The 122,320-nt window shown below is 35.1% G+C and overlaps 2 protein-coding genes and 1 long non-coding RNA gene across 7 annotated transcripts; 1 reads left to right on the top strand and 2 right to left on the bottom strand.

Moving 5' to 3' along the window:
• Positions 1-881: 881 nt before the first annotated feature.
• LOC121415474 (sorting nexin-24-like) lies at positions 882-36,844 on the bottom strand. Its single transcript, XM_041608676.1, has 6 exons — positions 36,782-36,844; positions 22,410-22,493; positions 16,594-16,698; positions 15,306-15,385; positions 5,779-5,814; positions 882-1,098 (listed from the first exon to the last, which is right to left on the bottom strand). The coding sequence occupies exons 1-6, from the start codon at positions 36,842-36,844 to the stop codon at positions 960-962; spliced, it is 507 nt and encodes a 168-aa protein (XP_041464610.1). The 3' UTR covers positions 882-959.
• A 3,597-nt stretch (positions 36,845-40,441) lies between these two features.
• LOC121416248 lies at positions 40,442-45,112 on the bottom strand. The gene is made up of 5 exons (XR_005970114.1): positions 44,800-45,112; positions 43,459-43,549; positions 42,558-42,719; positions 41,230-41,503; positions 40,442-40,846 (listed from the first exon to the last, which is right to left on the bottom strand). It is a non-coding gene; the product is annotated as an uncharacterized LOC121416248 (long non-coding RNA).
• A 1,643-nt stretch (positions 45,113-46,755) lies between these two features.
• On the top strand, positions 46,756-87,291 carry LOC121416247 (stAR-related lipid transfer protein 6-like). Of its 5 annotated transcripts, none has more exons than XM_041609759.1 (6): positions 46,756-46,959; positions 54,351-54,471; positions 66,416-66,465; positions 67,834-67,966; positions 76,224-76,438; positions 86,807-87,291. In XM_041609759.1, the coding sequence occupies exons 2-6, from the start codon at positions 54,364-54,366 to the stop codon at positions 86,946-86,948; spliced, it is 648 nt and encodes a 215-aa protein (XP_041465693.1). In that variant the 5' UTR covers positions 46,756-46,959; positions 54,351-54,363; the 3' UTR covers positions 86,949-87,291. The 5 variants fall into 5 exon arrangements, with proteins under 5 accessions (XP_041465693.1, XP_041465694.1, XP_041465695.1 ...); XM_041609760.1 differs by lacking the exon at positions 46,756-46,959 and adding an exon at positions 49,981-50,137; XM_041609761.1 differs by lacking the exon at positions 46,756-46,959 and adding an exon at positions 49,981-50,141.
• The last annotated feature ends 35,029 nt before the right edge of the window (positions 87,292-122,320 follow it).

Genomic DNA, 122,320 nt, shown 5'->3' with positions numbered 1-122,320 from the left:
CAAACAATTTAACATAGCCTACAGAAAGTTTCTTTCATGTTCAGATCAATCATGAAATTTAGTAGTAGTCAAAATGATAGCACAATACACACACTTTTAATACAAAAGGTTACTTTCATGAATTAAATCTCATACATGTAATTCTTAGCTTTTAATAAATGTTGATTCCCAAATCAAAAGCTAAATTTAATGCAACCGACAACAAGTTCAACATTGAACGGGAACTTTGATGAGGACTTGGAAATGTGAAAAACTATTCTCATACTAGGTGTGTATCTACTCACATGTATTTGAAACTCCCAGTGACACCTTGAAACTCATAGTGAAACCATAATTTGTATAGCACACATAACCAATTGAATAAAACATAGTGTTTGGGATATTCTAACATTGATCCAGGCCCATCTCCATTAGATACAAGCAATGCCTGGTAAGTGATGCGAGACATAACAATTACATGTAACTTCAAACATTTTTAAAGGTATCATTTAAAATTTGTGAGTGCTATCCTATTAAAGGCTTACTATAATTGTTTGAATATTCACTTCTATCTTTTACCATCACTTCAACTTGTACATTTGAGTTTGACTAACTTCTAGTGAGCATTAGAAATATTTACAAATCAACTGTTTGCATTACTTTATGATAAATATATGAAAGCAAAGGTTCCTAATAGCTCTAGATCACATGTCAAACATTAAACAAAGATGCCTACACATCAAAAACTGTGGTGTTAACCGGTGTACATAGAGGACCACACCAATTATTTTAAACCGGTGTTAAATTGGTGGTGTAAGTTTTAAACCTATAGGTGTTATTACAACAACTTTGGTTGTTACATTTACACTTTTTGGTGTTATGTTCAATCTTTAGGGTGTAATTTTAACACCTCAGGGTGTGGTCCTCTATTAACACCAATTGGTGTCAGTTTTAACACATTTTTTACAGTGTATCTTGTCCTAAGATGCTGAACTGGAACTTTCAGGGTCATCATATAATCCTTGCCGCACTCCCTCCGTCAAGATATCTGGAATACCCCCCTCTGGAGGCGAGGCATTCAAGAATGGATCACTTTCAAAGCTCATTACTGGCTGGTGACTGTAAAAAGAGAAATAAGAAACAAAATACAATTGGATAGATGGATAGTTTTCTCAATTTGTTTTATCTTCACATGCAAAGCATCAAGAAATAATCATGTTTTAAATCCACATTCCCCTATTGAAATACACAACTAAAACAAGTAGGAATAATTGTCCATTATCCAAGAGTGGAGGTGTCTAATGTAGGATTGAACTGTATATTTAAAAAAAATATTGGAAAACTTTAAAAATTCATAATGTTCTTTGCTCGTGCTTCAAAATGTATATTCTGTCCAGTTTCTTTGATCAAGGTGAGAAGACAATCAACAGAAATGGAAAGACCGTTTAATCATTTTGTGTAACAATACAAAATAATAGTAAACCCTGCTATCCATACATTCACTGAGAATTAATTATTTTTTTTATATCAAAAACAATTTTTTGATTGTTCAAGATACCTTAACCATACCATAATACTCTGGAAATCACTCCCCTCTTATTTTCTCAAACTGTCATATTACTATATGAAAAAAATCAATCTAACCATTCTCATTGATTATCAGAACTATTGCCAATGATGAATTTGTGATAGATGTTGCATGTCAGTAATTTAGAAGGAAAGCAGAGGGAATGCAGGTCCAAATATTGATTTATTTCCTTGCAAAACGATCCCAAACATTACAATGTTACAACTACACAAGGGAGATTATAAATGAAACTTTGACAATTTATGAGTATTTCTCTCCCAGCAACATGCAATCACTGTCCTCGTAAAGCACACTGTATCTTTTATTTACATGAAAACAAACACACACCTGTCTTGAAGGAAATCAACCCCAAATCATTTTCTATCACAAACCTGTAGCGTTGACTCTCATTATACACACTCTGTTATTATTACAAAAAGCATTTATTACCGTTCAGATTTACAACTTTTAATACAAAGAGGGGCAGTAGATGTTTTATATATTGCAGGTTGTAAATCATGACAATGGGATGAGTTGGCAATACAGGTAGCGTCTGCTTCTAGTCGAAATGGCATGTTTATCAATGAAAGAGATGTATATTTCCCGTTTCTGCTCATTACTTTTCATTGATGATACAGTCTATAAAAGCTACAGTCCCACCTGTGGGTGAAATTTACTCCAGGGCCCTGTTGTACAAAGAGTTGATCCGATTGATCCGATCAATCGTAACTCTATGGAAATCCATCAGTGTCATAATTTTTTCTACGAAAAATGTCCTTTTTATGCAAAGAGAAGTGCAGTGAATTTTCAAGAAAACAATGAATATATATCACAGCTAGAATATTTAGAACAAACATGCATTATAGATGTTGACATTGCTGGCCGTCCATAGTTGCGATTGATCGGATCAATCGCAGCTCTTTGTACAACAGGGTCCTGGGCCCGGTCGTCTTGAGAAGAGCTGAGATTGATCTGATCAACCATAACTATGGCAAGCCAGCAACGTCAACATCTTGACTGCATGTTTGTTCTAAATATTTTCTAGATAAGATGTACATGAATATTTCATACCTTCATTCATTTCTTGAAAATTCATTGTGTACCTCTTTATTTACAAAGGACATTATGCAAATTTCCTGTAGTAAAAAATAATGATCTTGATGGCTTTTCCATATAGCTGATGTTGATTGGATCAATCGAAACTTCTTGTAGGACAGGGGGAGGGGCAGATCGACAAAAGCTTTTTATAGGTCAAGTCCACCCCAGGAAAATGCTGACTTGAATAAATAGAGAAAAATCAAACTAGCATAGTGCTGAAAATTTCATCAAAATCAGATGTAACATATTAGAAAATTATGACGTTTTAAAGTTTTGCTTATTTTTCACAAAACGGTGATATGCACAACTAGGAGAGTCAGTCGATGGTGTCCATCACTCACTATTTCTTTTGTTTTTTATTGTTTGAATTATACAACATTTCTTTTTTTTTATATATTTGACATTAATGACCAACTTGACTGAACCATGTGGTATTAAACAATACTAATTCCACATGTTCAGGGAGGAATCCTTATATCACTTGACAATGACAGGAAAATTAGAATATTTCATATAATAAAATACAAAAGAAATAGTGAGTGGATGATGTCATAGTCTCCTCATTGGTATACAAACCAGGATGTGCATATAACTGTACGACAATACACCACACGGTGCTGTACTTTGTGAAATTAAGCGAAATTTAAAAATGTCATAACTTTCTTATTTTTCATCCGATTTTGATGAAATTTTCAGTGATATGCTTGTTGGATTTTTCTCTTTTTATTCAAATCAACTTTTTGTTGGGGTGGACTTTTCCTTTAAACAATGAAAGATCATTGATCAGATAGAAGTCAGTTTTGCTGGTGTGGCTGCAGCGTAAACATGTCAAATATAAGAATGGCAATAAAGAGTAGAAAATAAGGATTGGACATTAATCACTGGCTCTATGGTGGGTTATATTAGGTTTATATGGAGGCATATAAGCGTTGATTTGTACACATGTGCGAGGGATTTCTTAATGAAAGAATACCAAGTTGTAAATAAGACATTCTGACATGTGTTTATGGGAGAAATGAAGATGAAAAAAAATCGGTATAAAGACTGAATGGTTATGAGCATGGACAAGTGGAGAGAGAGATGAAGAGAAGGAGATCTTTGAAATAGCAGCCCCTTTTCTGCGTCGCTCAGAAATTTCAACACAAATCATCTCTCAAGTATTAGAATATCACATCATAAATTGACAATATCAGGTCTCAGACAATATCTCTCACCCCCCCTTAACTATAAATGAAAGTAATACTGAAAATCCTTTATCAAGGCACCTTTCAACAAATTGATTTGAATAGCTAGAGAAAAAAAAAATGCTCATTATGCTTTTAAACTTTCATCAAAATCAGATTTCTAAAAAAATTATGTTCTAAAGATTTAAGATTTGAGTATTTTCACTAAAAAGTCATGTTGACTTTATATAAAGTTGAAGAATCTGACGACTCACATAACAGAAATTATAGTAAGCGACATCATTCACTCTTTCTTTGGTGACACTAAAGTCACTAATAAAAAAAACATACAGTTCTTCCAATTCAACTTTGTTGTTTTACAAATCTCATATTGATAAAACTTTGTGATACATAAATTATGTACATTTGCTTGAGTTTTTATTCAAATCAACATTGTGATTTGGATGGCCTTTAACCCCCTTGGCAAAGCCCAGACCAATCATACATGAAGTTTATGGCTTTACTTTCTCATTAAGTTTATTTTCTATCAGTATCAGTACAAATTTCTTTAAATCATTCCTTTATGTATTTAATTCTTTCCCTGCCTCCCATTTCCATTCCTTAAGAAAATCCCTTGCACCCGACACCAAAACTTTGTTAACTAATCATTCATTAAAGGACAAGTCCACCCCAACAAAAACTTGATTTGAATAAAAAGAGAAAAATTCAACAAGCATAACACTGAAAATTTCATCAAAATCGGATGTAAAATAAGAAAGTTATGGCATTTTAAAGTTTCGCTTATTTTCAACAAAATAGTTATATGAACGAGCCAGTTACATCCAAATGAGAGAGTTGATGACATCACTCACTCACTATTTCTTTTGTATTTTATTATATGAAATATTTCTATTTTCTCGTCATTGTCATGTAAAATGAAGTTTTATTCCTCCCTGAACACATGGAATTCCATTATTTTAAAATTTTGTGCTTCAGGCAAGGAGGTCCTAATCGTCAAATTCGTAAAAATTGAAATATTGCATAATTCAAACAATAAAAAACAAAATAAATAGTGAGTGAGTGACATCATCGAATCTCTCATTTGGATGTAACTGGCTCATTCATATAACTATTTTGTTGAAAATAAGCGAAAGTTTGAACTGTCATAACTTTCTTATTTTACATCCGATTTTGATGAAATTTTCAGCATTGTGCTTGTCTGATTTTTCTCTATTGATTCAAATCAACATTTTTCTGAGGTGGACTTGACCTTTAATGATCAAACTACATGTATAGAAGTACAGTAAAACCATATACTGTCAAGGGTTTCAACCAAAGACCATATATTATTGGTTGAAACCCTTGAATGTAAAAAAATTGCCTGTGATGATCTATAGATCCCATAGAGTCTTATCCTAGTTCATGTAGATCCAAAACCAATTTTTCTACGTTACCTTTTATTTTGGCCTAATTGCAATTGAGCCCATTTACCATTTTGTCTAATTTTCAGTAGGGATACCTTCAGTACAGTAATTAGTCAAACAACACTACTTCTATGACTAGATGAACTAAACCAAAATGATATTTTCATTTGACAAACTTGAAAATGATAAGCAGACAATGTGGAAGATTAGACCATGAATGACAGTTAAACCAAGCGATGGGTAGGTCAAAACTTCTCATATAGGCAAATGGATACAAAACAATGATTATAAATGCATGCCTGAAAACATGAAATTTCAGGAAATGTCACATTTCAATTTGATGTGTAGTTAGTTAGGCAGGAAGCATGTCAGTTTTCATGTCAACTGGAATACAATATGTCAGATGAATGCCACTGTTAGCTGCTGTGAATTATGATGACAAATTTTGAAATGGAAAGATGGAAGGTCTACACACCCAAACTGTAATTAGAATGCTTTCTTGATTCATGGTTATTCATGAGGGGGATATAAAATAATATGCACTCACGTTGAGGTTTCTTTAGTATCTAAATCATCCAATGAACTGTGAGAAGGAACCAAAATCATAAGATACTCTATAATAAAAGCAGCTCTGATTTGTCATGCTTTGAACATGCAGAAAATATATTGAATTATTATAATGGGCCCTGTTGCCATTCAATGTGGTAATAACGCATGCTAAACGGACAATCAAACTCAAGGATTCCATCGATAGGAAGTTACCATTTGATGGTAAAAATGAGAATCTAGTTTATATATACAGAATATTTTTTTATATCTTTTAGAAGGCTTTTGATAACATTATGTAAAATGTGCACCATAAAAATAGTACAGTAATACATGTTGAGTTTAGCATCCCCGGTGCACCAACGTGTATGGTACTGGACAGAACATTTTTCTGTTTACATCTTTTTCTATCATTATCAATTTAAAAGCTAACAGAAGTTGAAGGAAATTTATCATCATCAGCAACATTGGCATTAATCAATATCATCATTACCATAATCATCGTGATTATCATCACTATCATCATCATCATCATCATCATCATTATCATGTTCATCATCATCATCATTATCACCATCATCATCATCATCATCTCCACCACCATCATCACCATCACCATCATCATCATCATCACCACCACCACCACCACCATCATCATCATCATCATCACCATCACCATCATCATCATCATCACCATCATCACCATCATCATCATCATCATCATCATCATCATCACCATCATCATCATTATCATCATCATTATTATCATCATAACCATCATCATCATCACTATCATCATCATCATCATCATCATCATCATAACGATCATCATCATCATCATCATCATATCATCACAACCACCACCATCATCATCACCATCGTCATCATCATCATCATCATCATCATTGTCATCATCATTACCACCACCACCATCATCATGATCATTATTATCATCATCATCATCATCATCTCCATCTTAATCATCATCACCACCATAGTCTCATCAACATCATTATCATCTCCATCATCGTCATCATTGTCGTCATCATCATCATCATCATCATCTTCACCTGTAGTCCAGTAGAAATACAACACAGCCACAAAGTTGGGTATATGCAATTATTTCGCTCAAAGTGGTGGTGTCTCCTTCAAGAATCCGAAGGAAGCCACGTAGTCATCCTTGAGCATTTATCATATTGACGTCATAAGCCACACCCATTTTTTCACATTCCTCTTAATCATGATTTTTCTTTTTTACTGAATAAACATATCTTTGGTATATCTAAAGCTGATAAAAAAAAAATGCCTACCATGTCCTCATTGGACAATACCTTTTTCAGTGACGGACCGTGACCCGGAGGAGACAAAGCATTGGGGGGGGGCACAGCATTGTTCACAGACAATGCAGTGCCCCCCCCAATGCTTTGTCTCGTCCGGGTCACGGTCCGCTACTGCCTTTTTCCCCCGTAATTTATGAACCACACCTACATTTTACAAAGGCATTTATAAACATCTTTAATCATGACAAAATATTATCTATCAATAAACAGTTTATGGAATGAACATATCATGTTTGGTATCGTATTGAAGCTAATTTCAATGCAAACATGTTGATCACCTGGCATCAAAAACATGTGCACTCCACTTGTGCAGGTTATTAAAAAATGTCCCTTTTTTGTGATCCCTTACATGTTAACATACATGTAAGGTGGGGTCAAATGTCATCAAACTTCACAACATTCTTTTCATACATGTACAAGTGCCTGACATACTATTGATTACAAAGCAAAATCCAAATGCTTTATAAAAAAAATACAAAACCATTTAATATTTGGTTGGAAGTTGGTAAGATTTTATAGTCTGCTGGTGTTAAGAACTACTTGAATATATTTAAATGGATTTTGAATAAAAGTCAAGCTTTAGATATCTACATGTATAGAGTAAAGTGGGCAACAAAACCTAAATCCATTAAACCTGCAATACATTTCTTAAAACTGTAGGACTTCATTTCCGCCCTTTACCCTCAAGTAACCAAAACTGCAGGGTCAATCTCAAAAAAATGATACAATTCACAAAAAACGTGTCTCGACTATCTTATGGCCGCTAGCTTCACAACCCTGAACATTTTCTACAAATTTTTTATCAAGAAAATGACAATAATAGACTAGTTTCACAAAGCATATGCGACCAGTGACTTGCAAAGCTCTAATTTTATTACGAAAGCCTTTTAGTTTTGCTTTTTGTTAGAATAGACACTGTCTCGGGTCAGTTTTAGATTTTACTATCATTCTCTTTTATAAGTACTCTGTATTTCTTACCTACATTGATGTCTGGTGAGGGCAGCATGGTGTAAACGTCTGACATACTGCGCTTATCCTAGAATTTGATGATCACTTTGTGATTAATTTCACTTTTACCTTTGTCCCAAATTTATTTTAACCTCCGTAACGAATACTGCCACACGTTTTTTTCTCCCTTTCAAACTGAATTTTGTTATATAATGATGTGTCTACAAGTAGAGTGATAATCAATAATAAATAATTGATAGGGAATTATCATATGTGTTTCCTGTTTTACACGAAAATAAAGGACTATTCTGACAAAATGAAATGTATGACTAAACAGATTTAACATCCGTAACGCACCTTAAGAAGATATGCACTTTAGCAGTTCTGTTGAGAATTCAGTATTATATAGAATAAGAGACACCTTTCATAATAAATACAGTTTGCAAAGTTAGGGCTGCTACATAAGGACCACGTTGGACCTTAAAGCATAAAGACATTAACTTCCGTAACGCATTAACTTCCGTAACATTTTTTCTTGAATTTGCTACAAATTTGTGCTATGTTGAATCACTCCGGATCATACAGATATAAATAATATAAGGTACCCTCCACCTACTTACCCATAAAAATGATAGCTATTCATCCTTGTAAAATTATTATTACACACCTTATTTTCGACATCACTTTGTACAGAGGGAAAATTGCCAGCGAAAACAATTTCCCGCGAATTATATACGATATTTAATGCTTTTGAAATTTTAAATAATTCATACTACAAATTTGTAATATTGGCATCTTCTTTAGAACTTAACAATTTTAACTTCCTTTGCTATATAAAGTGCATTAACTTCCGTAACAAATATTGTTACGGAAGTTAATACACTTCTTTGATGTACTTTGCTGAGATTGCATAGTACGATTCTAGTTCCAGAACATGTGACATGGCTTTGTCTAATGCTGAAGTCGGCAGAAACGGTGGAAAGAAAGGGAATAAGGAGAAACAATTAAACATTCATGGACAAGGAAACAGAAAGGAAAACTATTTGCAATGACTCATGAGCAATGATGAGGAGAGCTATTTCACCGATCAAAAATGTGAGCGCAAAGCGCGAGCTAAAACTTGTGTATAGTCTAACCTGAAAACTTGAGATTCTAAGCATTTTTTGTAAAAATGATCAGGAGGATATGTGAATAAACTATTAATGTGAGTACAAAGTGCTAGCTTATTGTTTTAGTATTCTGACTGAAACCTTGACATTCTAAACAGTCATTGTACCAATTACAAGGATGGGTATCTTAATTGATGCGACTGTAAATTTGTTATGTTTTGATCTGAAAACAATCATTTTTGGACGTTTTAATTTGAGAACAAGAAATATATATCAATAAACAGTTATTGAAAAGGTAAAACGCGCGCTTTTTGAAGTTTAGAACTCAAAACGGGACATTCTATTAACTTTTTGTAATCATAAAAAGGATGGGTGTCTTTTTTAAGGAACTGATGCGCAGCGAGTGCAAAGCGCTAGCTGAAAATGTGTCATTCCAATATAAAAACAGACATTTTAAGCACGCTTTCAAATAAAGAGGATATAAATTGAACAAAAAAAAATAATTTCATGCGATAGAATACAAAAGAACAAATGGGGGTTACATGTATGTACACCATCAATCAACTCTTTTAATATTCATGAAGATATGCATAGACCAAACTGTTCCCCTAAAATAATGCAAATCTTAAAAATGGCATTACTTCGTTATTCCTTGTTCGATGTTGATCATATTTGCAGTATTTTATTTTTTCAGATTATTATCTGTTCAGAACATATTTTTTGAGCCTGGATGACCCCTTTAATGCACATGAAAAGAGCAGAAATATTTCATATAGGTCTACCTACATGAAAACGTAGAACACTGTAGAAAGGGGTATTCAAACACTCATGGTTTGTGGAATTTATTAATGAAATACGTATTTCGATACTCAAACATTTTGGCATTCATCATTTTTGTAAATCATTTTTGTAACAGGACGCGTAATAATCATGATAATATATATCTCAATGAAACAAAATAATTAAAAAAAATCGCGATTAGATCATATAGATTCCATTAATAATTTATGTATTTATGATATTTTAGCCTCTTGTTTCAATTACCTCACTTTATTATTATTCGTTTCCCCATGTCCTTTTAAATTTGTTTTCCCTTTTTTTCTCTCTCTCTCTCTTTTGGCTATTGGCAAGCGGCGGGATTCCTCGTAACCCAGAGAACTCATCCTGGTTACGGGACTACGATTGTTATACTTTGGTTGCCAGAAACTTTTAAGATGAACTACAATTCTGTGGCCCTGTTATTCGGTTTTCTCATTCCAACTTTGAACAAGAACAATAAAATTACATTTTCCGTTTCATGTTATGTTTTCACATTTTTAGGGGGTGGCAAATTAAGCTATGCGCTCCATATTGATCTTTATTTATTTAAAAAAAAGGTAATACGAATACCTAAATATGGATTTTCCTAAGCTAACAATAAATATTGCAATTTGTAACTTGATTTAACTTCCGTAACAAAGATTGACAAGGGTAAAGGCCACTCGATAATTTGATGGTAAAGTATCTTGGGATTCCCAGAATTGGTCATGCATTTCTTAGGATCTTGCTTAGGATTACTTGAGGCCAGAAACTTCTAAGATGAACTACAATTCTGTGGCCCGGTTATTCGGTTTTCTCATTTTAACTGTGACCAAGAACGACAACAAAAATGACAGTTGTCCGTTTCCTGTTCTAATTTTAAGATTTTTTATTTGGGGGGGGGTTAAGAAATGCGTTCCACATTAATCTTAAAAAAAATGATATACGAATACCTTGATATGGATGTTCCTAAGCTAACAAAATAAGTATTGCAACTTGTAACTTAATTTTAACTTCCGTAACGAAGATTGACAGAGTTAAATGCCATCGAGAGAATTTAATGGTAGACTATCTTTGGATTCCCAGCATTGGTCATGCATTGCTTAGGATCTCAGGTTATGGATGAAACTTATTTTAAGGTTGCCTCATTCAAATTATGAACATCATACTGAACGAAAGATGTGCAATGATTTTTATGGTTCTTTTTGTTATATGTTATTTGGTAAAATCCTGCTTCTGAAAAACAATATTGAATATTTTTCCATCTTGCAAACATTTTGGCTTCAGAGATAAAATTGTTGATACCACACTGAAACTAAATTGTGTGCATTTCATTTCCAATCATTTCAAAAGTGATTTAATCGAGTAACATAAGTGGGCAATGCTAACGATTAACCTCCGTAACGTTGATATACAGTGCTCGAGTTAATCCGGTCAGTACTTCAAATTGACGCAACAGCGACTTGCCCCTTTTCTGTTGCCACTTTCTCATACATGGTACTTTCACAATATGCATCTTCCAACCCATTCTGTAGACTTCATTTTTACGATTTTTCTCCCCATCAATTGGTGCGTTTTTCTGAGAATGACCCTGCAATATTAGGTGCAGGGAATGGAGGAAGAATTAAATGTGAGGTCTTTGGAAAAAGTCAAGAAAAAAAAAGAAAAAAAGTCAAGAAAAAAAAAAAAGAAAATCAATATCCTATGTATAGAATATATTGTAAACATTCATGGCATGCAGGATTCAAGGGAGAGAGATATGAAAAAAATATATATCCTTTTTTCTGAATTGTCAAACAAAGATTGCAAAAAATGTGACTGTCAACCCCCCCCCCCCCCCAATTTTTTCTATCGAAATTGATAAAAACCCATCCTATTAAACTTTAAGAATATATATAACTTTTCATAATTGGTAAAAAATAACCCACACAATTACTAGATTGAATATAGAATTGAATTGAATGTGAGGTTCACTCAAACATTAGATCTGCACACTGTGCAATCTCATTGACACATCCAAGCATTCTGGGAAATAATTGTGTTAAAGAAATAAAACATCTCTTATCTTTAAATTGATATGCCATCAAACCAATCAGATGAATCTATTGAGTGAGCTTGGAAGCAAATCTATCTGAGTCAATAATATGAATGAACAATAGTCAATTCTCAGATGAGATATGCTATCCCAAACCAATGCAATTTGAGTCACGTCAGGGTAGAGTCAAAGTCGATTTTGCTGAAAGCATGCATCTTAAATTCTTTAACAATGACAATTTGATGGTCAAAGAATTCATTCTTTTTCCCTTTTAACTTGTTTTGATTCTTTTCCATGTTTAAAGTTCTACTCCTATCACTCCTTTTTATTCAGATTGATGATCACATGTCTAACAGTTTATAAGGACAGCACGGCCCCTAAAAATTCACTGAAGTTACCGAACTCAACCAAAACGGGAGAGAAAAATTTTAAGCCCAAAACATGTGATTTAAATTCAGCGTATTTGAACCATGAAAAAATAAAGAGTATGGCACATGAATAAAAGAGAATGGCTCAACAAACAACGTTGCATGATACGCCCAATCGGTGATTTTAGTCTTATTATCTGCAATCCTAGAACCATTAAAGTGTAAATTGGATGGTAATTTGAGGCCCATCTCATTGCTGGTTAGAATCCTAAATCTCTCAAGGGGTTGAATTAAATATGATTAACATGTAGCAATCAAACCTATATTCCTCCCCTTGTGTTTCACTTTCTGCTTCAGAACGAGATTGAACTTTTGGCCATTTTCAAGCTTTCTATTCCTTGCGGGAAAGGGTGTCTACCGTCCTTGGCAATTGTGCTTTTTTGAGTCAGAGAGTGCAATAAACAATGGAATTGAGAACAAATATTTATTTTTTAGAAAAACAAATGGTTGTTTTTCTTTTAGCATATATGAAAGCTTATACTCTACAGTGATTCAATCCTACTTCAACTCTTAATAATTGTCCTGAAAAGTTTTAAAATTGGGTGCTTCAAGAAACAACATTGTGAAGGTTAATAAAATAAGATTTAACATGCTCAGTAATGCTGCTATGCATGAGGAAAATAGAACACCATTAGACAGTATAGAAATCCTGTTAAATTTACACACACCACTTGGATGAGATAATACTTTTTTTTTGAGGAACACCAAAACATCTGGTAAACATGTACATAGGTGTAAGTTCCCCTTTTAATCCTAACTACATATACCTGGGTTACAGTAGCTTGCTCGCTTAAATTCCTGGAGGGGGAGGGGTATATGCCCCCAAGATCTAGGCCACGGATCATGTGATCATAACAAAACTTTATTTGTCAAATGATAATTATTGCACTAGAAATTCACTACAATAAAGGTCCTAGAAGGTTAATTTCTGTGTACATCTGCATTTTTTTGGTTCTTTTATTCTTATTTTTTATTCTTCTTGTCTGTGACATTATTTCGGTCAGAAATAGCAGGACATCTAAATGACTCAATTACGATTTTTAGCAGAAAACACGTTTTGCAATGACTTTGTAGCGCGTTTTTGAGCAATTTTTGTTCTCGATATGCACTTACATAATGTTATGTAATTTCTATACCACGAACCTAATGTACATCTAGTCATCACAACTTTGGTCTGAAAAGTTGCATGAGACTTGAAAATAAAAAGTCAGTGAACGGCGCAGTCAAAAAAATTCTGCATAGTAGAAGTAAAAAAGCCCCCCATTTTATAGGGTTAAGATAAAACATTTTTACAAGGCTAAAAGGTACTTTCGTCAATTTGTTACAACGTAATTACCGTAAAGTAAAAATAACAGGTGGAATGCCTCTGGCCCTCTCACCTGCATCACACGATTCAACATACATGTACATGTAGCAGCAGTGCTGACTTTGAAAACTACTATAACTCGCACAAGATGTTCAGTGATACTTGGTTACTCTTATTTCCACCTTTTATGAACTAGACCAATACACTTACAGAGATAGGATGGTAATTCAACAAATACCCCCAACGTGGCCAAAGTTCATTGAACTCTCATGACCTTTGACCTTGATCATGTGACCTGAAACTTGCACAGGATATTCAGTGATACTTGATTACTCTTATGTCCAAGTTTCGAAATTCAGATCAATAAACTTGCAAAGTTATGATGGTAATTCAACAGATACCCCCATTATGGCCAAAGTTCATTGACCTTTGACCTTGGTCATGTGACCTAAAATGCGCACAGGATGTTCAGTGACACTTGATTATTCTTATGTCCAAGTTTTATGAACTAGTCCAACATACTTTCAAAGTTATGATGGTAATTCAACAAATACCCCCAATTCGGCCAAAGTTCATTGACCCTAAATGACCTTTGACCTTGATCATGAGACCTGAAACTTGCACAGGATGTTCAGCGATACTTGATTACTATTATGTCCAAGTTTCATGAATCAGATCCAAAAACTTTTAAAGTTATGATGGTAATTCAACAGATACCCCAAAATCGGCCAAAGTTCATTGACCCTAAATGACCTTTGACCTTGGTCATGTGACGTGAAACTCATGCAGGATGTTTGGTGATACTTGATTAACCTTATGTCCAAGTTTAATGAACTAGGTCTTTATATTTTCTAAGTTTTGATGACATTTCAAAAAGTTAACCTCAGGTTAAGATTTTGATGTTGATTCCCCCAACATGGTCTAAGTTCATTGACCCTAAATGACCTTTGACCTTGGTCATGTGACATGAAACTCTGATAAGATGTTCAGTAATACTTGATTAACCTTATGGCCAAGTTTCATGAACTAGGTCCATATACTTTCTATGATGTCATTTCAAAAACTTAACCTTAGGTAAAGATTTGATATTGACGCCGCCGTCGCAGCCGCCGTCGGAAAAGCGGCGCCTATAGTCTCACTCTGCTATGCAGGTGAGACAAAAATATTGGAACAAACATGAGTGACCTAAAATTTTCGGATTTGCATGATCTGTCTCCTTCTCTGGAAGTTTCCAAGAAATATATATATCTATAACTTCCATTCAAATTTCAATCAATACTCGATTCAACAACTATGCCCTATTCTTTTCATCTCCTTATTAAGTTTGGCTATAGAGATGACAATTATTATTTGACTTTTATGTTCATGTGAAGATTAATTGAAAGTTATGTTAACTATTTTTTTTCTTAGCTTTTCTTTGTAATACTGGCACGGAATAGTACATAAATCTAAATAACTGGTAGCTTGTACAAGAAACAGTCATCAACGATCAAAGTTTACATCCCATACTTTCATGGTGACATCATCAGTGATGAACAAAAATTCATTTCTTTTTTTTACTCACTCATAGCTGATGGCTCTGAAATTCTTCACATGTAAGAATGTGAGCAGCGATTTAGGAATAGAATCCTTATCAAGCAGACCCTATAATGAATTAACAGAACAAGCCATATAATTAGATACACTGAATATATATCACATATCATATGATGTAGAAAGAGAAATTATGCCAAATTTTTACAAATTTTATAACTTTTTCTTGACAATCTAATTATTTTTTCAATTAGTCATGTACAAACAATGACTATGGTGACCCCCGTAAATTTTTGTCACATAAATTACAGATGTTGAACTTTTCCATTTTTTATGTCCTTGTCAATGTTGCAAAGCCAAAGCAGGGAATAATTTTCCTGGTATCGCATCACAACATGCTCCACATTTCAATCCAATGGTACAGCGGCTGTGGTCAGCTACAGACACAGCACTGTAAATAGCAAAACAGCTCTTAGCATCACCCACTGGGGTTATGTGTTCTATTAAAGCTTGTGTATAGTTTTGGTAAATCCACCAAAATGCACCTATCACTATTCCAATTCATTGCGAGCTAATATGAATGGATATGCCCTATAACAGTTATGATGTGGAGGATATGAAATGAAAATGTGTTTTACAGGATAAATTTTGCGATTTTACATGGGAAAATTAACTTGATCGGGTCACCCGATCAAATTAAAATATCTGTGTGTTTTTGTCTTTCAATTAAATCCTATTCCAAATCATGGAATGGGCCGAAACTTTCAAGATATGTTCTTTGTCTGTAACTTTTGGATATCTAATCACTAAATTTATAAGATAAGTGCTTGAATGCCCATTTTTTAAATTTAAAACAAGCATCGCCGAGAGAGGGTGCTATATATCCAAGATTTGAATATTTGAAATTTTCTCAGAGAAGTGCAGTTGGAAAAATATCTAACGGTCTCTACGCTTCAGTAAGACTGTCATATTAGATGATATTCTATTATCAATCACATTATTGACCCTTTACCAAAGCTATACACAGGCTTTAAAGGGTTTGAGAAGAAAAATTGATAAAAAGTCCTGATGGGATGACAGGCAAAATTGAACCACGTTAGATGATGAAATTTTGACCAATGAGTGATAAAATACTTTCTATTCAAACGGTTGTTGCATTGTTGACACATACTAAGGATTTAGGAAACTTTTGGACTTTGCTATTTCTCAACATTCACTTTCAAAAAGAGATAATGCTAGACCGCAACACCTCTAAATAATATTCAAGGTTTAGATTAGGTACGGGATGCAAATTTGCCCCCCTGTTGCTAGTTCCTCACCTGAAGGTAAGCTTCCAATGCGACCCTCCTTTGCTCCATCCCTCTGGAGCTCAGCTGACGCACTTTCTTGGGCGGGAAATCTGGAGTGTCAAATTTCTTTTTCACCTAGGCAATAAATGTATAATGAGAAACATAATTATCGCAATACATTCACATGTAGACAAGATAAGAAAGAATGTAAATAAGTGGAGCGCCTCTGGCAGTCTCACCTGCATCACACGATTCAATACAGCAGCAGTGCTGACTTTGAAAACAACTACAAAATAACTATTCACAAAAAACACCATTCATATAATGATATGTACAATAGTGTGTTCATTGACAATAAATGACAATTGCTCTTGATCATGCGACCTAAGACTTGAGAGTGAAACTTAATTACCCCTCTATCCACATTTTATAAACAATACCTATAAACTTTGAAAGTTATGACAGCAATTATATAATTACTTCCAAAATACCCAAAGTTCAATGACATTTGAATTTGGTCATGTGACCTAACACGAGCATGAGATGTTCAGTGATACTTGATTACTCTTGGGTCAATATACGTCAAATCAACCAATTTTCAGACAATTTGTCACCCTCTTCAATTTTCTTTAAACTCGCACCAAATGTTGCCACAAGTGTCTGACGGAAAAATCTGAAATTTTTGCCCCAAGGTCAAACGGTTGCTAAGATACGGCCTCCCATAGCAACCAATGCGCACTCAAAGAAATTATTTTAAATAAAATTGCCTATTTTTGATTGACTACTGCAGCAAAGTTTGATTGGTTACAGTCTTCATTTTAAGTAAATTGGAAGAACTTTTTGGTCTAAATGTGCAGAGTATACTATAGCGCAGATCTGTTGACCGGATTTCACACGAGGTCACCAAAAATGGTGTTTAGTGTCCATGTCAATAATTTCAGAAGCATGTTTGGAGGCTCATAAATCAAAAATTCAATCAGCTTAGAACCAAATATTATGCACGTTTATGGACTTTCATATACTCAACAGAAATACAAAATATTGACCTAAGAGTGCGCGTTGTTTTCTTGTAGGGTGCCCTCAAAGTTGGATTTTTTTTCAAAAGATGCCAAGTTCAAGGTCATGGATCACCTCCCGTCCCAATAAGAAAGGGGACCAATTTCTGTGTTTTGATAGACATTTACCCATATTTTCAAGTGTTACTTCAGAAATTTTGCTACCAGAATGTTTAGTGGCTGATTTACCCATTCCAAAATGGTCGTACACATCCTAAACTTAATGTTAAATGACACATACATGCTTTTCAACACTTTTGAAATTGTGATAACTCAAAGATGAAGAGACAAAAGACAGTGATATCTTCTGTGATGATAGTCTGTAATTAGTATTAAAATGATATATCTTCAGAATTAGTTTGTATTGTTGGTAATGACCTTGAAAACACACCTGAAATTCAATAAAAACAATAAATTGGTTAATTTTCCAGAATCATATGGCATTCAAGTGTGTTTACATTGAGTTTCAAATGGGTGTCATTTCAATACTAAGGGTGAGTTTAAGCCAAAAATTGAAAGACATGTTCAACTTTTGGTCTACTTTGAGCAACATAAAATATTTGAACTCAAAACCATATCATTTGACCTTGAAATTATTCCAAATATAGCTATTTGTGCTTCATAAGTAGGATATTCAAATCATGCTTGTACTTCTTCGCAACACATTTCAAAACGGATTTTCTCGTAAAGAGAATACCTGATCAGGTTGATATTTGCTGTATTTGTAGTCTGTAATGAGTTCTTGAAGGATTGTTGCACCCACAAATGTAATAACGCCCACAAATGTAATAACGCCCACAAATGTAATAACTCCCACAAATGTAATAACGCCCACAAATGTAATAACGCCCACAAATGTAATAACACTTTACCCACAAATGTAATAACGCCCACAAATGTAATAACACTTTACCCACAAATGTAATAACGCCCACAAATGTAATAACACTTTACCCACAAATGTAATAAATTTGAAGGGATTTTTGGCGAATCCGTTCTAAACTAAAATCCTATAGTAATGCGTTCATATAGCACAAAAGTGCAGTCTTTTTTTCAGACCGGGTTAATAAAACATCAAAGTACAAGTCCAAAGTCTTTTTTCCAGACCCGGTTGTTTCAAAAATTATAATATAAATCCAAAGTCTTTTTTCCAGACCCGGTTGTTTAAAAAAATATAATAAAAGTCCAAAGTCTTTTTCCAGACCCAGTTATTTCAAAATTTATAATATAAGTCCAAACTAAGATACGATAATGATATTCCTGTGGAAAAAAATGGGAATCGAGCTTAGTCTTTTCTCCAGACCCAGTTAATTAAAGCTGGTGGAATTAATGTCTTTGTTGTTGTTTCAACTTATACGGTGTATATTGTGAATATATGCACTAAGAGTAAAATGAGAATCAAGCGTAGTCTTTTCTCCAGACCCGATTACCTGTTATTTAAACATTATGAATAACAGTTTAAAAACAGTATAAAGACCCCATAATCTTATTAATGCTGGATATAGCGTAGTCTTTCAGCCCGACCATTTTTTTCTTTAAAAAAACGCTAATAGTAAGAATTTAAAAAAATCAAAGTCTAAGACCAAACAAACCTTCAACCTAAGAACCTGTTTTAAAAGAGGTTTAGAGTGTTGTCTTTATTCCAGACCTAAAACAGTTACGAAAAAAAATCTTCTAACATAAGACCTTATATTCTTATTCTCGTGGAATAACACAAGTTTTAAAACGTACTCTTTCCTACAAACCCGGCTATTAAAAAAAGTAACTGAAAAAATTCAAATCTAAGACCAAATTTCCAAAGTTTCACCCAGTAAAAATATGTCTTTTTTAAATAATACTACTACCCCTACAAAACATTGTAATAACGCGTGGATAAAGCAGACATCCTTTCTCCAGACTTGGTTACTATTTGAAAAATAAAATAGTTTTTACAAATATTCTAAAACGAATACCCAATAATCTAATTACTGTGGAACAACATGAAGACCGATTGTCGATCGACTTTCGTCCAGACACAATTATTTCATGAATAAAAAATCAATAAAACTCAACCCCCAACAACGAATCTAAGAACCAACAATCCTCCAAATTAAGACCATGCATGTAGAAAAGCACATGTTTAGAGCGTTGTCTTTATTCCAGACCCAGTGATCTAAAATTGATTTAAACAATCCTAAAAACAAAAGACTCATATTCTTATTCTTGTGGAATAACACGAGCATTATGCTTAGTCTTTCGTCTGGACCCGGTTATTTAAAAGATAAAGAAATATAAAAAAAAATGACAGCTGAGACCAATCTTCAAAATTAAACCCACTTAAAATGCTTGGGCTTAGAGTGTTGTCTTTACCCCTCACCGACGTATATTATAACTTTTGAAGCGACCGGGTCTGAAAAAAAGACTTTGGACTTGCATTATAATTTTTTAATTAACCGGGTCTGGAAAAAAGACTTTGGACGTATATTATAATTTGGCGCAAATATTCACTACTGAATGACACGCGCCGTATAAGCTAAAACAACAACAACAATTTTGAAACAACCGGGTCTGGTAAAAAGACTTTGGACGTATATTATAATTTTGAAAAACCGGGTCTGGAAAAAGACTTGGACTTGTACTGTAATATTTCATTAACCGGGTCTGGAAAAAAGACTTTGAACTTTTGTGCTATATGAACGCATTACTATAGGATATTAGTTTAGAACGAATTCGCCAAAAATCACTTCAAATTTATTACATTTGTGGGTAAAGTCATTATTACATTTGTGGGTAAAGTGCATTATTACATTTGTGGGTAAAGTGTTATTACATTTGTGGGCGTTATTACATTTGTGGGTAAAGTGTTATTACATTTGTGGGCGATCAAAAATTATTACATTTGTGGGTAAAGTGTTATTACATTTGTGGGTAAAGTGTTATTACATTTGTGGGCGTTATTACATTTGTGGGCGATTATGACATTTGTGGGTGTAACAAGGATCCACAGTTAAAGTAAATTTTATTAAATGATAATGACCTTGAAAATATAGCTGAATATCTAAAAAATCAATAAATCAGACAATTTTCATTAATAATCAAGACAAAGTGTTTTCATCCACTTTTAATGGTGTGTCATTCCAGCTTAGATTGTGAGTTCATTCTGATAATTGCAAATCATGCTCCACTTCTGTTCTACTTTAAGCTGCATCAAGTATCTGAACTCAAAACCATATCATTTGACCTTGAAAACATTCCAAATATAGCTATTTGTGCTTCATAAATATATTCAAATCATGCGAGTACTTTGCAACACATTTCAGAATGGATTTTCTCATTAAAAGAATACTTGATCAGGTTGATATTTGCAGTGTTAGTAGTCTGTGATGAGTTCTTGTAGGATCTACAGATTAAGTAACTATTCTTTCATGACCTTGAAAATACAGCTGAAAATCATGAAAATCAATAAATCAGACAATTTTCATTAATAATCAAGTGTTTTCATGCACTTTCAATTGTGCGTCATTCCATCTTAGATTGTGAGTTCATTCTGATAATTGCAATTCATGTTCCACTTTTGTTCTCGTAAAGAGAATACCTGATCAGGTTGATATTTGCTGTATTTGTAGTCTGTAATGAGTACTTGAAGGTTAAGATTTTGATGTTGATTCTCTCAACATGGTCAAAGTTAATTGACCCTAAATGACTTTTGACCTTGGGCATGTGACCTGAAACTCAAGCAAGATGTTCGGTAATACTTGATTATAAACCTTATGTCAAAGTTTCATGAACTAGGTGAACATGTTTTCTAAGTTATGATGACATTTCAAAAACTTAACCTTACAGTGTATATAGGATAAGATTTTGATGTTGATTCTCTCAACATGGTCAAAGCTCATTGACCCTAAATGACTTTTGACCTTGGGCATGTGACCTGAAACTCAAGCAAGATGTTCGGTAATACTTAATTAATCTCATGGCCCACTTCCATGATCTAGGTCCATATACACTCTAAGTTATGCTGTCATTTCAAAAACTTAACCTTCGGTTAACATTTGGTGTTGACGCCGCCGCCACCTAATGAAAAGCGGCACCTTAATGTATATTCTCACTCTGCTATGCAGGTGAGACAAAAATTAAATAAATATCAAATCACAGCAGTATAAGAGACAAAATAATAAATAACTAAATGAAACAACATATATGAAATGAAAAATGAAGAAATGAGTGAAAAGTTTTCTGTAAAAAAAAGAAAAAACATTGTCCAACTTGCGTTTAACTTAACTGCAAATCCAATCTAATCTACAAAAAATCTGAACCTAGTCCTCTAATACTAATAAGTTTTTTATATAACAAAGATGAAATAATAGTATACATTGTAGATCTCAATTTGCTAAAGAATATAAAGAAAGGATTTTTAAAAATGAAGAAAAATAAAGATGGACAATTTTAAAACGAAAATTTGTAAATTTGAATGCCAAAAACAAATGATTTGAGATTATGAGCCAATTTCAACTGCTGATTGTGGTAGGTCTAAAATTTTTGGTTTTATTTGACCTGTTGGTATGCATGGTAACCACTTCAAATCGGATCTATTCAATGCTATGGACAGATGGGAGAGTATTCTTTTTTTATTTTTGTAATCTTTTGAGATTTCTATCTAAGATCCTTAGTGTGCTTCCATGTGTAACAAAATATATCATCTAAAGCTTTGTCAGAAGGCTAGTATAAGATATAAATATATTCAAATTAACTTCAGAAAATCCATTCTCTAATCATGACTTGAAATAAAATGATTTGTTAGATTCCACGAACCTGTTTATGAAGGGCATGAAACTCTCTGTATCTCTTGTCAATTGAATGGATTCTTCCTGATACTTTGACATTGATCTGATATACCTGTTTCAAACAAAAAGAGAAAATTATTACAAAAATATTTCCAATTGTATTTAAAGGTCAAGTCCACCTCAGAAAATGTTGATTAGAATAAAACGAGAAAAATCCAACAAACATAACACTGAAAAATTCCTCAAATTTGAATGTAAAATAAGAAAGTTATGACATTTTAACGTTTTGCTTACTTTTTCACAAAAAAGTTACATGAACGAGTCAGTTGCATGCAATGAGAGAGTTGATGATGTTGCTCACTCAACATTTCTTTTGTTTTTTAAAACTCTTTAAATGCCATTGGCAGCTATGCGTGCCCTTAGCCCTCTCGTGCCATTGGCACGTATACGTGCCCAATAACTTTTTTTTTGTTTAACCAATTTTACAGCCAGAAAATCAACACCATATTCTGTGTTTTTTATGTTGTTATACTGGCAATTAATTCACAATTCAATTTATCATATAAAAAATAGTGGTTTACATAGACATTTTTTGAGTAAAATTGTATTTTTGCATCATTATTTTGAAGAGTTGATTTCGGATATTGCCACGATCTGAATCAAGATTTCCCCTATAGACACGTGTGATATAACGGTTGTGTGTAGCAATACACGTACTTCTATGGGCAGATCAAAGGCGAATGTGTGAAGGCATTAAGCTCGGAATTGACCAATGACAAAGCGGTAAGATGTTCCTCACCCAACACTACTCGCCCATTCGCTATTGTTACATGAATATTCATGAGCTATCGATCGGGTCTTTTGCAGGCCGGTATGGTAGTATTCTTGTCTCAAGGTTTTTCTGCCTGCAAATGTGCACGATTTGGGGGGAGGGGGCGGGGAAAAGGTCTTATACTTTGTTTTTAGCATTCTTACAAAATTGTTCTCGTTATAAATATATGAGTAAAGAAGGCTGTCATTCCCAACTCTCGTCTGCGCACTGCAATACTCACACTCATTATTTATTTATTATTGTTATTATTATTATCATTATTAGTATTACTATTATCATAATCATTATCATAATTGTTATCGTAATTATTATTATCATTATCATTATTCTTCTCCTTCACCTTTTTCTTCTTATTACTACAGGGATTGTCTGGGCTGAAAGTATTTATAGTTTTATAAATAGAGCATAATTCACTGAGCAAAATACTGAAAAATTTCATCAAAATCGGATAACAAAATAACAAATTTATTGAATTTTAAAGTTTAGCAATATTTTGTGAAAACAGTCGTCATGAATATTCATTAGGTTGGCTGATGATGTCACATCTCCACTTGTTCTTTTGTATTTTATTATATGAAATTAGGTTTATTCAATCTTTTTTCCTCCAAGCACTAGAAAAATTGAATTGACAACTGTTTTAATGCATTAGATATTTATTGCTGCAAGCTATTTTATTATAAGTGAGACATATTATTCACACAGGTATGAAATAATGAAATAATTATGATTTTATGTAATAACATAAGAAAACGGAAAGTGGGGATGTGACATCATCAGCCCACCTAATGAATATTCATGACGACTCTTTTTCACAAAATATTACTAAATTTTAAATTTCAATAACTTTATAATTTGTTATCCGATTTTGATGAAATTTTCGGCATTTTGCTCAGTGAATTCTACTCTATGTATAAAGATATGAATATTTTCCTTTAATCCCTTTAATGTTATTGCCATCAGAGTCATCATTATGATTATTATTAAAAATAATTGTTGTGATCATATCAATTGCATTTCTTCTGCAGCCAAACTCTCTCTTCATAAACTTAAGATCAGGTAAATAACGGGTCATATTCGTTTGTCTTTTTATAACCCAAACCATTTTTAAAGAAATGATTGACATTGTTATGCTTATCAGTATCATATTCAAACTTCTCACAAAGATATGAATCGTTCAATATTCTCCTCGAATAAAATAGGAAGAAGCAAAAAATGTGATAATTAAAACTGCCGATAATAACGCTTTATTCCCCTGAAGATTCATCTCTTTTTTCAAGGTGGATGTTTTTCCTTTACTAAATCCAACCATTGGTAATAGAAAATGGAAACGGAGTATGTAAAGCAATATCAGATGTTTTGAGGAAAAGAAAGAAAGGGTTAGGGCGGAACAGCTGCCATACATGTACATGTACATTAACAAAACCGATCAGACCGACCTGTTAGTTGCTGGATTGACTTCACTATCAAGGAGATTTTAAAACGACTTTAGAGAGTAGAAATGAAAATGATGACGATAACAGGTTGAATATTACATTTCTCATATATTGTACATTATGTCATCTGAACAAATTATTCTTTTTTTTACCACGGATAGTGCTACGAGCTGGGGAGACCCTGGGTGGATGCCGGATTTTTATGAAGGGGGGCGGGGGCTAATTGTTTTATTTTTACGTGGGTCACCCACAAAAAAGTATTATGTAACAAGAAATAAATATTGGAACATTTGAAAGTATTGAATAGTCAAATCAAAAGACGTGCGTGAGCCCCGATTTCTAAGAACATCCTGTGCAAAATTGCTCTCCTAGATAATAGGTCAGGAGGGAGCACGGATTAGAGATTGCTCATGAAAGAGAGTCTGGGCATCTACTGTTCATGACTTGGTGGCATGAACAAAATAATGTAGTTGCGTAGAATGTTAACAGGTGGCTACATTGGTCAGACCAGTAATACACAACAAATAGGCCTATTTTCTTTTTTGAAAATTTGTATTGATTTTTTGTTTGTAACTAATCTGCATTTCCTCTTCTTCGATTCACGAAAAATAAACGTTTTTTTCTTGCTTTTTTTGTATTTTGCCAAGAACGCCCATATCATTTTGTGGGATTTTATACCCCAAACTTGTTAGTAGTGAATCTGTCCGATCCCTCTTTATCTATATTTTGATATATCATCTTTAATTTTACATTTTGTCTCCTTTTGACTGGCAATAACTTTGTTACACTACGAATAAAAAAACCCCACAGGGTCTTATTTTGAAGACTACACGAATGAAAGGTTACGGTTGGCCACACTTTGAAGATACAGGGTTCTGATATATTATTGTGTGTGTTCGCTGGGCATCGCAGCTGTTCTGTGATTGGTCACTTGATCTAAGACTATGCCCTTTTTTTTAAAAGAATGCTTTCAATTGTGTGTGTATTCTTCAGAGGAAGCAACTTAAATAGCAAAATAGTATTTAATTCAAAAGAGCATTATTTTTGGTTCAATTTCATCAATATCTACGTCATCTAAAAGGGTAAACATTGAACTTTCATTTTATCTTCTTAATTTTTTTGTATCTCTACAATTCATCAGGTTATTTGCTCGTTGAAATGTTCATGAAATTATAATTTCTAGGTTTTACTTATTGAAAAAAAAAGATGAAAAATATTACATTTTTTCTCATTTTTTTAAAACGCGAATAAGAAAGATAATAACATGATCATAAAGACCATGAACCATGCATCATTTCATGTGTAGGTTTCATTATACAATGTAAGGGTAAAGAGTTATGACCGTTTTAAAATCAGTCTCTGCTTACGTTTCGGTCAATTTAGGATTCAATTTCATTTATCGGCACACATATTTGCACTCTAAGCGTCCAAATTCAAGTAACATGTTCCTGTGTTTATTTTTGTAAGTTATACATTTTATTTTAAACCTTACACTATCTTTTTCTGACCTTTTCAGTTAGAATTATTTTATTCCATTATGTTTGATAAAGACGTAATTCATGTAACATTTATAGGATATGATTGTAAACGGTAATTCTTTTAGTGATTAATGAGTGGGTGCAGGGCCGGACCCAGGATTTCCCGAAAGGGAAAGGCACATTTTCCCTAGGAATTTGACGAGCAAAAAAAAATGTGGCTCTCAAAAGGGGGGGGGGGGCACGAGCCGGCTGTCCCCCCCTTGATCCGCCAGTGAGTGGGTGGATGACCTATACCAATGGTAGGTATTTTTTATTCATCATCTTGTTCTTTTTTTTGTATCGGTTTGGAAGGGATGGGAAACATGGTATTGACCACAGTCTATAGTCATGATAGTTATGAAAGTGGAACAAAACCGAATTGTTCCGATGATGGTTTGTCCGATGGATGGAACATTTTAGTAAAATTATAAACATCCAATTTAGAAGTAAATCCATTTCCATAATCATTCAAAAGAAGTAAACAAGAAAGCGACGAAAACACTGTCCGTATCCTATAAATGATTTTGAATTCCTAAACATTCGTGAGGGTGTCGGGGCGAATTTGAAAACACTTCTTCAGCAATTTAATTTAATCGTTCTTTATACTTGTTTAAATGAGATAACCGTGAGATCGCGTGCCAAGTGAATTAAATTGAATGAAGTATTTGTCTATTTAAAGGTCAAGTCCACCGTAGAAAAAATGTTGATTTGAATCAATATAGAAAAATCAGAGAAGCACAATGCTGAAAATTTCATCAAAAATCGGATGTAAAATGAGAAAGTTATGACATTTCAAAGTTATTTTTTTAACAAAATAGTTATATGAACGAGCCAGGTACATCCAAATGAGAGAGTCGATGATGTCACTCACTCACTATTTCTTATGTTTTTTATTGTTTGAATTATACAATATTTCAATTTTTACAAATTTGATCATAAGGACCTCCTTGCCTGAAGCACAAAATGTTAAAATAATGGAATTCCACGTGTTCAGGGAGGAATGAAACTTCATTTCACATGACAATGACGAGAAAATCAAATTATTTCATATTTCATATAATAAGATACAAAAGAAATAGTGAGTGAGTGATGTGATCAGTTCCCTCATTTGCATACCGACCGACATGTGCATATAACTGTTTTGTGAAATGAAGCGAAACTTTAAAATGTCATAACTTTCTTATTTTACATCCGATTTTGATGAAATTTTCAGTGTTATGCTTGTTGGATTTTTCTCTTTTTATTCAAATCAAGTTTTTGTTGGGGTGGAATTGTCCTTTAAAATGATGATCTCATAGGTCATTCAAATTAGTTTCAAATTGAACTATTACATCACTATATTGGTTGAAATTTTGATGAAATTGGACGGGAAAAACTATATAGCATGGCCCGCTGGGAAAACAGTTTACTGAACTGAAGTGGCCATATTCGTATTGGCACAGTAAGAGTTAATTGTTTGAATTATACAATATTTCAATTTTCACAAATTTGACCACTTGAATGAACTGGTCATGAAATGTTAAAACAATGGTAATTCCACATGTTCAGAGGAACAAAACTTTCTTTCAAATGACAATGAGGGGGAAATTAGAATATTTCACATTTCATATAATAAAATAGAAAAGAAATAGTGAGTGGATGACGCCATATTAGTTCCCTCATTTGCATACATTGTAAAAAATCAGGATGTGCACTTAACGATTTTGTGAAATTAAGCAAAATTTAAAAAAAATTCTAGGGAAATCCATCTTTGTTTACATGTGTCTCTTATACATACATGGGAGGCGGTTCAGTGCTCCATGATGAAGAAGTGTCAAAATATGAAAAAAATCATCATGCGTTTTTTTCTTGCTTTTTTTGTATATTGCCAAGAACGCCCATATCATTTTGTGGGATTTTATACCCCAAACTTGTTAGTAGTGAATCTGTCCGATCCCTCTTTATCTATATTTTGATATATCATCTTTAATTTTACATTTTGTCTCCTTTTGACTGGCAATAACTTTGTTACACTACGAATAAAAAAACCCCACAGGGTCTTATTTTGAAGACTACACGAATGAAAGGTTACGGTTGGCCACACTTTGAAGATACAGGGTTCTGATATATTATTGTGTGTGTTCGCTGGGCATCGCAGCTGTTCTGTGATTGGTCACTTGATCTAAGACTATGCCCTTTTTTTTAAAAGAATGCTTTCAATTGTGTGTGTATTCTTCAGAGGAAGCAACTTAAATAGCAAAATAGTATTTAATTCAAAAGAGCATTATTTTTGGTTCAATTTCATCAATATCTACGTCATCTAAAAGGGTAAACATTGAACTTTCATTTTATCTTCTTAATTTTTTTGTATCTCTACAATTCATCAGGTTATTTGCTCGTTGAAATGTTCATGAAATTATAATTTCTAGGTTTTACTTATTGAAAAAAAAGATGAAAAATATTACATTTTTTCTCATTTTTTTAAAACGCGAATAAGAAAGATAATAACATGATCATAAAGACCATGAACCATGCATCATTTCATGTGTAGGTTTCATTATACAATGTAAGGGTAAAGAGTTATGACCGTTTTAAAATCAGTCTCTGCTTACGTTTCGGTCAATTTAGGATTCAATTTCATTTATCGGCACACATATTTGCACTCTAAGCGTCCAAATTCAAGTAACATGTTCCTGTGTTTATTTTTGTAAGTTATACATTTTATTTTAAACCTTACACTATCTTTTTCTGACCTTTTCAGTTAGAATTATTTTATTCCATTATGTTTGATAAAGACGTAATTCATGTAACATTTATAGGATATGATTTTAAACGGTTATTCTTTTAGTGATTAATGAGTGGGTGCAGGGCCGGACCCAAGATTTCCCGAAAGGGAAAGGCACATTTTCCCTAGGAATTTGACGAGCAAAAAAAAATGTGGCTCTCAAAGGGGGGGGGGGGGGCACGAGCCGGCTGTCCCCCCCTTGATCCGCCAGTGAGTGGGTGGATGACCTATACCAATGGTAGGTATTTTTTATTCATCATCTTGTTCTTTTTTTTGTATCGGTTTGGAAGGGATGGGAAACATGGTATTGACCACAGTCTATAGTCATGATAGTTATGAAAGTGGAACAAAACCGAATTGTTCCGATGATGGTTTGTCCGATGGATGGAACATTTTAGTAAAATTATAAACATCCAATTTAGAAGTAAATCCATTTCCATAATCATTCAAAAGAAGTAAACAAGAAAGCGACGAAAACACTGTCCGTATCCTATAAGTGATTTTGAATTCCTAAACGTTTGTAAGGAAGGTGTCGGGGCGAATTTGAAAACACTTCTTCAGCAATTTAATTTAATCGTTCTTTATACTTGTTTAAATGAGATAACCGTGAGATCGCGTGCCAAGTGAATTAAATTGAATGAAGTATTTGTCTATTTAAAGGTCAAGTCCACCGTAGAAAAAATGTTGATTTGAATCAATATAGAAAAATCAGAGAAGCACAATGCTGAAAATTTCATCAAAAATCGGATGTAAAATGAGAAAGTTATGACATTTCAAAGTTATTTTTTTAACAAAATAGTTATATGAACGAGCCAGTTACATCCAAATGAGAGAGTCGATGATGTCACTCACTCACTATTTCTTATGTTTTTTATTGTTTGAATTATACAATATTTCAATTTTTACAAATTTGATGATTAGGACCTCCTTGCCTGAAGCACAAAATGTTAAAATAATGGAATTCCACGTGTTCAGGGAGGAATGAAACTTCATTTCACATGACAATGACGAGAAAATCAAAATATTTCATATTTCATATAATAAGATACAAAAGAAATAGTGAGTGAGTGATGTGATCAGTTCCCTCATTTGCATACCGACCGAGATGTGCATATAACTGTTTTGTGAAATGAAGCGAAACTTTAAAATGTCATAACTTTCTTATTTTACATCCGATTTTGATGAAATTTTCAGTGTTATGCTTGTTGGATTTTTCTCTTTTTATTCAAATCAAGTTTTTGTTGGGGTGGAATTGTCCTTTAAAATGATGATCTCATAGGTCATTCAAATTAGTTTCAAATTGAACTATTACATCACTATATTGGTTGAAATTTTGATGAAATTGGACGGGAAAAACTATATAGCATGGCCCGCTGGGAAAACAGTTTACTGAACTGAAGTGGCCATATTCGTATTGGCACAGTAAGAGTTAATTGTTTGAATTATACAATATTTCAATTTTCACAAATTTGACCACTTGAATGAACTGGTCATGAAATGTTAAAACAATGGTAATTCCACATGTTCAGAGGAACAAAACTTTCTTTCAAATGACAATGAGGGGGAAATTAGAATATTTCACATTTCATATAATAAAATAGAAAAGAAATAGTGAGTGGATGACGCCATATTAGTTCCCTCATTTGCATACATTGTAAAAAATCAGGATGTGCACTTAACGATTTTGTGAAATTAAGCAAAATTTAAAAAAAATTCTAGGGAAATCCATCTTTGTTTACATGTGTCTCTTATACATACATGGGAGGCGGTTCAGTGCTCCATGATGAAGAAGTGTCAAAATATGAAAAAAATCATCATGCCTTTCATGGAGTCCTCAAATTTATTTATATTATATCGGCCTCGTCCTCCTAACGCTTACTCTAAAGGCGACCGCACACCTTACGACTGGTCTGCGACCCGATTTCATTTTATGTGGTAGAATTCGATGCTAATATTGAGACTTGGAATATCTTACTGTGTAATGTTCTAAATCCTCGTATGAATACCTATGTTCACTCATTCAATGAACAAGGTTATAATATAACCTTGTTCTCAGTTATATCTCCATGTGTGGCAAAGTAAGGGTGGCAATGTTTGGCTTATTTTCTCTTTTTCTTTGGGGCAAATGCTTGATTTTTTTTTACACTGACAGTTTTCATTACACCTATTATTCATACTACTTGGCTCTTATTTCAATTTGATTCTTTAAATCATTTTTTCCTTAATTAAAAATAGAGATCAAAATTTGAAAATTTTCTTGCCATATTACTTTCCACCAATAGAGGGCATACACAAAAATAAAATGAAAATTCAAGTCTTTGAGCGCTCTGGTGAATACAACAATTATTCCCAAGTTACTAATGAAAAATAAATTGCAACTGTATGAAAATTAGTAATTTTGGTCACAAAAGTGATATTTTAATGATTTTTTGAAGTGTGTGCTCTGTACAACATTGGCATACCATAGTCCTACCTGTAGATCACCACAGGCAGGGTGGTAGCAATGAACAAGTGCCTATGTTCAAATCTGTGACTATACTATCGTATCATCTTTCTTAGAATAAAAGCGAATTCAATATCTAGTAGTCGTAATGACGTCATAGCAGCTCGTACGATTGGCTACGATTTGACACTAATTTGGCTTTACTCCAAAATAAGGGCTTGCAGTCTCTCAAAATGGTTATCATATTATTCTTTCAATTAATTTTAACCTAAAATAAAATTATATGTTCCATTCACATCTTTAGAAAATGAGCAAAATGCAATTTGCTCCAAAATCGGATCGCGAACAGTCGTAAGGTGTGCAGTGGCCTTTAGATGTTTCATTACTCATGAAGAAGTATAAATTTTAACTTAGTAATGGACCTGTATAACTTAAGGCATGTTATAAAGGCCTAAATATAAAGGTTAGACATCCGCACACACATCTATCTAACGTATGTCAGATGCACTCTAGGCGACACCGCAATACTTACCCATGTTAAGAAACTGGGACTCCACTCACGCGCATTTGGGCCGCCCTAGCTTAGAACTAAGCTTTCTTTCCGTTAAAAAAAATTATTCTTATGATTAAATAAATATTACTTAATACATGAATACTGTTAAATCGGTACTCACCGGTTCTCTTCTTGAATTTTCTGCCAATTTCCCACGCTGCTGGCTACAATTCCGCGTTAAATTTAGTCGCCATAGACAGCTGTTCATGCAACTTTATTCATAAATGGAGCGCCCTTTACGAGAGTTGTTAATGCCGTGGAGAAATCGTTAGGCATTTTGGCCTGTGTTCAAGGCGTAGCTGTTCTATTTTTTTTTATAAAATTATATGTGAGATCGAAATCTCAGCGAGTAAACACTCTTCCATATGGAAGAGTGTATACTCGCTGTGATATGATCCCGATAGGGAGGCGCAACACCCCCACCCACATGGGCGCAAACCCCAGGGCCGGGGGACATGTCCCCTCACCCAAAATAGTAGGGGGCACATTATGAAATGTCCCCCTACTATTTTTGGTCATTTCGTTCAAAATCGAAATGTATTTTGGAAGAGACGATCTTACTTTTGGCATGCCCCCTTTTTTTTGCTTGTTTGCTTGTCAAATTTCTTTTGGTCAAGATGACCTTCTTTAGAGGGTGATAAACCTTTTTTTGTTTGTTTTTTGCTTGTCAAATTTTCCAGCCCCTGGTCCCCCTACCTTTGGGGAGAGATTTCCGCCCTTGCAAGTAGACATACTCTTGATATTGTTTGCGAATCTGCACGGGCGTCGATCGAGGGCTGGGGATGAGGAAAAGCGGTGAGACGAGAAAAAAAATAGAACTTAGAAGGGAAAAGGCGACAGAAAAAAAGTGAACGAAAGAAAAATTAATGGAAAATAAAAGGGAAGAGAAAATAAGGAGAAATGTGATGGGTAAAATAAATTATGGGAAAAGAGGACAGAAAAAAAGTGAACGAAAGAAAAATTAATGGAAAATAAAAGGGAGGAGAAAATAGGGAGAAATGTGATGGGTAAACAAAATTATGGGGAAAAATTCTGGACGCACTATTCATGTTTTATCATGAAAAGGATAAGTTATTTATCCGCGAGCAGACACTTTTTGATATTGTGATCTGAAACTGGATTTAAATAGAGAACAATCTGCGTATCTGAATTAACGTGTGTTTTAGATTTCGACCTAGAATTTGGGTATTCTAAGTAACTTTCTTATCATGAAAATCAATAAAGAGAGCGCAAAGCGCGAGCTAAAAATATATGATATAACAAAGGGTGAATTTAAGCTCTGTAATGCAAACACTTTGTGGGAAAATTGTGAATTGTGATGGATCACAGTTAAAAAAGAGCTGATGTATTTTATTTTTATTACTTTGAGTTTTTACATAGGACCGGAACATGCTATGAGGGCATTATGTCATCATTTGCAAATGATGACCATCTTCCTATTTCTCTCGCATGGGAGCGCGAAATGTGTTAATATTATGGCCTGAAAACTGGACATTTAAAGCACTTTGTAATTATGCATAAGAGGCATTATATATCTATCAATGCGAGCAGAAATCGCGAGTCGAATTTTTTGATAAACTGTCATCAAATTAGTTTGATTTAGAATTAATATTGGGATATACATAACCGACTAATCAAAATGCTAGCGTGCGGCGCTAGCTGATACGTTTTAACAATCTGACCTGAATAGGGAACTTTTTGAGAACTTTATGGAATACAGGAAAATAATACGTACCTGAAAATTCAAATTTTGCGAGCGCGCAGCGCAAGCAGAAAATGATAATGTTCAGACGATAACACAGACATTTTTACAGAGCACTTTTTAAAAATCAATTTGTAAATGAAACAAAATAATGAAAGTTCAATTTCCCAGCTGAAATATGTTTTGTATAATGACTTCAAAGTTTGATTTTTCAAGCTCCATATTGAGCAAGATATGCAAATACCCTAAAAGACAATAAGGCGCGAAGCGCGAGCGAAAATTTTGTATCCTAACAAATATATTTTAAAAAAAATTATTTTCAGAGTCTTCCCCTGATGTTATTTCATTTAATCATGTTCCTCCTCTTATGTTTGCCTTTCTTCTTTTTTCCTCTATTTTCCCTTCCTTTTCTTTTTTCCTTTCTTTTTTTTCTTTTTTTGCTCCGCCAATAGGGGGGCCCGGGCCCCTCGGCCCCCCTGGATCCGCCTATGTTAGCGGTTGTAGGTATAAATCGCGCTCTAACGCTCTAAATCCGTGTTCTTTATCAAAAAGCTGTCTTTCATATTCATTTTGTTCGCAAAAGAATATAAAGTTAATTTCAATCATTGTATATAGTTATCCTGTTTATGATAAAAATACTTAGAAATTGGGTTAGGTTAGGGTTATCAAATTATCAGGGCAGAAAATATATATTTTTTTCTCATTTTGCGCGTCGAGCTGGCACTATTTGATCTGTGAGATTATGTTTTTGATGACATTCATTGTATTCACAGCAATAATTATTAAACATTGCGCACGCGCCGCATGAATTATGTAGATCAGGTGAATAACTTACCGCTACACACGAGCAGTTGCTCTATATATTCTATGTAATATAATATATAGAGCAACTGCCCATTTTTAATGGTCCATAATATACCCACTTTCTTCTTTTTTGGAACGAGTATGAATTTATCTACTGATATACTGAATGTACAATAAAAGTCATTATCATGTATTTCTTGGCATTTCATTTACTTTTTTTTACCATAATTATATCACACAGCTGCTCGCATAGGCCTACGCCGTCACAAATAACAAAACAAAATCTCACTTTTTTTCTTTTTTGGTGGGGGATGGATTTTCCATACGCATACGTACAATTTTTCAAATTATTTTTTTCTGCTATTTTCATAATAAACTTTAAATGATTTCGCCTTTGCACTATTATTTTTTTAAAGACAAAATTACATCATCATCATATCATCGTCACCAACTTCATTCTCATCTTTATCACCACTACCACCATCATTATCATCATCATCACCGCCACCATCACCACCACTATCATCTTCACCAAGATAATTTTCATCATCATTATCATCATTGCCATCATCGTCTTTTTTTCTTATTTTTTCTCCTTCCTGCTTTTTTTCCTTCCTATTTTCCTCTTTTTAGAGGGCACACCACCACGCCCCCTTACTGGATATCCGCCTCTAACGTTTGTTGTTGTATATAAGTTGGCGGATGCCTCATGAAATGAAATAAGATAAAATAAGGAAAGGGAAACTAATTAGAAAAAGGACTGAGGAGAAGAAAAAAGAAAGCCAAACAAACAAAAAAAACAATATCAAAATTTTGTTGTAAAGTCTTCTACGTCAGTTTAATAATTATGTTTTCATTGAAATGAGAACATAAAAAAATGAACAAGTAAGATGGGCTATACATCGTAGCAAAGAAATAGAGGGAAGCTCCGAGACAATAAAAAGGGTGAGAAAAAGAAGACTTTGAAATACTCACAACACGAGCATAATAAAAAAATATGGAATAAGCAAGGACAAGTAGCTGAGGGACACCCCCCCTCTCTCTCTCTCTAGTTATTTATGTATCAAACTCGCATACACAAGAATTTCTTACTAATCAAAATATTGCGAGCAAAAAGCACGAGCTGACATTTTTTTAAATATTCAAAACTGATAGAGAGACACATTTTAAACAATTCATGAATCATAATAATTATGCAACTAGCTTACCAATCGAATCATTCGATTGCGACAAATGATCTGAGAATTAATGCTTTTAGGAATTCATTAAATTAAAGCAAAGTATCTCAACATTAAAATAATTAAGGCGGGCGCAAGGTATCAGCTAATACACCGATAATTTTTTTTTTGACATTTGAAGTATTTTCGGTAATCATGAAAAAGATTGATATTTCATGAAAGCTCAAATCCCGAAGAGCGGAATATTTTTATTAATTGACTTTTTAAAAAAATGTTCTAAGCCCCATTTAATATTTGATTATAAGTCGATGCAGTAAAAGCTGAAAAAATAAAGTATTTTGTGTTCCTCTATCATAATTGTCTTTCTCTTTAACCCTGGTTCTTTTTTTTTCTGGGGGGAAGCATTTTGGTTAAAAAAAAGAGAGAAAAAAGATAATTGCTGGCTTGTGGACGCCCGGTGTGGACGGTGGTAGGGACACCCCCGCCCCCCCCCCCCCCCCCCCCCCCGTAGTTACGCCAATATGGGACCAAATGATCCTAAATGTCCGAGGCGAAACTTGTGCAATCAAACGTTATTTCTGAATAAATTAAAGCTTGCGCTGTTCAACTTCAATCTCTTTCAGCTAAATTTGCGATGAACGCTGCGTTATGAAATATATAATTATCAACATCTGGCGAAAAGAATAACCGACCGATCACCTGACGAGAACGCGTATTACGTGATCTGCATATCAGGTCCGATCGCGAGTCAGAAGTGAAGGACAACTGCCAAGAAAATCAGGAAAAAGTCGTCAAAATGTAAGTTCCCCTTCATTTCTTTCAATTTTTTGTTACTTATTCAAAAATAAATGTCTCATTAAAGCAAAATTTCAACAAAAGCCTCAAATTTAGCTAGTACTTTTGTTGAAATTACAATAAATTTAGATCCACATAAATCTCTAACCCAATTTTAGCACTGATGTCGCCTATGAGGTCCATACATGTAATGTTTGGACCTCATTGGTACTACTAGGAGTGGTCAGATGTACAAAATAGTACGGTAGACTACTCACAAAATTTCCAACATCTGGGACTGAACAAAAATATATTGTAAACAAGCTAGGTCTAAAATACATCATTTACCAGGATGTAAACCTTCTAATAACGTATTTACACAACACTGAGAAAATCTCACCGTATAAGGTCTCTCATCATCGCTGACAATCTGCCGAAATCCGGGAATGGACACCTGAATCATAGGCCCGAATTCACAAAGGTGGACTAAAGTTATACCGGGGTTAAATTTAGTCGGGGGTTAGCTAATACCGGGGTATAAAGTTAGTCCACCGCGCTATTCACAAACGGTGGACTTACTAATCCATGGACTAACTTTATACCCGGGTGCTAAAGTTAGTCCACGGCTGAGTTATACCCCGGTATAACTTTAGTCCATGGATTAAATCATGAACTGAAGCTAGCATACTATTATAGCACTGCACTGAGCATGCTCAGTGTAATAAAGCAGTACTGAGCATGCTCAGAGCCGTATTTGAGAGTTTAGTCTGCTAGGGCCGTATGAAACGTCGCCATCACATGAATTAGGAGGCAGAACTCAACCAAAAAAATCATGTATCAGCAGCATGCACTTGAATTTCTTAGCAATGCCTTGTTGAGAACGAACATTGTCATTACTTATTTGTTAATATTGGCCAACTTAGGTTCGGACTAGCGCTACCTGCGTGCGAGCTAGCTCGGCTGCGCCTGCAGCATCGTACCGTATCTCTCGATATCGAGAAGTTCAAGCTCACCACAATGTATACGGTACACCGTACCGTATGGTAACGTGAACAAGTTATAACTTTTTTTAGACAGCTGCAGCAACCGGCTGTTTCGAGGGGGTTGTAAACATTTTTTTTTTCAATTTCTTATTTCTCAATTGGTGAGTGGAGGCAACGGAGTCCAGCGGAACAATCACAGAGACCAAAGTTGTTTTTAGTTTTGCCTTTTTGGTCTTATGTATGAAGTACGGCATCGTAACACAGCAGTACGACGTGGATCTAGGCCTACCTAATCTATCTAATAGTACTGTACTGCGTTTTTTTAGGCTTGAGGAAGTTAGATCTACAGAAGTTAAATCTAACGTTACACATCAATTAAATCTAACGTTACACATCAATTAAATCTAAATGTTAGATTGAGAGCACATTATGATTTGTTTGAAATAAATCATAACCAATCTGATACTGTTGTATAATCCTACCTACCTTATCGAAGTCCGGTGGAACTTTGCCCGGAGCTAGCTTTGATTGAAAATGGAAATATGGAATTGAATCTTTGTTTGGGTTTTGTCCCGGGTTAAGGTTGTGTACGTTAATAATTGGTACATGGTGGGGCCAGCGTCGCGTGGGGCCAAGCGACATGACCTTGATCTGATCCCGCGTCCACAAGCGTGCCCCTTTTCCTTTCCCTCAGAATTGACTTTCCCATTTGAAGTATTTTTTCAATTCATTTATTTATTCTTGTCTTTTTATATGTATCTCGATAAATGGATTTTAAAAAATAATTTTAAGCGAGCAATTTTTTTTAATTGACAATTAAATTAACAAATATCCAAGTTTTTGTTAGATTTTCACATGATATATATAAAAGAATAATTCTATTTCACCCTAATTTCTTTTATCTTTCTTTTCTTGGTCATGAATTTATTATTATTTTTTTTTGGGGGGAAGAGCCCCAAGTCCCCCCCCCCCACTCTGTAAGTCAGTTCTACCAACATCTCTAAAAGGAGCTGAGAAACTCATTGGTAGCTCCTCCACACTCGGGTCACTCTTGCAATCGCATTATTCCCAACCTTTACCTATTCTCCAGTTTGTGCTTGCAGTATTTTTTTTTTTGGGGGGGGTTAAGCTATTCACCATGCTTGCAGTATTTTTTTTTTCTTTAAAAGAAACACAATTTCCTTATCAGAAAAATAAAGACTTATCAACCCTGGATAAGTGTAAAGGGTATTCCACCCAATCAATGATATATTTGAAATTGGGGAAATAACAGTGGTGTACGTATTAAGCCCAAAATTTTGAGGGGGCTAAATATGGCATATCAGGTAAAATAAAATAAAAATTGCAAGGAAAAATATTCAAAATTTCAATTGCAAATATCCAATTTTGTGATAGATTTGACATAATATTCAAAAAATATGTTTTACCCTTCTTTCTTTTTTTTTCTTGGTAATAAAGATTTTTTTGGGAGGGGCTTTTTTCCATGGTCAGTGGTCCCCCTCTATACTTTCAAACTGAAGGGACTAAATTTCCCTAAAAGAAAATAACTTTTAACAAAGATTATGCTATAACACCACTGGCCATTCTCTCAGTGACACATGTAGCAACCTTTACTCCTTTCATTTCTCATTTGCTTCCATCACATGTACATTATTGTGCATCTTAACATGCCAAATACTTTTCTCTCAAAAGTTTTACTATAAATAATTTTGCAGTATACCCTTCAACAAGTTTCTTGAAGTATATCCTCCTGCACAAGCAAGCAATCACTTGACTTTCTTCATACACAACCTTAACCAACATACCATTACCACCGCCCCTGCCTTACACATAACATTAATCTCTCCTTTGCAGTCTTTCTTATATAAATTTATTTTTTGCTTCCTGCAAGAACGATGAACCATGCAGCATATGGACAGAATTGATAAAAGAATTTCATTTTTGTTTTCTCCTGACACAATTACTTGAAAACGATATCAAAATAAAAGGACAAGTCCACCCCCACAAAGTTGATTTGAATAAAAAGAGAAAAATCAAACAAGTGTAACACTGAAAATTTCATCAAAATCTGATGTAAAGATATTAAATTATGACATTTTTAAAGTTTCGCTTGACCACACATAACAGTTTATATGTACATCCAGGTCGGTATGCAAACTATTTCTTTTTATTCTACTAGATGAAATATTCGAATTTCTCTTCATTGTCAAGTGAACCCAAGATTAGTCACTCCCTGAGCATGTGGAATTTGCATTATTTTAATAATATAATTTGGTTTAGTCAAGTTGGCCCTCAATGTCAAATCTGTAAAAAAATGAAATGTTGTACAATTCATACAACAAAAACAAAAGAAATAGTGAAGGACATCATTGACTGTCCTCATTTGCATGCCACTGATCTCCACATATAACTGTGTTGTGAAAAATAACCCAAACTTATAAATGTCATAACGTTCCTATTTTACATCCATTTTTGATGAAATATTCGGCATTATGCTAGGTTGATTTTTTTCTATTAATTCAAATCGAATTCTTTCTGTGGAGGACTTGACCTTTAAAATCAAAACTTATATGTACATGTGTAGTAGACAGAGCAGTTTATTTCGTACATTATTTTTTTTTAAAGTAGATTGAAATTCTTTACATAATGATACGAAGATTGAATAGACTGTTTACATTTTCTTAACAATGCATCAGAAATTCTGAATAAAAATAGATAAACAATGGATTAAAAAAAGTTTAGTCAAGATTTTAAACTCTACAGCTAAAGCATGAATATCACAGGTAATTAGGCAATTATATTTCTGAAAGAAATTAAAGGATGATTCTATCATAAAATAGTAATATCAAACAAATGATAATAGCTTGCAATGTATATATAGTGCTTACTACAGAAATGTATCTTAGTGCCTATGAAAATAGGTGGGAAAAAAAAGGATATTCAGCAAAAATGATATTATATAATTTAAATTTGATAAATTAGGAAGCTGCATATGCTTAGAAATATGACCTTTTAATTAACAAAGAGGTTTTGATATTGAAATCATGACGCTTCAAACATTGATTGTTGTTTAAAAAAAATGGTATAAAAATAGACTTGAATCATAAGAATGACCAAGACCATCTCATGCCAAACTTAGTTAAGCATGAGCAAAATGTTGCTTATACCTCTCACATCCCTGCTTATACATTAGCCCATCGTGTGTGTCATTTATTTCCTGGAATTCACATCCCAAACCTTTTGTCAAACAAGAAAAATGTTGTGAATTTGGGTTTTTAAAAGCAAGATGGTCATTTGATCACTAATGATAAATCGGAATGCATGAATACATCCTATCAACTAAGCTACCATTTTGTGATCACAAGTGTCCACTTTCATACACAGATAATCCAATGGAATGCTTAATACCCGAAGCACATGGTCCTTTTCTATTGACAACAGAATGCAGGCAGGAATTCATCAAAGAGAGGAGCAACGGATACCTGCAATAAGGATCAAAACAAAATGAATATTAAAAAATTTGCTCTTCGTTATTCTTTCTGGAAATATATCTTCATTGATCAAGCAATTAATACCCCCTTTACCTGAAGAACAAAATGCATTTTCTTTTACTATTTTTCATTTCTCCTGCAATATGAAAGTTAGCAGATTATCTATATATTTTTTTCTTCTGTGAAATCTTTAAAATTGTCTTATTTCACATATAAAGAGTATAAAATTACAAGAAAATTTGACCAACAAGATTGAAATTTGATTAAATACAGTATGTAGTAGGGGCCAATATATGTTTTCTTCATTATCACATACATCTAGTAGGTGTTGAATACAGAGAATATCAAATTGAAAACTGAGTGTGTATACCAACCTATACATTTACAGAAGACCTGTTCTTCCTGCTAAGTACAGGTCTTGTTCCCCATCAGGACTCCTGATGTAGACATGGCCCCAATCGATAGCACCTACGACTCTTGGAAACCTGTAGCAATCATCAAATTGTCGCTGGGTGGTTTGAATTTCTCGTCATCGGACACTTCATTAACTGTTACTCCTTGCCATTGCCTCAGAAAAATCTTTGATGATTCTGCACACGGATGACTATGATATAGTTGCTTTGTCTGCTTGCATCTTCTAAAAGGTACCTTTAGTTAATGAATGATAAGTGATGTTGTGTAATTGCTTTATTAATATGAAAGCCAATTGATACTTTACCATTTACATTTGCAAACATTGTGCTTCTGTTATGAGCTGATGTTTATGATGCACTGGAACTGATTAAAGAGATTTTTCTTAGATTCACTAAAAAAAATCTACTGCAATAACAATCCATGCAAAATGGAGAATATCTCTCTTAAGCTGGAATGACATACCAATATTTCTTTTTGGGTGATTATAAACCATCCTTCATGATAATTTCCCACTTGAATGACATATTTGTATTAAAAAATGTTGCTACATTGTAAAAAATGAGAGAAAAATAAAATCCCCACCCATTTGCAACCCAAAGGGTTACATGTTTCATTTCCACAAAAACCTTTCTCTGAAATACCCCAACACTCCCCCTCCCCTGTACTCCTGACTGAAAGCAGAAACAAAAATCATACAATTTGGATGATGAATTATATTAGGTTTTGCATTAATTATTTCTGTAAACCATGTGCATGTTATCATTAATATGCAAGAAGTGGCCTGATGATGTCACATCCACACATTTTCCATACATGAATGTACAAGGGTTCCACGATATTTGCTCTGGCAACAATTACTTAATGGAAAATCTGCATGCTATGCAAAACATAAAACTTAATTTTCATGACTAGATACTTCCAACCCTTGATCCTTACATTATTCTGAACTCGCAATAACTATCTTAAATATATAATCAGCAGTCAACCACATTTTTACATTCCTGGAGGAAAAAAATGAACGATTATAATTTCAAATCACTAGAGAACAAGTGGGGATGTGAATATTGCATATTCATGAGGATACACAGAACTGTTTCCCCCAAGTAATGTAAAACTTTAAAATTGAATCAATTCATAATTCTCCATCCAATATTGATGGTTTTTGCGAGCCGAATTTTTCTTTATAAAAATCTCATTATTTTTGGCCTGGAGAATCGCTTTCATAGAACATAATTTGACCCCCCCCCCCCATTACCTTCTGCTTTATAGTTCGCATATGCAAACTCACCAATGGCATAAAAACAAAGTCCTGTCAAAACATGTAACATGTCAGGCAATGTGTCGTTTCTCTCTGTTGGTAGCCCACTCTGAAAGGTTCATCCTTGTAGCATTCAAATGGATTCTTCCTGTCTCTTAATCCATGCTGTGGTCTTCCTATGTGTTGCTGAATCTGCATGGAAGTTGAAAGATTGTGTTGAAGAGTCATCATGAATGGGCAATTTACTCTTTGAATTTCATTTAATTCAAAAGTGTTTAAAGTGAGGAACAGAATGTCAAAGATTATACAGAAATCCCTAAAAAAAGATAGGATAAAAATGTCTAATTGTCATGAGTAGCTTTTCTATTTACCTACATATACTTGTAAATGTAAAGAAAGAAAACTGCCAATTGTTGCTGATCATCATCATTGATCAAACCATGCGCGTCTAAGAGATGCTGAATCACTTTCAATTGGCTTGAATAGTGAAGGCAAGGCACTAATTTTATGGAACATTGTTTACACAAAAAGAGGGTATTGCTTGCGAGTGACTTTCGAATAACATATTTTCATGAATCTTCATCAAAGTCTCATTAAACTTTTTATTCTACATCCACCCCCCCTGGCATTCATAAGACTGACTATGCTTTTTTCTCTCTTTTAAATAAATATTCAACAAAATGTCAGGATTAATTGGAGATCAACAAGCCTTTAAAAAAAAGCTAGTGACCAGTACACATATGCTTATAACATACAAGCAAGGTCCCCCCCCCCTCTTCCTTTTTGTCAATTACTATGACAAGAATGAAAAAGTAACATACATGATACATTAACAATTACAAGATGAATTCAAATCACAGAAATAACACTAAATGCAAAATGCCATTTTAATGATATCTAATTTTTTTCAATATGAATTGATAAGACATACCTCACTCTGTTGCAAGAAGGCACAGCAGTTCAAAAATGTGAGCCATGTTTGTCGTCTTGATTGATCACAATCTGCCGAGTATGGTCTGTTTCTGATATGGAAGAAAAAAAAAGAATGAAAAAATATTTATTCATCAATCATACTGCAATGTACTAGGCCTTATATCAAAGAAAAAAATAAAAAGCAGGTACAATTGTAGAATGATAAAATCCGCTGTTTCAAAGGAGTCTTTCAACATTTTCTGATTTTTTTGTGAGAGGGGATGCTGCGGAGCCACATGAAGTCTCAGGGGAGCATATCTCTGACAGAAATAAACCTATTTATCGGTCTACTACAAATGTTTAGAACTAAAGATCAAATGCACTTGTAGTTATGTGCGGTCTCGTGTGGATTTAACATTGGAAGGACACCTTGTGAAAAAAAAATACTTGAAACAAAGAGAGTGGGGTAGAGAAAATAACCCCCAAAAGATAGAATTTTCAAAGTTAGACCTCAGTTAGAATTACTCAAATTATTCAATTAGGCCTAGGATTTCCATTATTTTTTGTTTTGACGACACCGTAAATCTAGAAGTGATCGCAAATGCGATGCCGAAGGTAAGTAAAACTTAGTTTTAGTAAAATCAAAGTCATATTAAAATTAAGTTCATATACAGCTGTTGGAGTAAACAGTGGTGAGTGGAACCCAATCTTTTTAAAACATTTTTTTTTCAAAAATATTTAAATCAGGGCTTAGCCTTAGACTCGAGTTGACCCTTATTAAATTTTTTTTTTTACTCCAACGATGTTGTAGGACTAACTCTAACATGGCTACCAGGTAAGCCTGGCCATCTATCCAAGCCAAGGCAAAGCCAGCCCAGGGTAGAATACGTTAGACCGGCTCTTGTATTTGTAACGTTAGAATTTTTTTTTTATTTATTTTTATCGCTGCTCTCCTTGGTCTTGATTCACTTTTCAGACAAAATTCGATGCACAGTATTGTGTTGGCAGGGGTATCGTAGACAACAAAAATTCCATGAAAATCACACAAAATCGAAAATCACTCAAAATCACTGCCTGGCATAACTAGTATCGGCCTTTCAATCACGCCTACCTCGCCTGTGAGTGTGACTGCCATTAAATTGCGTCTCGCACTGCACTGCTCATCTGATAACCAAGAACGCACACAAAAATACATGGCTGGGACTGAGCAGCTTAGAGACGCGACGATAACAATGATTAAGATACCATTTCAAGTTTTCGAGTACACTTTTTGGAAAGTTAAAGCTATCAATGATAGTTACAGATGGAACTGAATTCTCCGTCATGATTTAAGCTCCAATAAATTATGTAATTTACTTACAATCTCGGTCGAAGTCGTGAAATTTTAAGCTTTAGATAAGCCGATCACACCGAATCTCGTCTCCGTCCAAAAAACTTTTTTTTGCAGCAAACTTTTCTGCAACCGCAATGCTGCTCTCTGATTGGTTAAAACCGTGGACTAACTTTAATCCACCGATTTAGTCCACCCCAAAGAGCTGACTAAATCGTGACGTCAAATGACGCGTTTTATACCCCGGTATAACTTTAGTCCACCTTTGTGAATCGCAAAAGTTAGTACCTAGGTACTAACTTTAGTCCATGGATTAAAATGACGTCAAATGACGCGTTTTATACCCCGGTATAACTTTAGTCCACCTTTGTGAATTCGGGCCATAATCTTTCTGCTTTTTACCAATATCGGTACCGGATCAAATCAAATACCGGTATGATATCCAAGATGAGAAAGGCATTCTATTACACAATCCGGGCGCGGCCGGATCGACGAGACGATGGACAACCCATTTGATTTTGATTATTTTTCGGGTCGGCCCCCCTTTCAAAACCGTTCCACGCCCCCTGTCCCTGTTATTTTGCACGACGTCACGAATATTGATGATGTCATGATTATGCGCCCATTTTTCTTTTCCTTACTGTCATTACAAGAAATCATATTTTAGTGAACACCCAATATGGGCAAAGAATCAGAAGGAGTTAACACATACATGATATGGACCCAAATTTTTGTAAATTCAAAAAATATATGTATATTTCTGACATCTTTTTTCCTTTTCAAAGTTACGTTCCCCCCCTCTTTTCCCAGGGCTCCGTTTTGTTTTTTTAAATTATGTTTCTGGAGTTTGTAGAGATTCGTAGATGGGGCAAGCCTTAATAACAACACAAGACCTTCTTGGGAAACGAAATAATTTTCGGTTATAAAATGGCTCTATGAGAATTCGTGCGTTTTTCGAGGGAATGCTTTGAGGTATTCTTTCGTTAGATTCAAGGACATCTAACGATTTCATGCTGTAGCAAGATGGTCATAATTCAAGGCACCCTTAAATTTTTTTACCCAACATTGTGTACCTACACCTTAATTACTAGTCCCTTGCGAATGGCATGTACAAACGCCAAGAGTCGTTCGTGAGAGCGACGTACGAGATAAAGAAAGGGGGAGGGGGGGGGCTTTGTGAGGCAAACCCACCCAAAAAGCGTTCCACGTTGAGAGAAGAAAAAGGAGACGAAAAAAAGAAAAGGGTGATGCAATATGACACTATTTGTTGAATATGTGCAAAATCTATCAGTTTTTTTCCCTTTTTTTAAGTAAAAAAGACTTTGTTTGTCACTTTGAAAATTTTTTTTTCTCCATGTTGTTCCCCCTCGATTTATTTTGGCCATATTGTGCTATCTCGGGAAATATACCTTTAGGCTTATAACAAAACTAGTCTGCTGTATCATGTAATTTCACAATTTTCTTGCTCGATCTATCTGCGCGTTTTGCGTAATACAATATTCTCCCACCAATATAATTATGTGGGCAAATATTCAACAGATCACACTAGCTAGCGTCTCTATGCTATTGCGAAAAGAAGAAACACGTTGATAGGACACACGGAAGCGGGGATGTCACATGGTAACTGATGACATAAACATTGTTGATCTAATCAATAAGAATAAATGAAAGTCTTTTATAGGATAACGCAATCCCGTCTACCAAGCTTACGTCATTATATTGATGTCAATTCTTGGCTGAAGGTGGTACTCAGCTTTCATGAAAAAGCTTCGATCAGATACAATCCACACTTGATCAATCCCTATCCTCACATGTCCGATGATCAGTAGATCTTAGTTCGGTAGATACTATTGTTTCCCTGAGATGATACTTGAGACGTGAATAGTTTCCCGGAGACCTGAATTACACCCTTAAAAAATATCGATTGGCTTGCATTGCTTCAGTGCAACGTAATTCGTTGAATAACCCCTGCATTTTATATTATACATGTATTACCCAGATATCCTGTTAAACCACCACTACAAGAATCATTCGTGTTAAACATGTTTCAATTCTACATTTCAGGATACTTCTGATCCAGAGATGCATTGCGGATGATGATGATGATGGTGGGGGTAATACATACATCAAGTGACCTTTCGGAAGAAGTGCCTCGTAAAAGATTATCATTTAGATCCAAGCGCTATTGAGGTAAGTCTCAGTATGAATTCATTGAAATAATCAAAGTAGAATAAAGTAGAATATATTATTATCGCAAAAGCCTCTTAAATCATTACAAAGATATTTTAAAAAATACATAGATCTATATGTAATAGGCTTACGTAGAATTTGGGGAGGGGGCAAAGGTCAAAGACCCGTCGAGGCTTCTCCTAGAGCAATATGGGTAAAAAATACAGAGTATGCCAAAGAAAACTTGAGTCCAAAAGACTTGAAATATATATGACTTTCCCGGAGTACTGTACTGTCGTCTGATCGCCAGCCATCATGATAATTATAAGTAACTAAAAATACCATACAATAAAGTTTTATGCATGCACTTTAGAATAAATTTCAGTAATAAACTTTACATAATAAGGGTATTCAGAAAATCCATAACTGATGATGCAAACCAGTAATGATCACCGGAAAGCTGAAAATCAAAGACTGCGTTTCACAGGGCACTGATCCACTAGAATTGTATGATCAAATAGACATTACTCCTACAAAGGAAGTCTTCCAATCCATATTGAAGGAATTCATAATCTTAAAAATCCGACTTTTGATCTTACATATTGCCAAAGGAACTACCCCTAGTTACAATAACTCTGAAATATTTCCATATAAACTGCCATCCCTTGAAAAGTTAGACATAAGCGACCGCATTTAGACGGAGCGATTTGAAAATGTTGTTATCATTATCATTATTACTATCATTTGCTATCATTCTATTATCATTATTATTTTTATTATCAATAATAATACTATTAGTTTATTATTATTATCATTATTAATAGTAGTAGTAGTAGTAGTAGTAGTAATAATATGCAATATTTATAAAGCACTTAATACAATGCTGCATACTTTTTCCCTGGCACTGATTGGCTTTAGACGAAATGACATTAGACTGAATGATATTAGACCATACAACTGGCTGTAAACCTAGTGTTGACAAACGTATCCGAAAAATGGCCTCTATGAAATGGATTTTTGAAGGTTGAATATAAATTCAAGTTTCGGTGAAACTAATCGGAATGGCGTAAATAATGCAACATTTCGGCAAAACCGGGGAAGGAGGGGGGGGGGGGGGGGCGTGGGCTTTGGACGATGGAGGGATTTTCCTTTCAACACGACGCGACACCGTCATCCAAAAAAAAAAAAAAAATCATTTTTTTTCCCAGTTGTATGTCGCCTTATAGGCTAACTTTTCAGGTTGTTTCATTTACTTGACCACTAGAAATCGCAAGCTATACAGCCTTAAAAAATAAAGTAAATGAAGTTATTCCTGTTTTTCATTAGAAATTGTGTAAATAATAATGATAATAATAACAACAATAATATTGTTATCATTAATAGTAATGATGATGAAAATAATAACAATAATAATAATAATAATATATTTTCTCACCTGCATAGCAGAGTGAGACTATAGGCGCCGCTTTTCCGACGGCGGCGGTGGCGTCAACACCAAATCTTAACCTGATGTTAAGTTTTTGAAATGACAGCATTACTTAGAAAGTATATGAACCCAGTTTATGACACTTGGCCATAAGGTTTATCAAGTATCATCAAACATCCTGTGTGAGTTTCAAGTTACATGACGAAGGTCAAAGTTCATTTAGGGTCAATGATCTTAAACCATGTTGGGGAAATCAACATCAAATCTTAACCGAAGGTTAAAGTTTTTGAAATGTCATCATAACTTAGAAAATATATAGACCTAGTTTATGAAACTTGGACATCACATTAATCAAGAATTACTAAACATCGTGCGTAAGTTTCACGTCACATGATAAAGGTCAAAGGTCATTTAAGGTAATTGAACTTTGGCCAATTTAGAGGTAATAATTAGATTGCTGTCATAACTTTCAAAATTTATAGATATAGTGTATAAAATGTAGATATAGGGGTAATCAAATATCACAAGTTTTAGATCACATGATCAAGGTCAAATGTCAATAAATGTAGTATTGTATCATCATATGAATGGTGTTTTTGTGAATAATTATTTTATAGTAGTTTTCAAAGTCAGCATTGCTGCTATATTGAATCGCGTGATGCAGGTGAGACAGCCAGAGGCATTCCATTTGTTTACTCAGGGAAGCCACTTCAGTTCTGAAAACTGTTCTCCCAGCGGGCCTTGCTATTATTATTATAGTGTTACATTATTACATGATACCGATTGAATAAAACAAAAGCTTCTTTAAATGATAATTCAGAGAATGACGTCACTCAATGACCATAATGGTTCCATGGCGAGGAAGGTACATTGAATACCTACTCTCTTCCAGTCATCAGATAACGCGTTTAATAGTTAATAACAAGCTAGATTGGCTAAGGTTCAAATGAGAACCTCTAAGTTATAGTTAAACCAGAACGGTTGTTTACAGAGCATTGTTCACACGATTCTTTACATGTTTCATGTAAATTGTTCCTACTTTGTATATATTTATTTCTACAATGATGACAGAAGGGGTTGGGTGTATAGAGCATGCAAGATATTTTTAATTGTATTCGATTGATTATCTGATCGATTTTTTGCCAATTTCAAACACAATTAGGATGTTTACATTTGATTTCATATACCATTTCTTTTTAGTAATTATACGGCCTATTTATATTTCCATTTTTTTTATTAATACATTCTATTTCACGTTATTTTGATTGATCTTTTTCTAATATATTTCATTTATCTATTTCTATTTATTTTCTTTAACTTTATTATTATTTTTTTTTTTGGGGGGGGGGTTGGAGGAGGGGGGGAACTAGCTTTTTCCGGTCGCTAAATAATTTAATGAACATAAACATCTTTATTATCGCCTTACTGTCACTAAAGTATTTGCTTGTGTGAATATGACTCGTTTGCTTTACAAACTCACTTTGGTCAACGTTGGGTGGGACATGTAAACAAGTTAATCTTAAATCCAAAAGATACAGAGTTTATAACTGGCCCAAGTTTAACGCACTTTTGAAACCTAATGACCAAGATTAATTAGACTTCGTAAGTATGTCATGCTGATAAAACCATGCATGACCAATATTTTGAAGAGCACTAAAGAACGTAGTTCAGTTTACAATAGTCTCTTAACATTTGCAGCAGCTGCTTTTCTCGGCAGAGCACATTTTCATCAGCATCATAGTAATATTGTCATTTACGGAATATTACGAATCTGTAAGTACGTTGAAATTATTTCTTCTACATTATTATAATTTAATCAATATAAAGCAGTAACTGAAAATCAACATATTTTAACCTTGCTTCAACCACCTTGACCTCTGAAATCAGAGATTCAGTAATTACACATTACGTAATGTGATATCACTATCAACAGGTAGGTTACTAATGTTAAATTAGTCATTAAAAACCTGCGACCGTAAAGGTATACAAACATTTTATCACTTATTTGCTTTGCTACGGAGTAGTGTAAGTTGAGGAAATCACAATTGGAAAGGCTTTACACATACACTGCCTGCTTTATACCATGTTTAATGAAAATGTAACACCCGGGATGTGACGTCAGAATATAATTATAGAAGCAGCACTACTCACCACCGCAGACGCTATGTCTACGACGACGAAGAGCAGCAAATGCTACAAAACAACAACAACAACTACAACAACACGAACAACAACAGTAACAATGGCAAGTAGTACTAGTCCTACTACTACTACTACTACTACTACTACTACTACTACTACTACTACTACTACTACCACTACTACTACTACTACTACTACTACTACTGCTGCTGCTGCTGCTGCTGCTGCTGCTGCTACTACTACTACTACTACTGCTACTACTCTACTTCTTCTTCTTCTTCTACTACCACTACTACTACTACTACTACTACTACTACTACTACTACTACTACTACTACTACTACTACTACTACTACTACTACTACTTAGCTAAATAGATTGAGGGTGCCGAACGTGGCACATGGGACGAATTTTCTGAGAAGTCGCGACCTAGCGGAAATTTTAACCTTTCGAAGAAACCGAAAAAAATAAAAATTACTTTGTGATATATTTTGGCATACTATTCAGAAAATGATATAATTTATCCCATGCCTTACAACCATTATTATTTTCTTTTTCATTTTCTTGTTTCTTGTCATGGAACTTTTCTTTGTGTGTGTGTGTGTGTGTGTGTGTGTGGGGGGGGGGGGTTCAGTGACCCCAACCAGATATACACTAGTGATTACAATATATAGTACTGCTACTTTTTTTACTAGGTCTAAAACTAATTTGTACATTTTTTCCTTTTCATAATTTCTGTTCTCCAATACATTACATACCCCAAATGGTTGATTTCATGAAGCTGTTTTTCCTAAGTCATGGGTCATCACATTTTATTAAAGAAATATATTATATGCCCTATAATAGTAGAAAAGCCTTCAGCTATGAGTATGATGTAGAGTAATGGGAAGGACTATGATCAAAATATAGCATACGTCACAACTTTTCGAATGCAAGCACTTAGAGACGACAGAGACGGAAGACAGGCACCATTTTCTTTGATTTCAATCTTGAATTATTGACCGAGATAACATATGCTGCGGTCACTTTCGGAATGTTTGACTTTATGGTTAAATCAAACATTTGGTATCAAAATCAATACCAGGCAGGGCCCTTGGTATACCGTCTTTTGCAAGCGTCTAGGTTAAAGAAAAATACAAGAAACGGTGAAGAGAAAAAAGTGTGTTATCTCCAAGGGACCATATGTTTATATAATATAAACATAATTATGGCACAATTTCAGAGAAAGATGCTTTGTCATACATTTTTTGTTCACGTCTTTAACCTATTTTCTTTTTAAACAATGAAACTATGAAAGCCTATTTAGTGAACGCAAGTTTAGAATGAGGACTTGTGTTTGAGGGGCACTTATTATATATACAGTGCCCACAGGGAGGAAAAGATGCGGTCTTGTTTCTATTATCTACTAAGTCACCAAGTTTATTGATAAATAATATGAGTTAAGTAGATGTTTATATACATTTACATAATAATACTAAAGATGAATTCTATGGTGAAGTAATGCCTCATAAAAGGGAGATTTATGATCACAATCGATGTCCAATGAACTTTAGGGGTTTCAATATCGAGGTCCCTTGGATGGGAAACAATATTATCAGTCTTCTTATTGATTACTTACAAGCATTTGTGGTGTCTTAACATTGACAGAGTAAAGCAATTTGCTGTGGGGAATTATAAAAAAAACATCATTATTTATCGCCTGTATTGGTTCATAGTTTACTGCAAAATGGACAAATCTAAACACAGCATGCAAAAGGAAAAGAAAACACTTGCTGGAGAAAGATTATAACCAAATGATTTAATAAACCAAACCCCCTAACACTATACCAAAACAACAACAACAGCAGCAGCAGCAAAATGAACTATATACTTTGTGAACGAGAAAATCAAAGGTGAATAACTAAATAAAACATCACTATTATAAGGGTACTACTACTTTGATGAACACATATATTTTGTTGGCATTGTCATCATGATAGTATTGTAGATTAGAACCCCTTGTAATCCTAAAACAAACAAGGGTTTGTCGCTTCTATTATGCATATTGCGATGTTATGCTCTCAAACTTAGCAATGGTGTAAACAATAGAAGTTTGACTGGATGAATCAATAGCTGTATTTGTAACAGCGTAATATGAGTAAAGTTGAACTCATAAGATAAAAAAGTGAAAATACTTGAAGAACTTTTGTAGGCAAAATCATTATGATAAACATTAGTTTATCTATATTCAAATAACATTCAGCCCCGATTCAGCCATTTATGTTTAATCACTCATATGAATAAAAGTAATTCTTACATCATTCATGAACAATAGCAACTCATCTTTTCCTAAGGTAACCAGAAAATATACTCTATTATTCATGAAAACTAGAAATTAAAATTGTTGGGTCGATTTTTGAATAATGTTGTTTTTTCTTAAGTTAATAAACACATTTCTAACATTTATGTATAATGAAAATTTTCTATTTTTTCGTTTTCTATGAATGATGACAAACACCCTGACTTAAATCTATCTGCGCCCACGACATGAGATTTCATCTTGAATATTGCTAAGTTGAGTTCTTCTATTCATCCCTTTGTTATAAACAATAGAACATTTTATATACATGATATAGATGATTTTTCATTCTCCAAAATATTAAGTTATACCGATCAATATAAAAGGTGTAAGTGCGAGGGGGTGAGAGACGGGGGGGGGGGGGCGACAGAGAGAGCAAGCGAGATAGAGAGACGGGGAGGGAGAAAAAAGAAAATAAATTTCATCTACCAGAAACCGACAGCAGTACTATAGCCTACTCACAAAAACGCATTTTCAAACAATAATTGGTAAGTTTGCCAAGACGTTTCCAGTTTCGTACTTATTGATAGATCATTTTGTGTACGAATTACGTAACATTGTTAGTTTACTACATAGGAACGGCCTTGGAGTGCAAATAAAACCCCAAACTAAACACAGAACACGCTTTCCTTACAAAATATCACAGCAAATCCACATTATGAGCTGTACTGAGTTGTGATTTTTTTATTGATTAGTGATTATATTACGAACGATTTCTTATTGTGGAATGAATGCGTTTCAATCTTATTGTCAGGATCATTATCATATTAAATCAGGTACAACGAAGCTGAATTTTGGTAAGATATTATGATAAGTACTACTAATCAATGACCTTTCATGATTGGCGTGCAACAGTTGTAATTTATCATGAAGTCTTTTCTCTATGATAAAATTATTCAATGACCTTGAAATTACATTGCGACGTAACGGGTCGTAAAGTAAAACTGCAAGCCGTTTGATTCAGAATCAACTTTTCAAAAAAATATATATATTATTGCTAATGTTACTAATAAAGCACCACTGAAAATTCTGCTACTACAATTACTACTGAAACTACTACTACCATGACTACTTTTACTGCATACTACTAAATGGCTATTGGACCAAATGGTTGTTAGACGAAATGTTGATGGGCGGATTGGCATTAGACTAAATGAAGGAGACCAAAAATGCGATGAAGTCCATGTGACATCAATTTTTTTTTCCATCTTTTTGGGTTGAGGCATGTATTTTTATTATATACTTAACATTATTCGACTAATACAAAAAGAAATAAACGTAATATTTAATATGAATAAAAAAAATATTGGATGATTACGGAGAATGAATTAAGTTCAGAGATTAATAAATAAACATTAAGAGAAATTAAATTGATGACAAGTGAAGAGAGACGATGCGACATTATTGATGAACTATACCTTTTTGATCAAATAATACAAGTTTTCGGGACCTCACTCTCAATTTCTTTCTATTGTCATTTTTAAAAATTATTTTTATTCTTTCCAGTTGTTGATACATCATGACAACTCTTCAGTATGGTGAATACATACAGCGCGTTAATGAAGCCAAAATCGTGGTCGAAGAAATGCACAGTGATAAGACAGACTGGAAAGTGAGCAAAACAACGGTGAGTTCATTAAATACGATCATTTTATAGAAGATCTTGCTTTCATTCTCAGTCAAACCAATCTTTAAGTTGGTTAAAATACCGATCAACCTTCAGTTGGTTTTATTAAAGCATGCAAAATGAACTAGAAAATCCAGCAATTAGTTGGTATGTATTTCAACAAACCTTTTAAGTGGTATATAATAAACATGAGAGTTCAGTATAATTTATATTCAAATAATTTGATAAAACCAAAACTTTTGCGAGCAATGGCGGAGGTGGGGCACATCCGGCCCCGCCCCCCTTGAGAGGCACAATAAATATATATATCCGCTCGTCAAATTTAACCTGGAACGAAGTGACATAAATTTTGGTTGGAAATTAAGAGCCTTTTTTCTCTTTTTTTTTGCTTGCCAAATATTTCCTGTAAACAAAATGCTTTCTGAAAAAACATAGATCTGCCCTTGTTAAGCATGTTAAGTGATGAATTGAATTGATAGGACGTCGTCCTTCCCCACAATTGCAAGCCCTCATGAATATTGTAAAAGGGGATTTTTTTTAATTTTTACTTTCATCGATATCAGTAATAATTAAAATAATGACCCTTCCCACAAAAAAAAGCAAGACAGCTATCGACAACACTCGAAACTCGAAGTCCAAGATGCCCTATACCACGACATGCATCAATACCGCAGGTCGCCATCTACTGATAAGAATGAATATTACTTCACCCATACCTATATGGTTTACTGACGGTTGGTTTAATATCACTTATATCACACTAATCTTCACATGGGCTGACAACCTTCGGGCTAAACCCACTTAGTCCAATTCTCCTTTGGTCTCATGGTCACTTGGTCTAATAGCCAATTAGTCTAATGACCACTCGGTCTAATGGACAATTGGTCTAATGACCACTCGGTCTATTAGCTAATTGGTCTAATATACATTTGGTCTATTGCCTAGTTGGGCTAATCTTCACTTGGTCTAATTTTTGTTTGGTCTAATTGTCTAATGCTAGTTAGTATAATACAAGTTCGTCTAGTCCTCACTTGGTCCATTATACTGACCCTTTCCATATCGGAATATCAAATATTTTTGGTTCGCGCTTCGCGCACGTATTTTTTATTTTCATGATAAAGATATAATCGATATAGGCTTCATCATAAGAATTATATTTCATTAAAATAATCCGTTCGATGAGCGACTATCTCGTCATCGGTAGTCCTTCATGGAGAGGTTTTCATGGAGAGGTGATAAGTGACAATCCGATAGTTCACCATACAACCTATCTACTCTTTTCAGACATCGCCCTTACATCTATGTTCATATCTAGGCCTATCTAGGTTGCAATATACTTGCGTTTCGAATTTTCGTTAGGTGATGCATGGAGGTAGAACTTTCTACCTCCATGTGTGAAGCAATCGGATATGTCATATTTAATTCTTTAGAACTGTAAAATATTCCTGTTGATCGGTGAGGTCCGTCTGTGAGTGCTGGGGCTGGATTCTAAAGACCTTTAATCTCTCTTTTTCTTATTTCCTTTTCTATTTTTGTTTCCAATTTTTCTTTTTAATTCAACTGGTCATGCTCAAGTTGGTACCTTATTTTTTTTATATGCTAAACAACTGCAAGAATATTTATTAGGAGGCTGCACTCTACAAGCTCCGCTTTTTAGCAGCCTCCTCCATTTCCAAGCTGATTTGTAATAATCTTGAATATAATTTTCTGTACAGGAATATTTGAAATATGTTTTGTTATTTATATATGTCAACATGTACAGAAGAAACTGTAATTGTTGAAAATGGAAATAAACGAATGAAATGAAATATCAACAATAACAAATCACAAAACTCAATAAAATAATAATTTTGGACATGCTAACCCTTCATGTATTCAGACTTTGTCATCTTCGTCTTTTAATTCAAGAAAAATGGGTGGGGAAATTAGAATCAATTCAGTTTCTACTTCAAAACTATCGGCATCAAACATGCGTGGGATATGGAAATTCATACGGTACCTTGCATTTTTCAAAAGTGTTTTTCATTAATTTGCTACTATATTTTGGATTTGGGTCTCCTGAATTTCTTCGGTAGGCCTACATCAGGCCTTTTTCATGATGTCATTGAGAATGGAAGTAAAGGAATGAGCAATATGAATCAGCTCGTACAGCTTGATAATAATAAACATAAACCAATCTAAAGAACTGGGTATTTGGTCTATCTTCCATGCCTTTATCTAATATCCTGGTTGTAGTATTATAACTCAAAATGATAACTTCGTTATCTGAACAGGCGTTATGAATATTCAATTGAATTACATATAGAAGAAGGGCACGGAACCCTCTCATCCTTTCATTTTAAGAAATCAAATTTGAAGCATGTAACCTCATCGGGCACTTACTGAATTCAAATAGCGCGGAAATGAGGACAATAATTTTATCCAATTGTTCGCGGTTCCCTTAGATGTGAGTTCCTTTAGTCTTCCCGCGACCCTGCCTCGGGTGATCTCTTACATGACAACTCTAGTGGTGTGAGAGATATTTAGTTGATTGTAGACATGTAAAACTTCATACAGCATCAAAGCAAGGGGTCTGTCTTCTAAACGGCAAAGAATAGAGAAGGAAAATAAATGTATTTTATTGATAGACGAATAAAAAAGGTTAGGCCCATGGTTACAAAACATTTTCCAAATATTCCACACCCCGTTGAGATAATCCCTAATTCAATAATTAGCGATTTGTAAGCAATGCAGGTATGAAAATGCACTCAAAACAACAGGGTCTGTTTTTTTAAAGAGACTAATATTCATGGTAGTATTCCCATGGTAGTTTCTAAAATATATCTTCGCAAAATTACTATAATCAAGCTTTATGAAACTGGCCTGAACTGCAAAGGCGTGGAGCCTTATAAAACTTACCACATAAACACCGTAAATATTCAATTTTGCCTCTTTTTAAAGAACCCCCCCCAGATAACTGGAGGAGAGGGTGAAACGTTCTAGATGAATATCATGAGAGGTGGGGGGGGGGGGGGTGAATTTAATGTATGAAGGAAATTTCCGTTTTCTAAAGAGCATACAACTTATACTTTCCCGTCAAAAAGAAATATTGATTCAAAAGTTTATAAAAACTTATATCCACATTGCCGACCTATGTTAAAAAATGTGGTAAGATATATCAGTTGATAAATTTTGGGACCTTAACTATGGAAGCTTAAAAGTGCCACCGAGATGTTGAGATAATTATCTTGGGAAGTCGACATCTTGATAGCAATAGATAAGATGACGAGATCCTGGATCTCATCATGTTGACATCTTTTAGAAGAGATGATGAGATGACAAGATCCCGGATCTCATCATGTTGACATCTTTTAGAAGAGATGATGAGATGACAAGATCCCGGATCTCGTCATGTCGTCATCTTTTAGAAGAGATGGTCAGATGACAAGATCTTCGATCCATGATCATGTCATCTAATCATCTCTTCTACAAGATGTCAACATGATGAGATCCGAGATCTCGTCATCTCATCATCTCTTCTAAAAGATGTTGACATGATGAGATCCGGGATCTTGTCATCTCATCATCTCTTCTAAAAGATGTTGACATGATGAGATCCGGGATCTTGTCATCTCATCATCTCTTCTAAAAGATGTTGACATGATGAGATTCGGGATCTTGTCATCTCATCATCTCTTCTAAAAGATGTCGACTTGATGAGATCTGGGATCTCGTCATCTTATCTTTTTCTATCAAGATGTCGACTTCCCGAGATAATTATCTCAACATCTCGGTGGCACTTTTAAGCTTCCATACTTAACTGTCTCATTTTCAAAAGCAGTTGGCCCTACACTGCGCGTGCATGTTTGGACATAATCACTTCGCAGGCTGTGATGCGCGAAACCCCCCAAAATGTAATGTTATCAAATTAATATGCAGTTACTTTAGAAAGCTGTCTCTCTATCAACAATTTTTTCAACCCCGCATGGGTAAATGAGGTTGGGGAAGATTATGTGTGCATATAAAATTAAGCAAAGTGCGATTTAGTAGATCAACTATCACCGTTCTTTCAGTCTAGTCCCCCTCCCTCCCTCCATCCCTCCTACTCACTCACTCACTCACTCACTTACTCACTCACTCACTCACTCACTCACATCCCCTCAGATATTCTTGAGTTCCATGGCTGCATAATACAAATAATGCACGTAAGCGCGTGCATGCATGCAGGGCTAAACATTACACAACTCCCAAAAATGTTTTGTTATCTGATTGGTCCAAATCGGATCACATGATATTCAGCAAATTGCACTATTACATCCAAAATGCACTATATTGCAATCTGACGTCAGAGTGCAGGATAGTGCATTTGTTATGACGTCATAGTGCAGTTTAGTATGAATATCATGTGATCCGATATGTGATCAGATTAAAGAGCGTTCTTGGGAGTTGTATGATAAACCCTATCTAATCTATCTAATGAGAGTGTGAGTGTATGAGAATGTTAGGGTGTGCGCGAGAGGGGTGTGTAAGCGTGTTAGGGTTGTGTGTGAGCCGGTGTGAGGGGATATGTGTGACAAGCGGAAGAACCGAATAAATCGAGTCGATACCCAAATGAGAAGGCTGGTGAAATGTGTGACAGTGGTGGTATTTGTTATGGAGTGGTTTGGTGGGGTTGGGTGGTATATATTATGGTGTGGTTGGGTGTTTATTTTGTTTGAAGGAGTATTCCAAACTGAAAATAACACGATTTGAACAGATAAAGAAAAATCAGGCAAACAAGACACTTGAAATAACGAAATTATAACATTCAAAATATTTGAATTATTTCGGAAATGGGATAGTGGTAATGCGAAGGAAAGGAAGGAAAGAGGTATTATGGGAATTGCTTTGAAGTAATAAGATTAAGTATCTCCCTCTTTTAATTTGCTAAATAAGGATTGTTGTTATTTTGCTTAGTTGTAAATATTAGGTAGTTCATAATGAATATTGCATTTTTGTGATATTCTGAGTATTTGAATGAAAAAAGGTAAATTAAGATTCTTGGATTGTTCTGTATGAGTTTAATGATTTTGATTACAGAAAAGGACAAAGAACAAACACTATTTACAAACAATCAATAAAATATTATAGTGGCGAGTATGTGGCACATTGCCATTTCTATCGGTAAATTGCCAATTCGTCCACTGCCAACTCGTTCAGTCACCACATGGTCTACCTTCATTTAGTCTTATGCCATTCTGTCCATCAACATTTTGTCTAACAACTATTTGGTCCAATCATCACTTCGTCTAATCACCAGTTCGTCTATTACCATTTCGTCTAGTAATAACCAGTTAGTCTAATACCCATTTAATTTTCATTCTTTTTGCTTAATTACTACTTTACTTTAATTAGACTAAGTGGTATGTGGACGAAATGGCTATAGGACCAACTGGTAATTAGACGAAATGGACCACGTGGTGAGTGGGCGAACTGATGGTAGACCAAATGAAAGTAGACCAGTTGGCAATTGGACGTATTGACATTAGACAAATTGGAAATAAATGTTTCTATCCAATATTGAATCCCACATCGATTTGACTTCCACACAGCAAGAAGGAAATCAGGTTATGATAAATATAATGAAGGAAAGGGTGAGGCTTTTCGGTTGAGTAATTTCCTTGAAAATGATTTTTCTTGTATAGTTCATGAAATTACGACAAGCGAAAGGACATTAGCTGATTACCAAGAATAATCTTAACCGCCTTGCTCATTTAAACGGAAACCCCCTTTATAGACATTAACCTTGTTTACATGCTATTGGAAATTGTGTTCCAAGGCCCTGTTACAACCGGTAATGTCGCAGCGAAGAATAATGTCACAACCAACGCATAATGTCGAAGAGTGTGACATTATGCGTTGACCATCTAGTGCATAATGTCACTGCCAACGCATAAAGCCAAAACTTTCTGTCACATAACGTCACGTGTTCTGACGCATCGTATCGCTGCAAATTTCTAACGCTGTCACATGGCTCTAACGTAATTTCGTAGTGTTATTCAGTTAAGAAATCCTAATGTCTGATAACTTCATAAAAATATGTCTCCAATCGGTATTTGTCCCAAGATGCGTGGTGGAACGTAATTTTGAAAATGTGTGTGTGTAACGTTGTAGCAGGGACAGATCTAGGGCTGGTGCCCTTTATTATCATGATACACAACGCCCCTCTCGTTTGGTCTGCGACAGATTTTGGAATTAATCGAAGTAAAATTAGATGTGAATATCGGAGCATCATACGGAAACTTCAATGTTCAATGTGACTATTCTACTATCCTTATTACTATAATACTTTGTGAATAGTATAGTAATAGTAGGAATGACGTCATGGTAATAATACGTTGGGCTACGCTAAAAAAATTGACCTTTACACCAAAATTAAAGCCTTCAACCGCCAAAATTTAAAAAAGCATTCTAAAGGTAATTTGCACCTGAAATAAAAAGATACTTTTAATTCACGTTCTCAGAAAATTAGTAAATTTGTTTCAAAAATAGGATCATGGACCAGCCGTTGAAATGCCATCTAAATTTCATTATATTTAGAACTTAGAATGGGACATTCAAAGCTGTTTTTGTTATAATGAATAGTGTGAGCACCTTACAAAAGAAATACTGAAAGTGTGAAGTGCGAACTTTAATATTTCTTTGTATATTTACTTGTAATCGCTATTTACACCGGCTTGCCAAATTAGCATCATAGCTATGCAGAGTTGGATTGATTGATAGTGGGGAGGAAAGTGGTCTTCAAAGTCAAAGAAAGAAGGTTCTACCCGACAATCCTTTCCAGTCTGTAATAATTTACAATTCCCATTCGATGAGAGGTCTATTTAGGTAGCTCAATACGTACATTGGTTTAGCAAAATAGAATAGACATTTTACATTGTTACTTGTAACTATGGATGTGGCAGTCCTACCTATGTCGCGAGTAAATACACATTCCTTAAAATGGATATCACTGTTAAATTAGCTGTGACGTGCTTTGGATAGTTAAGGCATAATGTCACAATCTGCGACATTATGCGTTAGTCAATATATAATATTAGATAGCCAAGACAGATAGCCAAGCGCGATTGGTCAATTGCGCGTCACGTGATATGATCGAAATCCATGTATTTTCCCAGCCGGTCCACCTTCGATGAATATATTGACCAACCGGTCCGTGAATATATTTTTCTACGTGTATGGCGCCCTCTTGTGGATTAGATGTTACCAACTACACGGAAATAAAATATGTGGGACTAAAGTATATGGACTGGACTCTAACTTAGATCTATGGCTAGGCCTAAAACAAACTTGATTTGATTAGAAAAGGGCCATTCACTGCATTAGAGTAGTAGTAGACTAAAGTTACATCTAGATCTATACCAGTTCCATCAATCACTGTGACTATCGTAAACAACAGGCTGCACGCATCATTAGGCCATTTTTATCTACATCATTAAAGGCTATCTAATATAACAGATATTGACTGATGGGATGTGTAAAAAAATTCTTTGGACCGCCTAAAGGATTAATATTTTCCCTCGTGATCATATTTTCCCTCAGCGCTGCGCGCTTCGGGAAAATATAACCCCTCGGGAAAATATAAATCCGGCGGTCCAAAGAATGTTTATATTACACACCCCATTAGTCAATATCTGTATATTAGATAGCCAAGACAGATAGCCAAGCGCGATTGGTCCATAACGCATCACGTGATATGATCAAAATCAATGTATTTTCCCAGCCGGTCCACCTTCGATGATTATATTGACCAATCGGTCCAGGAATATATTTTTCTACGTGTATGGCGCCCTCTTGTGGATTAGATGTTACCATGCATTATCAGCCTGCCTTGGGTCCTGGACCTGGTCTTGGCTCGAACTTGGATTTAGATCTAGGGCTAGGCCTAAACAAAGTTTATTTGAATAGAAAAGGGTCATTCACTGCGTTAGACTAACGTTACTTAGATATATCTATAGATCAAGATCTAACGTTAGATCTATACCAGTTCAATCAATCACTGTGAATATCATAAACATGCTGCACGCATCGTTAGGCCTAACTTTATCTTCATCATTAGAGGCTATCTAATATAACAGATATTGACTGATGGGATGTGTAAAAAAAATTCTTTGGACCACCTAAAGTATTAATATTTTCCCTCGTGATCATATTTTTATCACACACCCCATTAGTCAATATCTGTATAATGTCATACTCTGCAATATTATGCGTTGGTGTGACATTATGCGTCGGTGTGAAATTATGCGTCATTGCAACATTACTGGTTGTAACAGGTCTATCGCATGTTCTCCGCTACCATGACTTCATTATAAGACCGACTGCATCCGTCCTTTCAACATCACTAATCTGTTTTAATGATTAAAAAAATATACACATAAATATAAACACTAATAGGCATATAGGACTCTGTCTATCTATTTGCAATTTTGGCAAAGCAAGTAATTATGTTTATCCCAACTTCAGATCCACTTGCATATCAACAAGGATTAACGCTAAAATATATATATTTTTTCAAATACCATGAAATTTCCTTAGATATATTTTCGCTTAATTTGTATACATGGACGAAGAGATACTGCAAATCAAGATACTCTCCAGTCGCAATAAACGTAATCTCTTCCATTTCCAATGTGGCTTGAAGTTTTCCCTGAAGGGGGATTTATTTTAATTAGGTGTATATATATAAAATAAATATATATATCATGTAGCAAAGACACTGATCAATCAAAGAATATTATGTATGGTAAATGATAGTAGCTTCTTGTTCAGGGTATCTAAAGCATTACCTATGTATTTCATGAGAAAATACCAAGTAGGATAAAAACCTCATTATATCAAAAGAACTTACGCGTAGGATGGAACGTAATAAAGGAGAAGAGAAAGAAAGAATAGAACAATCAACAACAAAAAAAACCGAAGAAAGTTATAAAGCATAGTGATAATGAAGAAGAAGAAGAAAAAAAAGGATATGAAAAACGAAGAAAGGACAAAGAATTGTAATTGGACAGGCCAAAGCCCACGATTTAGTGGATTACAAAGACTATTTTCTATTAAGACTCAAATTAACATCTATTCCCGGTCTGCTGATCGATATTCTGATTATATTCTATACATACTTTGAGCGAGGCTATCTGAAAATAATTTCCATTAACCGAAGATTAACCATCAAATTAATTTTCATCCACCGGGCATTGTAGTCAGTGATAGATCTCTAACGAGAACTTTATTTTTTTCAATACGCTGGAAGCAATCTTGCCCACTAGATGGCGTCTGCGTAGATCTTATGAAGATGTAAAGTTATTGTCCGTCCGATAAGCTTTGACCTTTCCTGTTCCTACCAAGGTTATATAGGAGCTGATATAAAAGTGATTATAAGGCAAAATGTATTTGAGGCATATTTTCTCCACCTCTGCTACCTTCGAAAGTTAAAAAAAGCCATTCAAACAAACAATAATTGCACCAAAAAGAGGTATAATAAAACATAGCAGCATGGACAAAAAAGGGGCATACAACCGAGTAGGGGTGGATTCAGGATTTTCGAAGGGGGGGGGGGCAAATCTTTCCGAGGAAAAGGTTGACAAGCAAAAGCAAAAAAAAAAAAAATGGGGGTCTTCAACCAAAAGTTATGCCATTTCGTCGACGAACAAATATTAACAAGCACAAAAAACAGAAATATGTCTTCATTTTCAAGGGGGGGGGGGGCACGGGCCGGCTTTGCCCCGCTGGATCTACCTGTGCAACAGAGACTTAAAAGAATTCGAAGTGGAAACTAAGTATGTTAATTAAAGAGGAATGAAGTTGGGAAGTAAAAGACAGAGGGGGAGAGAGGGGGAGAGGGAGCGGGAAAGAGAGAGAAAGAGAGAGAGAGAGAGAGAGAGGGGGGGGGGGGAGAAAGACGATGTCCAGTCGATGATGGCGCCGAATAACCGCGTGTGTCACTCGTGCCTACAATGGTTAGATCCAAACTTATGGTGGGATCGAAGAAAAGAACGTGACGGGGTTTTAATATTGAACAACAAGAAATACAATATGCATGGTGCTTTATGCAAATATTGTCTATTAAATCTTCTTTTAATTTCAGAGATTTGAACATCTTCCGTCATGCCCTTTTTTATTTTCCCTTCGTTGCTCATTGGCGCCAAACCATGCCCTACTTTATGTGTTTGTGTCTTGCTTCCCCTCTCCATATTCCCAGGTTTTCTTTGCCGCTCTATCTCTTAGTCGACCGGGCTGTGCTAAAGATTTGTCAATTATCTATTCCACGCTTGAAACAACCGTTGACAAGATTTTACAAACGATTTTAAAACATTGGATTCGTAGGAATATTTGAATCGGAATATTAAGTGGAAAATAAATGATAGACAATACTTTGAACTATCTAAGTAAGCGTAAAAAGGCTTTCATAGATCATGATCATGTTCAAACGGTGATATTACATTATGAATTCAAATGTATTTTCATAAATTGATTTCACACTTTTAATGTCTATTTAAGTCATCGAGGTGATTACATGACTGGAGAAGTCGTGATTAGGAAACGAGTTACAATATTTTCAATGATATTCTTCTTCTTCTTTTCTATTTAATGTGGTGTTTATCTTCATCACCCAAGTTGAAACAGCCACTTAAACTGATCGAAGATGTGCAATATTTTTAATCTATCCTTCTTATTTAAAATGACAAGCGAACCCCCAGTCTGCCGTCATGAATGATTCCTTAAGATGAGACCGATTAAATTTCATTGATTATTTTTCAATTGCTGTTAAAATAGTAAACTGCTCTTGCTCTGGCTTCCTTTGAAGCTGTATAGGATTACTCGTTCGTCGAAACAACAAAATAATCATCATGGATATGACTTAAGTAATATATATATATATATATATATATATATAGCGGAAGAAATTTTCCAAAAGCCTCGTAACACTGGCGGTCATTCATGGTGGTGAGGGTCAATATAGAGGAAAAAATGACTACGAAGTGGTCGTTGCTCCTTGCTTCTCCATTTAATCAAGCTTTCGATCAATGCATGATCTTCCTCAGGACTATAAATATATAAACAAAGTACAAATACAATACAATAATATAATAATACAATATGATGGCCTCTAAAATAATCTAAACATGCTTCACGGTTACTTATAATTATTAATTATTTTACACTATATAAACAATAGAACATATATATATATATATATATATATATATATATATATATATATATATACAGAGATTTATTATAAATGTATACATGTGTAGGAGTCAACATATCTGAGGAATTATAAACAAGAGAACATATTATATGATATAAAAGGACTTATTTTGACAAATACCAGATAAAGATATATATTTATAGAAAGAGATATCTCTTTCTATAAATATATATCTTTATCTGGTATTTGTCAAAATAAGTCCTTTTATATCATATAATATGTTCTCTTGTTTATAATTCCTCAGATATGTTGACTCCTACACATGTATACATTTATAATAAATCTCTGTATATATATATATATATATATATATATATATATATATATGTTCTATTGTTTATATAGTGTAAAATAATTAATAATTATAAGTAACCGTGAAGCATGTTTAGATTATTTTAGAGGCCATCATATTGTATTATTATATTATTGTATTGTATTTGTACTTTGTTTATATATTTATAGTCCTGAGGAAGATCATGCATTGATCGAAAGCTTGATTAAATGGAGAAGCAAGGAGCAACGACCACTTCGTAGTCATTTTTTCCTATATATATATATATATATATATATATATATATATATATATATATATATACCCATCTAAAGACGTAAAGACGTAGATCAGGCTGAGACCCTTTTCATTTCATACACCTTAGCCGTTAAAGCTATGTAAAAAAGTAACCACTGTTTGATTTTTCCTGTTTTTACTTTCAGAAACACGTCACAGTCTCATCGAAAAAGTCTAAAGTATTCCATGGTTATATGTAAGTACATCGGACCGAATTATTACCAAGATATATCGTACAAAATCCGTGCTGTAAGAATGCCACCTAGTTTCGTATTCCTTTTTATACTCTTCCTACTTTTATTTTCCAATTGTTTCGTGGCAAGAAACTAATTATTGTGAATATGATGTGTGTGTGAGGGTGAGGGAGTGTGTGTGTGTGTGTGTGTGAGTTTTATAAATCACTATCATTCGGCACTTCTTTCTATAGGCTGAGAGGAATATCAATGTGTCTGAATATGTGTTCAACCATTGTCATAATTGTCTTGAAAAATATAAATTTTGCTTACTTTTCCATCCTCCTAAAACAGACGAGTTTGTTCACCTTTATAAAGAGACTCTCCCGGACATTTCCTTTTCAATCTCCTGTTCGGAATTCAATACCATATTCCTCGTTCTGTGGGTATCATTAGTAAGCTCAAGTTTCAAACCATTTCCATCTCACACCCTCTCTCATACATTCTTTCATAAACTCTTTGAATTTTACAGCTCTTGTCTCCTTTCCCCCTGCCAGGATATTTTTATGTTTCTCCGAATGGTATCTCAATCAATATCATTTTGTTTTTCTTTTATCAATTCTGTTAAAAAATGTGTATTCTCAAGAAGGATTTGATCATCAGATTACCTTGCTGTATGCATGCTCATTAATTTAGAAATCAACCAGGTCTCAAGAGTGATTGTTTCGCACCATTTCAGATATGACACGTTATGCATGCATCTTACAGTGTTATCTCGTATCAATCATTTCTCTTTGTTATAACACGAAAGTATATACGTTCTTGCATTTTTATCATCAACATCGCATAAAAGAGTGAACGATGAAACTACTAATATTTTGTTTTAGTAATGCATTTGAGGTCTTCTCTTTGTCCATGTATCTTGTTCAACCATTCTATGATAAGCCATCCTTACGATTATGCAGAATAGAATATGCACTTTTGGATACCCTTTCTTTACTTTCTTTCTCTCAGTAGAACTGTTCTATACCTTAATATTTTCCCATTTAATCCATGCGTTTTCCAAAACTATTTCTTTCTTGACTCGTTTTCGTATACTCCCTCTTTCATCTTCATTTTTTTTCTTCCAAGCCACACCCCGTATTTAAATTCATTTTCAGGGCCCTGGTATTATGGTACTTTTAGACTTTCATTAAATTGTACTCCCCTCTCCTCCTCTCATGTATTGTTTTCATTTCTCTCTCCCTCTCTCTCTCTCTTTCACTCGGTCTGATTGTCTTTCTCTCTTTTTCTCTCCCCTCCTCCTTCTTCTCTTCCACCCTCGCCTCTTTTATCGTTTCCTCTTATATTCACCGTATCCGTTTCTTCCTCTTCTCTTTGTCTGCCTCTAGGCATCGTATCGAATGCGTTGTGGACGTCTCGTTGGAGAAAGCCTTCGAGTATTTCTTGCCGAACCCGTTAGGATTACGACTAGATTGGGACAAAACGCTGCAACTCCATGAATGCATAACACACATCGAAGAGGTATATCGCTTTCTTTTCTTTGTATCGAAAATTTGTAATTCTCACTTCGGTTTAACATGATTCCTATTAGGGTGGAGTAGTCATGAAGGCAAATGAAGAAATTTAGGTTTTATATTGGCTGATATTTTAAAGAGTCCTCTTTCATGTTATTTACCTCAATCTGTCGTTGGATCTATTTTTAAAAATGGATAATAAAATCAGTAATGCCATGGAACATAGAACTAAGAACTAAAACTAGAAACTAGGTTTTAAGTCCTGAAATCTTGAACAATACTTAAGTAAGTACGAGTTAGACTTGGACCTCGAACAAGATAGCCAATGATATTTTTTCTTCAAATTTTCATTTGTAATTGAAATAAGTAGGCTTACACTCATTCACTTAATTACAGTCTGTGGATTAAACATTACGAAAAAAATCAAATATTTAATCCTATTACTACGATTTAAGCTGTATTTTTTTAAAGAAATATGTCCATTAAGGAGGCATATTTTCTGAATAGTTCTTCTTATTTGAATACTCAACAAAAAGTTCATGTTTTGTTTGGACCGTGTTATGCATTCTCCTGAGACCATCAGGAGTCATCGGCTGTGGGCATTTCTAGAAGGTTTCACCCATTACGGAATTACACCGGTATATCCTGACGGTTTCAAAAGCTTCTTTATTTGACGATACACCATCCACGTGGTGCTACTGCACTTTCTCTTTCTGCAACATTCTCGTTCGGATACCATATCGTTTTTATGAATTTCAAAGAGAGATTTGAGCTTTGAAGTACACATCATAATGCATTAGTTTAGGTTTGTAATTTGTCGGAAGCATACTGCTATACGCGTCTGATGTTAATGTCCTTATTTGACTCAACCTCTAGCATCCGTTTAACCGTAAGATCTTACAATAGGCCGATCCGAATAACAGGATTTCATGAAGGACAAAGGCAAACTTTGAAATAGAGGCTATCACATTACGTGCATTATTTATAGTGAACAAACAGTTAGGGATAGAAATGAAGATGCTTGTTAAAAGGTGTCTAACTTGGGGCGCCATCTACCATGTCTACCTTCTAAATCCACCTGTTACCCTCCGTGATATGGAAACGTAATCCCAATGTCATAACTGTTCCCCAAGCCAATAGATCCGGCATCTTTCATGTACTCTAAGATTTAGTCACAACATTTGATATCGACTCATCGTTGCAACTTGCTAAATGTTTTTGTAAGACAATCCGGAGAGGGCTTTTCACATTCATATAAAGAGATGTCACCTAAAATTACAAAAGAAAACAAGACAAGATGGCACGTGTCACTATAACTGCTCTTGACGAGGCTGCCTTGAAGTAAAGTGTGCTTTATTTTGTTATTGCAGTTTCTTCGTTACATTGTATCTTTCTATATCCATGATGTTTAAACAGTAGCATTCTCTCCATGTTAAGAAGTTAAGATAATTATAATCAAAATAATAAGTGTTCGAAGCGAGAATTCAGAGAGGCCGATTCCAGATGAATACCGCTTTTAGTATATTGAGCTTACAGCAATCCATCATTCGATATGGATGGAACCTTTGGTAGATGAGGGGATACGCTATGTCTTATGTTGTAGAATTTATTAAAAAGCTGTCAGTTATTGAAACGAGGGAGCAAAATGTTGGCCTGGTCAGAATTAAATTCTGATTTTATGATAGCACTTGTTTTCTCCCCCGTCCACCCCCTTTATTATGGCCAAGCTAGGGGAAGGGGGTAGGGTTAGTCCCAATTCTGTACCCCAATGCTTGGGTATAAAAAATAATCTTTGCTTTCAGTTTCTTTCAAAACCTAAGTTGTATCTTTTTTTACAGTAATCCTCAATTATGTAGTAAAATGGACACTCTATAAACGACACATCATTATGCAATGGAGACATCAATCATTGTCGAAAACAACGGGTTTGGGAGTATGGCATTAAGCTACGAGGAAAAATGGCTGTTTTGTACAATGTCTCGCTAATAATTTCTGCGAACGAGACCTTAAATATATTGGAATTACGTCGCTATCCAGGAGCGATGCGGTCATCTGGGATCTTGAAATTGATACATTGCCTTCGGTTTGGTAGGTAAGACAAAAACTGTCTCACGTCGCATAAATTATCCTTTCGTCAGCATGTTGGGAAATCTAAAGTTAACACGTCTATATTATTTTGTTGGAAATGTGATAGCTGTCTATTTGCAGTTGTTTACCAGATATGGAAAATATCTCAGGATGTGACCTTTAAAATTAATACCCCATCCTCTATTATTTTCGTCTCTTCATGTCTTTTTTAGATCAAAAATAAAGAATCCCACCTTGTTTTCCTCCGCCTTTGTTCTTCCATAATATGACCCCGCTTCTACTCTATTTTCTTTCTCTTTCTGAATAAAAGAGGTTATATGAATATATATGTTCTTAACATTAAATATTAACCCCGAAAAGACGGGGGGGGGGGGGTGATTCAGCCCCCTTATAATCTCAGCCTTTGATCAAGTGATCGCGACGGAAATCGGCACGCTGGTTGCCCATGGTATAATTTACAAAGTTGTACGATCGAATTCTTCGAAAAATCTCATTTCTAATCAAATATGCTAATTTGTGCGTAAAACCAAATATTTACTAAGTAAATTGGACCCATAAAATTGTTTTTTTTTTGTTCTCAGACTCTTTATAGGATTCTGATCATTATGTACTTTAAAATTGTTATCATAGATAATTTCTTCTGTATTTTTCAAAATCTGTACTTTTCTGTTTTTCAACTTATTTTTTATTGTTCTTTATTGTATTTTTAAATGGAAATCGTCTGGGATTTTATTTTGACCATAAATAGGAGAAAATTAATTGAGTTTAAGAAGAAATAATGATATATTTATGAATTTTGGCAAAAAAATTAATTGAATAGGATTTGTATACAAATGTTGCTTAATTTCGGATCTGTGTACCCGGGGTCGTAATTTTGGACTCTAGAGTTGCGCAAGAAAGTAAAAGTCAGCGAGCAACGCGGTCAAAAAAAAATTGCGCGGCGGAATTATCTTATTAGGGTTAAAGGGGATGATGAATGAAGGAAAAATCATATGAAAGAGGGCAGTGTAACACCCCTATACCTAATTAGATTAAAGACAAAAGTTGATGTCACCTTTACGGGGTCATGTCAGTCTTATCTCCTAGCGCCATCCTTGTACGATTAACTTTGTTTCCAAAGGGATATTATGATCATTTTTTTAAAAAATAATCATGATATTGATGGACGTTGATGAACTTATGAAATGATGCCGAGGTTTGAACCCCGGTCGCCTTCTTCTGATGGTGACCTTCATGGTCGGTCCCACTCATTAAATAATGATTACGGATACCCGTAACACAAAGATTAGCGATTAATCGCTAAATGAAATGACCTATTAAGACCATCGTTGCATTTAGACTTATTGGGAACCAATCAGAATTCTTCTTTCATTTTAGGGATTAATCGCTAACCCTTGTGCTACGGGTCGCTGATTGATACACGTCTAAAAAAAACCAATAAAAAATACGCACCCACACGCACACACATGAACGGACATAAAACTCACACACATCCTCCCACATAAACCTTTCTACGGTTTTTCATTATTATAAATAATTTCATCACTTGTATCTCTGTAAGACAGGGTTTTTTTAGTTCTGATATTAGTCAGATTGGTCACTGTCACGTGACATTATTTTTCTTATCTTTTCCTACCTGATTTCATCCTATATTAATCGAGAACCCAATACAATATCTATGCTTGAAGCAAGAAAACCAATTTACGAACTGTCTTGTTTGGAAAAGATCTGATATTTAATGAACCAGAGTTTTTTCTTCTCAAAAGGGAATTCAGTTTTGTTGATATTCATACCGAAGATCGTTAAAGGCAAAAAAGTATCAATTTCAAGGTCACCCCGAGAGCATAAACTTAGAGTAGAGCCAGAAACTATCGAAGATTGACATTTAAATTTACACCCTTTTCACTTTAGTTTCGAAAAAAAACATTTATTAGCACGACAATTGCAAATCCTGATTTTCGAAAAATTAATTTCTTTTGCTTTATTTTATTAAATTCATAATTGCCGCGATCTTTTATGATTTCGTTTCAGTATCATTTTTAGATTTTTTTTCTCTATCCATTAAAGTATAAAATCAGCTAATTGCAAAAAATTGCGATTCACCTATTCATTTAAAAGAAAACCTTGTCTGTTCGATAGTTCTTCAAAGAAACAAGTAACATATCCAGTCCCGAATAAAAAAGTCAATGATTGCAAAAGGCGTTAAATCTAGGTCTATTGAATTGCAGGAGGCACTTGATCAATTGTTCATAGGAGCCTTTTACAGGCAGGCTGTAGCATGGATAGACATATTTTTTGTAGGAGAAGGGGGAGGGAGGGGTCAAAATAATTTCCTAAAATCTGTAGAATATATTTTGGGGTTTGCTGGACATTTTGATCAATTTTGGGAAATCTTAACTTCATTTTAACATTTCGTGTTTTTGCTTCTGTAGTGTTCTGAGACCATTTCATTTTTTGAAATGTATTTTGTCCAAGTCAATTAATATCATTTTCAATTGTTTCTAGATATATTCATTAATTGTTATTGGTATTATTATTTTTTTTGGGAGGGGCATTTGACAATTTTTTTTTTATCTTTAGGGGAATTTATATTTTTTTAATGAGAAGTGATAGATATTTAACAATGTTTAAGAATTTTCCACTACTACTCAAAAGGAAGTGAATATTCATTTAACGAGCTCAATCACAATGCCCATATAAAGCGGAAAGCGCAGTTCTGGGTGATAATGATGATGATGATGATAATAATAATAATAATAATAATAACATCAGTAGGCCTAATAACAATAATAATAATAACAACAACAAAAACAACTCTTATTTACACAGGATAGCCACTTTCAGCTGTAAGCTATTGTTCCAACGGGCCCTGCATAACATTATATGTTATTCCTACCCTTCTCCATTCTCATACGTCGAGCTTCTGACAAGAAGGCAGAAGGCGCCATGTTGAAAAGTCTTTGGACTCGGCCGGGTGTGTGGACAATTGTTAGTTTGCTTGGTTTAGCACAGGTGTAGAATATATGTCTCAAATACTTTTTGAATTATTATCCACTTGCTTTTATATCAGTTCCTGACCTTGGTAGGAACAGGAAAGGTCAAATCTTATCAGACGGACAATAACTTCATATCTTCATAAGATCTACACAGACGCCATCTAGTGGTGAAGATTGCTTGTGCCATATTGAAAAATATAAAGTTCCCGTAAGTGATCTTTCACAGACTACAATGCCCTGTAGATAATATCTCAGACCTCAGAAAATAATCACCAGCTAAATTTGATTGTTAATCTTCAGTTAATGGAAAAGCATTTTCAGATAACCTCGCTCAAAGCAGAGTCCATGCTCAAAGTATGAAGAATATTGATCAGCAGACCGGGAATAGATGTAAATTAGAATCTTAATAGAAAATAGTCTTTGTAATACACTAAACGAATGAATCAATGGTGGGCATTGACCTGCCAAATTACCATTCTTTGTCTTTTCTTCGTTTTTCATTTCCTTCTCCTTCTTTTTCTTCTTCTTTTTCTTCTTCTTCTACTTCTTCTCCTTCTTCTTCTTCTTCTTCTCCTTCTTCTCCTTCTTCTTCTTCTTCTTTTTTCCCTTCTTCTTCTTCTCCCTTTTTTCCTTCTTCTTTTCTTCTTCTTCTCCTTCTTATTCTTCTTCCTTCTCCATTTCCTCTCCCCGCTCCTTTTCTTGGTCTCAACTCTCGTCTCTTTCACCTCTAAACTGAAATGATTAAGATGTTTTCTTAAAAAAAACCTATTCTGCAAGATAAATCTTGCAAGTAATGTTCGCATAGAAAACAAAATATGAGTGGAGATATGTCTTGCCAAACATTCATTTTCAAATACACACGAAAACAATAATGATAAAAAAAACTCCAAAACAATAACAAAGTTAATGATAGTTATTCTTGCATTCTGCAGTCCTAAACGATGCAAACAATGCCATTCTTTTTTTTAGCGATAGGAACGATGTAATTTATGGCACGGTTGTTGTCTTCTTGGAAGAATAATCATCCGTTTTCTCATTTCTGGTAATAATGTCAATCACCTTCAAATGCCCATGTGAATGACTAGGCGTGTTCGACCCCCATGTCACATGCTGAAGCAATCACCAATATAAACTATAGGTGTGTGCCTATTAAAACGACGGGTTCGTTTTTCTAATTAGCCATCGCTCTCCGACTCCCAAAGAATCCCATGTTTTATCGTTTTTCTCCATGAAGGACGATCCTAGCCGAGAGATTCTCCGAAAAGATCAGCAGCGATCGTTTGGAGAAAGGACAGGCTTTAAAGTGACTTTAAATTCGAGCATTCAAAAAGAAAGATCGTTGGAATAAGCATGAAGAAAGGCCACAATACCTCCCTCAACTCACATCCAGCACTCCTATCTAACAAAATATAAAGCAACGATAGTGTGACATTTTAAGATAATACAAAAGGCATGAAAAACACAAAAATGAGGCGACTTTGAGATGCATTTGCGAATGGAGCTTCAGAATGTAAATGTTTTCATTATAAATCATCTTCACCCGTTAAATATTTTTAATTGATGGTTACTATTTCACGCGTTTCCACTTCAATTCCACTTTAAAGAAATCTATCTTCCTAGGTTTGTTTGTGAATTCGCTCAGGAACAAAGATATTCTTTTTTTGTTTCAAAATGTGAATGAACTGAATAGAACACAATCCTCTCTGAAAAATGAATGGTTTGTTAGTTTCATTCTTCCTCATCCATATAAGAAGAAATTATCACACCCTTCCCTTAATCGAGGCCATTATCTTTAATTATTCTCATTGATGAAAGCGCCCCATGACCATTAGTGGGATTAGCTGGGATTATTCATGAGATTGCCATACCACGTTTGGGATTTGTTAAAAGACTAGTTAACTATGGGAGATGGATATGCTGGACATAATGAAAGAGAAAGAATTAGTGAGCGGGAAAGACAGAGTGGGCCAGAGGAAGATATGGAGTGAGATAGCAAGAGGGAAGGGAAATGGAAGGAGGGGATCAGGACAACGTGGTCTAGTTTTATTCAAGGATGTAGACAGTATCTGTTATAAAACTGGAAAAAAGAGAGCCTATCATCGCTTCCCAATCAAAAGTGTAAGCCAACTTTCAGCAATCGATTAGGGTCGCCATTATTATGTGCCCGAGGATAAAATATATGAAAATTTGAAATGCAGAGTGAATAAGATACAACTCGAACAAACGTAGCCCCTGGGCCCGACAGCAATGAAATATAGGCGTGTATCCCATATCCATTCGTTTGATTAGGGTCAATATCAATATTCTGGTCAAATATTCAGCAGTACTTATTTTCTTTGACAGACAGTAGTTATGTGATACGTGATTGATGATGGGATTGGGAGGGGTGAGAATCTTCTTGTTAAGTAATGACATCAGAGATAATAGGAGATTTGATTTCGTTCATACAACATGTGTCGGTGTACCTTACCGCGTGGAGGAAAGGGCATTGAGTTTGAACGACATATTTCTGTCTCGATGACAAAGAGAAAGAAGACAAGACACCTACGTATAATCCTTAATGGGGTATACTCCGGCCAGGCTAAAAATAATGTGTTTTGAACAGAAAAACAAAAACCAGACAAACAAAACACTGAAGACTTGATAAAATAAATCGGTCAAGAAAGAACAAAGTTAGTTATAAAATAAACATCATGTTGGTGAAGTAGTTCCATGCATGTCTTTAATAATATTCAATGAACAAACTGATGTCATATCCCACTTAATTTCAATTGAATTGATCCAATAATCGAAACTTGTCCTCTTGCATCTTATTATAGGAAATTATGTTTATTCAATTTCTTCTTCCAAGAATAAAAAAAGGTTGACAACTGGTTTAATGCTTTAGAATTTCATTGCTACATCTTATCTATATATAAACGGATGAAATAACATAAGAAAAATGAAAACGGGTACATGGCATCACCATTCAGATAAGTACAGAATACTCCCCAGGGAGTGGAGGATGTGCACACATTGTGTGCGGGAATGACTGATTGAATCCGATGACCGAGGTAATGATATATCTCTAAAGCGCTTAGGCACGTCGTTCCGATGGATTAAGCTTTATATAAAAAAGTGGATTATTATTATTATTACAGTTTACATGTTTATATTGACCTCACTCTCTTTTTATATCAGGAGTCCTACCTATACCATGCTATCACCCACAGTCAACTGATGGGCCTCATTGCTGCACGTGAGTTTGTCTACATCTTACGTACGATACGAAGACCTGAAGAAGGTTGTATCTTATCAGTGTGTCAGAGTATTGATCATCCTAGCTACCCGGTCCAGAAATCCCCTGTCAGGGGTATCAACTATCCATGTGGAACCTTCTTTGAAGTACAAGCAGAGTAAGTATTCTAAATATCAGATTTATTCGGTAAAAACAGCTTATAGTGATCGTGTATCTTCTCCACATACAGGCTGAATGTACCATTAATGAAATTCATCAAGTCAAATAAAATTTGAGTTCGATTTTCAGGTTTTTGCGAATAGAAGAAACCTCTATTTCATAAAGTTTAAATCAAGAACCACTTAAATATAGTTTATTAAGAAATCACTTTATATGAAATTATTCGAGATCTAAATTTCCAGATTTAACTTGGTCTAATATGTCTATATAACTGGAACTCTTGACTGTCCATACTCGAATTGTTTGCATATCTAAAGGTCAAGTCCACCCCAGATAAATGTTGATTTGAATCAATATAGACAAATTAAACAAGCATGATGTTGAAAATTTCATCAAAATCGGATGTAAAATAGGAAAGTTATTACATTTTAAAGTTTCGCTTATTATTCACAAAACATTTATATGCACAACTCAGTAATATGCAAATGAGAGAGTAGATTATGTCGCTCACTCACTCACTCACTCACTCACTTCTTCTTCTTTTTTTTTCTTCTTCTTCCTCTTCTTCTTCCTCCGCTAATACTGGAGATCTACAGCTGGTTGCACAAAAGAGCACAAAACACTTCCTCCTTCTGAGTTGAATAGGTATCGGTGATACACTATTTCTATTGTTTTTAATTATTGGGATTATAGAGTATTTCATTTTTTACAGATTTGACAGGAAGGACCAACGTGATTGAACTATAAAATGTTAAAAATATGGTCATTCTACATCTTCAGTGAGGAGAAAACTTTGTTTCACAGGACAATGTGGAGCAAATCAGAGCATTATTTTCATATTTCATAGAATAAAATACAAAAAAATATATTGACTGGGTTAAATCATCATTCCCCTCATTTGCATACTGATCAAAATGTGTATATGAATGTTTTGTGAAATTGAGCAAAGCGATATTTAAAAAATGTCATAACCTTCCTATTTTACATCCGATTTTCAGTGCTATGCTTGTTGCATTTTTCTCATTTTATTAAAAACAACTTTTTGTTGGAGTGGATTTATCCTTTATGAGGGCTTAATCTGTAAAGAATGAATGGGTTGGCTTTTTGATATACCATCGTATTCCCAAAACATGTAACTGGAGCATTTTATCTTTGGCTTCTGACATTTCTAAGAGAGTTCCCGTTTCTGCTTCTTTTCCTTTTCGTGGTAAAAACGGTGTTCACTGAAATCGAAGTTGAATACATTTTGAGGAGGGGATTTTAAAGCGCCCATAGTCGTGTAATTGATCGAGTGATGTAAGGCCTTCAAAAGGCAATGTCCTCATGAGTATTCGAGGGTAATGGTTCGCCTCTCTGCTTTTCCCACCTATTTCTTTCATTTGTCTCCCGATTTGATAATAATGATAGTCTTTTCCCCCGTTCAGCTCTCAAGGATGATGTAACACTTTCACGAGCCGTTATTACTTCAGAGGATTAGTCCTTTTGCGATTAGTTGTATGTTCTATTTAATGACAAATAGCTTTATATCGTCATTCTCATACGGGTCAAGCAATCTAATATTTCTCAACATTCTAATAGTGAATTGTGAAATTTACACGGTGCCATAATCTAAACTGTAGCACATTTCATTAGGAAGCCGCAATTGGTATTATTCTCTAGTTAGAAGTTACTTGTACAGTATTCTGAAAATATTGTTTTCGTTATCGCCTAAATCGAGTGTGTGTGTGTGTGTGTGTGTGTGTGTGAAAGAGAGAGAGAGATAGAGAGACAGAGGGAGAGAGAGAGAGAGAGAGAGGTAAATGCATTGATCATGTTGATATAACTCATATAAGTCAGTCATTGTGGCTGTCTCAAAAACATTATTATATCGTCTATCAGGACGGTAAGTTTAGACGAATCATTAATAGCAAAATAATAAATCAAATCTATTTAAATTATTTGAATTTTCAATGAAAAAAAAACAACGAATATACATAGACAATACAAACGAAAATTGTCTCATAATGCAAAACGTATGAAATTGAGGGGCCAAAGAAATAATCTAATATATAACAAAAAATATTAACCAGCGTTAATCCCAATATTTGAAACAAACAATATCTATATATTGGTTATCCAAAGACACATCCTGGTTAAATCAAACATCAAACACACTAATTTGAATAAGAATACAGATTAAACTGTAAATTTAGAATTACCTTTTAAGAGTTAAAGGAAATGAGGTTGTTAGAAATGCGAGAATTAATGGTTAGTTTCATTTATATTTCCACCGCCATCATCTTCAATATCATCATTTTCATCATCATCATTTTCATTTTCATCATCATCATCATCATCACCATCATCATCATCATCATCATCATCATCATCATCATTGCCATCCTCCTACACTCCCTCCTCCTTATCACCATAATCATTATCACCACCACCATAACAGTATATTCACCAGGGTAGCCACTTCAGTTCCGAAAAACTGTTTTCCCAGCGGGCCCTGCTATTATCATCATCATATTCATCATAATGTTTACTTAGTCATTTCAGCTGTTATTATCCTCTTCTTTACATCTATTGTCGTCAAAAGCTTTATATACCAAAGTGTTTATAGACGCCTTCATGAAATAGCAGGCGCATTTTATTATCCTTATAATGTCTCTGCATGTTTATCTCTTTTCAAAGAAATAAAAAAATTGTAATATATACTTGAAATCTTTGGTTGTAAGAGATAAATCTCACTCATTTACTATCGGCCGTATGATGGATCCATTTCTGTCGCAATGGGTGGATAAAAATACAATCATAATTTTCCAAGAACAGATTTATACTGTATATTCACACGTAATGGTAATGCAGCTTATGCTTATGGTATGTATCCCTTGGAAATGATAGTGATCGCAAAAATACAAGTGTTCATTATTATATCTTTGTGTATTTATTTTCTTTCATTGATATTCGTATTAACAAACTAAAACTATCGGACAATTCAATATCCAAGTATATTACTCAATTGCAACTTCTTTCACAAGTAAAATTTTATTAATGTGAGATGTTTGTATATATATATATATATATATATATATATATATATATATATATATATATATTTATATTGTAAGAAATGGATGAAGAGAACAATGGTAGGCGTAGCTTAAATCAAGGTTCCCCAGAGCTATCTACCCTTTGGAAAAATTGGTGATGCCGAAAAAATGTCTCTGCCGGGAATCGAACCCGGGCCCCCAGCTTTGAACGCCGGTGCCTTAACCACTAGACCACAGAGACGGTTAGTAGCTAGGGCGAGCCCGATCCGATTGACCGTCAGATAGACAGATTTTCGACACTATACCAATTATAATTATATTCCTTTGTCGGGTGAAGGTGAGTTTTGAACAATTGTTCTCTTCATCCATTTCTTACAATATTTAAATAAAAAAGAGTTGCCAAAAGCTGTTGTACATGTATAACTTTACACATTTGTATTTCTTCTCCCATATGTGTACTGTATCGAAGCAATAGCTTTGATCCAGCTGAGGCATGGCGGCTTGTCATTGTTCAAAACTCACCTTCACCCGACAAAGGAATATAATTATAATTGGTATAGTGTCGAAAATCTGTCTATCTGACGGTCAATCGGATCGGGCTCGCCCTAGCTACTAACCGTCTCTGTGGTCTAGTGGTTAAGGCACCGGCGTTCAAAGCTGGGGGCCCGGGTTCGATTCCCGGCAGAGACATTTTTTCGGCATCACCAATTTTTCCAAAGGGTAGATAGCTCTGGGGAACCTTGATTTAAGCTACGCCTACCATTGTTCTCTTCATCCATTTCTTACAATATTTAAATAAAAAAGAGTTGCCAAAAGCTGTTGTACATGTATAACTTTACACATTTATATATATATTTATATATATATATATATATATATATATAGTATTATAACTATTGTTATCGTGTTAATTGTGGTTGTGGGGTAGGTAAACACATGTATTACACACTATATAAAAGTTATCTTAAACATTGGGGATTGGCGGAAACAGGCATACTTCTTTTACATAAATAACGCAAAATGATTGTAAAAGAGACACATTAAAAAAGCCACAGTGGATTGAGTTGTATGCGTAAATGTAATATTGTACCGTTAGAAAATGGAAGTTCCTTTTTTATGACCCCTTCAAAGCTAGAACCTGTCCACCCCTCCACGATGTCCACCCACGTTGTAAGATACCTTCCTTTCAGCAGGACAATGACATAATTGAGCTCAAACGGACATTCGTCAGCGTGATCATCACCTAAATCGAATGTCTCTATCGACAACCCTCCGTTTCTCTCTACTTTTCCTTTCATCCTTTACTCCCTCCCCCTGGGGAATGAGACAATATAGTCGCATTAGCAAACGATTAATTCTTCAATGCTGACAAGCGAGAATCCATTCCGTAGAATGATATTTCCCTCCAGGACGAAACTTTAGAAGTTTTTTAACCGCGATGGAACAAAGTATAAGAGGGATAGCGGTACCTCCTAACATCCTATCAATTTCTGATCTTATCTCCCGGTATTCTTCACTTAAAAAAGAAGAAAAAGATAAGGATAAAAAACGATGTGCCTATGATTGCAAGCAATATACCCATCATCGTGATGGACTTTTATCAGGAAAATACTTCATCGATGCATCCGTTGGTTTTCGTTTCGACATTTTATTTTCAATGATCATTATGATATTTGGTCTCTGAGATAAGAATGAAAATTGCACAATGTGTTTCCAAGGTTTCCTTTTATTCAAAGCGAATCCTACATGTAGAATGGCTGAAAAGGTTGATTTATTCTTATGCTACTATTGGATGGTAGGAACACCAAGACGACACTTTTTAAAATGTATCAAATATAGTATTTATGTCTCGTTTAAAAAAAGGAAAGCACAAAAAGGGAAAGCTAGACAGCATGTCCGATTAATGCCTCGAAAAAAATGTTTAATAATGGAAAGTACAGTGGAGAATAAATAGTACAAAAGTATGGTTGATAACCGTTGTATCTATTAGCTATTGATAAGGTGTTGCGCCTTCTAACCGATATCTCCTTGTTAAACTAGATTCATAGATCTGTTTTATTTAGGTAATACATTTTTCATGCGTCATGGGTTTTATTTATGTCTATATCATCTGGGAATAGCTTCATATTGTAAGAACGAATGATTCATGGTAAAAGTCATTGTTCATACCAACAATCCTTACTCTGCTAGTAATCACGTTTTACCTTTAAGATTTATTTTCAGATTGTTTGTGATGCAAGGCACCCAGGACGAATAGCTGCCGTTGCAAATAAAGACAAACCGTCTTATGTTTACCACCTTCGAGTCGATTTCAAACCAATTGTGGTTTCCGCAGAAAGAACCATGAATAAGAAAAAGTTCAAACATACTTATACTTTCTTTTCATAAGCCAATGCAATGTGATTTGTAGTGTAAGAATGATAAAGAGTATAATGGTTATACAACATGAGTAATATATATATTTTTTAAGAAACTAAGTACGAAGAAAATAAAATTGGTAATTCTAAAAGATATTGGACAAAGAATATCAAATTTTTGGTTAATGAGATTAAGTCAGTCTCAAATTGACCACCGCCTTGATGTGTAGATCATCTATTGAACTGACAACTCTTCCACTCATCTGAATCCAATTCTGTTGCTCTTTTAAAAAATGTCTATGGCACTTTTTTTCCTCAAGTCAGTAATAAAAAAAGTAATAACATAGTTAAGCTATTCTCATAAATAGAGATTTATCAATCTGATAGTTAGTTTTTCCTCATGTTATACCTCGTCCCACTTCCATGACCGCCAAATTCGAATCCGAATCGGCCTGCATTTCAATAACGGTGTTAAAACTTTAATAATGTTCACATTTCTTATGGTGAATGCTGTAAATAATTAAAAGTTTAATCCGACTGCATATTTCATTCGACTTTGACACCCTTTAAGTAATGTAAAGTGGGATGCAGGGCCCGTTGTCTTGTGTTTGACAAGCTTTTAAGAACTGTGTCATTCACATTGTTTCAGGTAAGTCACATTTGACTGTCTACTGTGATTTGGATGTACTATTCCTTAGGCTGTACAGAAGTCATGCAGACTTGGTAGACACGGGATGTAAATAACATGAATAAACCACCAAGGGATGTCCCATATAAAATACAATCTGGGTTTTCAACCTGTCATGCAAAGAATAGGGAAAAGAGGAAATTATATCAAAGACAAGGGAAGGGGCGGAAGAAGAAAGTGTTGAGGAAAGTGAGGAAGAGAAGAGAAAAGAGAGGGAGGGAGAGGTGGGGGGGGGGGGAAAGAGAGAGAGAAAGAGAGTGAGGAGGGAGAGAGAGAGAGAAAGATAAGTGAGGGGGGGGGAGGGAGAGAGAGGTTCATGAAAACCATGATGAAAACAGAGTAGATATACGGATGTTACTTTTCATCAGGCCACGTAAGGCGTTACGTTTCTTTCAATATTTGTTCAGTGTTCAGTTTTTATTTAGTTTCTCCTTGCATCGATTTAAGCATGGTAACTTAAAACAATGTCAGCACACCGGGTAACGTGAGATAAGCCTCTAAACATGGTTAAGACGTGTTCCTGAGTAATCTTCGCCACCACCCATCCACCCGATGGCACCGTCGAATTAAAGGAGAGAAAAGTGGCTAGCATGTTTCAGTTTGATGCTGGAATTGCTTAGGAGAAACATGAACAACATGATATTTGCCTGGAAGATTAAGAAAATAAAGCCAAGCCGCCAAGTTCGTTTCTTGTTTAGTTAGTAAGCACTTGTTGAGTGTCTGGCAGGAGTTTAAATATGTACTGCAGGGTTTTATAGCGATGATGTAGTGCTCACAGCATATCAGATGCTTGCCGGTGATCACGGTTTCGTCATGTTTCGTTTTATTGAATCCAAAGCTTATACTAAGAAACAGAAAGGAGTCACTGCTTATACTAAGTCGGAATCATGTTGACAAATTCTATATCTATATGTGCTGTTCACTTATATACTGAATAACAAACTGTAAACCATTTTAACCGTATATTACTATCGGTGGGCAAAGTTAAATATGTTGTGTTGATCGTTGACTAATAAGCTTTTACCAAACTATATTAGTTTCATATTGTATATAACATTCATGGGCAGATCAAACACAATTTTTTCTCAAATTTAAAATAGGTTGTAGGCGCATTGCCATCAGTCTTTATTTCAAGAGGTTTATTACAATGAAGGGAAGCGGTTCACCTCTCTGGTAAAGATGTTCGTCGCCACGTGCGAGTCACAAGCCCCCTCTGTTTACAGTATACCTCCTTGATCTTTACTCTACGCTCCCTAAGCGGACGTACCACTGGTCCCGTGTCTTTAATCACACGGGGAGGAATATACACCCCTCCAGCTAACACGATGGTGTTGAAACACCTGTTCTAACAATAAACCAATTGGATTTACCAGCTCCCTTTAGCAGAGGTAATCCGACGCCATCCCATCAACATCACAACACGTTATCGATAGAACCTGGGATGAAAACCCAGCCTACGAAATTCAATTCCAATCATTATCATTATTGCTTAAAGGGATGAGCTTCGAAAATACGGTCATTAGATTAATAATGCCAGGCTATAATCAAATGCAGCTTTCATGTTGTCATGGCCGACTATTCTGTTGGTGTTTGTGGGGGAATTAGGACAAAGTGTTTTGAAGTGTCTTGGAAAGGGGTAGGAAATAGTTTGTTTATGAATACAATCAGCGTTTCTGTGTCAAGTAGCCAGAGGGTGTGATTGTATCATATCCCATCCTACCCTTGTAATTACAGCAAAATAGAATGTCGCTAAAATAGAACTGGATAGATCGGTCGAAAGAAAAAAACAAGGATAGAGAAAGAAAGAAAAAAAGACAGAAAGAAAGAACGGAAGAAAAAAGACAGAAAAACGGAAAGAAAAGAAACTAAAAAAAAAGGTCAACACAAAATAAATATTCATAACGTTCAAATCAACCCGAGTTTGTTACTTCCGTCATTATCCACGTCTTTGGTGTCATGAATATTTCAAGGCACTTCGGAAGGTATGGTAAAATATGAACTTCATGATATTTGTATTTCATATTCTTGCAGCTTCAGGGGTTCAAGAGCTAGATTTTAGTACGGATTTGATAATATGCTGTAACGCGCTTTGAGCCATTCTGGGAAAATTTATAAAAATTGGCTATTATTATTAGTAGTAGTAGCACGGGAGCGGATTAATGTTTTTGTTTGTTTGAAAAAAAAAGCCTACTAGAATGTGATATCATAACCAGTACCAATACTATATAATGATTTTTATTCACTGCTTTCGAAAATGGTGATATGTTGCCTTCTTGGACAATTCCAGATAAAAGCATCCAGTATCTAATACATGTATAAGCTAATTAAGGTGTTTGCCATTTATCATTCCACCTTTAAAAAACAAATAGCTCACCTTATTTTGGTTTTAGGCAGCTCTTTATACTAAGAAGCGATGCTTCATCATGTTCATTTGGTAGTGTTGATGCTTAGTATATTCTCTTCTTATAAAACGAATGATTTTTGTGTGAGATGTCTCCATCATCATCCCTGCCGGCCCTGTCTAAAACCTGAAAATAATCCCTCCCTCCCTTCTCCCACTTCAAAACTCATTTTAATTTCCCCCTCGATCTTGCCATCGTAGCTCACATGCCATTCCACCTCTGCTTTGGGTTATGCAGCCGAGACTAAATTCACTTAGACGGTTATTAACCCGATTGTCTGGGCAAATGTAAAGGGATTTCGTATGGTTGGAGTGATAACAAGGAATAAAACAACGCCAGGATCTGTCTCAAAACGTTTGCTATGAAACCGCACATTCAGTACGTGCTTTAAGCGTACCTTCGTCTAACTTAGATGGTGAATGACCGCAAACATGGGTGTGAACCTGCCGTATACTTGATCACGTTACCATGAGGACAACCACCCCAGTATATTGAACAAATGATCCATTAACAGCATGTCGCTGTGATACTGATGATTAGGATTCTAAAAATAAACAAAAACAATTCCTGAATAATCTTCATAATTGATTGCTTTAGTGAAATAATATCCTTCTGATTATAATATAACAAATCTTAATATTCGGAGAAAGTTTAAGTTTGTCAATGCAACTGTGGAAGGCGTCTGTAGGCCTAATAATGAGAGGTGACACGCTAATGAGATCCATTTGAAAAGGGCAAATAAACAATCGTCTCTTTTATGCAACACCCATCATGTCCAAAAGATAGTCTAACGTTTGCGAAAATTTGTCCATTACATACAAACGCTCAGGTTTAAAAAGGTATTTGAAGTATGGAAATCCAAAGGAAATATGAAATTACAAAGTTAAAATTCCCTAGTAGAATATGTATAAGATTGAAGTCTGAATTAATACATTTTTTCTAAATACAAAGTGTAATTCAAACAGAGAATTATAAGCAAATAGTTTTTATTACAGCATACCATCTATATATCGTCATCTTTAATTTCATCTAAATATAATCTTAAAAAAACATCTCAGGTCGATTGACAAATAAGGTTTGCGCTCGCACTTGCTACTTTGTTATATTTATGATTTTGAATGTTTGAATACCATTGAAATAATCTCTCTAATTTTCCAATGTTTATTATTGATGTCTTCGCAATTCAGCTTTTATTGCATTGTTTGCATACATGTACATGTATGATATGTTATTTTGAATGTTTTTATCTGTAAATATTATCTGTTATTACATTCTTGTATATAGGAGCCCCATGGACGATTAACTGATGTTAAATGGGCTACCCCTTATTGAATAAACAATAAAAAATATCAAGAGTTCTGTTCATATCGCTTAATATTTTACTTTTAATACCATTCAGTAACAATTATATCATAATCCATTTATATTGCGCAGTTAATGTTCATGCGCTTGATACTAACTTTGTATCATTGTTAATTACCCCAACATAGTCAATAGAACTAGTTACTTATAGTCAGGGGCGGATCGGGGAATTACTTAAAAAAGGAAAAAAATGGTCTTCACTCTCAAAAGACAAAGACTGGGGGGGGGGGGGGGATGGGGCACACTCGAGTAAAAACGGGAATATTTATAAACATGACCAGTCATTTATTTTAACTAACGGGCGAAATTGCTAATAATAAGTGAAAGTATTGGCAGATCCAGTGGATCTGCCAATACTTTCACTTGTTATTAGCAATTTCGCCTGTTAGTTAAAATAAATGACTGGTCATGTTATATATTTTGACAAATCATTTGATTAGGACTCATTTCACTATTTTTGTAATATTTTAAACGGATTCAATAATTTACACTAACTTGTCTTTTTCTTCTCTCTTTGTACAGTAAAAAAGTTCGACTTACCAATTACTATCACGTGGACCTCGGAGGTAAACTCCCCCAGTCCGTGATCGATAGTTCGATACCGTCCATAATGGCATCGGTAATGGAACTCTACTACAAGCATTTGCAGACTATCAAAAAGTGACACCATTCCAGCAATTTTAGTGTTACGTTATGCTATAGTCACACAAATGAAAGCGATTTCAGAGCAACCGATGATATGACTTGATAGCTTTGGATGGCCCGGGTACGGTAACACAAAAGATCCTTTTTGCTCAGTAGAAGGACAAGAAACCAATCAGAATTGTTCTTTCAATTTAGCGATTAATCGCTAACCTTTGTGTGAAGGGGCCCTGGAGTAGTTTTCATAGGAGTGACTATCGCATAACTGGATGACCATAATTATTCTAAGACCATGGGTTAAGGGCCTGGTCCCACTGGCAGACGGATACAAAACGTACTCATAACGGATACAGCGGACCAGCAAACTTTCGGGGTGGCTCTATCCGGATCCAGAAAATGGACAAAATGGGCGAACAATGAAATCACAGTGGACGGATGCTCGATGGATATAGAGCGTATGACGTATGCAAAGAGTACACAACGGATACATAACGTTTTCCAACGAATGGCAAGACTCTTTTCCGTTTTACATCCCTTTTGCATCCGTAAGTGAAGTGGGACCAAGCCTTTACGTGTTTTCACAATACTGTAATAGACTTATATAGGCATATTTGATTATTAGGCCTGCTAGTCCTTTTATGTTACCTGTCCTGACCTCAAAGTTGATTTTCGCCAATGAACATTATGATTTAGATAATGAATAGCATAATAATTACAGTATTTTAAAAAGCAAGTTTCATAATGATTATAATTATTAAATGTGACCAGGGGGTGTTTCACAAAGATTTAAGTATGACTTAGTCGCACTTAAATTCCGACGCGTATTTGATATGCAACGCGCGATCTTATTGATAGATACGCAGTAGTGTGCGTCCCCATGACACGATCTGACCAATGCAGTCATTCCTTTCATACCGTACGCAACTCAGTATTAAAATGCGACCCTAAGTCATACTTTAATCTTTGTGAAACACCCCCAGGCCCATAACATCAAAATTGAAGCCTAACACCATGCTTCGTAACCCCAAAATAGCATGACATTGTTGTAAATTTAATATCGGAAATCTAATCCCTTATCTCAGGTTATTATACATTCCATATATTATATGCAATCCTTTTTGCCATTTGTATAATATTACCGAAGCATAGATAATGAAATGTTCTACCTTCCTTGACGATAGATGTGTTCACTGAGGGGAGTGTGGCTATCAAACAGTTATGCTTGAGTATCATCGACCTTAATATGAAAGCAAATATTGGATATAGTGCAACTGTTGCAATAAATACATATATATATATATATATATATACATATATATATATATATATATATATATATATATACCTATACGATATCTGTCAATCGATGGTGCCTGTTCCTTCTCAATGTATATTACCTCTTAGACGGAAAAAAGGTATCATGGAAAAGATTACCATATCAAAGATGGGGAACATAAAGCCGGTATACTCCCTTGAATAGTGGTTTTGACAAAACTGAGCAAATTTGGTTTCTAGAATATAAAGAAACAAAAATGAAGTGATAATTATGTGTTTTCAGATGTTAATCATTATCAGTGCAATGAATAATTTGAGTGTATACAGAGTGAAATGAAATATGATACGGTTATGAAATTGCGAATCTTGAACAGTAGAAGCAGACAATGTTAAACACATAGAAAACAAGGTAAACACGAGCCACTTTGAATAGCAATGAGGTTCGAAGGAGAGAATAGACATAAAGGTGTGTATAAAAGCATTACGTTTTCAGAATACACTTTGACTCGTGATTATAAAAACAATAACTCTCTAAGGCGTTCAAAACCGATTTTGCTAAATATATTTTTTAAAAAGAGATTAAAAGAAAACATCCAAGGCACTTTCTACGCGATTATGGAGAAGGATAACGATGACGTCTGTCTCTATTTTCATCTGTTGCATTGGAAGTCTTATGATGAGAATTTTCTATCGCAAACTGAAAATGGAATAGGAGATAAACGGCTTACTTCAAGCTTAAAAAGAAGAAGAGAAGTAAAAGAAGAAGAACGAGAAAGCAAAAAAGTGAAAAAAGTGAATTAAAAAGGAGACAAATGGGATTAAGGGGTGAAACAAGAATAGAAGAATAATTAACTAAGGGTACAAAACAAGACACAGGAAAGTCAAAAGAAGTAGGAATGAGATATGTAACTTATTTCACAATCATGTTTTCATCACGAAATAAGTATTATCAACAGTATCAGACATAATGAGCTGGTAAGGTGTTTCATAAATGTGTTCGCAAGATATGAATGACTTTATGCACGACTGAATATGACCTTAGCTCCAGTCGTGCGTAAAGTCGATCGTAACTTTACAAACAGCTGTATGAAACACCCACCTGGGGCCCGTTTCATAAAGAGTTTCAACTGTTGTAACTTTGCCATTATGGCAACTACCATGGTAACCTTGATTCTGATTGGCTGCTGAGCGCTGTTGCCATGGTAGTTGCCATTATGGGAAAGTTACAACAATTGCAAGCCCTTTATGAAACGGGCCCCAGGTCATTTACAATACCGTGTTGCCCTGCATTTTCCGAGTATCGGGAAGGGATGGGTATATTGCCCTCGTCTAAAGACTCGGGCCAATATGATTCCTTTACTGGCAATATATTTGATGTTCCTCTAAACGCCAGCCAATATAATATTACCCGCATCAGACATCTGAGCTGGTCATTTACAAAACCGTATAATGCCCTAGATTTTCTGAATATCGGGAAGGGATAGGTATATTATTTGCATTTTGCTCGGTCTCTATGCGCGTATTGATTTTGCATGCAGAGACGACGCAAATCATACCTTTGTATTTTCCCTGGTCTCACATCCGGGCATTTGAGGATACAGAGAAAGAGACATGCTTCATAATGATCCGCGCAGCAATAATATAGGTCGTAATAAAGACAATCATGGACCCGGACGCTTGATATGCTTCCATGGGGATGCGGTCTTAATTATGAATACGTCATGTAGAGCCTAGCTCCTCATAACCATGACACGATATAACCTTATTCTTAAAAGAAATATATCGATTTTCATAATTTTTGCTCTAGATGTCTAATTTTGATAATAATAAAAATATTGACTGTTTTTTTCCGGGAAACATCAAATATATTGCCCTTTAAAGAACTATGTTGCACTCGTTTGAAGACTCGGGCCTAGTATTATTCTGTTGCGGGCAATAAAATTCATTTTACCCCCAATACCAGTCAACATTATATACATGTAACTATTCTTTGACTTTCTTTGAGTATTGATAGTAAGACCTAGAGAGGACCTGAAGGATATGAAATAATATGCCTTATCAAAGCATACTTCGACATCAGTTCAGAGTAAATGCCTAATCGGTTTCATAACAATGACAAGATTTTATTCAAAATGACAAGAATTCAAGTAATCTCTCTAAAATCTTCTTATCATAAAAAAGTAAAATATAATGTATTGTTTCAAATCTAATTGTGCCGCTTGATAATATGATATAAAGTCGAGGAACAAAAATAATAATGGCTTATGATTGAATTATAAAAATATTAAAGTATTTCGAAAATGAAATAACCAAATCAAGTGATTCCAATTCTATAGTCGTGTAAGGATTTTTTTCGTAGCATTGATGTGTTAACAATGTTTAATTCATAGATTAAGAGACGTAGCAAACATAATTGTTGATATGAAAATAATCAAATCTTAAATTAGTGGAAAACAAGATTTTATGTAATTTCGCTAATGCTATGAAAAGTCTTTGTTGAAAAAATGTCGGTACCAATGAGATATATATATAAAAAAACATGAAAACATACAATTAGAAAATGGCAATAAAAAGTAAAATCTAAACCTGAATTCATTTCTATATAAGTAATACTGTCAGGGATACCAATAGTAAAATGAGGGGCCAAAAAGTGTGTATGGTATTGTTATAAAAAGAAAATCATGCCGAAAAGAGCATTCTCCTTTTGAAAATGTTCTGACACACAAAAAGCCATGGAGCATTGAGATGGAAGTAATGACATAAAAGTTTTAAGGTAAAAAAAGGAGAATGCTCTTTTAGTTAACTTTTAATGCGTAGGCCTTTTTATTTCTAAAAATTGTGAAATAAGCGGATTTTTAAAATATGGTGGGGGGGGGGGGGGGGCTTGGCAGTACGCCAATATTTGATTAGGTTTTGATTACCTCTATGGATTACCCTTAGGTGATTTGTTTTTTAAGCTTTATTTACAACTGTGAAATAGTTAATAATGATAATGAGAAGAAGAAGCAAAAAATGATAATAACGATATGTTCCGAAAACTTCAGTTCCGAAAACTGTTCTCCCAGTGGGCCCTGCTATCATTAAAGTTAAAAACGCAATTCGATTAAAGCCCACCGCACACCTTACGACTGTTCGCGATCCGATTTTGGAACAAATCGCACTTTGTTCATTTTCTGAAAATGTGAATGGATTATGTCATTTCATTTGAGGTAAAAATCAAATTAAAGAATACTAATATAACTATTTTGAAAGATGCAAACCTTTTTTTGGGAGTAAAGGCCAAATTAGTTTCTAATCGTAGCAATGATACGACTGCTATGACGTCATTACGACTAGGTATTGGATTTGCTTTTATTCTTAGGACGGATGCTAGCATAGTCACAGATTTGAACAGAGGTATTCGTACGATGATTTCGAACATTACACATTAAGATATTCTGAGTCTCAATATTAGCATCAAATTCTACAACGAAGTTCTTCCAAAATTGAGTCGCAGACCAATCGTATGGGGTGCGGTCGCCCTAATGTACAGTGATGAGAATAATATTGAAATATCTTTATAGTTCATACGTGATTTTCAGTGTATCAATAAATTATTTTTGAATATTTGCAATGTAACATATCGATTCTTTGCCTATCTTTTCAATCAGTTTGATTTTTTTATGAATTATAGTGGTGATTGTGAATGAGTGGATGTGTAGGGGGTATGTGTTTGTATCATGTGTGAAAAGGAAAGAGGGGCATCTAGATAAATAGATCTAGCTACATTATCTATCTATCTATCTATCTATCTATCTATCTATCTTTCTATCTATCTATCTATCCATCCATCCATCCATCCATCTATATTTCCTTAGATGTGTAGATGCTGATGATTGTGCAAAGTGCTCAATGGTTCAGGCAGACTGACGTCAGTCTGCCTGATAGATAGATAGATATAAAGGGAGCTAGATATAATATTGATAGGAAAAATGATAATTAGTAGCGGTATGAAACATGAGGAAATGTCATAGAAAGAGAAAGCTGTATAATAAACTACTCAATTGGTTTCATTTCTCCAGTTTGTATCTCAAATGAAAATTCGGCTTCGAAAGGTACGACTGTGAATTCCTCAGAAATATTACTGGTTTACCATAGAAAACCATTTTGTGGTAAGAGAGAAATTTTATCTTCTCAACATTCTCTTTTTCTAACAATGAAATCATCGATTCATTCACTTCGACAGTGCTTTATCCCTCAAAGAAATCATATTACCCTTCTTTCCATGCTCTGCGCAGAATATTTCAGCGCATTCTTTTCCTGCTAGTTAGTTTAAATGTAACACAATATATCACGGTAGAATGAGAAAGTCGAAATAAATAGAGCATGATCAAATCAGATTGATTCGGGCGTCGTGACGAGTTTATTGGAAATGCTTTTTTTTACTGCCTCATTCAAATATTTCTTAGCACGTTGAATTTAGCTCTGTATGATAATGGCAAGAATTTCATAATACATGTAACCATGGACCTAGATGTGGGTGCGTCCTGACTCTCGCCTTTCATACAGAGGGTCGTAGGTCCGAATCTTAGTCATGGCGTGTTTTCATTCAGCAAGAAATTTATCCACACAGTGCTGCACTCGACCTAGGTGGAGTGAATGGGTACCAGGTGGGATTAATCCCGTGACTACCCGGGGTGACTGCACGAGCGCTGAAAGTCAGCTCAAGCTAAAGCCGGGTTCATAATAATAACAACAAATCGTCTCGGAATATATTGTTTCTAGATAGATGGCGCTATACAAATGCCTATTATTATCATTTAAGATGTAACTGAAAATTATATTGGGGATAAAAAAAGTATGTATTTAAAATGCAGCTGTTAGTGGATGAGTATGTGAGGTTAGTGGAGGCATTGCAGAGCTGACAGGCAAATTGTAAAATGGAGTATCTTTATGATAATGTGAAGTTTTGTGTTTAGACTGCTAATACAACATGATCAAACTTGATGCAATCGTCAATTCACTCTTAGCTCTATTTCTCCTTCGATCGTCACCCATGGTGTTTGGTACAGCGTAAGGTATGCATGAACGAAAGTACTCACTAAGTTATATGTTGGAGTGAGTGCTTTTCCAAATTCCTTTCATTTTCGCTGATAAAAATGTATACAATATTAATCCTGGAAGAAGATAAAGCGTAGGCAATTTTATTCCCAGGAAAGGTGTCAGCTCTTTATTGGCATGGCTCTTGTTCAGAAGAGCGTTTTAAACAGAAATAAAACAATAATAAATAGTGAAACCTTATACATGATTGTCGGGAGAAATGATATCGAAAAAACAAAATGTGATATTTAAGATAAGAATACGAGGATATGGCATGAAAAATAGTATTTCGGAGAAGATTCAAGAAATAATAATATGAAGCTTTCTGATCTGTACCTGAAGCATTGGCATTTAGCATCGATGTCTAACAACATCAACCCCAAACATTCTTTTTCATTTATCTGCCGTTAATCAACAAAATATAACCTTTTTTTCAGAAGGATTAAATGGTCGATTGCTATAAGAAGCATTCCAAATAGAAGACGTTCATCATCACATTCTTTAAATGTCAATGCAATGTCACACTTCATTTGTCTGTTGATCTTTTACAGGATATTTTGTCAGTTATTAATTCTTAAAAATATTACGACGAACGTAAGAAACAATTTAGAAATATATCATGACGACATGGTGTGATTTCATTATTTTGTGTGACCTTTATTTTCCCCAAATCTTTCAATTCTCTTTCATTCATTGAAACTCTGGAGAAATCTTATCCTCCACCCACCAACCTCTCAACCCCTCCAACCGTTTATATAATATTCCTATGACGCCGAATCCGAAGAGTCTATGTACCATTCTCTACGGGACATATAATCTATATAGACCTCCTAGAGCAACCGATGAAATGACAGATCATGTTGGATTCCGGCGCCAATGTCAAGTCTTACAAATGATAGAACGGGAACATTCGAAACACTAGACATCTGGGAAAGAAGAAAAACAACTTTCACTTACTGAAAAACTGGAATTATGTCACGTCCGACCTTTATCTTTTTTCGGTGATACCAAAAATATAGTCACCTAAATGAATAAAGGCCGCGTGGTAGTGTAAACCCCTCTTTCGGCAGACATCTGTTATCAAAATAGCTCTTAAAATATTATCTTTGAGGAAGGAAGGAAGCATCAAATATATCACATTTCGTTGTCACTAAAATGTCGTTACAATCCAAATTAAGTGTTAGCTTGAAATACAAGGATATACCTCCGTCCGAAAAATAGTAAGCCAAGTGTTTTTACTTTACAGGCGAAAATGTCGTGATGATGTTGGCTAAAGGATGTAGAAATGAATATCTAGGATCCTTGGCTGGTAAGAAAACTGTCCGAATTCTCGAAAGAAAACAAGAAAGTGCCTGCCCTCGAATCCATTGGCGGCGGAAGCCACAGGGAACAAATTTGACAAGTAAAAAAAAAAAGTTCATCACCCCCGCTTCCGCCGCCTTTGTTAGAACCCTAAACCACAGAGACACAATAGTTCAGATGAATGCAACTCCCATAAAAAAACATTTAAAAAATAACATAAAATAATAAAATAATGAAAAAATGACATACAAATGAATACAAATTGAAGAACGTAACACTATACACTTCATATTCCTGTGAGGGCCAGGGGAGAGCAACTATATAAGGTGATGTCCCCTGGCCCCCGGGGTGAAACTGACATGACAACATGTCACTTTATATTAATAATACTAATTGGAGATATAGGATAAAATAGGATATGAATGTATCACCAAATATTGCACTATCGCTACTACATATTTGTTCTAAATAATCTCTACCATGCTATAAATACATATTAATATATCATTTTCAAAAGCCATTGCTGCAGTGAAGGACCCTGATTTCTAAAATACAGTGCGTCCCAGAAAAAAAAAGAAACCGAGATTTAGCAATCATTTATCATAACTTAATCATAAATAAAATAGACAAATGACCTACCAATTTAAAGCTTAGAATCTCTTCTTTCATCTAATTTTACTTAGATTATTTCTCATTCACGCATGAGTGAGCAAATACAATTTGGAGAAAGGATATCAAAAACTCATTTGGCGGGGGTATCTGGGTTTCAAAAAGAAAACCAAATTTTTGAAAAGTTCAATATCTCCTCTTTAATTTCATACCTAATTTACAGAAAATGGTCAAGAAATAAGAAAGTTCTGGTCATTTGAAATAAGGCTTGAATTTCAATAATTTCATAAAATGAAGAGGCTCTCCAGGCTGACTTTCAAACTCATTCTACACCAGCCATTCTCAATTACTTTTTTTGAAGCTCCACATTTCTTGTTGTCTTGTTGAGAATCTGTAATGCGCCACTATCCATTACGCAAACCAGCAGAGTATTTTGGAAGGGGTCCAGAGGCCCCTGGTGGGGGTCAAGGGGACAGATCCCCCAGAAGTTTTGGAATATTAGAAATTTTAAATGGAATGATTTTCCAAGGGCTGAAATTCAAGCGTTGCACTGCACGAACGCCCAAAACTACCCCCTTCCTCTTTCATGTCTTTCTCTCTCCCTCTCACTTTAACAACTTCGGATTATCACTTAAGTTTCAAGTGAAGATTTTTTTTTGTTTTCTCTTTGTATTAAAATGATCACCAAATCCCCATGTTACTGGTCGATTTTTTTCATATTTCTCCCAATTTTTCCTTATTTTTTATTTGTTTATTTTTTTTTAATACCGGCTCCGAAGCGCCACTCCGCAAGGCTCGATGCGCCACAAGTTGCGCGTCGAGCCTTGCGAATCCCTTGAGAATCCCTGCTCTTCACTCTGTTTTGTTGACGATCAGCCATGCATTAAATCTTTTGTTCACCATGCGAAAGCTTCTGTGGGAAACTGGTGAAAACACGTTTATCTCATGAAATTATGGAAATACAAGCCTTAATTAAAATGACCAGAACTTTTTTATTTCTTGACCATTTTCTGTAATTTAGGTACCAAATTAAAGAACAGATATTGAACTTTTCGGAAATGTGGTTTTCTTTTTGAAACCCAGATACCCCCGCCAAATGAGTTTTTGGTATCCTTTCTTCAAATTGTTTTTGCTCACTCATGCGTGAATAAGAAATAACTTAAGTAATATCAGATGAAAGAGGAGATTCTAAGCTTTAGATTGGTAGGTCATTTGTCTATTCCATTTATGCTAAAGTTATGATAAATGATTGCTAAATCTCGGTTTCGTTTATTCTGGGACGCACTGTATATCACGACAATGTTAACATAATAAAGCTATAACCACAAAGAGGAGAAATGACAGACAAAGATGCATGGAAACATTTTAAAAGGAGGGAATCAGTGACTCTCAATCACAGAAATATATCTTTTTCTAATAGCTTTGGATAAATTTGATTTTTAAATTCCTTGTATACACTCAGAAAAAAAATGCAGAAACGAATAATAGATTAGTAAAGTGTTCACAAACATGTTTTTAAAGGACAAGTCCACTCCAACAAAAACTTGATTGAAATAAAAAGAGAAAAATTCAACAAGCATAATACTGAAAATTTCATCAAAATCGGATGTAAAATAAGAAAGTTATGGCATTTTAAAGTTTCGCTTATTTTCAACAAAACAGATATATGAACGAGCAAGTTGCATGCAAATGACAGAGTTGATGACATCACTCACTCACTATTTCTTTTGTATTTCATTATATGAAATATGAAATATTTGTATTTTCTCGCCATTGTCATGTGAAATGAAGTTTCATTCCTCCCTGAACATGTGGAATTTCATTATTTTAACGTGTTGTGCTTTAGGCAAGGAGGCCCTAATCGTCAAATTCGTAAAAATTGAAATATTGTATAATTCAAACAATAAAAAAACAAAAGAAATAGTGAGTGAGTGACATCATCGACTCTCTCATTTAGATGTAACTGGCTCGTTCATATAACTATTTTGTTGAAAATAAGCGAAACTTTGAAATGTCATAACTTTCTTATTTTACATCCGATTTTAATGAAATTTTCAGCATTGTGCTTGTCTGATTTTTCTCTATTGATTCAAATCAACATTTTTCTGAGGTGGACTTGACCTTTAACTAGAGAGATTTCTACCGAATGGTTTATCGACCCTCTTCACAGAATCTTTTTAAAGGTCAAGTGACACATGTATGTTTTCTTTTTTTAATTATTTCTCCCCAGGTGAATATGGTGAATATGAGTCAAAATTCACAAACGAGTGAGTTGAATCACACATTTAATTTGTCTTTATGTGTCCCATGACACACTTTTGCGTGACATGACGCATATAATTTGTGATAAAGTGTGATGGCCATTGGTGTGTCATTGTGATTTTTGTTTCAAGTGTGTCATGTCACACATAAGTGTGGAGTGTGTCATAAGACAAACTGGTTGTTTAATACGTCATTTGATTCAATTTTATGTGTCATTTAACGCTCACTTACTTTACGGGATCAACTGTCGGGGATAAGTTAAGTCATTTTAAGCTCAAGTTCAAGTTGACCTCAATTCTACAAAACATTATACATGCCATCATCGAAGTAGCAATGATTTAAAAATAATCAAGATGCAGAACTGAGGTGATCTATTAAAAAGCACAGCTTGTAAGACATAGATCACATGTGAAACATAGTGCAAAGATACATAAGAATGCATACATATACAACATATAAGCGAACAGAATATGAGAGAAAAAAGTGTAGAGGGCAGAAGTTTAAGGAATAGAATTAAGAAAACGGCAGGGCTATGAATTATATTGAAAAGTTGAGATAGAAGAGGAGAACCTAGAGAAGAAAGAGTGAAGAGCGAGGGAGGGGAGAATAAAAAAAACAAATGTACGCCATGTACCTAAATTCACAAAAACACACACGCACATGCGCAATCAAGGAAGTTAATAATAAAACACGAGAAATTAAAATGTACATTAAAAAATACATAGTATGTTATTGACATGGATGTGTGATGTCACATGTGAACTGCTTTCCCTTTGATGGACTATAAATACCCCCAAATGTATCTTTTTGCTTTTTTCTTAAGGTGATACAAACTCTTTATCCATGATGCATTTTTGTTATATCTGCATTACATGCCCTCTTAATGAAAGAACACATGATCTATGGATAGATGTGATAAAAGAGGCAGTTTAAGTGAAATATATACTGACGTAATGGGGAGAGTTGTTCGCAAGTGACATCACACATCTTTGTCGCATTGCCAATGTGAGGATCTCCATAGCATTAGTGATCGCAATATTCAAATGCTTATAACTCTCTCATTACTTGTCTGAATTTTCTCGGATTTTCGTTGATCTGTTTCTTTCATATTTCTGTTTTCACACAAGCTATCTCGTTTCGAAGGTTTCATTCTCCTTTAATTTAACATTTGTCGGTTTATTTTTTAAGGGTTATGTAAATTATAGGAGAGTTGAAAACAACTACTTTTCATTCGATACATCACCATGATCACGAATTTCATCTCTAGGGCCACGAATGAAGGTAATAAAACGGTGTCTCAGGATATATAGCAAAATGTAATATTGAAACAATGTTTACGCGCTCTTATGAAAACATGATGAGTATACCTAGGACAAGCCGCAAGGGGTTTAATTTTTACAAGAAGACAGAAGAAAGCTCATATCCTTCCCAAGAGGAAATATGATGTTCATCCAAACATAAGAAAATGATGTGGAACAGGTCTTTGAGCATTACAGCGGCTCATATAGCCCAGAGCGTAAAACGTTCTGATCGTGTTTATTAACATCGATGACAACCATGGAAATAAGCCTTATTTCACTATTCTTCGTCATCTTGTTCATTCCATTAGATTGGTACCTTATTATCTAGGATGATCTGTTAAATTCTCCACCCCATATCATTTTCGTTGTCATGGTTACCAATCACAAACCTTTAAAACACACACGAACGCACCATCCCATCGGCTTTACATAGATGATTAGATATTTTATCTATCTTATCTTTGGCTCGTGTGAATAATAACCTTATTTTCTTCCCCATCCAAGCTCGTAGCGGGGGGGGGGGGGTTAGGTTCGGGGGTTTGATTCCTCTAAATTTTCAAAAACAAGAACAGTTTCTCGAAGACGAAATTGTCAACAGTTTTTTATTGATGACATTTTTTTTCGCTTGTCACAGTTTTCAGCAAAGAAAGAAAAGGGATCGAACCCCTTAATAATTCAAGACCCTGGCTAAACAGGAATGTACAAGTATGAACATTAACAGGGAGTCCAGTAAACAACATCATTTAAAAAGGAATTTCGTCCATTTTGAATTAATTTATTAATGATTCTAGATAAATCGGTATTAGACTATTTAGCATTTTGAAAACAAGAACATGATATTGATATCATCTAAAATAATTAAATAAATGGCTTGTGGCATTGCTGGTAGATTCCAATCTAACCAAACATTCTTTATCTGTGAAAGCAAAACACATATACCCAAGAAAACGAAGCAATTATATGAAATAAAGAATTCCCTAAAATGCTGAATCGCCTCTCTGAAGAATCAGTGTCACGTGTCGATTTTTATGTTATATCAATGTGATCATCGTTTTAAAGTGACAGGTGAATATACATTAAATAGAGAACTTTAAAGGAAAGGGTCAAATGAAGTCGAAATAAATAAACTTTACCAGTTATATAACAATATCCCATTAATATGGAAAGGTCTTTTGAAGAAAACTTATTTCTCGGGAAGACACTGATCTGATACTTGAATTTATATTTAATAAACCACTTAGGTTAAACGAGTAGGTTGAGGGGATTTCAATTCAAAATGTTGTATTAGCTTATATACACTATAGAAATTATTTGTATGCATTTAAATTTACTACTTGTAATGATTGTGCATTCTGTGATAAAAATTAAGAAACCTACGAGCATTTATTTTTCAAGTGCGAAAAAATAAGAGATCCATGGAAAAACTGTGGTGTTTTTTAAACTGAATTGATGTCTAACATATAAATTGGGAGGGAATTCACATTGGTACAAAGATATGCAATGTAGAGAAGGAACAGTTGGTTAATCACATAATACCGTCAATCAAATACATGATCTTTGTTTATAGTAGGAATGTAAATAAGCCCCCTTACCTCAAGAAATTAAACAAAAAATATTAAAAATTATCACGAGGAGAAAAAAATAGCTGAAGAGAGAGCACTTTTGTGCACCATCTCAAAAAATGGGAAATGTTCACCAATAGAGGTGGCGAACCAGGCACGGATATCATGGATTGATATTGATAGTACAGGAGGGTGTGTACTTCCGAGGGTGTGTGTGTGTGTGTGGGCGGGGGACTGTGCGTGTGTTGGGGTGATGTGCGGTGTGGGTGTGTGAGTGTGTGTGTAGGGGGGGGGGCTGTGCGGTTGCTGGGGGTGGTGTGCGGTGTGTGTGGGGGGTGAGCTGTGCGGTTGTGGGGTGATGTGCGGTGTTTATGTGTGTGTGTGTGTGTGGGGGGGGGCTATGCGGGTGTTGAGGTGGTGTGCAGTGTGTGTGTGTTTGAGGGGTGGGCTAAGCGGGCGTTGGGATGGTGTGCGGTGTGTGTGTGGGGGGGGGCTGTGCGGGTGTTGGGGTGGTGTGCGGTGTGTGTGTTCGATTGTGTTTCATTTGTGCTTTAGATTACGGGGAGGGGGTGTTTTGAAGACAGATTAAACTTCTCTCAGACCTTCAGTTCAGTTATGTTGCGTGTTTATCATATGTTTCAACGATAATCAATGATGTATTTCTTTTTACATGAAAATTGAAAATGTTTTGTTAGTTGCACTTTAATGTATGTATTTTTGGATTTTGGAGAGATATGAAATATTACTTTAAAAAGTTTCAATTTGTTTTTTTTCTTATAGTCTTTATTGAATTGATCATTTAGTTCAAAAACATAATTATACATAATCTGAAACATTACATAACACATAATCTGATGGTATGTATTATACAAAATTACACAACAAATTTGTTACTGAGCAAAAGCATAGGTAAGTTACAAGAGTTACAGAATATTAGATTCAAACAATTTAGATTCTACCATTTCTATATCGATAACAATGCGATACACACAAGAGACCCAATTGACGTACATGATACTTCTGACAGTTTCATGTATAAACTCAAGGGGGGGGGGGATTTTTTTTCTTCAGATTATTGGGATCGAAAATATTTTTCTGAAAAATTTTATTCATCAGGGGGAATGTACCATCTTTCGCTCATTGATGAGTATCATGCTACCACTTTTCTACTGAATAAATGATAGTTTCTGAAAGCTTATATTCATTTCTTTCACTCTATATTCTTTTCATGTCTCCCGATCCTCCCCATTTTTATTAAAAAATCTCCGAACAATCGGCAACGGCAGGGGACTAATATGCCCCCGAATAAAATATACATATATTTAAAAAAATAAGGGGGGGGGGGGTAACGTCTGTAGTAATATTCTTTTAAGGTCCCGAACGAGCGGAGCGAGAGAGCAAAACTTTTGACATTTGAACATAAAATTCAAATTTTGTGACACATTCTGACAACACTATTCAGAAAATAACATTTTATCCCTTTTCTTTTTCTTTTGTAGCATTGTCTCCTTTTTTTAAATTTTTTTTTGGGGGGTCCTGTAACTTTTGGGGTGCAATTAATGTAAGGGGGGGGGAAGTTTGAAATTGAGTCTCTGCAACTCGGAGAATCAGATTATTCCATGCAGATAAGAGGCGTGCATCTTTCATTAGAATTATGAAAATTTAATGGGTCGGGGGGTCACGATCTACACCGTGTCGCATGGGGCATGAAATCGATTCACCCTGAACGCTATTCTGAAAGATTGCCTGTCTTTCTGACGAGGTCAATGAAATAAAGAAAAACAGTATAATCACTGTCACCCTTGGTCATTATTCTTATATTTTGTTATGAACTGACGATTATTCGCCTTATTCAAAAGTATATAGAAAACATTAATTAATGGTGATGAATTAATAGGAATGACTGGATGGTGTTTTTAAAAACAAAATAAATATTATGGCAAAATTTGCTATGCCATTGACACGTGATTAGTCAGTATATGGTTTGGTAACGAGTTGTACTCAGTGGGGCATCAACGGAAGAGGAGGGGGCTAAATGTGACGTTATATTTTTCGCTATTGAATGGCAGGGGTATACGGTATATTTCATACGGCCCCAGCAGAATTTGCTTTTCTCCCTTCGTTCTCCCTTTTCTCATTGTACCATAGTGATTACCATTACTGTAAGTCCAGGAACCCCTGGCTTTCAATTACATGTATATATATGTACAAATGTATATATACTGAATGAACTGCAAACGAACCCATAGCTATTGGCGCAATCCCATATAAACATGTATATACGTATATTCCTTAATAAACTTTTTTCAGGAAACTGTACATATCATTTAATGATGAATACTTCACTTGACTTCAGAATGACGCACAGAGATAGACCATACTCTAAACTGTTTCGGGTTAACCCTCAGCAGAATATTGATAGAAGAAGCTGGATGTTAAATTCTAATTTTATTGCAGATTTTAATTTTTAATATCCGATGGTAGTATCTAATAAAGAATGAAAATCCATTACTTAAAAAAGAATCCTTACAAACAAAAGACAAATTGGGAAATTGAGAAGCATATATTTTAGAACACCACAGATTGGCTCCTGGTGACAGTCTGCGTTCATAGAGCGGGAGTGGAGGGGGGGGGGGGGGTGGCCGTACCCTTGTCAGACAACCGTGGTGGGGCAGCTTTTTCAAAGGCTGGGTTGAGTAGTTTCCTGTACCAGTTGATAAATTTTTGTCTGTGTGTCACGGCTCAAAAAGCGACGACAGTGCTACATTTCCATCTATTTTAGGCCGCTTTGATTCTGTTCTTTTTCTGAAATGTTTGGGTTGAACTTCTTTGCAAACTTTATTAAGAATAGCACATCCGCTCCTTTCTATTTATTAAGCTGTTCAATAGGCCTCCGTGGGGGTTTCTAGAATGATGTATTTTATCAATTATGAAAAGATATTAAAGATCGAGATGATATTCAAGCTTTCCTTTTACTCACCATAACCCAAAAGATAGTGTCAATTGGTTGTCACCGCCACCGGCATGGTCTACTCTCCGTTTGGTTTCACGATTTTTGTATAACTCGCCATTTACCCAATTTACCATTTTGTCTAATTTCCAGCTATACATGTAGTACCCATTCTGTCAGTTATTAATTTGGTCTAACACCACTTTATTCATATATTTAGACAAACTGTTTATGAACAGAATTTGCGTTTTTGAAAAAAACCCAGTAAGAATTAAACCAACTATTCCATTAACCAAGAGAAATAACAGATTCATATCAGATCCAGTAGTCGGCCCATGGTTTAGCCGAGATTGTGTTAATCAATCTGATAATTATACCATCTACTGTGGACCATTTTATGAATACAAACCTGCAAGAATAGTAGTTTTCAAATGAAAGAGATTGCTTCATCAAACCAACATTTTTTCTCTTCTGTTTCTCAGCCCAAGTATAGCGTACGTGGAAGGATATGGGATCTTGACAATGGACCTTCTCACTTTCAGCTTCGTTTCAAGTTATATGAGCAACTTCAAAGACACTCTGGTTTCCTCCAGACATGTCTGTAGTTGTCTCATCAAAATGCTGATTGCCTGCAATCTTATCCCAGCCTTCTTTGTATCGATTTGACTAGAGATGCCAAAACAGGACCACCCCCCCCAAAAAAAAGGGATGAAGACGATGGGATATTCGAAGAAATGAGAGAACTACAGAGAATATAACTTTAAATAATACCTAGTTTTCAGTTGGGAGCGGTAAAACAAGAGAGAGAGATATACATAGACAGAGAAAGAGAGACGTGACCGGGGGAGGGGAGGGGAATGAAAGAGAATGTGTATATATATGTGTGTGTGTGTGTGTGTGGGGGGGGGGGGTTATAAAAAAGGTATAAAAGGGTATAAAATGTAGAGGTGTTGTGGCTCAGTGGATAAGTCTCCGGACTGTGAACCACAAGGACCGGGGTTCAAATCCCACCGCAGCACTAGCGTCCTTTGGCAAGGCGTTTATCTACATTTGCCACTCTCGACCCAGGTGTAGTAAATGGGTACCCGGTAGGAAGAAATTCTATGAATGCTCGATGCGCCCGATCAGGTTAGACGTGCTAAAGCCGGGGTAATAGTATGCAGCGCATAGAAACATTTGTATTAAGCGCTATATAAATGTTGCATGTTATTATTATTATTATTATTAAAAAGAATGAAAACATTCACTGAGTATGGCGGGGGTATATAATCTTAATGTTCTCATGATTCTTGTAAAGGTAATGTTTTTCAGGTCGTAAAGTAGTGAACATTAAAGATCTATTCATTTCAATGTTTTCTTTTAAATGTCAATATAAATGGCAATGGGTGTAAAGGAAATCGTTTTTTTTTTTATTGCAACCACATATGAAACTATAAATTGCAAGTCCAGTTTCCAATAAACCAATTCAGTTAAATTTACCTACATGTCAATTCTTGTGTACTTAAAGCAATTCTCTATCAACAAAATTCCCAGTTTTCCAGGACGCATTGCATATTACCTCAATTTGCATCTCTTTTGTCAACACGTCGATCCAGAAGATAACATTACGACTTTTTAGAAAGAAACCATTTTGTCCTATCTTACGGCCATATTATCTCTATAGAAGAGAGAGGAAACTTGCCCTTTATATTTTAAATTGATTCAATGAAAGAAGCAGGCGATGCCCTTCTCTTTAGCAATTCAGCAAATATCTCCTAGCAGTGATTCTTGATATTCCAAGTAAATGTTGCGGGTGCTTTTCAACGGTGCCCTCTTTTTCCAGACGAGATTACACTAGAATTTTTTTTCTTCGTAAAAAACAATTATCAGTCTATTGGATTTTTCTAAGCATTTTTTATCTAAGCAAGAAATTCACCCGCTCACGCGGCGCCAAATAGGTATACAATTTTTTTAAATGTAACTTTGCATATGTTCTGTCTGTAAGTGACAAGTTTATCATCGATGTCAATGATAGCCGTATGGTAAGAAAAAAATCAAGAAATCATCAATGATATTTTTTTCTTTTTTAAATTCTCGAGGAAGCTTGTAATGAGAATGAGATTGTATTAACAGAATTAGAAAAGTAGCTTCACACAATAACATTTTTGAAATTTTCGGCTTTCCACAATTTTAGCAATAAAGGGGGAGGTGAGATGAAGTGTGTGAGCAATGCCATGAATGTGGGAGTGCCTCCAGGGGCCCGTTTCATACAGTACTTGCAACTGATGCAACTTTGCCATTAAGGCAACTGCCATTGTAACAAGGCTCAGCAGCCAATCATAATCAAGGTTTCCATGGTAGTTGCCATTATGGCAAAGTTACAACAGTTGCAAGTCCTTTATAAAACAGGCACCGGTTTTGGAATTCACCTCTTTAAAGGGGTACTCCGGCTTGAAATTAACTATATCTAAATAAATAAAGTAAAAATTTACCAAGCAAAATGCTCAAAATTTCATCAAATTAACAATAAACAAAATAATTGCTGGCAAATTTTACAGATTTACATGAATTGTAATTCAGCGGAAAAGAAAATGTCTCATGAATGGGAGGCTGTGGGCTCAATCCTGGACAGAGTCATATCAAAGACTTAAAAAAATGGGACCTTCTGCCTTCTTACGAGGCGCTCAGTATTTAGACTGCATGGAGAAGGGTAATGCTAACATATTAAGTTATGCAGGTAGAGCAGTTTCCCAATTGAAGTGGCTACTCTGGGTAAATAAAACGTTATCATTATCATGTACGTCGTCATGAATAATCATTAATTTGGCTGATGGTGTCACATCCCACTTTGCCTTTTCTTACATTATTACATGAAATAATATATGTATATTTTTATAAATGTGTAAATGATATACGTTTCCCCGAAATTATGTCTAACTTATAATAGATTAGGTTGCAGCAATGAATGTCTAATGCATTAAATCTATTGTCAATCAAATTTTGTAGTTCTTGGAGGGAAAAAATGAACAAACATTATATCATGTAATGAAAAATAACAAGTAGTGATAATGACACCATCAGCTTGTTCATTGAATATTCATGAAGACATGCATAGAACTGTTCACTGAAATAATGAAAGTCATTAAAATGTCATAACTTTGTTATTTCTTGTCCAATTTTGATCAAATCTTCAGTGTTTTGTTTGCCTGATATTTCTTTATTCTGTTTAACTCATAATCAAAATCCAACTGCTATTTCGTATCCTATTTTTCTGCGTGAAACTGACTTTCTGACTTTAGCAGAGGAAACCAATGTATAAATATCATATGCCCTATACCCCAGTAGCATCGTAGACTGTTGGAACCTTAAATACAATGTCAACAGATGAATAAGACTATATTGCCTTTCATTCAATATGTTCAAATGAATATCAATATTTTTAAAAGTATGAATTATGGAGCATAATCCATTTCTCTGTGGTATAAAAAGACCAATTAAGCGAAACATAATAAACATTTCAAAAAATTAAAGAAGGGTACACATTTTGATGACAAATAAATCAATTCAAAACCAACAAGTACATATCAATGGAAAAATATATTGGATATTTACTCAATCATTCAACAGAATAGAAGAAGATGGCAAAACAAAAATCATGAATAAATCTATCATACATGAAAAAAGGAATCTATTCTGGTTAGGGTTCACATCATCTACCAACAATGGACAATTACTATCACCATTTGAATCACCTCCTTTTCCAACTGTAAAGTTATCCTATGTCTAAAGAGAGATAGTAGATACCCTTTGTGCCTAAGGACCATGTCAATTAATGAAACTCAACCGTACCAGCCTTGTATCCCATTCCCTTTTCTCAACTGCCAAGGTCCCCGACTGTCTCCTCTTCTTATTTTTTCCTTCCTTCGTCTCTCTTCAACTGCCACTGGGGTGAAAAGTAGAAATAAATAAATAAAATTGATTTTTCTAAATACGAGACACTTTGGAGTTTCTTCGTATAGTGCGGTTTGAAGAGCCCTTTAAAACGAGTGAGCATTACACTCAATAACGAGATGGGCACCAATCATCCACCCGCCAAGCCTCTCATCCAATGTCGCTATCACTCCCTCTTTCTCTTTGTCTCTCTTTCTTTCTCAATCTCTTAAAATGTCCTTGTTTATCCTTTCATGTCAACGGACCTACCTCATCTACACTCACTCTCCCAATAACTAATGGTCTTCAGCTACCCCGATCTCCCACCCAGTTATTAGATGCTCGTACGCTCCCACACACAGGTGTTCACTCCTCTCTAATCTTAGGGAGACGTTTCCACCTGTACCGTTGAACATCATTAGGCCGGTTATAATTATCCATCTATATATATCTTTTTGGTTCTAGGGGCAGTCGTCAGTACGTCGCTCTAGCGGTACTGGCAAAACAAACAATAAAAACCGATAGGACAGCAGAACAAGTGTTATATCTCATAGAGTACATAGCAACACGCATGCTAATAATGTATCAAAATAATAAAACTAATGTATAATATTATTATAAGTTTATCCTCTTTCCATATAGCCGTTCAATTGATAAATTTTCCAGCTTCAGTAATTCTGTTCAACTAAGCCTATAATTGATTGTTTTTTTTTCATTATAAACATGATGAATTGTAGCTTTGTGAGAACTTGATAGCTTAAAACCAAACAATAAGGGGAAGGAAGTTGGGGACTGGTGAAAAAAAGCTTAATTGTTTTCTCCAACTTTCATGAATTTTTTTTTGCATTTCTCATGATGCTCTTAATTTATCGGATAAGCAAACAACAATTTTGAAATATCCTTTCGATGTTCCTCTTTACGTCTTTACGAATTTAGCCTTTGGACATTAAGACATTGGGAAATCATATTGAAAACGGGTAACCAGGGGAGCGCTTCATAAATTGATTTGTCAGACGTTTGATCCCACAAGTAATATTTCATCTGACAGTTACCACAGGGAAGTGTTGGTTACCATATCAACAGTGCTTCTCAGCCAATCAGAATTGATTTTTTTTCAGATCTGACAATTTTTCCTAAGAAAAATGTTAATGAAAATGTTCCCCACATGACTAATAATTTGTATCAGAATACATTATGGAGGAACCAATATTGAGCAAGTTTCAATCTTGATTCTCAAGAATTCAATATGCTAAGTGTAAATCATTATTCACTGCAATTAAGATGATTTAAGTACAACGGAGTTTGATATTTAATTATTTTATTCAAAGTAATCCATGTGTATGAATAGCAGGATTGATTATCTTATTTTTGTCGTATCTAGGTATCAATAGAAAAGCGCCTTGTTCTTCATTGCAATGCACCCCTATGGCCGAGAGGAAAATCGTCGTAAATGAAGATTATTAATGACATCGTTGGCATTAATAATCCAAGTCAAGTACACTTGAAGAAGATTGACAAATCAATTACCGCCGGTTTTATTATACGATGTTTTTATCCAATAACAAACATAATGTTTGGAATATAGGTACTTGTTCAAAGGTTAAGCAGGGGTGGATCCAGCTGTCGCCAATAGGGGGGGGGGGGGGGGGAACACCGATTTTTTTCACCCATACGATCCCTGATCGGATGCTCAAAGTTGATTTTTTTTCTTTGAAGAGGTTGTCCCAGTGGCGTAATGAGCCACAAATAAGAATTTGTGAGCGGAGCGAGCGAGCGAAAATGTTGATATTTTTATCACAAAAATCCAAGTTATTGTGATAGATTTGGACATAACATTTGAAAAATAATATCATTTTTCACCCTTATCCCTTTCCTTTTCTCTTTTTCGTTCTTGCTCGTGATTTTTTTATAGGGGTGGCAAAACGGCCATTTCCTACCATTCATTTATTAGCTTTACTCTTATGAAACAACATACATGTGCAATAATCTCATAAGCCGTATTTAGATAGTGCGAGAGCAAAGCGCGAGCTAAAAATATTTGGAATTTCAAGTATTTTGTCCTGAAAATCGACGATAATGGGCAATGCTTATGAACTTGAACGAGATGCGTATTTAATTAGATAATTAAGTTTTAATATGCGGTCTGGCCTGATAGAAAAGGGACCTGTTAAGGACGTTTTGCTGTTAGCTTGTTAACTTGTGTGATTAATATGTCTCCCTTATAATGAAATAAGTTCCAGCAATAAATATCTAAATACACTAAATCCGTTGTCGATCCAATTTTTCTAGTTCCTGGAGGAAAAACATTGAATAAACCTAATTTCATATTATAAAATACAAAAAATGTGGGGATATGACATCATCAGCCCACCTAATGAATATTCATGACGACTGTTTTTCACAAAATATGGCAAAACTTTAAAATTCAATAACTTTTTTATTTGTTATCCGATTTTGATAAAATTTTCGGTATTTTGCTTAGTGAATTCTACTCTATTTATTAAGTTATAAATGCTTTCAGCCCGGACCATCCCTTTAAGACGATGCATATTTCAACTATAATATAATGCGAGCGCGAAGGGCGAGCTGAAAAAAATGATATTTCATTGCATTTCATTTCATTTATTTCCACAAAAATAAAATATATACAATGCAATATACAAATACATTTTGAAATTATGGTGGACCAAATGAAAGCTCATCAGGCTTGTTTGGATGGCCCAAAATAACATTCATAAGCGCACATACTACGTAATACATAATACATAAAACATAATACATACTTAATCAAAAAAATACATCCTTTTGGCATAAGACAGGACAGGGAAGAAAGAGGAAAGAAACAGAGAGGCTATGATTATTTGTCAAGAGAAAGGGGTTGCTCAGTGTAAAGTAAATTTCGTTTGTAATCAAAGTTGAAAAGTTTACGTGTCTTTGCTGTCCGAAGTTTAACAGAGAGATTGTCTAAAACTGGATACTTTTAGCATGTTTTGAATAAAGATCAAACTGCGCGTATCGAAATAAACATGCGTGCGCGTGTTTTAGAGTTAGACAGAATCTGGGCATTCTGAATACATTTCATTTTTATCATGAAAATGCGTGCGCGAAGCGCGAGCTGAAAATATTTGATATTCCGATATGGAAAGGGTCAATTTAAGCACTATCTAAAGCACTGTGTAGGGAAATTGTGAAGTGGATGTGGATATAACACTTATATAATCAATAATTGCAGCGCGAAGCGCGAGCTGATATTTCTATTAATATTTTGACCTAGGACCGGGACATTCTAGGCCTAAGGACAATTTGTCATCATATGAAAATGATGACTATCTTCCTATTCTTCTTCCTAAGTGCGAAATTAAACTTGTCGATATTCCTTTCTGAAAAGGGAAAATTAATATTAGAAAGTAATGAAATTTTTATTATCATATTTAGTAATCCCATAAGCCTAATGAAGGCGAGAAATTTGTTGAAATTTAGGCCTGAACTATGGATATGTTAAGCATCTTTGTAATCATGAACAAGATTCATGGGTTGATATATTTTTAACAATTGATGCGAGGGCAAATCGTGAGCTCGCGAGCCGAAGTTTGTGATAAACTGTCATAAAAGGGGGATTTTAAGTACTTTGTTATAGAATTAACATAGAGGTATACATAACTCACCAATGAAAATGCGAGCGCAAAGCGCTAGCTCATATGCCTTCGTTTTTTTACTATCAGATGCTTAAAAAGGAATATTTTGAAATTCTTATGGTTTACACACAGGCAATAAGTAGGCCCACTTGGCAAATCAAATAATGCGAACGCACAGCACAAGCTGCAAATGTTGATATTCACAACAAAAAAACGGACATTTTACAGAGCACTTAAAAAAAATCAATTAGTAAATCAAATAAATTGAAAAATTGATGTCCGAGCTGAAATATGTTTTGAACATAGACTTCAAAACTCGACATTTTAAGCTACATATAGCCTAATGAGCAATATATGTATCTCATCGGACAGGCAATGCGAGCGCGAAGCGCGATCGAAAATTTAAGATAGTGACATCAAACATTAATTTTTTCCCGAAGTCTTCCCCTTTTTTCTGACCTTCCTGATTTTCCACATGGTGGCAGTTGCTACTTTTACTTCAGTAATATGTACGATGCAATAAAATGCTGCATTTAGATAACACTCTTCACAATGGATTCATCACAGGGCTTTACAAAGAAACAAATACTCATGGAAAAATATGAATTTAAATCACGAGTAATTAACTACTAAAAATAAATATCTTTAAAGACCGTTGGAAAGATTACGAAGATAATTCACGGATGCAGGAAGGCAGCTGGTTCCAGGGGCGTGGTGCGGTAGCAGCGAATTATCTTTCAATTGAAGAAGTAGCAGATCTTGATCTTGCCAACACAGTATCACCATCAGTCTATTTGGTAACAAAAACATTACTAGTAATTATATACAAAACAATGTTCAGTCGAACAGTCACTTATATTCTCAATTATTATCATATGTCAGTTTTGTCCTCTGCATTCCATATATCGCACCCTTTGCTTCTTTAGATGTCATGCATATATTGAATATATGGGTCCCTTTGCATAAAAGTTACCATTATGGAAACTTTGCCAACCAATTGTAACTTGCATAAAATCCTTGATTTTGATTGGATGTCGATCATCGTTACCATGGTAGTAATCATTGGATGACAAAGTAAATTTTATGTAATGGGGGCCCTGGTTGATATTTTGTTTCATCTTCAACCACACATGTTCTTACACTCCTAATAGATCAGGAACATTTACCTGATAGAAAGATAACATAAGCTCTTTTTTGGAAAAAAAAACATGTCCCTTCATCATATCTATCTGCTTTGGGATTTATTACAAGAACATAGCAAGAATGCTAAAAAAAATCACTGGAAATCTTAACTTCCAAATGCACTTATGAATCTATTACAAAGTAGTACAAGCAGAAGTTCTCCCCCACAAACACAAAAGGGTAGATAAGAGCATAAAGTACACAATTTCTGAACTAGATAAACAGCAACAAAAGCCCCCTGTCCGTATGTTCTAAACCAATACTTTTTTATAAGTATGTTGCAATTCCATGTTCATCTGTGTTTTCCTACTCACTTCTGTATTTTGATAGACGTCTTTGTATGATACCATAGTAACTGAACTTTATCAGAGCTGACATTGTTAACATCCTTGATCAACCACAATCTAATGCTTTATCCATCTTGTCTGAGAGACGTACATCTAATGTGCAACCAATCGAGCGAATCATCTTCTAAAAACGAAATGTAACCCAACGCGAATGTTGCCATTAGATGGGATAAAGTACAGCAATTTAGGATAGGGGTGGATATGGAGGTTAATAGGATTGGACGGGTAAACGAATATATCTCTTCACCGATGGACATAGTCCGATGCTCCCGTCACAACAAATACTCCTCTACCAGACCAATTAGGCATTAGATGATGACCAAACAAAATAACACTTGCTTCCGTCCCTAATAGTGAGTGCATCAGCTGATAAGTTTATTCGTTCGGTATGTACAGGCAGTGAAGGATAAAACGAATATCCCATTCAATGTCACAGTAACACCGGCGAAGACACTTCTAGACAGATCGAACTTATTACCTTATTTTCGATGATTATACCATCGGTCGGTTTGGGGTAAATTTTATTGGTGTGACCATGGTATAACTGATGGGGACCTCCGAATATCCTTGTCATCCCTTGTCAACGATGACCAATGGCACTGCATGTACTGTAGACAATAATAACGCCTTTAATATTAAGACCTTATTTATGAACGAATTACCAGGTGTGTTCACTCCTGCGTTAGGTAAAGTTTGTTATATATCCTCCCGAATCGAGGAACACCGTCTGACAAAGGAGACCTCTACCAGACATATTGATACCAGAAAACTGAGTCCACAGCTGACCTAGTAATGTACAAACTATGCTATGGTTGAGAATTGACGTAATCAATGAAAGGTGTCAATGATACAAAAGTATCTTGGTCCTCGTCAAGACTCGTTCTGGATCAAGGATTTGGGTACTATTGACTGTTCTTGCCATTCCTAGTCATTCGATTGCTTTTTAAAGGATTTTCTGGATGTTTTAGCAGCGGCTGTGAAATTGACTGTGGAAAAGGAAATCCATAGGATGAGGACCCATCCAAATTCATTTTCCAAATGTTAAGGATCTATCGGTATTCAGAATGAAGAGTAAGCATTTTTATTGGCAAGACGGGTATCAACCGAAAAGAAATGCATGTGTACAGGTAAAGATAAAGAAAGTCTGGCGGTAACTGAAACTGAAAAAAATAATGATAATTGAAAAAGTTTTTCTTTTTTAATTTGGGGATTTTCTCTACTATGCACTGACGGTATTTTTGCAACCGTTTCGGAAGAGAAAATGAGGTTAATATGCGAGCTCAAAATGTGAACTGAACAAAAAAATATAATTGTGGTGCAGGGTGACCAGATTTCACAAAATGAAATACGGGACAATCGACAAAAAAAAAATCAAGAAAGAAGGCTACTCAGTGTAAGACTTGTGAAAAAAATATAAAGAATTGGAAGGGAGGTGAACGTAAGAATGAAGGTGATAAATAATAGAAAAGATGAATTCAGAAGAAAGAAAAAATGTAGGGGAAAATGAAGGAAATAATACAAAATAAAGAAAGTTCTAATAAAAGAAGGATGAGCGAGAGAGTAAAAATAGATAAAAATGTCTCCGTCATTATTTGAATTGAATATAGAAAGAAAGAAAAGAAAAGAAGGGAAGATCAATAAATGTGTGAAAGTCAAAATAAAGAAGAGAAAGACAAAAAAGTAAGACATAAGGAGGAGGAAAGAAAGAAAATTAATGTTTCTTTCATTCTTTGAAAGAAAGAAACAAAGAAAGAAGAAAAACAGAAAGGAAGGAGGGAAGGAATGGAGAAAGAAAGGAAAAGAAAGTATAAGGGAAAAGAATAAGGACAAAATGAAATAATAAGAAAGAAAGGAGGAAAGAGAAGGAGGAAAGAATGAAGGGAGGCCAGAATGAAAAAAAAGAAAATAGTGGAAGGAGAGAAAGAACGAAAATAAAAACGAGTGGAAGCGAGAAGGAAGCAAAGAAAAGTTTAAAGGAAGAAAGAATGAAGGAAATAGAAAAAGAAATGTAATAAAGAAGGCAAGTAAGAGAAAGAAGAAAGGAAAGAAAATGAACAGAAATACGGGACAAATGGGCGTCCCGGGAAGGGTTTGTCGGGACGCCGGGACAAAGGGGCAAAATGCGGGACGATCCCGGGAAATAAGGGACGTCTGGTCACCCTGTCGTGGTGTCTTGTCACTTTCAACCTCCTGGCCACAAACAAACAAAGTCCGGTAGAGATTGAAGGAGTCATGAGATAATGTACCGTCTAAAAACGGACCTGACGTTATAAACCACAACACACCTTTAACAACTGAATTCAGAAGAGATTTCGACAGGCAGCTCTTCAAATTGTCCAGACTGCGTCAGAGTATGCAACAAGACACACAGAAATAGGAAGCAATATTTGGAAGGAGAAAGAGGTATGGTAACAGAGGGAGACGAAAGGGAGAGATGCAGAGAGAGAGAGAGAGAGGGGGGGGGGGGGGGGAGAATGTGTCAGCAGAATTTGTATCTGGATTGTAGCCTAATATTTTCATGATTTATTCAGATAATTTTGAAATTGAAATAAATCAGAATGACAAACAAAATCGTGGAGCAAACAGATTGTTCATTAAAAGATTGCTAAAATAAAACAAAAGTATTTTTTTTTTCAATCCTCCCGAATGTTGAGTTAATCGTTAATATTGACAATTTCTTCGTTGACACCTTTCTTGCAGATTAAAGATAAATCATGTGTTCCTCTATGATATTTGATTTACAATTGGATGTTCCGGCCGAGATGTAGCAAATTGACTCGGTAATGATTCACATAATAGATAAACAAAGAAAGGATTCTTCCTTTCATCCAGTGATTCACTTCTCCCCTGTCTTTCATCTTCTCCAGACCGTCTCTCGAGCTTCATGTCGACCTTATCTTTCTATCTACGTTCACAAGGTAGATAGAAAGTACTCTAATGAATAAAACAAACGACTCAAATTAGCATTGTTTAGCAAAGTAGCCAAAAGGTCAGCTTCTTAGTTACATCGTATAAATACGAGCTTATCCTTTTCCCGTTTGTCTCTAAAGGGCATAGCTTTCAAAACAACGGAAAGGATTTGGTAAATGTAGTAGAGCCTCGAGATTGGATCAGAGATGAGAGAATGGTCAGAATGTCCGAGCAGAAGGTTTGATAGTTGTTTAGTTTTATCATGCTTATAGAAGATTGATCATGGTCGAAGAGTATGTCCTCTCCTTTGCGCATTTTGAGTAGGATTTGTAGTAAAGATCTAATATACAGCGTAAGGGAAGACTGAACGTGTTAAAATACAGGCCAGTGTGGGCTCTCACATTCAGTGTGGTTGTCGGCGTTGGGGATGACACCCCATCATAGGAAATCGATCTATGTTAAAGAGCAAACTTGAGACAAATATCCGATCTAACAATCGATAGTGGCGCGTAAAGTGTCGTCTGCTATCCGAAATTACGTAGTCTGTCAACGCTTCTTGTTCGTATAAGTTTCCAAGTTTTTTAATATGGGTTCGGAAACAATTGTTTCATTTTTTTGTTAATACTGAATGTATTGGATTTACGGTATGACGTAAAGACATTGTTAGAGTTTTTCCAAAGATATACAATGAGAGAAGAGGTAATGCCGCAAATTCCTAGATTAACTTGTTGACGTTGCATTAGACGTGGCGAGCGTTAGTGCAATTTCAACCTTCATGCAGTGAGTTTTGTTGTCAAATATTTTTTAAAAATGAATTCATCATCTTTTATAAAACCTTTGTGTCTTGCCCACGCTAAAGAACTTTGTGTGAAATAAATGTCATTTTTTATGACCATCAAATTCCCAATTATCGTTATGTTGCTGCATTTATCTCTTTATTCTATTGTTTATCTTACCGGCTTGCTATCTCATTGCTGTATTTGTTGTTACTGCGTTCTGTACTTTTTACTGCTCTTTTACTGGGGTAAATTTGATTCATTACTCAGACATGAATTATGAGATTTCGATATAGTATTAATTTTATCATTAATGCGTCTCAAATTTCAAATTCATTCAACCAATCACGACAAACAAACAGATACAAATGAAATAATGCAATAACAAGTGAATACAAGTTTTTGATCCTTCAGGCAGATTATAGCGCTTTAAAAGTCAAACAATGCATTACAAAAAGACTAGTTAACTTGGCTAGTGATATTCCGACATACACACATGGACACACACACACGCCCACCCCTCACACAACCCTACGCACACGTCCTATCTCACACAACATCCTCTACATCTAAAACCGAATCATGAGCAAAACATTAAAGATACAGTATATTATTATTCTTTTTTATCATCATCAGCATCATCGTCATCGTTTTCAGCATTGTTTTAATCTGCTGTATAGTGGCAAGGAATTAACATTCTGAATAATTGGACTTAAACTTCAAATTTGTACCGCTACAGTTTAAAAAAATGCTTGATTACTGTCAAAGGTATTGTGATGACCTCGAGTGGATATTCTACAGAGAAATAAAATGAGAATGATTAATGAGTAGTAATATGGGGAATGATTCTTTTAAAGGGGAATGGTATCCTTTAGAGGCCAGCCTCTTGAGACCTCTTCCGTCCTGCCCTGGTGACTATACTACCCATTACATCAGGCTGTGCTCTCTATAGCAACCCTCAACGACTACATTCAACACGTCTCCATGTATATCTAATATGGCTAAAATCTTGAGAAACAAAACAGGTAGAGGGTCTATTTCGTGTCGCCTCCTTTGGAGTGGGGGTAACTAAGTCAAGCGGGTATGGATTATAACACTCCATAGCCCATTCCATGTGCACTACATGATGACGCTTGCTGCATGATGATGAAAAAGAAAATGGAGGAGTTAGATTCATGACATCGTTGATAACAACAAAACCCTCCAAAGCAGTCAATCTTAACCCGCATATCGTCATCGACAGCATGGAAATGACTGATCTGCGTGGTAATACCGTAATGACAAATCGGCGCTGATGCAAGAAACTAAAAAAAAAAAAAACCCCAACAAATAGCAGTGGTTTGGACGTTTGAAAATCTATTCCATTTCTTGTTGAGGTATAGCCTAAAGCTCCCTTCGAGTTCTGTTTAACGGCAGGATGTGAAAGGTTTCTATTTCGTGTTTAGATCTAGGCCTTAGGTACCTTAGTAAGAGTATATGACCACTCAAACTATTCTGCCCCCGGAATAGAGCAATCATGGCATATTTTGATGTCCATTCGATATCGGCTGATCTTTCAGAAAAGATGGATATAAGCCTGAAAAGTGATGATATACGATGAGCCGGCTGAGGTTACAAGTCTAAAAAATATATGAAAAGAATAACGAATTAGAATGAGATTCATGGAGAAGAAAAAACATTAGGATGGAATAATAATTGTGAGCGTATAACAAGGCACAAAGGGAGAGAGAGTGAGAGAGAGAGAGAGTGAGAGAGAGAGGGAGAGAGAGAGAGGAGAGGGGTATACACATACACAGAGGAGTCGAGCAAAGAATGGGGGGGGGGAGACAGAGAGAGATAGAAGGGGGGGGGAAGGGCGGTGGTTCTAAAGGGGTTCAGTCTATATACTTTGAGCACATATCGATTTTAAACATCCTTGTAGGGATTTCCCCTCCTAACATGTGAGTGAAAATATGAACTACCATTCATTCGTGAACAAATTGTATAGATGTAATTATCCAGACAGTGTTCGAACGCTTACATATGCTATAAACGTGGAAAATGATAATTTTTTTTTCCAAAAAGAGCTACTGCAAAGACGTCTATTATTATGTACGGTAGTGCTCGTCACTGCCGCTAGGTCGTTATGAGTAGGCTTTAAAGTGGAGAGTTTTGCATTATGGATGTGAGGTATTTTGTATAATTTAGCTTTGATAATACTAAAGGAATATCATATCATTATTTTTTCTAGAAAAAATATATAATATTTCTTTAAAAAGTTAATTAATTTATGTTTGTTTGGCATTTTATTTATTGACGAGGGTGGAGGTGGAGTGGGGTCACGGAACTTAATTCAGTCCGCCCTACCCCACCCCCTTCGTAATATGAATACATGTAGATATACCGATACCTATTTCTCGATCTGTTGCTAACGGTCATTCAGCTAAATTTAAACTAACTTTTAGTTCACAGGATAGAACTCTGAAACTTTAGAGGAACACATTTCATGACATGAGTAATGATGTAAGGTGCGAAAATCGACCTGGGAAAAAAAAATCGGGTATTCGAAAGGCGATAGATGGACACGCTTATAGCGGGGTCTAACATGTCTAAGTATCTACTTAGGATAGGAAGTGTCATCACTTTTCTTCGATTGTGACGTCAAAAGTGGATATGATATCGAATGTTACGAGTCCTTCAAGATCTCATATCCCAAGGGGTAAGTTGAAGAATATAATCACGAAGCATGGTTTGTGGTCATTTCCTTTTTTTTCTTTCTGAAAAAGATGTTTGTGTAATAGTCTTCCTTTCCATGATGCCAATTCTTGCGCTTTTACAAATGCCGCATTATGCATACGACAAAATCCAGACCTCTGGTAAAATTGTCAGAGTGAATTTATATTTTTAATGGGGTTTAGCTGGAAAATAAAACAGACAATAATTGAGCCAAAGAAAAAAAAAACAGGGTCGATTTTTTTAGGGTTACCAAGTCGCCCCGCCTCGACTGCCATACGACATAAAAAAGCTAAATTTATAATCTCTCCTTTTGTAAAGGTTTTTTTTTTCCATTAGATATTATATTCACCAGAAAAGTGCAGTGTTAGTAACAAGGAATCTTAGAAGGTCAGTGTCGCATTGCTACCATGTAATCGCATCGGCAGCGTCGTGGTGTGGCGGTTCTGACTCTCGCTTTGTAATCAGAGGGTCGTGTGTTCGAATCCCACCATGGCCTAGGCCCTAGCGTCCTTTGACAATGCGTCAATCCACAATGTGCCCCTCTCCACCCAGGTGTTAAATGGGTACCCGGTTGGATGAGAAAGCCTATGTACATGTAGCAATTGAGTCTCTTGGAACTCTTGTCGGAATGCTCCTTAGGGAGTGGAGAAGGTGCATACATTGTATGCGGGCATGCAAGGATCCGATGACCGGGGTAATAATATATCTGTAAAGCGCTTAGAGACGTCGTTTCGATGTGTTAAGCGCTATATAAATGTGGAATATTATCATTATTATTGGAACGCAATATTGTTAAATTTGAAAATATAAATATAACATAGTTCCACGGTTGCCTTATAAATCGTACAAAAGTGCAACCTTTCACAAGTAAAAAAAAAAGAAGACAACATCAAGAGATAAATAGCTAGATAGATAGAGAGAGAGAGAGAGAGAAATGCTGTTCTTACTTGAAATCCAAAGCGGTCTCATATTTAATTTTTGTTTAATCTCGGACAGTGAGTGAAATTGTTTATTGTTATAACCAGCAATATTTGATAAGATTTCGATGCCAGTCTATATACTGTGAGCGTTGGACATCATCGATCTGCGCTTTAGGCGGCTTGTCAAAGGTGTGCGTGCGTCTTTACCTTTATATTCCACGGCGATCCCGCTCAACGTTCCATTGTCCATTTTTCTTTCCTACGGGTCAGTGCTCTTGCCATTCAAGACGCCACCGTTCCCTTTTGCAGCGAAAACGGAAGCGTGCGCTTTGATCTTTTCTTTTGACACCACCCGGTTGTCTCTCCGATAAGATGTTTCTGCATGAGCGCCCTCTATGTCCACGATATCGGCAATTTAGGCAAACTATTAAACGCCCGATCTCTAGTCACTGATCTGAATATTGTTGTGTCCTTGTATCGGTGTGCGAAGTCCAGTGGGGTATATATTTTCAAAAGTTACGCTTTCACATTTTTTGGGGAGAATTTTTCGTTTCGGGTTTCAGTATATGACAAATTTCAATTAGATTTAGATTTCATTTCTTTAATAGAACAAGCTTTAGCCCTTAATAGCACGAGCATGTTGTTTTATTTTGAAGAACATACCGTTAACATATTGAATTTCTGAAAGTAAGTGTTCAGGCGAGGGTAAGATTTTTTTTCATCACACTGAGCCCACACAGTCAGCATTGTCGGGTGAAGAGGAAAAATATGGAATTGTCCTTAACATCTTTGTAAACGAAATGCAAAAACCCACGCAAAAGATACAATATAAATCATACCTTGGTCCAAAAATGATGGCATTTAAAGATATACATTGAAACGCTACCGTGACAAAAAATAACAATAAATACATAAAATGCAACCGTTTTTTTTCTGGAAAAAAGGTTGAAAACTAAGGGCAGCGTTGAAATTCGAATTTGAGCTTAACATAGGCCTATGTTTAATTTAGCCCTCTTATATATATGTTCACTAGCGTACCTACAGGGGGCAGACTCCCCCCTCCCCCTGACGAGTCACAACCCATGCAACGGACCTATCCCTGCCCCCCCCCCCCCCGACGAGAAGTTGAAGACCTTTTTTTTTGCTTGTCAATTTGTTTTAGCTGTGAAATGTCCTTTATATCCTGTTGAGGACTCTTTTAAGGCGATTTTGCCCCCCCCCCATTGTGGAAAATCTGAGGTACGCCACTGCATTTGTTTAAACATTAGAATTCTAGAAACTTATATATTCGCACATAATACAGATGCCGTGCAAAACAAACGAATAAAATATCATTAATTTGAACTTTAAAAAATAAATTGGATGTTCAAGCTGTCATTTCGGTAATTGTAGCTTAAATGCACAATTCTTGAATTTCATTACCCGAAATTCAGAACAAAAAGTACTTTCGTTACTTTTTAAGACCATTACAAACATCAAGTACCATAATTTTATGCATGGTGACCCCACCCCTTCAAACCAGTCCGCTCGGGGGAGGGGACTTAATTATTTCTTTCAATTTTCCTGTTCTACATACAATATTCAATTTTGTCAACTTAATGCTGATGGTTTCTTTTTTTATCCAACTTCATTTCTTCCTTTGAATTTTTCTAAAACTTTTCTATACCTATTTTCTTTTAACCTTCACGTTTGACTTGAACAATACGTGTATATTGCCGTTGATTTCTTCTTCCTATCAAATATCTGAATTAATCTGCAATGTGTGTCTGTCAAATTATTGCAAATTAGATTCCCATTGTCTAAGGTAAACATAATTTACCGACGTAACACGAAAGCCTCTTTGGCCTAGTTTCCCTTCCAACTTTGTACCTCACCTCTTAATTGTATAGCTGCATTCTGTATAGCTTGCATATTCAAATGCGCACCAAAAATAAATTAACGTACAGGAAATGGTAATACCTCGGTCATATTTGCTTTACGGCGGCCATACAGCGAGTCGAAAACAGCCGTTTTATTCATTTTATTCAAATTTCCTATATTTAGCTGGTACAAAAACTGTTAAAATGACTGTTTTCGACTTGCCTTAGAACAAATGTGACCGAGGTATTTAGCATACTAGATCAACAAGGATGGAGTGCATGCTGGTGCGGATCCTGCCGGAGTAACACAATACAATCCAATAAGCGCCGTATTTATTTTGAACAATAGTTGGGCTCTCAAAAGTATTGTGGTCTATTTTGTGACCTCTACTAAAAGAAGTAGTGGGTCTATACGGGGGTCTATATTCTGCACATGGAGGGTGAATCCAGGGGGGGGGGGGGATCCGGCCCGTGTGCCGGCCCCCCTTTGAGAGCCATTATCAATTTTGTTAATGTAAATATGCCATTTTACACAAGTGTGCCCCCTTTGAAACTCACAACATGTATTTTAATGAGAATATGTCGTTCATACCCAAATGAGGACCTTCACTTTAGCCTGGTAAACACCCCTTTTCAAAATATATTTGGTTATTAAAATCCCCGGGGGGGGGGCACTTCCATTCACGAGTGGATACCATGCGCGACCATGGGGTCTCGAAAAGCACCCTAAACACGTAATTTCCATTTTCTGAAAATGCACCCCTTAACAAGTATTGGCGTTTGAAACCCTACCCTTTACAA

The sequence above is a fragment of the Lytechinus variegatus genome, chromosome 5, assembly GCF_018143015.1.
Source record: "Lytechinus variegatus isolate NC3 chromosome 5, Lvar_3.0, whole genome shotgun sequence".
In the NCBI taxonomy this organism is placed as follows: domain Eukaryota; kingdom Metazoa; phylum Echinodermata; class Echinoidea; order Temnopleuroida; family Toxopneustidae; genus Lytechinus; species Lytechinus variegatus.
Note: the sequence above shows the minus strand (reverse complement) of the source record. Positions and strands in the feature narration are given on the sequence as shown.

Excerpts from the sequence above, each read along its gene's own strand:
- LOC121415474 (XM_041608676.1), bottom strand. The coding sequence starts at position 36,844 with ATGATTCAGGTGTCCATTCCCGGATTTCGGCAGATTGTCAGCGATGAT. Across the intron at positions 16,699-22,409 it reads TTCATGCCCTTCATAAACAG|GTGAAAAAGAAATTTGACAC; the intron begins GTTCGTGGAATC and ends TTTATTGCCTAG. Across the intron at positions 1,099-5,778 it reads GATACTAAAGAAACCTCAAC|TCACCAGCCAGTAATGAGCT; the intron begins GTGAGTGCATAT and ends CTCTTTTTACAG.
- LOC121416247 (XM_041609759.1), top strand. The coding sequence starts at position 54,364 with ATGACAACTCTTCAGTATGGTGAATACATACAGCGCGTTAATGAAGCC. Across the intron at positions 67,967-76,223 it reads GCATAACACACATCGAAGAG|GAGTCCTACCTATACCATGC; the intron begins GTATATCGCTTT and ends TTTTTATATCAG. Across the intron at positions 76,439-86,806 it reads TTCTTTGAAGTACAAGCAGA|TAAAAAAGTTCGACTTACCA; the intron begins GTAAGTATTCTA and ends CTCTTTGTACAG.